The sequence below is a fragment of the Arvicola amphibius genome, chromosome 10 (genome assembly GCF_903992535.2).
Source record: "Arvicola amphibius chromosome 10, mArvAmp1.2, whole genome shotgun sequence".
In the NCBI taxonomy this organism is placed as follows: domain Eukaryota; kingdom Metazoa; phylum Chordata; class Mammalia; order Rodentia; family Cricetidae; genus Arvicola; species Arvicola amphibius.
Window position 1 is genome coordinate 103,516,493 of NC_052056.1, and position 142,123 is coordinate 103,658,615.

At 45.8% G+C, this 142,123-nt stretch overlaps 5 protein-coding genes across 8 annotated transcripts; 3 read left to right on the forward strand and 2 right to left on the reverse strand.

Moving 5' to 3' along the window:
* Positions 1-29,615: 29,615 nt before the first annotated feature.
* Arpc1a (actin related protein 2/3 complex subunit 1A) lies at positions 29,616-51,256 on the forward strand. Its single transcript, XM_038345650.1, has 10 exons — positions 29,616-29,748; positions 35,198-35,291; positions 35,870-35,974; positions 39,575-39,797; positions 40,730-40,837; positions 43,748-43,960; positions 47,254-47,329; positions 47,501-47,694; positions 49,659-49,749; positions 50,873-51,256. Exons 2-10 carry the CDS (start codon positions 35,228-35,230, stop codon positions 50,909-50,911), a joined length of 1,113 nt encoding a protein of 370 aa, XP_038201578.1. The 5' UTR covers positions 29,616-29,748; positions 35,198-35,227; the 3' UTR covers positions 50,912-51,256.
* A 6,480-nt stretch (positions 51,257-57,736) lies between these two features.
* On the forward strand, positions 57,737-73,201 carry Arpc1b (actin related protein 2/3 complex subunit 1B). Its single transcript, XM_038345124.2, has 10 exons — positions 57,737-57,889; positions 66,566-66,642; positions 67,401-67,505; positions 68,345-68,567; positions 69,514-69,621; positions 70,544-70,750; positions 70,847-70,922; positions 71,935-72,140; positions 72,600-72,690; positions 72,893-73,201. The coding sequence occupies exons 2-10, from the start codon at positions 66,579-66,581 to the stop codon at positions 72,929-72,931; spliced, it is 1,119 nt and encodes a 372-aa protein (XP_038201052.1). The 5' UTR covers positions 57,737-57,889; positions 66,566-66,578; the 3' UTR covers positions 72,932-73,201.
* A 1,088-nt stretch (positions 73,202-74,289) lies between these two features.
* Positions 74,290-84,929, reverse strand: Pdap1 (PDGFA associated protein 1). Its single transcript, XM_038345125.2, has 6 exons — positions 84,819-84,929; positions 81,300-81,391; positions 79,765-79,872; positions 77,507-77,628; positions 75,972-76,123; positions 74,290-75,000 (listed from the first exon to the last, which is right to left on the reverse strand). Exons 1-6 carry the CDS (start codon positions 84,829-84,831, stop codon positions 74,942-74,944), a joined length of 546 nt encoding a protein of 181 aa, XP_038201053.1. The 5' UTR covers positions 84,832-84,929; the 3' UTR covers positions 74,290-74,941.
* A 249-nt stretch (positions 84,930-85,178) lies between these two features.
* Bud31 (BUD31 homolog) lies at positions 85,179-92,255 on the forward strand. Its single transcript, XM_042055880.1, is given in 6 exon segments — positions 85,179-85,273; positions 86,274-86,410; positions 87,533-87,649; positions 89,915-90,037; positions 91,471-91,547; positions 91,549-92,255. Coding segments are annotated over 4 exon segments (477 nt in total). The 5' UTR covers positions 85,179-85,273; positions 86,274-86,410; positions 87,533-87,555; the 3' UTR covers positions 91,732-92,255.
* A 24,415-nt stretch (positions 92,256-116,670) lies between these two features.
* Positions 116,671-132,790, reverse strand: LOC119824595 (zinc finger protein 311). Of its 4 annotated transcripts, XR_005287116.1 has the most exons (7): positions 132,680-132,790; positions 131,039-131,198; positions 129,275-129,360; positions 128,810-128,936; positions 127,674-127,809; positions 120,068-120,172; positions 116,671-119,610 (listed from the first exon to the last, which is right to left on the reverse strand). XR_005287116.1 is itself a non-coding variant. In XM_038344839.1 (5 exons), exons 2-5 carry the CDS (start codon positions 131,169-131,171, stop codon positions 127,613-127,615), a joined length of 543 nt encoding a protein of 180 aa, XP_038200767.1. In that variant the 5' UTR covers positions 131,172-131,198; positions 132,680-132,790; the 3' UTR covers positions 127,028-127,612. The 4 variants fall into 4 exon arrangements, 3 of the variants coding, with proteins under 3 accessions (XP_038200767.1, XP_041911806.1, XP_038200769.1); XM_038344839.1 differs by lacking the exons at positions 116,671-119,610; positions 120,068-120,172 and having other exon boundaries at positions 127,028-127,809; XM_042055872.1 differs by lacking the exons at positions 116,671-119,610; positions 120,068-120,172; positions 129,275-129,360; positions 132,680-132,790 and adding an exon at positions 132,448-132,673 and having other exon boundaries at positions 127,028-127,809.
* Positions 132,791-142,123: the final 9,333 nt, after the last annotated feature.

A 142,123-nucleotide genomic window follows, 5' to 3' on the forward strand; every position in this document is an offset into this window, starting at 1 on the left:
GAGTGAATGAATCTAGAATCCCCAGTGAGGGGCTGGGGTGTGACTCAGTGGTAGAGCCCCTGCCTAGAATCCCCCAGTGAGGGGCTGGGTGTGGCTCAGTGGTAGAGCCCCTGCCTAGAATCCCCCAGTGAGGGGCTGGGGTGTGACTCAGCTCTACAGTGCATGCCTAGTGTGCCCAAGACCCTGAGTTCCACCCCCAGAAACACAAAGTTTAAATCTTGTGTCAGAGAGTTAGCTTCTCAGTCTTCAGAGCTGGCTACTGGAGTTTGAGGGTTATTGGGAAAACTTTCCGTAGTACAGCCAACAAGGAAATACTGCAAGAAGGAAGATCCCAGGGCAGTCCCTTCCTTTGAAGGACCCAAGCTGTAGAGAAGGGACCATCCATACATCAGAGAGGTTATCGGAAGACACAGGTTAACTGTCTTCTGAGTGTCTGTATGCTACCTGTGTCCACGGAGGCCAGAAGAGGATGTCTGATTCTCCAGAGTTGGAGTCACATGCAGTTGTGAGCCACAAAACATAGGTACTGGGAATTGAACTCGAGTTCTCTGGAAAAGCAACAAGCTCTCTCAACCCAAGCCATTTCTCCAGGCCCTGCTTAACAATTTTAAGAAGTCAGCAGGGAGACAGTTCAGGGATTAAGAGTGCTTGCTGCTTTTCTGGAGGAAAAGTGGGGAGATAGCTCAGTCTCCAGAAAAGCTGGGGATTGGGGAAACGCGCTTGTAAGCCCACTGTCAGAGGTGTGGAGACAGGAGAATGCCTGGGGCTCACTGGCCAGCCAACCTAGCCAAAGCAGTGAGTTCCTGGCCAGTGGGAGATCTTTTTTTTAAAAGATTCATTTATTTATTATGTATACAGTTTTCTCCTTGCATGTACACCTGCATGCCAGAGGAAGGCACCAGATCTCATTACAGATAGCTGTGAGTCACCATGTGGGTACTGGGAATAAAACTCAGGACCTCTGGAAGAGCAATTAGTGCTCTTAACCACTGAGCCATCTCTCCAGCCCCGAGAGATCTTGTCTCGAAATAAAGTGCACAGCACCTGAGAAACAAGACACAAGGTTGTTCTCTGGTCACCATATGCATGAGCACACACACACAAAACCCATTCACAGGCAAGGTCTTGGACCTGGCTAAGTCTGGCAGCGTATCTGGGCAGGGCCTGGTTGGTGAAATCCAGGTAATCCCAGCTCACTCATCCGTCGAGTCTAAGCCTTGAGCTGGCAGGCAAATCCAGGCTGACTCAGAGTAGTCTCCTGACTTTGACTCACTGGGTCTGGGCCACCCTGCAGCTGCCCCCTTTCCTGCTGAGGGAAAAAAAGTTCCACTGAGATTTTAAGGGCCACACAGGTTGGTAGCACAAGGTGTCCATCTACAGCTGCTTGACAGAACTGCATCTCATTGTGACAGAGGGTGACCTAGGAGGAGTGATTGACTTGGCAGACAATCTACACATACATGAGCATATGCCCTCACATACACACACACACAGAGAGAGCAGAGACAATCTACACATACACACACACACGCAGAGCAGACAATCTACACATACATGAGCATATACCCTCACACACACACATACATGCAATCTGCACATACATGAGTATATCCCTCACATACACACACACACACACAGAGCAGACAATCTACACATACATGAGTATATACCCTCACATACACACACACATACACGCAGAGCAGACAATCTGCACATACATGAGCATATCCCTCACATACACACACACACACACACAGACAATCTGCATATATATGAGCATATACCCCCACATACATACACACACACACGCAGACAATCTGCATATATATGAGTATATACTCTCACACACACACACACAGAGCAGACAATCTACACATACATGAGCATGTCCCTCACATACACACACACAGAGCAGACAATCTACACATACATGAGCATGTCCCTCACATACACACACACACACGCAGAGCAGACAATCTGCACATATATGAGCATATACCCTCATACACATACATGCTTGCATACATCATACAACCAACTGTGGTCTGCACTTATAAGCCCACTTAAAAACCCAAAATGGAGCTTTCTGGTACACATACCGATAACCTCAGCACAAAGGAAGTGGACCTGGGAGGATTACCTCAACTGCATAACCAGCTCAAGGCTAGCCTGGACTTCCTAGGCCCTACTTCAATCAAACAACCACCTGGAACTTAAACTTTAACCCTCAAGTTAGTTCCAAAGTTTTGAGTTAACTAGTTCCAGGCAGGCTTCAAACTTCTGATCCTCCTGCCTCAGCCTTACAGGTACCCAAGTGCTGTACACACACACACACACACACACACACACACACACTCCACATACATATATGCTACATACATACATACATACATACATACATACATGTTCCCAGCTTGTTTCTAGCTCTTTCTGGTAACCATCGAAAGCTGGCTTTGTTTTCTTGGTGATGAGCTGTCCCATGCCTATGCCATGAGTTAAAACCTGAAGTTGCTTCTGTTATTTATGAGGTACTTAACCACCTTCCTCCATTACTGTCCCTTCTCCCCACAGCCAGATCCTTTAGGACCATGATATGTTGGTTCTACTTAAAGCCTGTTTTCATGATAGTGAGGGAGAACCCTTCACCACCAGGCTGCAAAGCAATCCCATGTCATAATGCTCCCTCACATTTTGAGCCTGTGTTTTTCCCCATGTTACCTCCCTTAGTTCTTATAGCACCCCTCTGAAACAGAAGTCAGCCTTCCCTTTTCCTAGATGAAAACCTGGAGCTCTGATGGGATGGGGGATGTGGCTCAGCTGGGAAGATAGTTGCTTAGCATCCATTAAGCCCTGGGTGGGATCCCCAGCACTGCATAAACAGGACGTTTAGTGCACTCCTGTGATCCTAGCAGTTCAGAGGTGGGGACAAGAGGATCAGAGGTCAAGGTCATCCTCAACTACGTAGTGGGCTCAAGGCCAGCCTGGTTAAGTGACACTGTCTCAACAAAAAAGAAAAAGAAATGCGGGGGGGGGGGGGGAGAGAGAGCTGGGCAGCTCAGGAGGCAAGAGCACGTGGATCTCTGTAAGTTCAAGATCAACCTGGTCTACAGAGCAAGTTCTCTGTCGAGAAACCCTGTCTCAAACAAAACAAAACAAAAATCTGGGCCTGAAAAGATGGCTCAACAGTTTAAGAGCATGTTCTGCTCTTCCAGAGGAAGAGGGTCCCATCCCCATGTTAAGCGGTTCACAGCCAGAGTCTGTAACTGCAGCTTCAGGAGATCTGGCATCTTCCTCTGGCTTCCTTGAACAACTGCACTGGTGTACACATTCTTACACAGATATACATACATAAGCATTTCTTAACATTTTTAAAGATTTATTTCTTTATTACGTATAAAGTGTTCTGCCTGCATATATATCTGCGCATGCCTTTAATCCCAGCACTCAGGAGGCAGAGGCAGGTGGATCTCTGAGTTCAAAGCCAGCCTGGTCTACAGAGAGATTTTCCAGGGCAGCCAGAGTTACACAAAGAAACCCTGTCTCAAAAAAACAAAACAAACAAAAAATACTTTAAAAAAATCTGTAACAAGCTGGGTGGTGGTGGCATACATCTTTAATCCCAGCACTCAGGTGGGAGGCAAAGGCAGGTGAATCTCTGTGAGTTCAAGGCCAGCCTGGGCTACAAAGTAAGTTCCAGAACAGCCAGAGCTGTAACACAGAGAAACCATCTCTTGAAAAATCAAATAAATAAATAAATAAATAAATAAATAAATAAATAAATAAATAAATAGTAACATAAATATATCATCCTAATTACTTTAAATAACAGCATGGGTATGTTCATTATAAATATGAACTTTTCCTAATTTTTTTAATTTGATTTTTTTGTATGTGAGAAGGGGGTCTCACTGTGTAGCTCTGACTAGCCTGAAACTATGTAGACCAGGCTATCTCAAACTCATAGAGAAACTCCTGCTTCTGCTGGTATTAAAGGCTTGCGTTACCACACCCTGTCCGTAAATGTGGAGCTTTCAAAACTCAGACTCCTGTGCTCTGCCCTAGAGATTCCTGACTTCTGATTTTCAAAAGATCCCTAGAAAATTATGATTTAGGCAATTTTGAGGGTCACCACTACATTGAGTGTAGCTGAGGACTGAATTTTGGATTAAAAGGTATCCTGACTATCCTGACAGTCTGATACTCATTAAATCATGTTTGTTTGTTTTACAGCGTGTGGTTCAGATCCAGGGTCTCAAACCTGCTAGGCAAGTTCTCAGCCACTGAGCTATTTCCCCAGCCCTGATGTTCATTGTGAAAATGAAAATCTGGGGACTGGAGAGATGCGGGTAAAGGGCTTGCCTCAAAAGCATGGAGTTTGCTGGATTCCCCAGAATGCATGAAAACCAAAGGCAGTTGCCCGTGTGTGTCATTCCAGCATTTCTATGGGGAGATGGGAGGCAGAGACAAACAGATCCCCAGAAGCTTATGGGCCAACTAGCCTGGTGTACAGCGGTGAACAAGAGATGTTATCTCAAGAAACGTGGAAAGCAAGGACTGACCCGGGAGGTTGCCCTCTGAGCTCAACATGCATGCACACTGTGGTGATTGTTCTTGGTTGTCAACTTGACTACATCTGGAATGAACTACAATCCAGAAATGGAGGGCACACCTGGGAGAGATTATTTTTGCTTGGTTTTAAGTGGATAAATCTAAATCTACTTCTAGTCCAGACCTTTGAAGTAGGAAGACACTCACCTTTGATCTGGATCTTGAGGTGGGAAGGTGCACCTTTAATCTGGGTCATACCTTCTGCTGGAAGACAATAAGTAAGGACATGTAGGAAGGATGCTTTTGCTCTTTGCCTGCTTGCTGTCAACATGCTAGCAAGTCCATTCCTTCACTGGCATTAGAGACAACTTTTTCAGGGTTCCAGTGTATACTGAAGGTCAGCCGAGACATCCAGCCTTGTGGATTGAGCAGCTTCTGGATCTGTGGACCTTCCAGTCATAGCCCTCCATTGTAGGGTCAGTTGACCATAGCCTGTGTGTGATTCTAAGTCCCTGTGTGTGTGTGTGTGTGTGTGTGTGTGTGTGTGTGTGTGTGTGTAAAGGTGTGTAAAGGTTCCTTCTATAAAGTCTACTCTAGAGAACCCTCACTAATACATATATGTACGTACATAAACACACACACATGAAAAGCCACAGCCCAGAGAATTGAGTGGCTTACCCAAAGTCAACATCTATGGCTCACATCTGCTCCTGGTGTTAACATAAACATTGCTTCTGGTCATGGCACACTTGTTTACCACATAGTTAAATCCTGATAAGCTCACGTCAACTCTCCAAATTAATGTGCATGAGACATTTAGAGATAAGACCAAAGTCCAGAGAAATAAGGAATTTTCTCACATAGGTAGAAGCACTAGGGCAGCGGTTCTCGACCTGTGGGTCACAACCCATTTGGCAAACCTTGATCTTCAAAATTATTTACATTATAATTCATAACAGCAGCAAATTTATAGTTACGAATGAAGTAGCAACTGAAAATACTTGTATGGTTAGGGGTCACTACAACTTGAGGAACTGTATTAAAGGGTAGCAGCATTAGGACGGCTGAAAACTGATGGAGGAGAGTTATCTGTCTATGTTTCTTTCATTGGTTAATTAATAAAGAAAACTGCCTTGGCCCTTTAAGAACAGAAAATTAGGTAGGTGGAGTAGACAGAACAGAATTGTGGGAACAAGGAAGTAGAGTTGGGGAGACGCTTCAGGCAGTCGCGTGGTGAGTCTCCATGCTGCTCCTCTCCGAGATGGACACAGGTTAAGATCTCTCCTGGTAAGGCACACCTCGTGATGCTACCCAGATTACTAAATATGGGTTAAAGGAAGATGTGAGAATTAGCCTATAAGAGGCTACAGATAATGGGCCAGGCAGTGTTTTAAAAGAATACAGTTTCCGTGTAATTATTTCGGGTGTAAAGCTAGCCGGCGGCGGGTGGCGGGACGCAGCCCCGCCGCTTCACACTACAGATTGGCGCTCCAACGTGGTCACTAAATCCACTTAAAAACCTTGCCCGCTTGGGAAAAAAAGTACTCTGAGACCATGCCAATGGCTCACTGCTCCCTGCCTGCACCTGGGCAGATGGCGGAATCAGGCTTAGGCGAGCGGGACAGCATTTGCGGATTCCTGCCGCCATAGGGAGAGAGGTGTTTTCAGACTGCTCTGCGCGTCAGATTCGGCTGTGACTTGGATTAAAAGAGTTTCTGTGCTGCACGCTCAGTATCAAAATTAAACTGCTGAGTGCAGCTCCAATGTGGACTGCTGTGTACCTGTAACTGTGTGCAGCTCAGGGGCACCAAATGACTGAGGCAGGAGCGGCTTTGGCTCTGCTCCGCCATGCTAAACTGTGCTGACCTCAGGCAGGTCTGTCGTAATTACCATAATAACAGCGCAGTTAAGGTTTAGACTTGGCTGTAAACAGGTACTGTATTACCTCTACCTGGTGCAACTTAAGTTTTTAAGAAGTGGTTAACCTTTTAAGAAGTGCTCCTGGATAGTAAAAAATTACAGATTCACAATAGGAAATATTCAGACATAGAAGGCCTTTAAATGGCTCACGTAGGCTTAAAAGAGAGAAAAAGAAAATATAGAGAATAAAGTTAATGCCTTAAAAAAGGGGTAAAGTCTTTAAAGAGACAGAATAAAGTAAAGTGATAGAGTGAAAATAAGCCACGTAAAAATGGAAAATTCACAGAGAGTCTGGATTATGTATTTTGTTGTGTTTTCTTTGATTTTTTTGACTGTAAAGGAGCTAAGTACAGAGAGACATTTCATTATATGGGCTGCCAGTCTAGACCAGAATGGACATTTTAATGGTATGACTTCAGGATTTGGATCTAAGAACATGATGCTTTGGAAAAGAGTTTCTTCTTTTGTTTTCACAGAGGATGAGACTCTGTGGATTGCTTCTATCCCAATATGGTATGATAGACCACGCCCTCCTGAAAGGTTGCTGTGAACATCTTCAAAAAATTACTTCACTCAACTGCCAACTGAGAGGAACCTAGCACACAGGTTACACCATGAAAGACCTAAATAACAGCGCCCCCATTCAGCAGGAAGCAGTTTGGAGAGAAAAAACTGCGCCCATTTTCCCAAATATTGCTTATAAATGTTCTTTTACATTTAAAGGGGGAGATGATATAGATATGAATTTGCATTGGTATAGATTTTAAGGTCAATTTTGTTATATGTATATGTATTTCTGATCTTGATTAAGCTATTGTGATTGTAGTTCATTTTAAAAATTGTAATGTATAATTAGGAAATATAGGTTGTTAATGGATAATCATTGATAATAGTTAAGCTTATAGTCATGTTATTAGATTTTCTAGATATGTAGAGATATATTTCAGTTAGATAGACATTCTTCATATCTTTCAAAGACTGCAGAATATGGCATTTAATGTTTTAATAACTTAGGGTTTTTCATGACAATGAGACACGTCTGCTCCTGGCAGCACCAATCTACTTCAAGAGAAAGATGGGCATCGAAGAGGCTACTTATGGAGTTTGTTAGCCATTTGGGCAAGAAACTGCTCTTGCCTGGACTGTTGCATAAACTGGACACAAGGAACCCACAGAAAGAGGACTGCTAAACTTGCCTAAAGGTGAGATGGTCTCTCAGGGTTCCTGATTCGTGAAAGAGTCTGCGAGACGTTCTGCAGGACACAGCAGAAAGTGACTGAACTGTCTTTGGAATTTCCTGCTTCATGAAAAAGTCTGCTGGACACTATGGGCCTGAAGGCTGAAGATGGATGCCTCAACGGTACAGAGGAACTTTGGGTGACTGTCCAGGCAGCGAGTTGTCTCTGTCATTTCTAGAGTTTTATAAGTTACTTATTTCTTATTTACTTAGGTAGCATTATATCCTTCTGGAGTCTTTGATGGAGTTGAAGAATAAATAGATAGTTATAGCTTTCCTTAGTTATGATAAAAGATAAAATAGATTTAAATATTGTAACTGTAATACTTGCTTGATAACTGTTTTGTTATATGTAATTTTGCTATGTTAAAGTTGAAGCCTTTCTTTTTTGTTTAAACAGAAAAAGGGGAAATGATGGAGGAGAGTTATCTGTCTATGTTTCTTTCATTGGTTAATTAATAAAGAAAACTGCCTTGGCCCTTTAAGAACAGAAAATTAGGTAGGTGGAGTAGACAGAACAGAATTGTGGGAACAAGGAAGTAGAGTTGGGGAGACGCTTCAGGCAGTCGCGTGGTGAGTCTCCATGCTGCTCCTCTCCGAGATGGACGCAGGTTAAGATCTCTCCTGGTAAGCCACAACTCGTGGTGCTACCCAAATTACTAAATATGGGTTAAAGGAAGATGTGAGAATTAACTAATAAGAGGCTACAGATAATGGGCCAGGCAGTGTTTAAAAGAATACAGTTTCCCTGTAATTATTTTGGGTAAAGCTAGCCAGGTGGCCGGTGGCGGGACGCAGCCCCGCCGCTTCACACTACAGAAAACCACTGATCTAGGGCTTTAACCAGTTCTGAGTTCAAGGTTGTTCTAAGACTACAACCCTCTCTGGACCTGCACAGGGTTACTCCTGTGCTATCCAGAGAGGAGTGCAGTAGAGAACCTCACTCATGCCGGTGCCCAGGGCAGCAGAAACCCTCACCCATGCCAGGGACCAAAGCAGTAGAGACCCTCACCTATGCCTGGGTCCAGAGCCAACTCCTGAAGGGTTTTCAGCAAGTATATCCAAGAGAGTAGTTTTCCTTCCTGAATCCTCGTATGATGATTTTGTTCCCTGCCCTGGAACCAAAGGCTCCTGTGGTCAAGTACAAGCTGGAGTCAGACGTCTAGCACATCTGTGAGCACTAGGAACTTACCAGAGAGTTCTGCTCAGTCACTGAGAGGGCCCGCATGGCTATGGCGGACGTTCGTGCAGGTGCCATCCAAGTTAGTAGATAGAGCCTGGCACCTGAGCCAGGCCAGCTTGAAGGGCCTCTGTGGATTCATTCACAGAGACCTGCAGGGGACATGGAAACCTGCTTAGAAGGGGCCCAAAGCCAAACACATGATGTGGGGAAAGAATTAGAAGTTACACATGATTTTGTCAAAGCCTAACTATTAAGCCAGAGGACTCTGAGCAAAGGAGCCATTGAAGTTGGGCCTTTCAAGAAGGAGGGGGAGCATTCTGCCTGATCATAAGTAGGTAAAAGGTGGTTATCAGCAAGATGTGCCACCAAACACTTTCCCCTGTGTCCCTTCAGGACTCACACAAACCCTGAAGATAAAGGAATGCAGACTTTACTGTACTGGGGATCAAACCCAGGGCCTTCGATGTGCTGGGCAAGTGTTTCACCAGAACCTCTGTCTCCAGGGATACAGATGTTCATCCTCAGCCTTTCTACTTGCTGGAAATGTCAAGAGCTCGGGAACATTGTGGGCTTTATTTGGCACTGTTTCAAGGTCATAGACCCATGTATGGCATAGAGTGTGGCTTTCTTGACTACATTTGGAACATATTTGGGAATGAGAGAACGGAAAGGGAAACTGCTAATGTAGGATGCTGCTCTGTCCCAAGTGGTTCCAGGGATAGGGCAATGAGGGAATAAGGAAATGGCAGCTGCACACGGAGAGAGGCAAAAACGTTAGGATTGGGTAGCCTTGGCTCTCAGATAGAGAAGCCTCAGCACCCCAGAAGTTCAGTTTCTTTATTATACAGAGTTGAACACAGAGGCCAGTTATTACACACAAATAAACAGGAAGGCGGGGTTATTACATACAGATAAACAGGGAGGCGGGGTTATTACATACAGATAAACAAGGAGGCGGGGTTATTGCATACAGATAAACAGGGAGGTGGGCTTATTACACACAGATAAACAGGGAGGTGGGCTTATTACACACAGATAAATAAGGAGGTGGGGTTATTACACACAAATAAACAGGGAGGCGGGGTTGTTACCTACAGATTAACAGGGAGGTGGGATTATTACATACAGATTAACAGGGAGGCAGGGTTATTACATACAGATAAACATGGAGGCGGGGTTATTGCATACATATAAACAAGGAGGTGGGGTTATTACATGCATATAAACAAGGAGGCAGGGTTATTACATACAGATAAACAGGGAGGCGGGGTTATTGCATACAGATAAACAGGGAGGTGGGGTTATTACATACAGATAAACAGGGAGGTGGGGTTATTACATACAGATAAACAAGGAGACAGGGTTATTACACACAAATAAACAGGGAGGTGGGGTTATTACATACAGATAAACAGGGAGGCGGGGTTATTGTTTACAGCTGAACAAGGGGGCAGGTTTAGCTAATCGGGTAGGGACCATCTCTGTAAGGGAGCAGTCTCCAGTCCATAAATATCCCAGGGGGAGAAAGCACTGTGGGGCATTTTCCAGGGGAGAAAGGTCTGCCAGACATTGTCTGCACACATTGTCAACATTTGCACTCCGACCAGAGGAAGGCTCTGCCATCCCTGAGTCTCCCGGGGAAGGCTCTGCCACTGTATGGGACTGAGGCACTGGTCCTTGGCATGGCTGTATCCGTGTCAGACAATGCACTTGCTCTCTATAGTATAATGTTCTGAGCCTTTCCGCTGCGGACTGTGTGTCCCTAGTAAGCATGATGTAAATGGTTTTACTTGAATGTCACCAACTGGCAGGAGCTGTAGAAAACCAAGAGCTAAGAGGTCACCATCAAAGACCTGAAGGCCAAGATGCCTCGAGGAGATGGAGCAGCAGGCACCACTGGGAGGGAAGGGAGGGAGGCAATGGAGGGAAAAGCACAACCATGAAGGTGAAAGTCAGGTCAGAGCCACACTGACCTGTCTGTCTTGAATGGGGGGGTAGTGTGCCTTTTGCCAAAAGTCTTCCCTGTTTTGATGATGAATTAGGTAAAACAAGTACCAGGAAGGAAGGAAAAGGGGAGACAACAGCCTCAACTTATTTATCCAAAAATCCTCCTAACTTTCCCCCAAGATGTGTGTGTGTACCTGTGTGTGTGGTGTGGTGTGGTGTGGTGTGTGTGTGTGTGTGTGTGTGTGTGTGTGAGAGAGAGAGAGAGAGAGAGAGAGACAGAAACAGAGAGACAGAGAGACAGAGACAGAGATACAGAGAGACAGACAGAGAGGGGGGCATGTATAAGCAAGCGTGTTTGCATGTATGTGTGTAGGTGCGCATACATGTGCAGGTACACACAGATGCTCAAAGTTGATGTTGGGCGCCTTCCTTGACTGCTCTCCACTTTGTTTACTGAGACATAGCCTCTTGACGAACCTGGAACTCGCCTACTGGGCTAGTGTTACTAGCCAGCTTACCCCAGATATCCCACCTCCACACCTCAAGTGGAAGGACTGCAGGCAGTTACCATGCCTGCTTGGCTTCCTTCCTTCCTTCCTTCCTTCCTTCCTTCCTTCCTTCCTTCCTTCCTTCCTTCCTTTCTTGTTTGTTTGTTTTATTTTATTTTTTGAGACATGGTTTTTCTATGTAGCCTGGCTGTCCTGGAACTTACTCTGTAGACCAGGTTGGCCTTGAATTTGCAGAGATCTGCCTGCCTCTGCCTCTTAAGTGCTAGGATTAAAGGCAAGCACTACCACTGCTCAGCTTCTGCCTGGCTTTTTTAATGTGGGGTTTTAGAAATCTGTAGTGTGGTCCTGAATCTTGCAAAGCAAATGTTTTACCCACCAAGCAGTTCCCCAACCCCCATTACCTTTCCCCTAGAATGTGCATGGCTTCCCAGTCAGGCAATTCCCTATATTCTTCCTTTGTGTCCTTCCAACATGGTGCTCTCCTCTGACTTCTCATAGCAAACAGGCCCCATGCTTTGTTTTCAACAGGAGCTAGCTATGCCTCAAAACTCACTATCCTCCTGCCTCATCCTCCCACAGGTTTGGATAATAGATATGTGCCACTCCACCTGGTTTCAGTCTTTGCTCCACAAGATGTCAGGACCAAGGACTGGAATGGTTTGTAATAACCATTCACTTTGCCCGGCGGTGGTGGCAACACCTTTAGTCCCAGCACTCAGGAGGCAGAGGCAGAAGGATTTTTGAGTTCAAGACCAGACTGGTCTACAGAGTGAGTTCCATGATAGCTAAGGTTATACAGAGAAACCCTGTCTCAAAAAATGGAAAAAAAAAATCTGTCACTTCATCCAGCTCCCTGACACCTTTTTCCCAGAGAAGGAATCCTCGGGACAAGTGACATCGGATGCCCGGAAGAGGCAGCTTCCATCCAACTCTCCTGAGCAAATCTGACCCACTTATACCTGGGCAAGAGGTGGATGCTGTAGCCGTAATGCCCTGTCCAGGACTCCCTGAACTCTCAACTTCAAAATCACTTGTATACTCAGTTACATTTGTTCTCTTCTTCTCCCCCAGATAAAGGTACTGGAGACAGAGCTGAACAGGGTCACATGGCAACAGTCACGATGTCGTGCAAAGGCAGAACCATATGATCAGCGAGTCCATGCTAATGAAATGAAGGCACAGCTCAGTGTTGGTGTTGGGATAGGACTCCCTAGTCCAGCTAGTCCAGCCACTTTTGCTTGTAGGGTTAGAAGAGAAGCTAATGGGGATGTCAGCCATTTCTTTTTCTTCCTTTTTTGTTTTGTTTATTATTATTATTATTATTATTATTATTATTATTACAAATTTTCACCTCCTCCCCTCCTCACATTTACCTCCCCCTCCTCCCATTCCCCCTCCCCCGTCTTTCAAGATAGGGTTTCTCTCTGTAACAGTCCTAGCTGTCCTGGAGACCCGACAGAGATCCTCCTGACTCCGTCTTCTGCGTGCTTGGATGAAAGGTGTGCGCCACCACACCTGACTGATGTTAGGTGTTTCTATACTAGAAGTTGAAGCTGTGTCGGGAAATTGGTCATACGGACCGAGGAGGACCACAAAATGACCCAGTACAGGTGGGAGCTTGCAGGAGCGCTTTGGAACAAGCTGATAGTAGTCTACAAGCTCAGGTTAAAGAGGCAGTGAGTGTCCGCATCTCCTTACTTGGCTGTCCCAGCATTGCTTCCCAGTCCACGTCACCGTCAGCCTTGGTGCACACTGAAAGGGCCAAAGTGAGCCTAGAGATAACGCTCCTGAGCTTGGTGCCCTTGGCACCTTGTTCTCCCCAACACGAGCAAAGGAGACTAGATATTACACGCAGGAAATAATCCATGAAAAATGGTTGGCGGAGCTGGAGAGATGGCTCAGCAGTTAAGAGCATTGGCTATTCTTCCAGAAGTTTGGAGTTCAATTCCCAGCACCCACGTGGTGGCTCACACCAGTCTGTAACTCCAGTTCCAGAGGATCTGACACCTTCACACCAATGCGCATAAAATAAAAATTTAAAAAAAGGGATAGGGGTAGGCTGGAGAGATGGCTCAGCAGTTAAGAGCACTGGCTGCTTTTCCAGAGGTCCTAAGTTCAATTCCCAGCAACCACATGGTGGTTCACAACCATCTGTAATGAGATCTGACACCCTCTTCTGGCGGGCAGGGATACAAGCAGACAGAACACTGTATACTAAACAAATAAATAGATAAATAAATAAATATTTTTAAAGAGGTATGGGGGGCTGACAAGACGGCTTAGTAGATAAAGGCCCTTGCTGCCCAGTCTGATACAGTTTCCGACCCACATGGTGGGAGAGGAGAACCAACCTCCACAAGTTGTGCTCTGTCCTTCATATACACGGCATGATATTCACACACAAACTAATTAAAATAGACTCCCCATCCCATCCTGTCCGTGGGTGGACATTCTCTAAGTCTCTCTCGCTCTCACTCAGGGTGACACGGGTCTCAACAGCAGTCCTTGGAGAGGGAGAACATATGAAGGGGGGAAACAGGGCCTACCTTGACACTTGTTCCTGCGCAGAGCACACGCCAGAAGTCAGTGTTGAAGAACAAAGACAGTGTGGGGGGAAGGGGCCAATTCCCAGCCACTGGAGCCATTAAACGGTGTGCTGTTGTAATGATGACTCCGTTCTGGTTGACAGTCTATGTGTTCATGTCAAGGGCAGAATGTGTGGTTCACGTTTGTGACCTGGCTGTCATGAAATAATTCCTCATGGTGACAGCTGCAATGCCTGTCCTAATATGGCATAATAAACATGAAAAACAACTAGAGCTTGTTTTATTGACTTATTGTTTCTAGATAAAGTCTTGCCATGAAGCCCGGGCTGACCAATGGAACTCTCTATGTAGCCCAGGCTGCCATTGAAATAAAAAAAAAAAAATCTTCCTTCCTCAGGCTCCTGAGTGATGGGGTGGCAGGTGTGTACCCAACCATTCCCAGTTTTAGAACTCTTTGTTTGGCACTGAGAGTCCTGGAACTCATTTTGTAAACCAGGCTAGCCAAAGTCTCACAGAGATCCACCTGCCTCTGCCACTTGAGTGCTGGGTTTAAATGAGTGAGTACATCACCACACCTAGCTGTAAGGATCTTTAAAAGAGAAAAAAAAAAAACGGTGTGAGCTTGCATATATGAATTCAGGTGCTTAAGAGGACCAGAGCACTGAGTTGGAATTACAGATAATGGTGAGTGATGTGGATCCTAAGAACTGGACTCGGGTCCTCTGCAGGAACAGTTGATGCTGCTGAGCCAGTTTCAGCTCCCAGAGAATTTTTTTGTTTGGTTTTATTTTGTTTGTTTTGAGATTGAATCTCACTGTGTGGCCCTAAGCTAAACAGCGAGTTCAAGGCCTGGGCTACATAGGGAGCTCCGGGGGGGGGGAGCGGGGGGAGGTTGATTCTAGAATCTCTAGACAGCTCAGAGGGAATTCGTTGCTGCCTCTGCAACTGGACCAAATGTGTAAACACTGCCCTCTGGTGGCCAGGGTCTCTACTGCTGTACCTGAGAACTTGTTGCGAGATCAATTACAGAATTAGAAAACATTCGTCAACTAGAGAGCCTGTAAAGTTCTTGAAAAAGACAGTAATCCAATTTCTACTGGATGCTTAGTGGGGTGGAGCAGCTCGTTCTAATTTGGACTTGTATTCACAGTCAGAGTCCCATTTACTGTCTCCAGAGCAGATCACACTGTATCGGGCCTTTATTTTCTTCTAACATCTGTATTTATGAACATCTAAGTCTCATCCACACACATTTAAGCTATATGCCAGCTCCATTTACCTGAGGGTGTTGGGAGGGCTTCCTCAACTATGAAATAGGGATAACAGCAGAATCTGCTTCATAGGAATGTGAAGTTTATATTTGCATCTATGTACATACATGCGAAGAAGTGTGTGTGTGTGTGTGTGTGTGTGTGTGTGTGGTGTAGACCAAATGTCAACCCCTGGTGTGCTCCTCAGAAGCCATCCAACATTTTTTAATGCTTTTTTTTTAAAAGCTTTTATTTGTGTGTGTATGCGCATGCACACATGCACATGCTAGTGTCACAGCACATGTGAGAGAGATCAGGGACAACATATAGGAGTCTGTTCTTTCCTGCTGCCGTGTGGACTCCAGGAACTGAACTTAGGTCTGTGTCAGTGCACACACGTAGTGGTCAAAGACAGTTTGCTTGAAGCAGTCCTCTCCCAACGTGTGAATGCAGGGGTTGAATTCAGGCCACCAAGCTTAGAGGTAAATAAATACCTTTACTCATTGAGCCATTTGCCAGCCCCCAACTTTTTTTTATTGATTTTATTGATCTCTATATATTTCTCTGCTCCCCTCCCTATCTCTCCTCTCCCCTTCAACCCTCTCCCATGATCCTCATGCTCCCAGTTTACTCAGGAGATCTTGACTTTTTCTACTTCCCATATCAGTTAGATCCATGTAAGTCTCTCTTAGTGTCCACATTGTTGTCTAGGTTCTCTGGGATTGTGATTTGTGGGCTGGTTTTCTTTGCTTTATGTTTAAAACACACCTATGAGTGAGTACATGTGATAATTTTCTTTCTGGGTCTGGGTTACCTCACTCAATATGATGTTTTCTGGCTCCATCCATTTGCCTGCAAATTTCAAGATGTCATTTTTTTCTGCTGTACCATTGTGTAAATGTACCACATTTTCCTTATCCATTCTTCGGTTGAAGGGCATTTAGGTTGTTTCCAGGTTCTGGCTGCCAGCCCCCAACTTTTTAAACATTTATTTACATTGGAAATGGGATGGGGGATTAGAGCATATGCCAAGGCATGTGTATGGAGATCAGGGGACAACTTTCAGAAGTCAGTTCTCTCCTACCAAACTCAGGTCGCCAGGCTTGGCAGCAAGTACTTTTACCCATTGAGCCGTCTCACCAGCCCCAGCTTATTTGTTTGCTTGTTTGTTTCTTTTGACAGGGTCTCACTATGCAGCCGTGGCTGATCTGGAGTTCACTATGTAGACCAGACTGGCTTTGAATTCAGAGACCCACCTGCTTCTAGTTCTAGGATTAAAGGCGTCACCATCACACCTGACCCCAGTTTGCTTTTGGAGCAAGGTCTCTCTCCTCATTGACTTGGAACTTGTCAGTCAGAGGAGACTGATTGGCCAGTGAGCCCTGGGATGGAGTTACAAGCATGCACCACTGCTCCTCGCATTTTTACACAAGTTCTGGGGTTCACGCCCAAACATGAATTTGCACAGCAAATACTTTATGAACTGCACTATTTCTTCAGCCCAGGATGTGAAGTTTAAATAACTAAGCACAGAAGTCAAATCGCATGCCAATTAGACATTCGCTATCTATCTTCAGATGCTCTGTAGAACTTCAGCTCTGTAGAACATTCAGTCTTAGCCAGGCCCATCACTCTAGTAGCCGACAGCAGCAGCACTCTTGCTGGAGAGATCCCAGGATGATCCATTAAACCTTAGCATCATTGCTTTCAGGAAATGGTCCCTCTGTGTCCTCTCCACACTCTAGGAGTCCCCAACAGCCTCTCGCTTTGCTGTGGGACATGACCCACATGTGACTCAGCCAAGTTCTGAGCTCTGCAGGAGGTCCAATTCCCAGCACGCTCATGGCGCCTCAGGGCCAACTGCAACTCCAGTTCAAGGGGATCTAGCACCACCTTCTGGCTTCCATGGGCATTGTACACACATGTGCACAGTCATACACTAAGGAAAAACATCCATACACATGAAATAAAAATAAATAAAATGTAAAATATTGAAAGTCTCTGTGAGGTGAGGCAATGTTCCTGCCTTAGTATATATTTTAAAAAGAAAGAAATAAAATAAAAAGGAAAGAAAGAAAAGGAAGGAAGGAAGGAAGGAAGGAAGGAAGGAAGGAAGGAAGGAAGAAAGAAAGGAAGGAAGGAAGGAAGCACTTCCAGATGGTGATACACACCTGTAATCTCAGCTACTGGAGAAGCTGAGGCAGAAAGGTGAAAAGTTCAAGGTCTACCTGGACAACTTGGAAAGACTCTGTCCCCAAAAATTTAAGTTTATTTTATTTTATTGAGACAGGATTTTTCTGTGTAGGTCTGGATGTCCAGAAACTCACTCTGTAGACCAGGTTGGCCTCGAACTCAGAGATCAGCCTGCCTCTGCCTCCCAAGTGCTGGGATTAAAGATTTGTGCCACTCCCACCTGGCTCCAAAATTTTTGAAAGGGGATTATATGTAGTGGTAGAATGCTTGCCTAATATATTCAAAATTCTGGGTCCTTGGTACCACATACATACAAAGGAAGCAGGAGGCAGAGGCAGGCAGATCTGGTGTGTATAGTGAGACCCTGCCCTCCCCCAAAAAAAACAAAACAGAAGAAAGGAGGGATGGAGGGAGGGAAGAAAGGAATGAAGGAAGGAGGGAGGTAAAGAGTTGAGAGAGAGAAACATTGAAGGGGGAAGCTAAACATGGTGGCATACAGCTATAATCCCAGTAGGGAGATAAAGGTAAGAAGATGAGGAGTTCAAAATCATTCTAAACCATATAGGAAGTTCAAGGCCAGCCTGGGATATAAAAGAACCTTTTTTTAAAGGGGTGGGGGAAGCAGGCATGGTGGCGCATGCCTTTAATCCTAGCACTTGGGAGGCGGAGGCAGGTGATCTCTGTGAGCTCAAGGCCAGCCTGGTCTACAGAGCTAGTTCCAGGACAGCTAGGGTGCTACACAGAGAAACCTTGGCTTGGAAAAAACCAAAGTGGGGGAAGGGAGCAGTGAGATGGCTCAGCAGTTAAAGGCATTTTCAACCAAGCCTAACATCCTGTGCTGAATTCCAGAAACACACACGACCTTAGGGTCCTCTGACCTCCACACAGGTACCATGGCAGGTATGCACACACATATACACACATATAACAAATAAAATGAAGTGCATTTTTAAAAATACATATTTACTTTTTAGAGTCACGGGTGTCTTGTTTGCATTTTAGTCTGTGTACCACCAGCATGTAATACCCACAGAGGCCAGAAGAGGGCACCAGATCCCTGGAACTGGAGTTACAGATTTTTTTTTTTTTTTTTTTTTTTTTTTTTTTTTTTTTTGTGAGCAGTCGTGTAGGTTCTATGAATTGAACCTGAGTCCTCTGGAAGAGCAGCAAATGCTTTTAACTCAGGTCTTCTGACCATGCTCTTAATCACTGAGCCATCTTCCCATCGCTGATGCTTAATATTGATTGTCAAGCTGACATGCTCTAGAATCAACCAAAAGATAAGCTTCTGGATACATTTATTTGTTTGTTTGTTTGTTTGTTTCAGGGAGGGTATAGAGTTATTTAGTAAGGGTAAGGGAATTATGGAGGGAAGAAAGAAAGAGAGAGACAGAGACAGGGAGAAGGGAAGGAGGGGAGAAGAGGGAAGAGAGGAAAGAAGAGGCAATGGTTACCTCTTTAAAAGAAGGGGAAGAGAGAGAGAGAAAGAAGATGGACAGAAGGTGTGGGTGCAGGATCAGCTTGCCTCAGCAGGAAGGGGGTGGAGGGAGTAGGCAGATCTTGTCTCTTAAAGGGACAGAGTACCCAGGTGACAGGGAAGGTCAGCAGAATGATAACACTTCCACCTTTCTCTTATAATAAGAAGGCAAGGAGTTAGGCATGGCAGGTTAATGGGGTGGAGATGTTGGGTTCTCAAGACTGCTTCTTACTTATTTGCAGACGTTGTGGTCTTGGGAAGAGAAAAATCGAGAGAGAGAAAGAGAAGAGAGAAAAGGGGAAGGAGGAAGGGAGAGGCAATGGTTACCTCTTCAGAAGGACGGACAGAGAAAGCCCCTCTGAGTACATCTGTGGGAGAGGTTTCTGAACTGTGTTCACTGAGATGGGAACTCTACTCTAGATGGGAATGGCACCTTTTGGTGAGCTGCATATAAAGGAGAGATCGAGCTGAACACCAGCATTCCTGTCTCTCTGCTTCCTGACCAGACCAAGTATGACCAGCTCCTGCCACCCGCAGTACCTTCTCCACCACAATGGACTGCACCCTCAAATGGTGAGCCTTCCTCAAGTCACTGCTGTCAGGAACCTTGTCACAATGATGAGAAGAGTAACTGATACATACAGAATGTACGATCTCTGACCTTGGAAAAACAGACAGTTCTCCACAATACTAGGAGTCAGGGCACTGACTCCACACTTCTGCAGAGAAAATGGCCCAAAGACTGTTCAGATGCTTTTGCTACGTGTCCAGAGCCAGGTTTAAAGGCTGAAAATTTGTATCCCCAGTTGCTTGTTCCCTTCTTCCCCCTTTCTGTAGGAACAAATTGTGAATCCCTGTAGGAAACTCAGAAGGTTCTGAGGCTTCCTTGTGTGGCACACTCGTGGGTGTTGCTAAGACTGAGGAAATCGTGACAAACCTCCGCAGTCTCCCACTCACGATCTTCCAAGAACGGAGGCTGGAGACTGGGTGGAGAAAAGCCATTCTGAGTTAGAGCTGAATCAAAGCGAACTGGCTAGCAATTATTAGAGGCAGTTTTGTTGTTGTTGTTCTGTTTTTTGTTTTGAAGACAGAGTCTCACATGAACAAGGTTAGTCTCAACCTTCTCCCTGTGACAACCTTGACCTGCAGTGCTCCCTGCCTGGTCTAATGCAGTGCTGGGGTTAGAACTGAAGGTCCCCTGTGTGATGGGTGTGATGGATAAGCACTCTACCAACAGAGCTACACTCCCAGCTCACAAAGAACTATTCTTTCTCTTCTTCCTACGCTGTGGCTTAGGCTAATAGAACCAAACAAAATCTGATCTGGGAGCTGGGGTTGGGGAATAGCTCATTTGGTAAAGTGTTCACCATGCAAACATGAAAGGCCTAAGTTTACCAGAACCCAGGTAAAACAGCCAGGGGCAGTGACTCATGCTTGCAATCCCAGCACTGGGGAGGCAGAGACCCGAGGATCCCTGGGACTTGCTGGCCTTTAGGCTAGCTGGAACTGGTGAGCTCCAGGTATAGGGAGAGATCCTGCCTCAATAAATAAAGTGGAGAGAGATGGAAGAAGACATGTGCTATCAATGTTAGACTTTCACATGTTCGTGCACCTGTGCATGCATACATACATGTAAGCACGTATACACAATACACCGCACACATATAAAATCATCCCCCTCCCCAACCCTAGCAACCAGCTCCTCCTCCTGGAAGCACCGACGGAAGCCCCTGTTGTTGAGCAGACACTATTGAGCAGCATGTCTTCTCAGCCCAGTGCTCCTTTGCAGTACATCCACTCTGTGCCTTTGCTGTGCTTCTGAATGAAACCCCTCGCTGCTATACTTATCTGTGCATGCTTCCTCAGCCCTTTGAACAGATACCAAGAACCTGGAATCACTTGGTTTCTGAGAACAACGGAAGCCTAGATCTGGTCAGAGGACTTACAGAAGATATGGTTCGAATGAGAAATACCCCACACACCAAAGTACTCATGTGCTTGAATACTTTGTCCCCAATTGGTGGTTCTGTTTGGGGAGGTTATGAAACCATTAGGACGTGGAGATTTGCTGGAAAAAAATGTCTCTGGGGGTGGGCCCTGAGGGTTTATAGCCTTGTCCCACTCCCTTCCCTGATTCTCCCACCGTTAGTGGACTAACCCTCTGGAGCCACAGGCTAAAAGAAACCCTTTCGTCCTTTTTTTTTTTTCTTTTTGTTTTCTTTTCTTTTTGTTTTTTTCCTTTTTTTTTTCTTTTTTGTTTCCTTTCGTCCTTAAGTTGCTTTTAGTGGTGCTATTTATCTCAGCGACAGAGCGGATGTGTGTGGAGGGAGGCTCTTAGCCTCGACAGCAGCATCTAAGGCTCAGGTGCAGCAGCCAACCAGGAACCATGATGCTCATGAGCAGTCTTCCTCAGTGCTCTTACAGACATAATCGTCAAACTTGAGATTCTCCCATCCGGGCAGTGGTGGTGCACACCTTTGATCCCAGCACTCGGGAGGTAAAGACAGGCAGATCTCTGTGAGTTCGAGACCAGCCTGGTCTACAGAGTGAGTTCCAGGACAGCCAGGGCTACACAGAGGAAACCCTGTCTTGAAAACAAACTTGAAATTTCCCATCCTTTTCAACTTGTTCCTAGAGACAATTGCATTTAGATATACTCCTCCTTTCCAGCTAAGAAATCACTAGACAGCTGCTAGGGTCTTACAGGTCAAAGGTGAAATTCTATGTGTTTGAACACGTGGTTCCCAGTTTTTCATGACTATTTTTTAAAGAGTTTTAATGTGTGTGTGTGTGTGTGTGTGTGTGTGTGTGTGTGTGTGTGTATGTGTGTGTGTTGAGAGGGAGGGGAGAGAGGTGTGTGCAGTGCTCGAGGAGGCCAGAAGAGGGCATTGGATGCCCGGGAATTTGAGTTCCGAGCAATGAACTCAATGTTCATTGAGTTTGCCAGTGTAGATACTGAGAACTGAACTCCAGGGTCCTCTGGAAGAACAACAAACAGGTTTGCTCAACTGAGCCGTCTCTCCAACCCCTCTTGATGCTGTTTAGAAAGGCTAAGGAAGGGCTGGAGAGATGGCTCAGAGGTTAAGAGCATTGCCTGCTCTTCCAAAGGTCCTGAGTTCAATTCCCAGCAACCACATGGTGGCTCACAACCATCTGTAATGAGGTCTGGTGCCCTCTTCTGGCCTACAGGCATACACGCAGACAGAATATTGTATACATAATAAATAAATAAATTTAAGGCTAAGGAACACTTGGGACATCAGACCTAGCAGGTTAGTAGGGCAGGCCATGAAGTTTCTATGCCCCTATTTCCAGCTTGCTCTCTTTGCTCCCTGCCTGGTACTGTGAACAGTGGCTGCAAGCTCCTTCCTCCCCATTCATGGATCTGGTTGTTTGTGCCCCACTTCCCCACAACCATGGACTGAAACCCTACACCAGAATTAACCTTTGCCCCCTAAGTTGATTCTTCCATTTAACACATTGACAAAAATAAATACAATCACCATTTGGGAATGTGATTTGGTTAGGTCATAAAAACATGCATATAGCACAGATGTATGCTATATATACAATTATAACTACAGTTCTTCCAGGTGAATCCAACCTTTAAAAAAGTATTTACTTTTATTTTTCATGTAATATGTGTGTGTCTGCACAGGTTATACCGCATGGTGTGCAATGCCAGCAGAGACCAGAAGAGGGCCTGCAATGCCCTGGAGCCAGACTTACAGGCTATAGGGAACCACCCAATTTGGTTTCTGGGAACTAAACGTCTGTCGTCTGAAAGAGGAGCAAGATCTCTTAAAACACTGAACCACCTTTCCAGTCCCTGATCCATTCTTGAACACAAGCTCACTCAAAAGAGTCAAGCTGGCCAAGTAGCATTTGCTTATGATCCCAGCACTCTGCAGGTGGAGGCAGGGGAATCAGAGATTCAAAGTCATCCTTGGCTATACAGGAAACTTGAGGCCAATCAGAGCTATGTGAGACCCTGTCTCAACCCCCTCCTCAACAGACAGCAACAACAATAAAAGAGTCTGTATTGCATTGTTTATTTGAGTAATAGAATGTATTCCCGCCCTGTCCCAAAAGTCAATCTCTCTAAATATTACTAGAACTTTCCACCAATTCCAAAATAATCTCCCAAACCATTCTATACAATATAAATATTTGAACAGCAATTACCAAATTAGGACCTAATAAACTCCATAATGATTATGTTTGTGAGTAGCCTATAATGGTATGCGCTCTACTAAGTATCAATTACATATTCCTGCAGGAAATAGTGGCTCACACCTGGAATCCCAGTATTACAGAGGATAAAATGGCAGGATCAAGAGCTCAAGCCCAAGGGGCTGGAGAGATGCCTCAGAGGTTAAGAGCACTGGCTGCCCTTCCAGAGGTGCTGAGTTCAATTCCCAGCAACCATGTATATGATGACTCACAATCATCTATAACAAGATCTGGTGCCCTCTTCTGGCATGCATGTGGAACATTGTATATATAAAAGATAAATAAATAAATAAATCTTTCAAAAAAAAAAAAGTTCAAGGCCAGCCTGGCCTACATAGTAAGGCTTACAGTTTCAGAGATTTAGTCCATTATCATCATGGCAGGACATGGTGGCATGCAGGCAGACATGGTGCTGGAGAAGCAGTTCAGAGTTCTACATCTTGATCTGCAGGAAGAAGCAACTGTGTAACTCAATGAGCGTGGCTTGAGCATAGGAGACCTCAAAGTTGGCCTCCACAGAGACGCACTTCCTCCAACAAGGCCACACCTCCTAATAGTGACACTCTCTATGGGAACCATTTTCTTTCAAACAACCAGAGACCCTGCCTCAATAAGTAAGTAAGTAAGTAAGTAGTCCCTACTACTCTGTAACCAACATGTATGATTAACTAGACAACGATATAACTGCACACGCATGGCGGAACACTTTTCAGCCTAACCACCACAGAGGTGACAGGCAATTGTCCTATTCATGACTACTAGAAAAGTAGGCAAAATATGCAAAATATATGCCCAATGATTAGATAGAACGAATAAGGCAGCAAAACCTACAAGGTTAAATACGAAGAACAAAGAGTACTTAAGAGAACCAGCCCCAGCCGGGCAGTGGCAGCTCACACCTTTAATCCCAGCACTTGGGAGACAGAGGCAGGTGAATCCCTGTGAGTCTGAGGCCAACCTGGCCTACAAAGAGCTAGTTCCAGGACAGGTTCCAAAGCCACAATGAAACCCTGTCTCAAAAGAGAGAGAGAAAGAGAAAGAGAGCCAGCCCCATATGTGGGACAGCTTTTCCTCACCTGAGATAAGTTCTTGCTATGTGCCCAGAGCCAAATTCCAGGATTCAGAGTAGCTGGGACAACAGCAGCATACCACCGCACCTGACTTTCTGGTTCCAGGAGATTGAGAGCCAAAGCAGTATACTTAGCATCTCAGAAGCACAAAGACAGGAACAAAAATCCAGGACCTACCAAAAGTCTCAGTAATTTCTATATGCTTTTCTTAGCTTTCTCTTTGCTGGTACGAGGAATGGAACTCTGACCCTTGTACATACCAGGAAAGCACTCTGCCTGTGAGCCACAACCCTAAACCCTCACTGGGGATTCCAGGCAGATGCTCTACCATTGAGCCACACTCCAGCCCCTTACTGGGGATTCTAGGAAGGGGCTCTACCATTGAGCCACACCCCAGCCCCTCACTGGGGGATTCTAGGCAGGGGCTCTACCACTGAGCCACACCCCAGCCCCTCACTGGGGTATTCTAGGCAGGTGCTCTACCACTGAGCCACACCCCAGTCCTTCACTGGAGATTCTACACATGTACTCTACCACTGAACTACATCTTTGAACTTTGGCAATCTTCCTGCCTCAGGACTATAGGCATGAGCTATTAGGTTCAGTTACTCTAATACAATTCGAGTAGGCAATCTGTTTATTTTAGCATACTGGTTTAAATAGCAATCTAATTTATGTTACTCACAGAAACAACCAGAATAATATTTGACCAAATATCTAAACACCCTGTAATCTAGTCAGGTTGACACATAAAATATCTATCTGTGGCAAAATAAGAAACACCACCTGAATATGCCCGGTCTGTTCTTAGAAGTTAAATAGTGGTAGACTTGTTGACACTCAGATGAAGACACTTGGGAGAGATACAGATAGAAGTCAGGGTTCTCTAGAGTCACAGAACTTATGGGATAAATCTCTATCTATCTATCTATCTATCTATCTATCTATCTATCTATCTATCATCTATCTAGCTATCTATCTATCTATCTATCTATCACCTATCTATCTATCTATCTATCTATCTCTGTATCTACGTCTATATATATATATATGTATATATATATATATATGGGAATTTATTGGAATGGCATATAGGCTGCCATCCAATAATGGCTAGTTATGAATGGAAAGTCCAAGAATCTAGTAGCTGCTCAGTCCCACGAGGCTGGGTGTCTCAGCTAGTCTCCTGGGATCCCAAAGGAGAAATGGATGTTCTGAGGAGGCAAAGGCAAGCAGGTGAAGAACAAACTCATCCTTCTTTTATTGTCCTTATATAGGCTTCCAGGAGAGGGTGTGGCCCAGATTAAAGCTGTGTCTTACAGCCTTATGATACAGATCAAAGGCATGTTGTCTTCCAGCCTCATCATCCGGGTCACAAGTGTGCCCTCCATTTCTGGATCATAGTTCATTCCAGTTATGGGCAAGTTGATAACCAAGAACAGCCAGCACAGAAACCATCTCACAATAGTTTGACTTCTGATTTTTTTAATTTTATGATGGGGTAAAATGATACAAATTTATTAGAAACCAGGCTTCAGTTTCTGAATTTTGAAATTCCCAAAGTGAGCAATATGGATTTGAGTCTTTTCGTGTGACACTGGCCAGGGCAGGGAGCTGCAGCTTCCAATCGGCCATGGAATCACAAAGGAAAGCCGATGATACTGTGTAGAATCCTGCCCTGCTAAACTATCAAAGTCGATAGTTAGAAGTTATGATGGTTAGTTATTGTTGGCTTACTAACTCAAGTCACTTAAGAAGAGAGCCTTGGTGGAGGAATTGTCTAGAACAGATTGGCTTGCAGATATGTACATGTAGGATCGTCTTGATTATCAAGTGATATAGGAAGACCTGGCCCCTTAAGGGCAGCACTATTCCCTACACAGGGGATCCTGAGCAGTTTGAGAGGGAAGCAAGCAAAAGATTCAGACATCTATTTTTGCTCTGCTTTTGACTATGATGTTGTGAGTTCTTACCTTGACCTCCCAGAATAATGGACTGTAGGTGTAAGTCAAAAGACCCCATTTTCTCCTAGTGCTTTTGGTTAGGGTGGGGTTTTTTGTTTGTTTTGTTTTGGGATTTTTTGGTTTTTGAGACAGGGTCTCTCTGTGTAACTTTGGAGCCTGTCCTGGAACTCTGTAGGCCAGACTGGCCTTGAACTCATAGAGATTCATCTGCCTCTGCCTCCTAAATGCTGGAATTAAAGGCCTGCATCACCACTGCCCAGTTGGTCAGTGTGTTTTATCACAGAAACAAATATGAAGCTAGCATTCTGTATTTCTGTTTTTTGAAGAATTTAGTTAGTTAGTTAGTTTTTGTTTATAGTAGAAGGGGCATGGTGACTGCCCGTGGAGACCAGAAGAGGGTGACATATCACCTAGAGCTGGAATTATAGGTGTTTTAAAGCTGTCTGACATGGGTGTTGGGAACTAAACTCGGGTACTCTAGTGGCATTATTTAGGCTAACACGCTAAAGAGTGACTCAAAACGATGGAGTTGAATCTGATTGCGGTGGTGAACACCTTTAATCCCAGCATTTGGAGGACAGAAGCAGATGAATCTCTGCGAATTCCAGGCCAGCCTGGGATACATGGCAAGTTCCAAGACTAGCCAGGCATACATAGTGAAATCCCGTCTGCAAAAACAAACAAACCAAAATAAACAAACATGGAGTCAGGTGATCCACTACATGGCTCTTATTTACTGGTGTTGTGATGCTAGAATCACCTAGGAGACACATATCTGGGCATGTCTGATTGTGGTGGCTCCACCCCACAGCTGGGATCCTTCATTTCTTTGCTTCCCAGCCTGGATCAGATGAGGGGGCGCCTGCCTGTGACCAGTAGCCTACAGCTTCCTCTACCATACCTTCCCTGCAATAAAGGACAGCATCTCTTCAAACCACAAGCTAAAATAAACTCTTTCTTCCTTAAGGGATCTCTGTTGTGGATTTTATCGCAACACTAAAGGGAAAAATTGACGTGGATGCACACTTGTCATTTATCATAGACAGTATATTTTTATCTATCCAGACTACTCCAAAGAAGAAACCATCCTTTGTAAAGAGTTGGAGTCTCGATAAAGCACAGCTGAGTTTTGCCTTGTTTGCTTGTTTTCGGCTCTGGGTAGCAACTCTATACACCCATGAACTGGCTCACTTAACCTACAGATGCATACGGAATACTTGTTTTCCACGAATGCTGTTCTTCCTTCATCGGGTTGTCTCTTAGCAGAGACATTTAATTGACAGTTCTCTTCCTGCTCTGTCCTCTTGCTCCCCCATGACAGAACCTGAGCTATGGAATATTCCTTTACACTGTGTGAAGATGATCTCTGTGATTGGTTCAATAGAGCTGAATGGCCAATAGTTAGGTAGAAAGAAATCAGGCAGGACTTTTGGGGACAAAGAGGTGTTGGGGAAGAAGAAGGGAGGAGTCACCACCAGCCAGTTGCAGAGGAAGCAGGACATGCAGAAGGAGAGGTAAAAGCCACGAGCCACGCGGCAACATGTAAATGAACAGAAATCAATTACTTTAAGTTATAAGAGCTAGTTGGAAACAAGCCTAAGCTAAGGCCAAGCTTTCATAATTAATGAGAAGTCTCCATGTCATTATTTGGGAGCTGGCTGGTGGGACAGAGAAAGACTCGTTACAAATCTGTAATGAGTACAGATTAAAAATACGGACTTTAAGTCATGAGGGCTCTATGAACAACTGGACTATTTAACTGCAAATAATAAAGCACAGGTGTAAAATCGGAAGTTGTGCAAGATCACCTCTGTAGACAGTACCTTACAGTCAAGGACTTGTGAACTGAAATTCCCTGAAGTTCTGTCTACATTAAAGATCGTGCAGACTGCTTGACCTTGCTTGACTAAAACATGCAGTGAGAGATCAAAAGGTATAGATTCCAAGACCAAATTATCTCAGGGCATCTTAGGCTTTTTAGGAGTTCATTCACTAGGCTTTACCTCCCCTTTTCTCTCTTATTTAGTTTTTATTCATAAGCATAAATTTAACTCTGCCATCCAGTTAGACTTGGAGGGGAATGGGGAAAATACAGAACCCAAAGAACTTCAGCGAGAGCAGAGATTATAGGGTATTTTGAGCAAATGGGGGGTTTGCTCTCCTGAATTCCTGAAGGAATGATCTGGTGGGTAAGATGCCCCCAAAATCAAAAGAATTAGAGTTGCCCACAGTTGGAAATGGCAATCTACTAAAAAAACATAATGTAACTGGTTTCAAGGTGGAACATGCATTTAGGATAATGAATCTGAGAATTGCTGGGCAATGCTCACATACTTGATTCAGAATAAACTATTTCCTTATGTCTTTTAAGGCAGTGTTTACTGTCCACTGGGGCAAATACAGAAACCACCACAAGAGGACAAGACAAGGGTTGGGATGTCCACCAGTAAGGGAACCTGGGTGTGGTTTGCCTCATAATTTCTACCAGGGCAGGGGCAGCAGTCTGACTGGATGTGGGGTTCAGGGTAGTTCTTTAGAAGTTGCATCTACACAGCAAACAGACTCTGGCCATATTGTCATTGTCCCTTCTTACCACATCAGTTTGCGTACAGGACAAGTGATCCTGATCCAGGAACAGTCAAGGAGACTCCCGGCTAAACATGAGACTTTCTACAAGAGGGTGCCTGGCAGAGGCAGCCCTCCTGGCAAAAAGTTCTGACCCAACCTCTGTGACAGGACACAGACCTAGCTGCAGAGGCTGCAGAGAGGAAACAGCTCAGCTAGAACAACTGTCCTGTTCTTGCCGAGGACCTGAGTTCAGGCCCCAGCATCAACTTCAGGCAGCATATAGTTCTAGCTCCAAAAGAATCTAATGTCATATATAGTTATATAAATATAGATGAATTGCTTGGGCTGGAGAGATGGCTCAGAGGTTAAGAGCACTAACTGTTCTTCCAGAGGTCCTGAGTTCAATTCCCAGCAACCACATGATGATTCATAACCATCTATATATAATGAGATCTCGTGACCTCTTCTAGTGTGCAGGCATACATGTTGTATATGTAATAAACAAACAAACATCTATAATAAGATCTGGTGACTTCTTCTGGTATGCAGGCATACATATTGTATAAGTAATAAAAGATAGACAGACAGACAGATAGCTCTTCAGACCCCACGAGGCCCGAGAGAACCTAATCCTCAGTAATTTACAACAAAAAGCACTCGGGAAGCTGTTAACAGTTCACACCTAGGCCATGGCTCACGGATAAATATGTGTATATGTATGTATGTATGTATGTATGTATGTGTGTATGTATGTATGATGTATGTGCATGTGTGTGTATGTATATATAATTTGTTTTATTCATCCTTAAAGAAAGGAGTAGGACTCCCACCCAGCTCCACAGGCACGCCCTAGCGCGGACACGCGCTGCCTCACCGAACCGACTGTAGCTATTCAGACACGGCCTCCCAACGCGCGCTGAGCTCTGCGCCTGCGCCCGCCACCTGCGCGTCGCGCTGCGCAGGCGTCCTGGCCACTTCCGGGATCTGTCAGCCGCTCCCTCTGGGCCTCCCTCCTCCGTCGGCGCTCGCCGGAGCCTGTTCGCGTCGACTGACCAGAGTCCGCGAATCGTCCGCTCCGGCCCTTCGGACCGCCCCGACCCCAGGTAAGGGGCCGCGGGGCTGAGCGCCTGGCCCGGGTCTCCTCCATTTCTCGCATCTTCTATGGGACGCGGGGGCGGCGGGCCCGGGGTGCTTAGGAGTGGGGTCTCGGGCTAAGGGGGCCGGGATCGCCGTTCTTCGTGGTGACCCCAGAGTCCCTGGTGCCCCCCCAACACACAGATCGAGCGTTTCTGAGCGCTTTCCAGCTGCCCTCCGTCTCGGATGAGGGAATAGACAGCTTGGCCTCCGACACCCCCACAGTACCATTTGCCTCCCTACTGTGAGCATTCACCACCATCTGTAAAATCGTTTTAGACGGGCCGACCTCCCCCATGACTTGTCACGAGTATCTGTTCATCTCTTCAATGTCTAGGATGTTGTCTACAGCAGCCTGTGATCCGTCAGTTATTGGGGGATCCTCCCCAACAAGGAAAAACCCATCTTTCCGAGTAACCTTAAGATTCTTCGGGTCCACCCCCACCTCCCGTCAAAGTTGCGCCCTTCTCAGCGTTCCTATTCATTGCATAAAGTCCTTTATGTAGGACAGCCAAAGTTCTCATTTGACTCTGTCACTTTGTCAGGTGGCCCTGGGAAGGTTGATTCTCAGTGCCTCGATTTCCCCAGCTGCAATAAGAAGATTCTTTGTCTACTTGGTTTTTATTGGGTTCAAAAGTAACTGCTCAAATAATAAGGAAAATAAATAATAGCCACTACTAATGCTTCTTAGACATTCTACGAATGCCTGCCTTCCTTGCCTTTCCTCTCTCTTTCCTCGTACTTGAAGGCTAGGATTTATTTGTTTCTGGCCTCATTCAAATACTCAACACTGTTGGGAACATGGTAGGTGCTTAATAAATTGTAGCTGAGGATCTCTGATTATAAAGTCATCTTTTGTCATGCTGTGGCTTGGGAGCCTCCTGTCTACGTGTTGCCCAATTTATTGAAATGGCCTAGTTTGCACCCTCTTTTATCAATTTTGTTTAATCTTCTTGTTTGTTTTTTGAGAGAGGGTTTCTCTGTGCAACAGCCCTGACTGTCCTGGAACTCACGCTGTAAACCAGGCTAGCCTTGAACTCACAGAGATCCGCCTGCCTCTGCCTCCTGAGTGCTGGGATTAAAGGCCTGTGCCACTACATCTGGCCAATTTTTTTTTAATCTTTTTGTTTCCATGTTGGCTTTAGGATTTCAGGTCTCAGCCGGCCGGTGGTGGCACATGCCTTTAATTCCAGCACTCAGGTGGCAGAGGCAGGTGGATCTCTGTGAGTTCAAGGCTAGCCTGGTCTACAGAGCGAGTTCCAGGATAGGCACCAAAACTACAGAGAAACCCTGCCTTGAAAAATCAAAAAAAAAAAGTATTTCAGGTCTCTAGAAGTTATCAGATTATCAGTTTAGGGTGTTTACCCTGTTAGAGGGAGTCTCGCTGGCTGGCTCCTACCGCAGAGTATCTGGGGGTCTTCTCCAGTTTATCTGCTGTGCCCCAATTGGGGGATCCTTTTGGAAATTACAAACTCCCATGGAGGATGAATGACAGTGTTTTGGTCTAAATATCTAGTGTTATGTCCAAACAGATTGGGTACAGGGAGTGCAGAATGATCTGCTGAAGCTGGAATTTGAAGTGAACTTGTCTGAGCATTGGTAGGGTGTGGTGACCTTGTCAGAGTACCTGGTGTTGCTGGGTTGGGTAACGTGAACGTTTAGAAACTAGATGAATCACGGACTTGAAATTGACCCATCCCTCAGTGCTAGACATGGACAACAGAAGCCTGGCTTTTGTTTGTTTCATTTTGTTTGAGACAGGGTCTTAGTCCTGCTTGTCCTGGAACTCACAGAGAGTCTTCTGCTCCTATGCCTCCTGAGTGCTGGGAAAACCCGTTAAGTTCATGTCCTCACCTGTAGTGCTCCCTTTTCTTTTCTTGAGCACCTGAAGTTTAGAGATTAGAATTATCAACATATGCATGGTTTATTTTACTTGGTACAAAATTCAGGCTTAAAATAGCCAAATGATTATAAAGGGGCTTTCTGGGACTACCAACCCCCAAATTGTGACATGGAGACTTACTATTAGGTTTGAATGGTCTACCTTTGTTTAGGCTTGTTCCACTAGCTCTTATTACTTAGTTCAACCTGTTTCTCTTCATCTACGTTTTGCCTCAGGGCTTTTTACCTTTCCTTCATTTTGTTTGCCTTTTTTGCTTATTCCGTGTCTGGCTGGCTGGTCTCTGAAGTCTCCTCTTTCTCCCTCGCTCTCTCTCCTCTTGAGCCTAAATTTCTCCTGCTACTTATTCTCTCTCTGCCTGCCAGCCCCACCTACTACTCTTATCCCTCTACTGCTTAGCTGTTATCTATTCAGGTTTTTATTAGACCAATCAGGTCCCTCAGGCAGGTAAGATGAAAGAAGAACACATCTTTACATAGTTAAACAAATGCAGCATAAGCAAATCTAACACATCTTTACGTAGTTAAAGGAATATTCCACAGCACACATGCGCGTGCACTTGTAGAGGCCAAAGAGGTGTCATATCCCTTGGAACTGGAGTTAAACAGAGATGTAAGCTGCCTGACGTGGATGCTGAAAACTTAACTTTTGTTCTCTGGAGGAGCAGCAAGTGAACACTTGTTTTGTTTTTGTGGCAGGGTTTCTCTGTATGCCCACTTTAGTTAAAGCTCTTGAACGCGAATTGTTGACCAGGCTGGCCTCGAATTCAGAGATCCTCCTGCCTCTGCCTCCCAAGTGCTGGGATTAAAGGTGTGCACTACTATCCAGGGAGCAGCAAGTGCTCCTAAATACTGAACTTTCTCTTTTCCCTGCCCCCACAAGATGTTATTTTGAGTTTAATATGTGACAAAATTAGAGTAAGCACATGAGATATCAGAAACAAGGAGAGACTGAATGAGGTGTGCATCTAGAAGTTTTTTTGTTTACTTGGGACACACACACACAATTTCTCTACAGACACTGCATTTCCGTGTATAAACCCAGACAGACAGACAGGCATACAGACACACATAATTTTAAAATGTGACAAACCCCTTTTTTAAAAAAGTAAGTTAATTTATTGAGATGAAAGTCAAATTAAGGACTGTGAGTTGCAATTTGCTTTCTAGAACATAAGAAAGGAAAAATGTAATAAATATTTTACTCTTTTCTCCTTTTTCCTTTAGTTTTTTTGAGACAGTCTCAGTAGCTTAGGCTGACCTTGTAGTTGCTGTATTGCTGTTAATTGAATTCCTGATCCTTTTGTCTCCACCTCCAGAGTGTTGGTTTTACAGATGGCACCACCACATCCAACAAAATATCTTCACTCTTGAGTAGAGTGTGTGAGGTGAAGATAGATAGCAGATGTTTTTTAGTTTTGACCTTTGGGTTCCTTGAGCAGAGTCTTCCAGCCACAGGTACTCATTTTTGCTGATCACGTTTACCTGTTGTTGCCTCACAACCTTCTGGTGTCCCTTCCATTCATTTTCTGCTGGTGTCAGAATTCCTATCTCACTGGACATGGTGGCACATGCCTGCAATCCTTCCAGCATTCAGGAAGCTAAGGCAAGGGGGTTGTTAATTGGAAGCCAGCCTGGTCTACATAGTGAGTTCCAGGACAGCCAAGGCTATGTAAGAAGAAGAAAGGCCATTTCATCACAAACAGGCGATCACTTTATCTCCTAACAGATAAGACTTGTTCTTACCTAAGGCAGTACCATTATCATAGCTAGGAAATTAAAATAATTTCATGCTGTTATATAATAATTGAGTTCAAATTCAAACTTGTTACACAACGCATGTCTTTTATGGTTATTTTTAAACATACGAATTATAATCAACTGTCATTTTATGAAATTTGATTTTCATAGCTCTTTTGAAAACTAGTACAGACTCTTCTTTCTGCCCCCCAAGTGCTGGGATTGCAGTTTTGCTGCCATACTGGCCATGTTGCCTTTTAAGATAACCCAGGCAAGTTGTTCTCTAGTGAGCATCTCTGGGAATGTTAATCTAGAGAGAGAAAGAGAGGCAGAGACAGAGTGTGTGAGTATGTATTTGTGTGTGTGTGTGCAATCTTGGGAATGTGCCAAGGCATGCCAGAAGTCAAAGGGCAGCCTTGGTTGTCAGTCCTCACCTTCCACCTTGTTTGCGACAGAGTCCTTTAGGGGAGTCTCCTGCCTCCACCTCCTATCTCCCTGTAGGGTCACTGGGACCACAGAGACATGAGCTTCTGTTTCCAGCTTTCCTGAGCATTGGGGATTGGAGCTCAGGTCGTCTGGCTTACACAGCAAGCGCTTCAACCACTGAGCATCTTCAGAGACTTCCGTCAGTTTTTACTTTGTTTCTCGGTGCTGTTTAGTGACCTTTCCCCTTATCTCTTATAAACTGAAAATGAGATCCAGGGCTCGATTAGATTTAGAGTAAATATGTTTGGCATATTTACTTCATAGTTTCATAGCTGGGTTGATGGTCTTCCAAAGTTTGTCTAGGATGGTCCTGTAACGTCTTGTTATACCAACTGACTTACTGACTGACTTTCTTTTATGGCAGTCTTACTCTGTAGCCCAGGCTATCCTGGAACTCACTATGTAGATCAGGCTGGCCTTGACCTTCCAGAGTTCCTCTTGCCCTGCTTTCTAAGTGCTCGGACTAAGGGTGTGTGCCACCACACTTGGTCAGATTTATTTTTATTTTAAAATTAATTGTATTGTATGTCTCTGGGGGTCTGTCCTTGGGAGTGCAGGTGCCTGTGGAGGTCAGAAGAGGGTATCAGATCCCCTGAAGCTGGAGTTACAGGTGGTTGTGAGCTGTTCATTGTGGGTACTGGGATTTGACTCTGGTCCTCTATAATAGCAATATGCATTCCTAACCACGGAGCCATCTCTTCAGCCCCCATTCTTCTTCCTTTCTTCTTCAGTGGAGTTTGCATCCAGAGCCTTCCACATTCTAGGCAAGCATTATGCCATGTAACTACATATAACCCCAGTCTTTTCTGTCTTGATTATCTGTTTTGTTCTTACAAGTATCCTGGTGTGGATGACAAATTAAAATCATTGTTTCAAGTTATGTGCTGGTCACGTTCCAGAAGGACTGTCGAATTAGATTGCTCTGCTCCCATTTGTAGTTCCAGGTTTGATCACTTGGTCAAGGTGACGACTACCAGATTTCTTTATTATGAAGGCATGCTTCCCTTGTAATTAGTAAGTGCCGTGTGGAGTGGTAGTTTGAGACTGATTATCCCACCCACTCTGTTCTAGTCTTTAACCTGTGATTTGAGAGTCCGTTGATGACCCTTGAGAATAAATTCTACACTGGCGGTTATGGGGCTGGTTCTAGTTATGGAATTAATGTTTGCATTGAGATTGACTCTAATGGGAGATCAGTATTGTAATGAGCCCCAAATAGTTTGGGTTCCTCTGACAACTTAAACACTTGTAGTATGACATTTTAAGTATCTTCTTTCCTGTTGCTTAATACAGCTTTCTGACTTTTGAAAACACTTAAGAATCATGTCTCTGCATCAGTTTCTGCTAGAGCCAATCACCTGTCATGCCTGGAACAGGGATCGTACCCGTAAGTGTACTTTCAATTTGCTGCTGCTTGTGTAGCGGAGGGAGGAGGGGAGTTGGGGTGTGTGGAGACCAGAGGTGGTGTGTCTTACCACCCTTTTTTTTTTTTTTAGACAGGGTCTATCAGTGAACTTGGAGCACTTCAGTTTGGCTAGGCTGGCCTGCCCGTGGCCACTGAGATCCAGGTGTTCTGTCTGTCCCACCACCCCACTGCAGTGCTGAAGTTGTAGACATATGCTGCTAGACCCAGATTTTACATGGATTTTGGGGATCAAACTCAGGTCCTCCTGCTTATATGGCAAGCACATACCATCTGAGCTATATCTGTAGCCCCTCATTTTGCTTCTGTGTGCATTTTGGTTGTGGTTGCTCAGGCCTGAAATCCCAACACTTGGAAAGCTGATGCAGGAGTTCAGGTCTTGCCTGGACTACTGAGTGAGACTCTGTGTATGAAATAAAGAAGAGACTGGGACCTAGCTCAGTAGTAGGTCCTTGCAGTTTTGATTCTCTGGATTCAAACTCCAGTGCTGCAATAATAACAACGGATGGCAAAGTGTTAACAGTTTGACTTTTTTTCCACAGAGATTGCCCTTAGCCCCAATAATCATGAAGTGCACATCTACAAGAAGAATGGGAGCCAGTGGACGAAAGCTCATGAGCTGAAGGAACATAATGGCCATATCACAGGTAATGCAGCTGCTGACTCAGTGTGCTGTTTCCAAATGAAGCCCTCTGCTGTGTAAGTAAAGACACATCAAGTTAAGCGGGCCTTCGCATTTCAAGCCCCAGAGTGACTGAGTTTTCTCTTTCCTTTCCTTCCTTTTTCTTTTTTTTTTTTTTTTTTTTTTTTGGTTTTTCGAGACAGGGTTTCCCTGTAGTTTCTAGAGCCTGTCCTGGAACTAGCTCTTGTAGACCAGGCTGGCCTTGAACTCAGAGATCCGCCTGCCTCTGCCTCCCGTGTGCTGGGATTAAAGGCGTGCGCCACCACTGCCCGGCTTCCTTCCTTTTTCTTTTCTTTTTTTTTCTTTTCTCTTTCTTTTTCCTCCTTTTCTCCCTTCCTTCCTCCCTCCCTACCTACCTACCTTTCATTTTTCTCAGGTTTTTTTTTAGACAGGTTCTCTATATGTAGTCCTGACTGTCTTGGAACTCATTTGTATAGAACAGGCTGGTCTTGAACCTACAGAGATTGGCCTGCCTCTGCCTCCTGAGTCCTGGAATTAAAGGCAGCTGGCTAAGTTGTTCTTTATAGAATATTTGAGGGGAAAAATAGTAACCTTAATTATACGCTTCTTGTGGCCCAAGTGGTACATAGCTCTCTGGTAGTGTAAGGAGAGCACCGAACCTGCTGTGCAGATGGGATGAGCCAGGAAAGCCAGGGCTAGACCCTATGAAGTGTGAGCATCAAGGAAAGTTGAGGTTAACTGTCTTTGCTGTGGGACACACCTTCCTTTGTATTGTTTTAGGAGCCAGAACAGCTTTCCAAAATACTGAGTGAGGCTGGTGAGATGCCTCGAGAGTAAAAGCATCTGTTGCCACAGGTTCACTCCTGAGTACCCGCTAGGAAGAGAACTAACTCCCACCAGTTGTCATCTGACCTCCACGTGTGTGCCATGACAGCACAAGCCCATATTCACACTATCTGAATAGATGTAATCAGAGTTGTTAAAATTGAAGCAGGAGTTGATGTAGCAAACACCCATGTCAGATTACCTCCCACGATGGTTAACAGATTCTCCTGTGTGAGGAAATGTCTTTGCTTCTGTACCAGAACACTTAAAAGAGATACAAGAATAAGGAAAGAGGTGAATTCCTCTTGTGTGTGGTCTTTTCTGCTTCCCAAAAGACCATCTGTGACTTGTTCTGACATCATCCAGATGTGTTCTACATGTGTGTGCTCATCAGGGCATGTCTTCAGTGCTGCAGCATGAAACTGTCCTGCAGCCACTGAACCATTCATTACCTATAGATTGTTCCAATATTTGTCTTTCTTTCTGAGAGGCGTAGCACTTGGGAGATGGAGGCAGGAAGACAAGGTCATCCTTAGATATATAAGGAAGTTTGAGGCCAGCCTGGGCTACATAAGACTGTCTTTTTTTTTTTTTCTTTTTTTTGGGGGGGTTTTTCGAGACAGGGTTTCTCTGCAGCTTTAGAGCCTGCCCTGGAACTCGCTCTTGTAGACCAGGCTGGTCTCGAACTCACAGAGATCCTCCTGCCTCTGCCTCCCGAGTGCTGGGATTAAAGGCGTGCACCACCACCGCCTGGCCATAAGACTGTCTTATACTCATTAGCTTAAAGTTATTCTTTCCCAGATCAGCAAAACAAACAACAACAAAAAAACAACTTAGCATGTTTTTACCTTCTGTATCCTTGGAAGTTGTTGGCATTAGGGCTAGAGAGACAGCTCAGTAGGTAAAAGTGCCTGCCACAAAAATGTGAGAGTTTGAATCCTCAAAAGCCAGGTGTGGGAAGTGGGCTAGACAGGCAGATCCCCAACTAGCTAGCCAGTCTAGCTGAAACAGTGAGAGGTCCTATTTCAAAAAAAATAGAGGAAGAACAGTAGAGGAGGATGCCCAAAGTTGACCTCTGGCTTCCATGCACATGCATAAACACAGGTGTCCAGCATCCCCATCGTGCTTCTTGACCATGCTTCCTGCTCTGCTGGGTGATTAGTATGTGATGCTCCTGAGCATTGGAGCTTCACGTGTCATCAAAGTCGGCACTGTTGCCGTGCTCTCCATGACAATGTTTCTAGTAGAGTTGGCCTCTTGAGGTTCCGTTACCAATGGCTTTATGCTTAACGAATAAGGACACTCAGTTTGAATTTTAGCATTAGGAAATATTTTTAAATGAGAAAAGACAAAGATGAAAGGACCCTTTCCACCTTCCTCTCAAATTTTTTGAAATATTCTTTTCTCCCTATGTCTTTTGAGGTCCTTTGAACTTGGACCCATTTTCTGACAGCATCTTTTAGATCTGAAAAACTTGGAAAAGTCTAAATATACCTCTAACAAACTCCAGGATTAACTGTTTTCTCAGCCAGGCGGTGGTGGCGCATGCCTTTATACCAGCACTTGAGAGGCAGAGGCAGGAGGATCTCTGTGAGTTCGAGGCCAGCCTGGTCTACAAGAGCGAGTTCCAGGGCAGGCAACAAAGTGACACTGAGAAATCCTGTCTCGAAAAACCAAAAAAGGAAAAAAAAAACAGTGTTCTCTCGGGCTGTAAATATTCAGGGTGGGGGTGGGGAGACCTGACATTCTAGAAAAGGCTGTCAGCACTTCATAGAACAGAGTGTAGCATATGGCAGCATTCTGGCATGTTCTCTGAGTTTATTCCTCAGGGTTAACAACTTGATCACCACTCTTTTTTGTTTGTTTTTGTTTTTGTTTTGCACAGGGTCTCACACCCTAGATGGTCAGGAACTCTTAAGAGATCTGCCTGTCTCTGCCTTCTGTGTGCTGGAATTAAAATCTTGTGCCACCACACCTGGATGCTCAGCTACTTAAAAACATTTTTATGGACTAAGAAGACTCAGTGGATAAAGTGTGGGTCCTCAGAACCCACAGAATGCTGGGCAGGCTGCTGCCCATAATCCTAACTCTGAAGGAAAGAGTCGGGCTTGCCAGAACAAGCTAGGTAGTTAGACCATCAGGAACTGACCACCTATGAGTTTAGTAAGATCCTGTCTCGATAAATAAAGGTGGAGAATGTTCAAGATGACTACTTCAGGCCTCCACAGGCACATGGAACGTGTCCAAAGACATATGCAAAAACAAAGCAAACCCAAAACTATTTTATTATAGAAATCTTTTTTATCAGTTTTTAATTAATTTTTTTAAATTTATGTCCCAACAACAGTTTCTCCTCCCTTCTTTCCTCCTGTTCTCTCCCTGCTTATTATAGAAATCTAAAGTGATTTAAAAAGAGAAGTGGCTAGGCATGGTGGCATCTATAGTCCAACTCTAGGAGGCAGAGGCAGAAGGGTCAGGAGTTTAAAAGTATCCTCAGCTTCATAGTGAGTTCAAGGCCAGTCTTGGCTTCTTGACACCCTGTCCCAAAAGAAACACAAAAATCCCCAGTTCTGTTCTAGCTGGCTTTGTAAGGATCCCGAGTCCTCCCGGACACCTGGGAGGGAAACAGCCTTGGTTTTCTGTGAGATGATAGCTATAGATGGAGAGACATGGGAGGAAACCAACAAGCCAATGTTACCCCATATCCAGTTCTCACTGCCAATAGTCCAGTCCCTTGTCATTAGCCAGGTGCAGCAAGTGACCTGTGCCTCACTTGCAGGTATTGACTGGGCTCCTAAGAGCGACCGCATCGTCACCTGTGGGGCAGACCGGAACGCCTACGTCTGGAGTCAGAAAGATGGCATCTGGAAGCCTACCCTGGTGATCCTGAGGATTAACCGTGCAGCCACTTTTGTGAAGTGGTCCCCACTCGAGAATAAGTTTGCTGTGGGGAGTGGGGCCCGGCTCATCTCTGTTTGTTACTTTGAGTCTGAAAATGACTGGTGAGCAATGTTGCGCCCTCTCTTTCCTCTCTGTATAGTCCATGCTTGGATGGCTGTGCTCTTGGGACTTGTTAAGGCTCTATGCTTCGCTGCAGTGGCCCCTCTCTGGCTGGAAAGTGGTTTCTCCCTTTGAATTCCCCCTCCCAGAATAAATGCTGTTCTTCCTATGCACACGACTTAGTTCCCACATCTTTTCTTTTAATCTTCCTTTTTCCTCTCTTCTCCTTCCTTTCCCTTTTCACTTCCCTACTTCCTTTCTTCTGTTACTTCCTCCCTCCTTCATTCCCTCCTTCAGTTTCTTCATTTCCATTCTTCCCATTCCTGCCCCCAACTTTTTTAAATAGCAAATTTAATTATACAGGAAACGTTTCCCCCTGGCTGAGCTTCGACCACAGTAACTGTTTAATGTTGTGTTCCTTGAGAGATTGTCCCTTATGTAGGTAAATAGACCGTACTGCCATCTCAGATGAGGTCTTTAAAATATGCTGTGTATTCTGTGACGTTTCATCAGGCCACGTGTGGTGCACACACCTGGATCCTAGCATTCAGGAATTTGAGATCAGTCTGAGCTATGTAGCAAGTTCAAGGTCAGTCTGAACTTCATGTGGGAAGCTCTTGTCTAACAAAGAGCAAGCATGTGGACCACCCTTCATCAGGAGAAGCTGTGTATTGTAGGTAGCCCATAAAAAAGGACTCAGGTATACATCAAAGGACATCAGAGAAATCATTAGAACATTGAAAATAATTGGACTTAAAGAACTTATTCCAATAAATGTAGCTAACATTTCTTGTGGATTCCAGAATTTAAGCTATATTTATAAATGTATATGGAGTTTAGCTGTTTGATTTGAATTGGGTTTATTGGGTGGCTTGGAAAATGTTACCATTTTTGTTTGTGAGGACAATGTAAACTAGTTTTTCTCTTTTCTTAGGTGGGTGAGCAAGCACATTAAGAAGCCAATTCGCTCCACAGTCCTCAGCTTGGACTGGCATCCCAACAACGTTTTGCTGGCTGCAGGCTCATGTGACTTCAAGTGCAGGTGGGGATAAGTGAACACTGAGACTTGAGCTGCCCATTGTTCAGCTTTGACAAGTGTCCATGGGGTTCCTTTCTTTCCAAGGCTCTATAATAGCACTGTGAGGGACTCCATTATGAAGGGAACTTGTGGGCTGGAAAAGGAGCTGGGGGTTGGGGGTATGGCTCAGCAGGTAGAGTGCTTGTGTAGCTTACACAAAACTCTGAGTCCCATCCCCCAGCACTGTGTAAGTCAGACATGATGCTGCATGCCTGTAACCCCAGCAGTCTGGGTGTTGTAGAGGCAGGGAGATCAGAAGTTCATGGTCATCTTTAGCTACATAGTAAGATTGAGGCCAGCCTAGGCTGTATGAGACCCCATCTCAAGAAAGAAAGGGAAGGTGGGATGGAGGAAAGCAAGCAGGTGAGCTAGTGAACTGATGCATAGTGATTAAAAGAACAATAGCAGAGGCAATGATGGATGTGGCCCTGGGGTAAGCAGGGGCTGCAGCAGGTCAGCTGCTCTTTAGGCAGACTCTTGTCAGTAGTTCCAAGTGCAGGAGTGACCCGTGCTGTGTCCATCTGTCTGTCTTTCTCTTTCAGCCTGTCTTTCTCAGTTTTATATTTTAAATAGATTTATTTTATTTATCTGTATACATATGTGTCCGTGTGTCTGGTAAAAGCCAAAAGAGGATGAAAGATTCCACAGGACCTAGAGTTATAGGTAGTTGTGAGTCCCTGATACAGGTGCTGGGAACCCAGCTCCAGTCTTCTTCAAGAACAGCAGGTGCTCTTCACCACTGGGCCATTTCTCCAGTCCCATTTCTTGTCTTGTTTTAAAAGATTTATTTATTTAGTAAGTATAGTGTTCTATCTGCATGTAGGCATTCAGGCCAGAAGAGGGCACCAGACCTCATTACAGATGGTTGTCAGTCACCATACAGTTGCTGGGAATTGAACTCAGGACCTTTGGAAGAGCAGCCAGTGCTCTTAACTGCTGAGCCATCTCTGCAGCCCTTATTCCTCAGTTTTTGATGGGACAAGAAGTTTGAAACATGGACTTATGTAGCCTATGTTGCTCTGGAGCTCATCATCCTTATTTGCCTTCCCCTTGTGCTGAATTACCAGCTGCACCTTCATGCCTGCCATCTGGTCCATCTTTCTTGACTGCAGTTTCAAATCCCCCCCACCCTTTTTTTTTTTTTTTTTTTTTTTTGGTTTATTGAGACAAGTAGCTCTGACTGTCCTAGAATTCACTTCATAAACCAGGCTGGCCTCAAACTCACAGAGATCCACCTGCCTCTGCCTTCCGAGACTAAAGGTGTGAGCCACCACCACCCAGCCAGTTCCTCATTTTGTATCCCAGACCACAGACTACAGACTACAAAGTGACCTGAGATTAACCAAATGTTCTGAATCATGAACATTGTGCTGCCGAGCTGTTACTGCACAGGCCTTTCCAGTTACAGTGTTTGTCATTAGCCTATAGCTAGGGGGATGGAATTGCTTTTTAAAAGTTGTTCTTTGCCAGGCAGTGGTGGCGCACACCTTTAATCCCAGCAGAGGCAGGCAGATCTCTGTTAATTCAAGGCCAGCCTAGTCTACAGAGCAGGTTCCAGGACAGCCAGTGCTGTTACACAGAGAAACCCTATCTTGGAAAAAAAAAAAAAAAAAAAAAAAAAAAAGATTATCAGGGGACTTTTTCCTTAGCGAAAAGAAAAAAGCAAATAATTACTGTTTTGTGTTGACTCCTGGGTGGCAAAGTTGAGACACACCCATGTTCAGTACCTATGTGAAAAATTTCTAGAAAACTTGGCCAGAGATTTATATTTTAAAATAGTAGGGTTTAATTACAAAACAAATCAGAAAATGGGGCTGGTGTGAATCAGTAGTAGAGTGCTTACCTAGAATCCCTCAGTGGGGAACTTGGAGGTGTGGCTCAGTGGTAGAGCACCTGCCTAAAATCCTCCAGTGAGGGACTGGGGTGTGGTTCAGTTGTAGAGCCCTAACCTAGAATCCCCCAGTGAGGGGCTGGGGTGTGGTTCAGTGGTACAGCACCAGCCTCAGCACACACTCCAAGAGGCCCATAGTCAGTGGCAGGAGAGGAAGCTGCTGCTATCCTAAACAAGCCAGATATCAACTCACTTAAAGACAGATGAAAGAGTTGGTAAACTGAGCAGGGCACGTCTTTAATATCAGTACTCAGGAAGCAGAGGCAGGAGGATCTCTTCGAGTTCAAGGTCAGTCAGAACTATGTAGTAAGACTATGTCTTCCAAAAAGGGGAAGGGGAGCAGGGAGCCAGGGAGATGACCAATCAGTGAAGCGCTTGCTGAACAAGTATGAGAACGTTAAGTTCTGATCCTCATCACCCACATAAAAAGCTGGGTATGGCAGCATGCATCTGTAACCCAGGCACTGAGCAGGGTAGAAACAGATCCTGGAGGCTCAGTCTAGCTGAAACAGAAAACACCCAGTTCAGTGAGAGACTTTGACTCAAAAAATAAGGTGAGTGCTTTGCTGTGAGTACAGTCTGACATGGAGTGACAGCAGTACCTCCTCACTGTGGCTATCAGCCCCTCAACCCTTCTGTGTCTGGAGTCACTTGTGGGTCTGAGCTTACCCATTGTACCTTGTTCGCTTTCAGGCCAACCCCTCTGTCTGCATTGCCTCCAGTAGCTGCCAATGGCCCTTTATTTCTTTTTTTAAAATCAATTTATTATGTATACAGTGTTCTGCCAGAATGTTTGTCTGCATGCCAGAAGAAGGCACCAGATCTCATTACAGATGGTTGTGAGCCACCACGTGGTTACTGGGAATTGAACTCGGGACCTCTGGAAGAGCAACCAGTACTCTTAACCTCTGAGCCATCTCTCCAGCTCCATATCCACACATTTTCATTTGCTTTTTCTTTATTTCCTATGTTTTGAACAACAGAGTGTTTTCTGCCTACATCAAAGAGGTGGATGAGAAGCCAGCCAGCACTCCCTGGGGCAGCAAGATGCCTTTTGGTCAGCTGATGTCTGAATTTGGTGGCAGTGGCACTGGCGGCTGGGTGCATGGGGTCAGCTTCTCTGCCAGTGGGAGCCGCTTGGCCTGGGTCAGCCATGACAGCACTGTGTCCGTTGCTGATGCCTCAAAAAGTGTGCAGTGAGTATTTGCCTTGCAGGTGGAAGGTGGGACATTCCGTGAAAGCTCTCAGCAGCACACTGAGGCTGCTTTCCTAGTATCTTTTGAGCACCCCAACAGCTGTAGCTGCCTTTAAAATTATAGGCAGGTGTTAAATACCTGTTGGGAGACTTTAAGGAGTTGGGACTTCCTTCCAGGAACACTTCTTGGTAGAAGTACTGGTAGTGTCTCTTTGAAGACCCTCCTGGTGTGCTGTTAACAAGGGTGCCTTTGGAGTAGCCAGGTTATTCTGTGTCTTGTGAGCCTTTCCTGGGGGAGGTGTGAACAAGTACCTCCTCACCAGAGGCAGTGTGCATACAACAACCAAAGGACGATCCTACTGAGGTCCAACCTCCCAGGCAGTGAGCTTCCTGGGCTTAGGCACAGAGCGTGGGCGACTCCAAAGCAGATACAACACTCAGCAGTCTCATCTGCTAGGGATGACTTGTCCATAGAAGCATAGATGGGATTCCCTCACTTTATCTAGCCCTCCACACTCAATACACTCTAGCCTCTCCCTAGACTACCTGCAGTTAGGGCAGAATTGCATACAGCTAGCCAAGAGGCACAGGATAGAGCAGCTGGGACCCCAGGTGAGGGTCCAGTAACTCTGCCCCCTCCTATTAGGCAGTGCCAACAGGCTTGACTTTGAGAGTCTCTGGAAAATAGTCACAGATTCTCTGATGAAGGTGAAGGCTGTTAGGCTTGGAGGACAGCACTAATAAGTCTGTGAGTGTTTCCTAATGTCAGTGTTACCTACCAACCTTAAGGGAAATCCCAGTGAGGTATGGTGGCACATACTTAAAGCACTCAGGAGGTAGAGGCAGGAGGATGAGTGCAAGGCAGCCTGGGTTACGTGTTGAGACCCTTTCTCAGCAAACGACTGAGTCTGTTGAACCTGCGTGGTATGCACACACCTTCAATTCCTGTCCCTTACACCACCCAAAAAATAGAAAGGTGATCCAATCTTATTCCACACGGTTGGAGAACAATGCTGCCTTCATGCTATTTGGGAAGTCTGCTGGAAGAACCCGAATTGCAATGACTCATTCGTGAGGGAGTCACCCTCTCAGCCTTGAAGCACTATCAGATATGGGAGTAAAAGTTTGCTCAGTAGCAGAGGAGGAAGCCTGGAGATTCCTCTTAGGAATCCATTCCTTGCTGTGAGCCCTTCCCCATGGTAGCTGAGGAAAGTTCATTGTGACGGTCTCCAGACTGGCCACTCTGTCATGAGGGGAGGCACAAAACATGACATTACAGGGGTGACATTTTCTCTCCTAAGCTGAATTACTATAGGAATTCTTTTGTGAAAGATCACCCTTGTTAAAAATACTGTTTGGAATTCACTAAGTATCCTGGACTGGTGTCAAGCTTATGATCCTCCTGCCTTGACCTCCCAAATAAATGTAGTTTGTTTGTTTTTAATATATATTTATTATGTATACAGTGTTCTGTCTGCATGTATGCCTGCAGGCCAGAAGAGGGCGCCAGATCTCATTACAGATGGTTGTGAGCTGTGGCTGCTGGGAATTGAACTCAGAACCTCTGGAAGAACAGTCAGTGCTCTTACCGTCTGAGCCATCTCTCCAGCCCTAAATGTAGTTTTATAAGCCAGGCATGGTGGTATTAGCCTTGAATTCCAGCATTCGGGAAGCTGAGGCAGGAGGGTCATGAGTTTGAGGCCAGCCAGGGCTATATAGTAAGACCCTCAAAACACCAAACATGTGAAACTGGGGAGGTGGCTCAGTGGGTAAAGGTGACTGATGACCTGGATTTGGTCCCTGGAGTCCATCCACTTCATGGAGGAAGAGACTGACTACCACAAGTTGTCATATCACTGCACACATTCTATGATGCGCATGTACTCAAATACGCATACATATGTGCATTCACATTTAGTCTTTTTACTTTGAGTGGTATTTAATGGCAGTACTGGTTCTGCATTGGCTGTTGAAGCACTTAAGGCTCTCAGCACTTGTTACTGTTGCATGTCTTCTCTGCACTCATTCTCACTAGTAGGCTGCCTGTTTCAGCTCTGTCCACTCTACCCCTCCCCTTCTCTAGCGTAAATATGCCACAGCTTGAGCTTCTGATAATGTGTTAGTCCTTTAATTCTGTAGCTGCTTGATTAAGGGGCCTCCTGAGACACAAGCAGTTAGCTGTTTCTATGGGGTATGTGGATGTGTTCTGGGACAGAGTTTCAGAGCCAGGCTGTCCTCAAGCTCACTATGGCATTTAGACTGGGCTGTCACCCCAGGTCCACCTGCATCTGCCTCCCAAATGCTAGTATTATAGGTGTGTACCAACTGCCTTTCCAAAATGCATTCTGTAGTCTGCGGAGGTGACTCAGTGGGTAAGAGCCATCTTACAAGGACCTGAGTTTAAATTACCAGCACCCATGTAAAAGTCAGGTATGACCATGTGCATGTGCCCACAGCATTGAGGGCAGAGACAGACAGCCCCTGGGAATTTGCTGGCCAGCCTGTAAACCACACCATTAAGCTTCTGTTTCAGTGAGAGATTCTTCCTGAGGGTTTCAGACAGAAGAAGAGTGACAGAGCAGGACATCCCGTGTCCTGCCCTGGCCGCCACATGTTCCAGCTTTCACGTTCACAGTAAGAACATTTATCACTAGGTGTTTTTCTGCCACAGCTAGTTAATGCACATTCATACATGTTTGTACACACACACACACACACACACGGCTGTTGAGTGTTTGTTGGCTAAGATGAAGAGTCATCTTATAGTGGTGGCTCTCACAGGGCATAGCTGCCAGCAAGGGTCTCTGTGGTGCCAGCACCAGACTGCACTCACCAGCAGGAATGACGGCGAGAGCTGTGGCGAGTAAGAAAGGAAAAGCCATTGTAGGCAGAGGCAATGGCAGAGGTCAAGGTTTGAGGACTTCAAACCTTGGATGGACAAGGCAGAAAGGATGGACTCCTTGGGGGCCATGAATAACAACGCCTTAGCAACGGGCAGGGCAAAGGCTAGAGAGCCAGTCCTTGACTTTTATCTGATTGATTGATAGAGAGCTAGGGGTCAAACCAGGGCCTTGCATGTGTTATATTCCCAGTCTCAAGGCCTCAGTTTCTGAAGGTCACTTTGGGATCACCTCATGCTTAAGATTCCTGCAAGGAGAGGTCAGGGGGCACTTTTTAGAGAAGTGTTGGCTGGTACAGCAGAAGCCACCGTGAGAATGGGGTCTTTGTTGTCCTCTGTCTGTGAAGAAGCCATGGGCTGTGGTTCCCCAGTGTAACAAGTGTTCTTGTGTTCAGGGTTTCTACTCTGAAAACGGAGTTCCTGCCGCTGCTGAGTGTGTCGTTCGTCTCAGAGAACAGTGTTGTGGCCGCTGTAAGTATCTGTTGTCCTTGCAGTGTGCCACGTGCATCTCCAAGCCAGGAATAATGCATGCTCTGTGACAGACACAGAGCACACCCCTTCAGAGAAACGGTGGCTGGGAGCACTCTGCTGGGGTTGGCAGGTGGGCAGGGGCTCTCTGGACTGACTGTCCTTCCATTTCAGGGCCACGACTGCTGCCCGATGCTATTTAACTATGACGACCGTGGCTGTTTGACCTTTGTGTCCAAGCTAGACGTCCCAAAACAGAGCATCCAGCGCAACATGTCTGCCATGGAACGCTTCCGCAACATGGACAAGAGAGCCACAACTGAGGACCGCAACACAGCCTTGGAGACGCTGCACCAGAACAGCATCACGTAGGTGTCTCCAGCTGCCTGGAGCCAGGGACCTGGGCTTCTGTAAAGAAGTGGCTGGCCAAGGTGCCCACTCCTTGTCATTTCATTACAGAAGCCCTCTGTGCTGCAGGCCCCAGCTCCCTGAAGGAATGAGGGCAGTGCTAAGCTTGTGCCTCACACCTAAGGGCTTATTGTAACAGAGAAGAGTTGGCCGGACGTGGTGACCCAGGCCTTTAATCCCTTCATTAGGAGGCAGAGGCAGGTGTCAATCTGTGAATTCAAGACCAGCCTGGTCTACGTAGCCTACATAGTGAGTTTCAGGCCAGCCAAGACTGCATGGTGAAACCCTGTCTCAGCAACAAAAAGTGAGCTGCCACCACCTCATCATTGTGCCTTCAAGATGCCGTTAGCACCAGGCATGCAGAAGGAGGAATGTGACCCCTATCAGAGAAGGCCTGGCTGGCTAGTAATCTCCCAATGTGTGTGGGAGGTAGGTTCATGCTGGGCATGGTGGCACAGGCCTGTAGTCCCAATGCCTGGGAGGCTGAGCCAAGAGTGCCAACAAGATGGCTCAGTGGATAAAGGTGCTTGCTGCCAAGCCTGACAGATTGAGTATGCTCCCAGAGCCTACATGGCGAAAGGAGAGCACGGACTCCCAGAAGTTTTCCTCTGCCATCCATGCACACAGGCAGTTAGCTGAAGAAATAGTAACGTGTGTAAAGCCATCCCCAGCTCCCAGGCTAAACACATAGTACTTTACTGTAGCGTACTGTGTCCTTAGAGGGCAGACTCTTGTCTGGACATTTGAGACGGGAGAGAAGCTGCATCTTGGAAGGTTTCCACATGATTAGCTCACGCAAGTTGTTTCCCTTATCTGCTGGGCTCTGCTGGAATCTGGAGGAGTGACTGCCTGCTGCTGGCATTGTGATGAATCAATTTATTTATGTATTCTTTGGTGTTTTGGACTTGGGATTGCACTCAGGACCTAAGACTTGCTAGGCAAGCACTCCACCACCAAGGAACAGCACCTGCCCTTATAAAGACAGATTTAAAATGCAAGGAAGGCATTGGGCCTTGGGCCCTAGCTGTCCTGGCAGGTTGATTTGAAAGGGCTTGTTGGAGACCAGTTGGCTTCAGTCCTGCTCTGGTCACACCTGTACCTGAAAAATCAAAACAGTTCCTTACATCTGCATCACTACTTAGTCCCTGCCCTGTTGTACCCATTACATGCTGTGAGGCCACTGTGTCTCCTTCTGGTCTTGTCTTTCCCTGACGTTCAGTAACAAAATTACCTCCACACACACACACACACACACACACAACCTATATAGCACTTTGGCTGGCCTGGAGCTTGCTTTGTATAACAGGCTGGTCTGTAATTTACATATCTGATGACCTCTGTCTTTTGAGTGCTAGGATTAAAGGCATGTGCCAACATGTCGTCCCTTCTCTCCCCCTCCCTCCCCCCCCCCCCCCCCCCCCCGTTTTTGACATAGGATTTCATGTAGCTTAGGTTGGTCTCAGACTTACTAAATAGGCTGGGGTAGGGGGTTGGGGGAATAGGTGGGTAGAGGATTGCTGTGTTACTGAGGATGACCTTAAACTTATCTTCTACCTCTACCTTCCAAGTGCTGGGGTACATAGGCATAGGCACGTACCAACATACATTAACATACAGTTGATGTAATGGTGATCCAACCAGGACCTCTGCCAACTGAGCCACATCTCAAGCTAGTGAGGGCCCTCACCCTCTCCCGTTTTGAGACAGGGTCTTGCTTTGTTACCTTGATGAGTCTTGAATTTGAGCCCAGCTATCTTTGGGATATTTTCTGACTCTAACTGTTATGGCCCAAGGCCGATGGACATGTTACTATTTGAGAGTAAAAAGTGAGTTCATTTCCTTTAGTGGACCTTACAGTAAGTGAAGAGGGTTGGGCTCGCTCCCACACAGACCTCACAGTCTCTTGATTTTGCTTTTCTTTTAGTCAGGTGTCTATTTATGAGGTGGACAAGCAAGACTGTCGAAAATTTTGCACTACTGGCATCGATGGAGCCATGACAATTTGGGATTTCAAGGTATTTCTTCTTGTTACTGGTTTATGCAGCATTGGGAATGGAACCCAGGGCCTCACACTTGTTAGGAGAGCTCTCTTCTACTGGACTACCCTAGCCCTTGATTTCCAAGTGTTTCTACTCTACATGATTGTTCTCAAACTCTTCCTAAAAGAAAGATTTCTTCCTTCAGTGTATAGCAGCCCCAGATCTTTAAGCATGAAGGGGACCACCATTCCCAGTGGGTGTTGATGTCTCCTAAATAGTATTTGATTTTGAGAAAACTTGAATGCTGTTGTTGAGACGGGCCCTGTGCTGGCCGCCAGCCTACATTTCTATGTGTAGACAGATTTTCATAGTTTACAGAAATTTATTTAATAAATACAACTGGCATGGAGCTTATTCCTATAATACCTACACTTGGGAAGCTTAGGTAGAAGGATTGTTTTGAATTTGATGCCAGTCTGTGCTAGAGAATAAAACCTTGCTCCTCCAGCCCCCAAATAATGCAGTGAGCTGAGAAGATGGAACACACACACACACACACACAACCACACACACCATGTATGGTAGTGCAAGAATAGTATAGGGGTCTAGAGTGATGGCTCAGCAATTAAGACCTCTTGCTTAGAACTCAGGGTTCATTTCCCAGCACCCACATGGCAGTTCACAACCAAATGTAACTCTAGTTCTAGCATCCAGTGCCCTCTTCTGACCTCCACAGACACCAGGCACACATGTGACAAACATACATGCATTCAGGCAAACATTATACACATAAACATACACAAGTGAATCTTTAAAGAAAAGTACGTAGTGATGCACATTTTTAATCCCAGCACTCAGGAGTCAGAAGCAGGTGGATCTCTGTGAATTTGAATTCAGCTTAGCCTGGTCTACAGAGTGAGTTCAGAACAGCCAGTGCTGCACAGAGAAACCTGTATCAAAGTGGGGGGGGGGTGATGGTGTGAGCCCATGAGCTTATTGGGAACAGAGATGTCCTCTGGCCTGGAGCCAAGGTCTGGAGAGTGCAGGGTGAGGAAGGTCAGCTTGTGTACCTACCAGGGAGGGGTGCAGCAGTGTGGCACCTCAGGAAATGGGCAGCAAATCCTCAGGACTGACCAATAAATGTTCTGCTTTTCTCAAGACCCTGGAGTCTTCCATCCAGGGCCTCCGGATAATGTGAAGCTGAGTGAGCCTCTGCCATCCAGCACGAGGAACAGACGGGGCTGCGCACACTCTGCCGTTGGCATGCTGGTGAGGACCGCCGGCCCATGGAAACACTGTCAAAACTATCAAGCAACTAGCGTGTGTTCGTGTGGACGTTGTGGGTGAAGTGTGGGTTTAAAGACAGCAGGGGTTTCTTTTTGTTTTTTCTTATCTTTTCATTTTGTTTTGATTTTGCTATCTCATTCCATTTTTGACCAAAGCTTCTCTTTAAGTAGTTTATTATGGAAGATTGTCACACTAACTTAAAGGGTAAGGGAAGTGTGTATTGTCTGCTAAAAAATTAAAAACCCAAGTGTGCAAATGTGTTTTGATTTGTTTTTTTTTTTCCCCTTCATACTATTTGTGGTGTTAGCAGTGGAACAGATCCATCTTCATTAGGTTAGTTCGTTTTTAGGGTCAGGCCCTAGACCTCAAGTCCCTAAACTGCACTGTCCTCTACAACGTTCAACCAGGGAGAAGAGTTATTGAGCCAGACATATAGTGCACATCTATAATCCCACCACTCTGAGGGCTGAGACAGGAGGATTGCAAGTTCAAGACACAAAAACAAACACTGTATCATGTCTCACAGGGGCTAGGGTTGTCTGTTCTGGAAACACAGCATTCCTTCTGCAAATCGGTGCCCAGGACCATGTACTGGATAGCTGAGGAGCCATGGAGCATCCCTCCTCCTCTGCTGGGCAGAGCCAGTTAGAGGCTGCTCTGGAGACTGTGGCTTAGCCAGGCTCTTTCCTGTGCTCCACCCATGAGCAGAGAAAAGGGGGCCGCTGCCATCTTGGCTTAGAGATCCCTATGTCCAGCCTGAGCTATTTCCATCCTAACTCGGTATCACATTTGATGGGGCAAGACTAAGGATCATTCTAGATGCAAATCTAAATGAGTGGCAGGATCACTTGTGGGGTGGAGGCAGGAAAATTGCCATAAATTTGAGACTGCTCTGGTCTACATAGGTCTGGGCTAGCCAAGACTACATATATGTCTCCCAACACCAAAATCAGTGAATGACTCTGGAGCAGCATAGTGTGTGACCATCTCTTCATTCCACTGCATAGGGCAAGCCAGATAGGCAATTAGACAAGTGTCTCGTGTAGCCCAGGCTGGCCTGGGACTCCCAAGAATAACCTTGAAGGACTGTGGTTTACACCTCCAGAGTTGTAAGGTTTGCTCTGTGGTGCTGAGGATGGAATCTAAAACCCTGTGTGCACCAGGCCAGCACTCTTCCAACTGGGCCACGGCCCCAGGCCTCTGGGTGGCAGTTTGTCTCTATTGGGGACTAGATAGCAAGGGTCTAAGAATGTTAAGAAATTTGAAAGAGGGCTGGAGAGATGGCTCAGAGGTTAAGAGCATTGCCTGTTCTTCCAAAGGTCCTTAGTTCAATTCCCGGCAACCACATGGTGGCTCACAACCATCTGTAATGAGGTCTGGTGCCCTCTTCTGGCCTGCAGACATAAACACAGACAGAATATTGTATACATAATAAATAAATATTTTTTTTTTTAAAAAAAAAAGAAATTTGAAAGAAAATGACCCTTTTGATGATGCATGGCAGACCTTACTATCTCTAAGAGAGGGTGTGGCAGCAGCACCTGGGAGCTGGCCTGTTGGCCCTGCCTCATTCACCCCTGTGCTGCAGTGTCCTGGCACCCCTGACATCAGGAGCTCCTCTGTCAACACAGCCTTGTGTGCTTGAATATGCCAAGGTAGCTGCTGAAGTGTGCACAAGACCTCTATAGTTGCTGTTCCCATTACACTTGAGGGCTGACAAAACTCAGGCGCACCAGAGGAAGTGAATAACCAGAATGGCTGCATGCTCCCCACTGGGCAAGGCTAGGCATCCTCCTGCCTCAGCCTCCCGAGTGCTGGGGTTCCTAACACTTTGAAGGGTTTCACTCTAGACTTGAATTCTCAATTGTCAGTGTACTGAGAAGGTGGGTGTGCAGCAGAAGCTGAGTGCCCTTGAGAGCTCAGCCATGGGCTAAGGCTGCTGGTGGCCATGCCCCCTCTGGACCTTTTATGACCTTGGGTGGCCAGAAGTTTCCCTTCTCTTCTGCTAACAGTTCTCAGGCCTCAATCGTTTGCTCTGACCCTTGAAACAAAAGGGAGGTTATTTGGAGCCTCTGTGGAAGGCCTCCTACTACCTTCTTGGCCAGTCCAGTCCACTGTGCGCAGGAGGCAGCAAGGCGGGTGGGGGTGGGGTGAGAGCCAGCACATGCTAATGGAAGATGCTGTAGCAGCCCCACCCGCTCCCTCTTCCTAAGTGTGCATGAGGCTGCATTTTTTGGAAACCAGAGATGCAGAAAAAATAGAGCAGGTCATCATCATTCCCAGGGCACTGTGCAGATTCCTGGAAGAGACAGAAAACTGTCCAAGATGGAGTCCCCTGAGCTCCTCCCCATCAAAGACTTGTTTCATTGGAGTCCTAAAGCTCCCCCCTCTGGTGCCCATGTCAGGATAACCCCAGCACCAGGGAGCTTGAGGCAGGAGGATTTTGAATTCTGAGACAGGCTGAGACCCTGAGGCGGAAGGTAGGGAAAGGGGAGGGGAGGGGAGAATAAGCCTTCTATTGCTTTGCAGTTCGAAAGTTCGTTTCTGTGTTTTTATTGTGTTTTTATTTATTTTATATTGGGGGCATGCACGCCACAGTGCATACGTGGAGGTCATAGGACAACTGGCAGAAGTCATTACCATCTGCACCACCTGGTTTTAATGGCTTTGATAAATAAATGACAAGAACAAAAGAAAGAAAGGGGCTGGGAAGATGGCAGAGTGCTTGTTTTGCAAGGGCCTGAGTTCCAGCCGCAGAAGTCACTTAAAAAAAAAAAAAAGCCAGGTGTGGTGGTGCACACCTTTAATCCCAGCACAGAGACAGAGGCACAGGGATCTCGGTGTGTTTGAGGCCAGCCTAGTCTACATAATGAGTTTCAGGACTGCCAGGGCTATGTAGAGAGACCCTGTCTTGGGAGGGAGAGAGGGCAGGCTCAGTGGTTAAGAGCATTTGACTTCTCTTGCAGAGGACCTGAGTTTAGTTCCCAGCGGCAACTCACAATCATCTGTGACTTCACTTCAGGGGATCCTATGCCCACTTCAACCCTGGTGTGTACTGTATACACATGGTGCACATACATGCAAGCAAAACACCTATACATATAAAAGTAATCTAAATATAAAAAAGCGGGGCTTAGCCGGGCGGTGGTGGCGCACGCCTTTAATCCCAGCACTCGGGAGGCAGAGGCAGGCGGATCTCTGTGAGTTCGAGACCAGCCTGGTCTACAAGAGCTAGCTCCAGGACAGGCTCTAAAGTTGCAGAGAAACCCTGTCTCAAAAAACCAAAAAAAAAAAAAAAAGGCGGGGCTGGAGAGATGGCTCAGGGGTTAAGAGCACTGGTTGCTCTTCCAGAGGACCTAAGTTCAATTCCCAGCAACCACATGGTAGTTAACAACCATCTATAATAAGACCTGGCGCCCTCTTCTGGTATGCAGGTGGAACACTGTATACATAATAAATAAATGTTAAGAAAAATAAATAAATAAGCTATCTGGGCATGGTAGCACACATCTTTAATCCTAGCACTCAGGAGGCAGAGGCAGGCAGATCTCTGTGAGTGCAGGCCAGCTAGAGCTACCCTGTGAGAACCTGTCTCAAAAACGAACAAACAAAAGCAGGCTTAGTGAGTGGCATGTATCTGTAATCCCTCCACTGGGAGGTGAAAACATTCCTGGGGTGCAAAGGCCTGCCAACCTAACACTCAGTGAATTCCAGACCAGGGAGAACCTCAAAACAAGCTGTCTGAGGGAGGCTGACATCTGGCGTCTATACACGAGCACACACACACACACACACACACACGCACGCACGCACACACGCACAGTCTGCTTTGATCCATCGCTTCGACCCCTGGTCACTCGGCTCCAGGCAGAGTGTGACAGCACAGAGGGTGTAGTGGAGCCCAGCTGCTCACCACACAGCAGGTAGGAGGCAGAGTGAGAGCCAGCAGGTGAAGATGGACTCTTCAAGACACCTCCCCGGTGACTTTCTTCTCGGGTTCCAGCTGCGAGCATTGAATTCAGCTAAGAACAGTGGACTCACCCGCTCTTGAGGTCAGCACCTTCCTGATCAGCAGGAGACCCTTTAACAGAAGGCTTCAGAAGTTGCTTAATATCTAGTATTTCCTTCATGATGCAGGGGTCAGAGGCAGAGCCTGAAAGCCTCACTTTGCAGATGTGGAAACTGAGGCAGAGCAAGGATTAAGTGGCAGAACCAGAATTCTATTCCATTCCGTTTTCTAGCACAGCTTTATCATCTCCTCATTTTCTGGATAGCCTGAATCCCACCAGCAGCTTCTCCAGGAGGGTCTGAGGACGGGAGAGCCAGTGACGTGAACACAGCTGCTGCAGCACAAATCATGAGTTTCTTCATCCTGTCAGACTACCTCAGTTCAGGTCCATTTCCAGAGCAGGAAGAAGCAGTCCTCAGGGGAAGAAAAAAAAAAAAAAAACCCTGCAAGCTGACTCAAAGCAGATAGGAGATGGGGTGTGGCTCAGTGGTAGAGCACCTGCCTAGAATCCCCCAGTGAGGGGCTGGGGTGTGGCTCAGTGGTAGAGCCCCTGCCTAGAATCCCCCAGTGAGGGGCTGGGGTGTGGCTCAGTGGTAGAGCCCCTGCCTAGAATCCCCCAGTGAGGGGCTGGGGTGTGGCTCCATGCACTACAAAGCCTTAGGTTCCTTACCCAACACCACCAGAGAGAGAGAACCTGGTCCATGCCTCTCAACCATCCTGAAGGCAGCTTGAGCTCAAACTGACTAGAGTTTACTGGAGCTCTGGTTTTCTCTGTGGGATTGCCTTGTTCTGCGTTCTGCTTTGAGGTCTCATCTCCTCTTCCAGGCTCCTGCCCTTCGCTCATACAGCTCACCCAGAAAGGGCTTCTCTGCAGTGGGTCACTATCTAGAGTGTTCATCCATGAAAGACGCTGGGTCATTTTAGGTCACTAGTTCAGGACAGAGGACGCCACAAGCTTACAGAGTCAGATCACTCAAGGCCTCCTGGGGCCATTTCCAGGCTTTTACCCTGGGCTCTTACTGACAGAACGGAAGCCAGGGAAGTACTGTCCCATGGGAAGAAGGCCGCTGGTGCAGTGTTTTCCTAGCCAGACCAAAGAAACCTGACTTTGCCACGGCCAAGTAAACAAACTTACAGGAACAGCAAGGTGGGGACCCAGGATGAGGGTTCCTCTGTCTTGGTGACAGGAGCAGTAACTCATGGAAATCTGAGCTAAATCTTCTGGTGGCACAGGGAGAATGGAGGCAGGAGAATCACAAGTTCAAGGCCTGCCTGCCTGAGTTCAAGTCCAGCCCCAGAAATTTAAGGAGACAATGGGAAAAGTGAAAACTGGGGATGTAGCTCAACTGTAGGATGCTTGCTGACTGTGTAGGGTCCTGAGTTTGAATCCCAAACCACAATAAAAAAAAAAAAAAGAGAGAGATTCACTGGGCATAGGCTGTGGGAACCACTCAAACTTTTTTTTTTTTTTTTATTTCACCAGACATAGTGCTTTGATCTCAGAACTCAGAGGCAGAGACAGGTGGATCTTGTGAGTTTGAGACCAGCCTGGTCTAAGAGTGAGTTCCAAGACAGCCAGGGCTACACAGAGAAACCCTGTCTTAAAAAAAAAAAAAAACAAAAAACAAAAAACAAAAAAGTATTACACATTTTGATTTACTCTGTGTGTGTGTGTATTTACACTATAGTGTACTATGGCACGTGTGAAGGTCAGAGGACAACCTGAATGAGTTTCTCTTTCTACCTTGTGGTTTCTCGGGATCCAATTGAATTGGTCTTTAGGTTTGGTGGGAAGCACCTTTGCCATCTGAGCCATCTTGCTGGCCCCTTTGCTCCTTTTTTTTTTTTTTTTTTCCTTTGGTTTTTCGACACAGGGTTTCCCTGTAGTTTCTAGAGCCTGTCCTGGAACTAGCTCTTGTAGACCAGGCTGGCCTCGAACTCACAGAGATCCGCCTGCCTCTGCCTCCCGAGTGCTGGGATTAAAGACTTGCGCCAACACCGCCCGGCTCCCCTTTGCTTTTTTGAGGCAGGGTCTTGTGTAAACCAGGCTGGCCTTGAACTAGTTATGCAGCCAATGATGAACTTGAACCTGATCAGGTGTGGGTCGCCACAGGCTTAGGCACCTCTAACCATGCTAGCCATTCCTTGAGGAAGTGCTCAGGATCTTCTCAGTGTAAACGAAGATGCCAGAATTAGTGACAGAGGATACTGCTGGGAGTCTAGAGGGAGGGTCTCTCACGGGGGGGGGGGGGGGGGGGAGCAAAGTGACCTCAGAAACCACCGGCCTGGATGACCCTGGAGCACGGCGGCCCAGGTAACTTGCAGGAGTGAAGTGTGTTGGACGGCAGAAGCAAGAAGTCACCTGGGGTGGAGGTGCTCCCCTTCCTGGACACCAGCGACTCTGCTACTTTGAGACACGGAGGAATTGTGGGGCGGGGCCGCCTATCGCCAGGGCCTCCAGTTGGGCGCCAGGGGTGGCTTCCAGAGTGCGAGGGGCGGAGGCACGCAGGGGTCACTAAGTTCCGGGGTGCTTGCGTGTGGTCTCAAAGCCTCTGCATTCTTGGTGGCCCGAGCTCGGGCTCCCCTCTCTCCTAGCCTCAGTTTCCCCACGCAGAAAGTAGTTAGGAGAGACAACGTGCGCTCTCCAAGCGAATCTTGGGCAGAGCTGGACTTTACAGTGGTCAGGCGGGCTTCTTACCTCGAGGGGTGGGCGTGCCCTGGGATCTGGCCACAGCCGCCTGGGTCCCGCCCCCGGTCCCTGAGGGGCTGTGCCCGGAGGCCCCGCCCCCCGCCCACGAGGAAGTGGCTGCTGCGCTGCGCGGGTCTCAGAGCCGGTTCGGCGCGTCGACTGTCCAGAGTCCGCGGCCGGGGCGCCCCGAGGTGAGGGGCGTGGGATGATCGCGCGGTGTGTGTGGGGTATAAGGCAACCTAGAAGTCAGGGGGCTTGAAGCTATGTTCGACGGTGAGGGGGATGGGGGTAAGAGGAATGAAGGGCCGTGTGCTTGGGGGCCTTGATGGGACTCCCGGCGAGGGTGGGACTGGAGAGGAGCTATTGGGGGCGGCGTTCTGGGGATGCGGGGCGCGGTATGAGGAACCGCAGAAATTCCCCGCGCACTCGACGCCATCAAGGCGGCACAGCCCCAGCCCTCGCGCCCCCTCTCCACTTTCCTGGGTCAGCTTTTAGATCCCAGTTCCCCGTGTCGCCCCGTTACTTCGGGTGCAGGGCCCCACGCCCAGTCACTTCCCCCTTGGTCCGCAGCCTTCCGGGTTTTTGCGACCGGGAAATGAGCTGGCGCCCCCGCCCCGCCTCATCCCTCCGCCCCCAGTGACCATGCCCACCCCACTAGGATTCAGGGCTTCAGGTCTCACCCGGTTTGGGGCGAGCGGACCCCGGCAGCACGAAAGTAGCCCAGCCGGCCACTCGGGACTGGGCAGGTCCAATCGGACCCCCGAGAATCCCGAACTGGGAGTCAGCCCAGCTGCTGGCCTTAGAACTTGTTCCCCCAGGCAGCTCCATCCTGGGGCGGCGTGGTCGGTGTCGCGGGCGAGCCACCCAGCCGCTGTGGAGCTCAACTTGTCTGGCCTGGAAAATGGGGACCATCCAGATCCGGAGGCTTAGCGGCCAGATGTGGCCAACAGGCTTGGCAGTGTGCCTGTCTCCTGCAGCCGACCTCATTCCTGCACCAGGCCGAACCTGGCCTTGTGTGGCGGTAGGGTGGGGTGGGGTCCCAAACTGCAGCCCTGCTGCAGGACTTTGAGAGAAGTTAAGAAACAAGATTTACCAGGCAGGCTGTCTTCGTTTATAAGAGAATGTGTGGGGCTGGGAGATGGCGCATGAAAGCACTAACCGTGCAAGTGTGAAGACCTAGTTCGAATCTTCAGCATCTACGAGAAGCTGGGGTATATCTGTAATCCTAGCGTTCCTATTGCTGGGATTTGATAGCCGAGGTTGTCCTTCAACATACAGACACACCCCAGAGTGTAACGTAAAGTTCTGTGTGAACGAAATTTTCTGGCGATCCTTTTTTGCTTTAGGTTTTTGTTTTTTAGACAGGGTCTCATTATGTAGACCAGAAAGGCCTCGAACTCTTAGAGCTCTGCTTACCTCTGTTTCCCCAGTGCTGAGATTAAAAGTGAACACACATTTGCATCATTTAAAAAAAAAAATAACCTCCACATGGGTTAATATTTTGTCATGGTCCCAGGGTCTCAACAATTGTTAGGCAAGTGCATTATCAATGAGCAACACCGTCCAGCCCCCTCCCCCCCCCATGGTATGTGAGCTTTTCCACTCTCATTGGTTTGTGTGTGTGTGTGTGCGCGCGCGCGCATGTGTGTGCAACGCACCTTTCCAGCCCCTGTTCTGGCCCTTCTTTTTTTTTTTTTTTTTTGGTTTTTCGAGACAGGGTTTCTCTGTAGCTTTGGAGCCTGTTCTGGCCCTTCTTACATGAGTTGCTGGCATTTGGAGTTAGCACACCGACCTTCAAATACACAGAACAAATGAAGAATGAAGAGCTGAGGATCTCTCCACAGCCCTGCCAGCACTGAGTTTTATGTGTTTTGGAGGTGTTTTGTTTTGATTTTTGAAAAACTGATGTTTTACAGTATTTTATTTTAAAATTATTTTAATCTGTGTTGCTGGATTTGACTTTGCCTAGTTCAAGTGCAGCCCAGAGGAGGAGGAACTGGGGGTTTCGAGGGCTGCTCACACCACCCAGGCTCCTACCCACAACAGGAAGTTGAGTAAGGCTTAGCACCATAAAAAAGAAAAAAAAAAAAATGCTGCTGACTGCCCCCGAGCAAGCGAGCTAGCGCCTGAGCTGGGCGGGGACTTCCTGGATTGCCTGTGGAGCCAAGGTCCTTGCTGCAGGCAACTCCTGCTTGGTTTAAGTCTCAAATCCAGCCAAACTGTGGATTCAAGGAAACAGAGCCAAGAAAAGTCAACTGAGCAAGGCAGAACCAACAGGCTGTCTGTGGGGCGGAGGATATCTAGCCAGGATGGAGAGGACTAGAGTGTGTGTGTGTGTGTGTGTGTGTGTGTGTGTGTGTGTGTGTGTGTGTGTGTGTGTAGGTAGGTAGGTAGATAGGTTGAGGACAAGAGTTGGTTCCCTCCTTCCACTGTGTAGGTCCAGGGGATCAAACTCAGGTCATCAGACTGGGCAGCAAGCACCTTTATCTGCTGAGCCATCTTGCCAGCCCCAATTATTTGTTTATCCAAGACAGGTTCTCATTATGAAATCCAAGATGGCTTCAAACTCATGGTCCTCCAGCCTCAGCCTCCTGAGTGCTGGTATCTCAGTGTGGCACCACGCCCTTTTTTATTTGACCCAGCACTCTTAGAAGGAATTCTGAGACCCAAGACCTGGAAGAGTGTCCTTGTCTGCACAGCAGCTGAGGACGTGGGAGGGGAGCTGTATCAGCCCTCCCCAGCCACAGGACATGGCCTGGGGTAAAGGCTTCTGACTTTTCTCCCCACTTGTTTCATTAGGAGAACATAGCTCTCCCTCTCCCCCATTGTTGATGCATTGCTGTGATGCAGCAGGCTGTGTTCCCCGCCTCACCATCCCTCCAGACAAAACAGCAACATCAGAGTGGAAGGCATTCATTTAGCAATGGCCAAAAAAGTATTCCTGGAGGGCTGGGGTGTGGCATAGTGGTAGTGCCACCTGCCTAGAATGCACAGACTGGGTTCCATCCCAATACTGTGAAAGGGGAAAAACCTGAAGCTAGCCTCAAATTCATAATCCTCCTGCCTCAGTCTCTAGAGTGCAAGTGTGTTCCAGCAGGAACAGTTTAAGAATTCATGTCTAGCTCAACGGTGGTGGCGCACGCCTTTAATCCCAGCATTTGGGAGGCAGAGGCAGGCGGATCTTTGAGTTTGAGGCCAGCCTGGTCTACAGAGTGAGTTCCAGACAGCTAGGACTACACAGAGAAACCCTGTTTCAAAAAACAAACAAAAGAAAAAAAGAAAAAATTCCTATCTTAGAAATTAGGGTCCTGTCAAAGACCCTAGTTCATGTTCTTGGACATTCTCAGGATAAAAACAACTCGCCTTGAAGACCCAAAGGCCACTCCGTGCCCCTGTTCTGAACTCAGAGGGAAACAGACCCTTCCTCAGGATGACAGACCACTGTCCCTCCCTTGCCCTACCTAGCCCTGGGTCTGCTGTCTGGGAGTAATCCTGCATGGGCAGGGCTCCTGGGTGAACAGAGACCCCTAGTCCCTCAGTCTCCCCCAGTTTCCAGGGCAGTAACAGCAGGAGCAGCCTCATAGCCACCTTCCACAGCCCCCTTTGACAGATGGATGAGAGGGCGAAGGGTCTAGCTCAGCAATAGAACGCACAGGTCCTGGGGCTCATCCTCACCCAGCAGCACCAAAATAAGTAAGTGAAACCCCACCTCCCCCTTCCGCCTCTTGAATGCCAGAGTTACAGTTGTATCACCCCTCCCCACTCCTGGTTGCGTTTGTGTGTGTGTGTGTTTTTTTTTTTTTTAACAGTGTTTCTCTGTATAGCTCTGGCTGGCCTGGAACACACTATGTAGACCAAGCTGGCCTTGAAACTCACAGAGATCCCTCTTCTTCTGTCATGAGTGCTAGGTTTTTTTTTTAAAGGTGTGAGGGGGCCACCAAACACAGCTTTTGGGTACTTTTTACACCAAGGTGGATGGCAGGCAGTGGATGACACTCTCTCCCCTTCCTGTCCCTTTTGTAGGTCTGGGGTCTTGCTAGTTTGCTTGCTTTCGGAAGCTGTAAGAAGAGGGAAATGGGTCTTCCCTTTCCCCATTTGGTTTTTGGCTCTCCTATTCCCTTTTAGGGTGTTGGTGCTGTCAGAAGTCCTGTTCGAGTGTCACTGGTTGGTGGATGTGCCCTCATTTACCCAGTCACCTGTGCCTATGGTTAGCGTTGCCAGCTATTTACTGCTCCTCCACACAACCTTTAGGTTCCAGGAAACTAGGGCCAGGGCTCCTCCAGTTGTCTATCTTAAATTACCCATGAGGACACACGGAGCCTGCTGCTGCAGGCGGTAAAGAGAGAGGTGGGGTGATACTCCTACAGCCCTGGACTTCTGCCTGCCACGGGGAGATGGCCATCAACTTCCACTGGAGTTAGGGGCCAACCAGAGCTCAGCTGGGCTTTGGAGTGACTTCAGGCTTCCTCTGCTGATTTTTTTTTTTTTTTTTTTTTTTTTTTGAGACAGTCTCTGTGTAGCAGTCCTGGCTGTCCTGGAATTCCCTCAGTAAACCAGGGTGGCCTCGAATTCAGAGATCTACCTGCCTCTGCCTCCCGAGTGCTGGGACTAAAGGTGTGCACTGTCCCCACCTGGCTGATCTGGTTTTTTTTTTAATATTTATTATGTATACAATATTCTGTCTGTGTGTATACCTGCAGGCCAGAAGAGGGCACTAGACCCCATTATAGATGGTTGTGAGCCACCATGTGGTTGCTGGGAATTGAACTCAGGACCTTTGGAAGAGCAGGCAATGCTCTTAACCTCTGAGCCATCTCTCCAGCCCCTTGTTTGTTTTTTTTTAAGTAGAAGAAACTCCAGCTTGGACCATGGCACTCTCGCTGGTGATTCTGTCGGTCCCTTAGGGCTCCCTTTCACTACAGAGGACTTCACAGAGGATATGTACCCTGAAAGGAGACACATTCAAGTGGTGGAAACCACGGCTACCCTGCCAGTAATTATATAAATCCTCACTGATCTTTCCTTTAAAAAAAAAAAAAAAACAGATCAGGGCTGGAGAGATGGCTCAGAGATTAAGAGCACTGCCTGCTCTTCCAAAGGTCCTGAGTTCAATTCCCAGCAACCACATGGTGGCTCACAGCCATCTGTAATGGGGTCTGGTGCCCTCTTCTGGCCTGCAGGCATACACACAGACAGAATAATGTATATATAATAAATAAATATTTGAAAAGAAAAAAAAAATAAAAAAAAACAAGTTTTAATTGTGTGTTATCTCTATGTGGGTATGTACATGTGACTGTAGTACCTGCAGAGGCCAGGAGAGGGCAATGGGTCCCTCAGCAGGAGTTAACAGCTCCTTGTGACACCTGATGTGGGTCTTGGGACCCAAACTCTGGTCCTCTACAGGAGTAGATGAACCACTAAACCATCTTTCATCCCTCTTCCACTTTTTTGATAGGTAGCAGATGTACTCAAGAGACACTCAGCATACCTGTTTCTGCTTGTTTAAATGTGAACAGAATCTTTATCTCCCTTGATAGCTCTGCCCTCCACTCATACATGTTTCTTAGTATTTGTTATTTAAACGTATCATGCTGGTCGTGGTGGTGCACGCCTTTGATCCCAGCACATGGGGCAGGTGAGTGGAAGGTGGGCAGATGTCTGAGTTTGAGGCGAGCCTGGTCTATGTAGTAAGTTTTAAGTTTGCCAGAACTACCATGCCTTAAAAAAAAAAAAATTAAACTGGGTGGTGGCGGTGCACACTTTTAATCCCAGCACTCAGAAGGCAGAGGCAGGTGGATCTCTGAGTTCGAGACCAGCCTGGTCTGGTCTACTGAACAAGTTCCAGGCATCCAGGGCTATACAAAGAAACCCAGTCTTGTGGAGTGGGGGTGGAAGAAAGAGAAAGAAAAACAAACAACCAGATTCAATACCCCCAGTGAGCTTTTGATTCTATGCCTATACTCTCCTCTCTGCTGCTGAGTCTTGTCTTTGTTCTCCGGGTGTCAGGTGTCCCTGGCTGGAACATCCACCCAGAAGTGCTTGGGGAAATCCCCATCTAGCCTGCAGGCTGAGGTGAGGGCTTCAAGGTTGTACTTCCCAGTTCCTCCCTTATCCTAGTGCCTCAGAGATCAGGGAGGTAGGGGAGGCTGCTGTAGCAGGGGCCATGTGACTGATCCATAAAAAGAATAGGTATGTATGGTAAGTGTGCCTTGCAAGCCTGAGGCCTGAGTTTGAGCTCCAAAACCCCTGTGAAAAGCTGGGTGTGGTGTTGGAGATGTTGGTGTTGGACGGATCACAGCAGAACTGTAATTCCAGGGAATCAGACGCCCTCTCCTGGTCATTTTGGGCTTTGCACTTGCGTCCTTCCACTTTACATAATTAAAAACAAAAACAAAAAAAACCCCAGCAGGGTATATGGTGGTGCACACCTTTAATTACAGCACTGGGGAGGCAGAGGCAGACAGATCTCTGTGAGTTCGAGGCCAGCCTGCTCTACAGAGGGAGTTCCAGGACAACCAGGGCTATAAAAAGAACACTGTCTCAAAAAAAAAAAAAAAAAAAACAAAAAGAAGAAATGACTGTGTCATTAGTGGCACACACACGTAATGCCAGTGTTGAGGAGGCAGACAGGCGGTTTCCTGTCTCTGAAAAACAGGATGGATGGCATCTACAGATGACACCTGGCCCGTGTGCAAGGCTTGAGTCCTTCCGTCTAGCCCGGGCCATGTGTGCAACACACCACTCGCTGAACACAGGTCTTCTGAGAGTTCACTGGGTCCCCATTCTGGGCATGGGGAGCCAGATATAGTCCTGGTTTCTGCTGGCAGATTTGTCCTATGCCACCCCAGGAACTGTCTAGAATGTCCCTGTTGTGTCTGGAAGCAAGAGGTTTTCACCAGCTAAGCAGGCCATGGGCAGGGCTTATCAAGGAGTACACTGTGGAAGGTTCATGATGCAGCTGAGCCCAGAATGAACTGACAAAGGGAGTAGGTAGGCACGAGCCGTGTGTGTGTGTGTGTGTGTGTGTGTGTGTGTGTGTGTATGCGTGTGCGTGTGTGTGTGTGTTTGTCTGAAGAGTATTACAGGCTGAGCGAACAGCTAGTGAAGAGGCCCGAGGCAGGAGCATGCCCATGTGGCTGAGAGTTAGCTTGTAGGGTCAGGGAGGGTGTGTCTCAGTGAATAAATTGAGGCTGGGCATCATGCATATCTTGGAACAAAAGCATGGTTTGTCGTCTGGCTTCAACATACCTTTAAAAAAAAAACCTTTATCTAGTTACTAGATTGTGTGTTCATGCTTGTGCCAGGCACGCGTGTGGAGGTTACAGAACAACCTGAGGAATTTGGTTTTCCTGTTCCATCATGTAGGTCCCAGGGATTGAACTCAAGTCGTCAGGTTTGGTGGCAAGTGCCTTTGCCCACTGAATACATCCATCTAGACTGATGGACCCTCCTTCCTGACCACCCCCAGCTGTGCTGCATCTTTTGTTGGTATTAGACAGTGTCTCTTGTAGTCCAGACTAGCCTGGGATTCACTATGCTGAGGAGGACTTTGAATTTGCGATTATTCCCCTGCCTCTGCCTCTTGTCACCACACCCAGTTTATGTGGTCCTCATGAATGCTAGGCCAGCACTCTGCCAACTGAGCTACATCCCCAGCCCTGTTTGTTTTCTGAGACAGGCTCTGGGTAGCCCAGGGTGGCCTCGAACTCATGACCACCCTACTTATTCTTGCCATGGCTGGAATTAGAGGCATGTGCTGTCAGGCCCAGCCGCCCGCAAAGGGGTGGGGGCGGGGTGGGCATGGTTACTGTTGTCTTATGCTGATGAGGAAATGAGGTTCAGAGATAGCATATGACATGCTCTGGGTCACACGGCTGGCAAACAGGGCCATGATGCCCGTCCACTCTGGATCCCTCCTGACTCCGGGGAGATGACTGTAGGATGGGCAGAACAGGGGTTGGGGGTAGTGTCTTCTGGGTATTTTGGGATGGGTATCTTAGTGGAGAGAGAATGGAGGGGACAACAGAGAAGCTCTGGGGCATGAAAACGTGGATAGGAGTGGCCAGGAAGGCACATCTAGCAGGACGTCTGAGAAGCATGGTGAGTGCCCAGGGGGAGGCCAGGCAGGGCTGGTGGGGAGCCTGGAGGCCTCAGAGACCTCTGAACCTGAGTGGGGATGGGGGTAGGGAAGCTGTGGGAGCCCAGCCGTGGCTCTGATGAGCCTAGCCCTAGAATGTCATCTGTTTTATCTGCCTGGCCTGCTTTGTGCAAGGCTTGGGAAGGGAGGACCAGGGCACTGACAAGCCTAACTGCTGTGAGCTAGGCTCTGTTTGAAGTGGATTATGGGGCTCTAATTGTTTTTTTTAAGATTTATTTATTTATTATTATGTATACAGCAGTCCTTCATGTGTGCCTGCAGGCCAGAAGAGGATGCCAGATCTCATTATAGATGGCTGTGAGCTTCCATGTGGTTGCTGGGAACTGAACTCAGGACCTCTGGAAGAGCAGTCAGTGTTCTTAACCGCTGAGCCATCTCTCCAGCCCTGGAGCTCTAATTTTTATGGCGTGTGTGTATGTGTGTGTGCTATGAAGAAACTGAGGTGATGACAAGCCTGTGTGGTTCAGGGTCCCAGCCCCCACTCACATAGTGTCATTGCCTTCAATCCCGAGCTCTGTTCCAAACCCATCTTTTGTTCTCTAGAGCCCAGGACATTGATGACACCTGCTTTTTTGGGATGAGGGACACTGGGGCTCAAGGAGGTTGTAGCATGCTTGGCCAGTCAGGAGACTAGGGTGACCCAAGCTGCTTCTCTGCCAAGACAGGGCACAGCTGACACACATTCTGTCCCCTCCCCTGGGTCCAGGAGACAAGTGACTATGGCCTACCACAGCTTCCTGGTGGAGCCCATCAGCTGCCATGCCTGGAACAAGGACCGTACACGTGAGTGCTCACTTCTGCAAGGGTGGCCTCTTGAACTGGGATTAGTTGGGATGAGCTGGGGACGATGGGGTGACAGAGCAGCGAAACAGCTTTGAGGGTGGGGTGCAGTCAGAATCCACACTTTGGGCCTCTGTGCTTAAGGCAAGTGCTTGCTCCTGGAATGGGGTGAAGAACTGAAGAGCTAGCAAGCGGGAGCCGGTGGGGGGGGGGGGTCAGGTAGAAAAGGAGATGTTGGCATATTGGGTGGACAGCAGTTTAACAGCCTGGGTCTCCTGGGACAGTTCTGGAGGGTACTGGAAAGAATTATGATTAACAGCACAAAGGACAGGGCATGGTGGTACACACCTGTCATCCCAAAACTTAAGAGGCTGAGGCAGGGGGGTTATAAGTTTGAGGCCAGGCTGAGCTACATAGCGATACCTTTCTCCAGGCAACAAAATGGGCCAGTGGGATGGCTCAGCATTGCTTGCCAAGCCCGATGAGTTTGCTCTCCAGGACCCACGTAGCGGAAGGAAAGAACTCACTGCTCTTAGTTGCCCTCTGACCTCCACTCACGTACAGTGCACTCCCATCCATACACATATGCACGGCTTGTGCTAGAGCTGTGGGATGATGGGATGAGCAGCTCCAGGGTCCTGAAATTGCTGTGGGGAAGTTCAGGGGATGGGTCCAGGAATGGGGTGGCCCAGCAGGACATGAGGTGGGAAGGGTGGGCACCCATGCCACTGCCTCCCTAAAGTCATGCCTGTGTCCTACAGAGATCGCCATCTGCCCCAACAACCATGAGGTACACATCTATGAGAAGAGTGGTGCCAAGTGGAACAAGGTTCACGAGCTTAAGGAGCACAACGGGCAGGTGACAGGTGCGTGAGGACCCCCCTCTTGAGAGGAGGCAAAGGGACAGAGCAGGTCTAGGCAGAGCTGACTGCTCACTCACTGTATTAGTGGGAGTAGTCTGGGTTGCAGAGAAGACCCTCTTCAGATTGACTTAGGGACCATAAAGATGGCTCAGCTGATAAAGGGACTTACTTGAGTTCCATCCCCAGACCTCACAAGGAAAAGAACCAGTTCCTGCACGCTGTCCTCTGACCTCCACAGACTAGCATATACAAACACAAAATAAATACATTTTTAAAATTAAAAGTCATATTGGTGCCAGGTGGTGGTGGCACACATCTTTAATCCCAGCACTTGGGAGACAGACACAGGTGTATCTCTGTGAGTTCAAGGCCAAGCCTGGGCTACAGAGGGAGTTCCAGGACAGGCTCCTAAGCTACAGAGAAACCCTGTCTTGAAAAACCAAAACCAAACAAACAAAAAGTCAAATTGGCTTCAGTGGTAAAAGATTGTAGACTTCCCAAGAGGCCAGCTCCAGCAGCTCAGTATTACTAGGACCTATCTCTTGGTTTTATCTCCAGAATGTTTGGGATTATTTTGTGGAAATTGGTAGTCCCCCTAATAAGCATCAGTAGTCACCCCTAGCGTGTCTGTTGGGGTGGAGGATGCTAGTGAGTGGAGATATGGCTTAGCAGTCGAGCACTTGCATAGAATTCCCCAGTCAGGGGCAGGGGTTTAGAGGCATGTCTCGGTAGTAGCATACTTGTTAGTCTGAGCAAGGCACTGGGCACCATACTTACACGGCTAGGCATGGCCACTGTAGCTTGGGTGGCTTTAGCTTGTGTCCTCTGACCCTGTCCTGCAGGTATCGACTGGGCCCCTGAGAGTAACCGTATTGTGACCTGTGGCACAGACCGCAATGCCTATGTGTGGACACTGAAGGGCCGCACGTGGAAACCCACACTGGTCATCCTGCGGATCAACCGAGCTGCTCGCTGTGTGCGCTGGGCCCCCAATGAGAACAAGTTCGCGGTGGGCAGTGGGTCCCGTGTCATCTCCATCTGTTACTTTGAGCAGGAAAATGACTGGTGGGTGCTTCGTTGGGCCCAGAGGAGGCTGGGGGTGGGAGAATCCAGGGTGGAGGTAGGGGTGCTGCTGGAGCTCAGGACTGCAGGGGTGCAAGGTCAAAATGACACCAGAACACAGCAAATGAAATGCAAAGACTCTTGCTCCCATGACTCCAGGGAAATCTGTCCTGAGTCTCACTGGGGAGGCATATGGTCTTTACTGTGGTCCCACAGCTCTGACTTGACACAGAGAGCACACCAGTGCTACTTTGGGGGACACTCCACCAAGCCCTTTGCACACACTGCCACCAGCTTTCTGGAAGTACTGTGGACTGGGCCTGCCACCCACTTTCAGGTGTGCCATACATCAAGGGCCACTCGCAAACACCCAGCTCAGGACAGCTTCATGCTCAGTGTAGAGCCAGGGTGACCCTGAACTTGTGGTCCTCCTGCGTCTGCCTCCCTAGCCCTGGGATGACAGGCATGCACCACCATGCCTGATTTATGCAGGGACAGGAATGGAATGGAAGACTCCATGAATGCTGGACAAACACTCCACCATTTGAACTACATCTCCAGCCCTAGGGAATTAAAACCTAGGGTCTCCTGCATGCGAGATAAAAGCTCTGCCATTGAACCACATTGCGAGCCCTAGTTTTAGCTGAGACAGCATCTTGCTAGCTAAGGCTACCCTTGAATTCAATTCTCTGGTATTTGTGTGCACCAGATGCCTGTCCCAGCCAGTGTCGGAGGACAAGGATAGTTTTGAGTCTGGAAAACCAGAATTCAAATCCCACCCTAGCCACAGAGCCATACAATCTGCAGTTGGTGGTGGCAAGTTCTCACCTCAAAAGGAACCCAGTACATCACTGCCTGGAGTAGGCACTCAAGTGTCGATGCAATTGTGTCCCCGGGACACTGCTGTCCATGTCACCCACCTGCCTGCCTTTCTCACCCATGTGTGTAGGTGGGTGTGCAAGCACATCAAAAAACCCATCCGTTCCACCGTCCTCAGCCTTGACTGGCACCCCAACAATGTGCTCCTGGCTGCCGGCTCCTGTGACTTCAAGTGCAGGTAAGCTGGACATCCACCTGAGAGGGAACCCCAGCCAGGCAATAGTAGGGACTGAAGGATGGAGGAAGAACCTCAAGCGCCTCCTCCTAAACCAACTCCTGTGCTACCAGCCAGGCCACCTGGAGATCTCCGGGGCATCAGACAGGATTTTCACCCTCATGGCCTGCTAGCACCCCAGGATGGAATCTTAGCAAAACTTGCCTCTTGCTGTCTCTTGAATGTCAGCAGGGTCCCCACAAGTCCTCCTCCCCTGCCTCCCCCAATACAGCTGTCCTAATTTCTACTGAAGGAGAATGGTGTTTATAGTGTAAAATTCCTACTAAGGTACAAAAGACTGATAACCTGGTTATTTTTTACTTACGGCCCTATAAACTCTCTTGGTCATTGAATCCAAATTCCTCCCAAATCTCTGAATTCTCACCTGGGCCTGGAGATTGTGGCTTCCCACGAGGCTTTAGGTTGATAGCTAGGGAGCTGGTCTGTTGGCCCTCTCCCGCTTTTGTTTTCATGAGCCGGTGCCTTGCTGTTATAGCTCAGGCTGTCCTCAAACTTATGGTCTTCTATTAAGGGTGTTAAACAGGTGGATCAGGAAGAGTTTAATATTAATGGGAATGGTGTTGTGGGGCCAAGAGGAGGGCAGAACTGGAGCACAGGAGCTGTTGTAGCCACAGTCTAGCCTGGCAGGGACTGGGACACCCCCTAGAGCCATCTGTAGCAGTTATGAACAGTCACCTTTCATGTTAGGGTCCCATGGGTGCTGGGAGGTCACAGGACTCTGAACTAGGACTCCCATCCTGGCCCCATCTTGGTATATAGAGGGCAGAGGCTCAAGCCTGAATACAGCAGTCCTGCAGAGTCAGGTCTGGGACCCACAGACTTGGGGGAGAATCCCCTTCTCAGGCCCCTTTGTTTTCCCCAACAGGATCTTCTCTGCCTATATCAAGGAGGTAGAGGAGCGGCCAGCCCCAACACCATGGGGCTCTAAGATGCCCTTTGGGGAGCTGATGTTTGAGTCGAGCAGCAGTTGTGGTTGGGTGCATGGCGTCTGCTTCTCGGCCAGTGGGAGCCGTGTGGCTTGGGTCAGCCATGACAGCACTGTGTGTCTGGCAGACGCTGACAAGAAGATGGCGTGAGTATGGGAGCAGAGGTTGTGGGGAGGACAGTGGTAACTGAAGCACAGAGCAGGAGTGAGAGGGACAGCGTGGCTGACCCATTTCTCTTTCAGTGTCGCAACCCTGGCCTCAGAAACCTTGCCACTCCTGGCCATCACCTTCATCACAGAAAATAGTCTAGTGGCAGCGGTAAGTGGCCTTTGGGGATACAAGGGCAGAGGCCACTAAGTAGTCCCTTTTCACTCTCTCTCCTTCCCTCCCTCCCTCCCACATCCGTATATTATGTACAACTGTCTGGGTTATGCTGTACTAACAAAATTTCCCAGCTCTGTGTGGCAGGACACAAGGGTATTTGATAGGGTCTCACTATGTTGCCTAAGCTAGTCTTCCCTCTGAGTTCTCCAGGCTTGCCTTTAATTCACTCTGTAACCCTGGCCAGCCTCCTGAGTAACTGGGATTGCACGTTCTTGCCGGCACATCTATCCAATGTGGGTGTTGGGGAAGGGGCAGGGGCGACTCTGACTCTGAAGGAGACTTCATTTCCAATGCTTCCCCAGCTGTCTTGAGTGCAGAAGAGTCCTAGAATCGTGCCCTAACATCTTTGCTTACATTGACCAGTGCAAATGACAGGGTCATACCTAACTGAAAAGGCAGGCCTGTGGCCTACAGGATTGCTCTGGGGGTGAAAGCACTTGCTGCCCACTCTGATGACTCCGAGTTCAATTCCTGGATCCCACATAGTGAAAGGAGAAAACCAACTCTCACAGGTTGTCTTCTGACCTCAACATGCACCCATACACACCAAATTAGAAGCAGCCCGTGGGAATGGACTAAGAGTCACCAAGTGTCCCGAAAGCTACTGTCCCTTCTGCCCACTATTCTATTAATATGGAGGTTGCCAAGTTTGCTTTCTACCTGGAGGTCCACCCAATAAAAGGGCCCCAGACATGGCATCAAGTAGATGCTGGCCTTGCATAGTGGAGGAAGGGCAGCCTTCTTAACTGTGCCTACTTGATACATCCGAGGCTGAGGTCCCTTTTTCTGGGTCTTGGTGTACCTCCCAGCTGGGGCACTGGTCTCCTGGTAGCCCTCAGTTGCTGCCAGATGTCCTCATGGCCATGTTTCACCTCACACCTCAGTTTCCCCATTTTAGAGTCCCTACCTCAAATGATGCTTCAGTGGTACTCCTGTCTGTTCTCAGGGCCACGACTGCTTTCCTGTGCTGTTTACCTATGACAGTGCTGCGGGGACATTGAGCTTTGGTGGTCGGCTGGACGTGCCCAAGCAGAGCTCCCAGCGTGGCCTGACAGCCCGCGAACGCTTCCAGAATCTGGACAAGAAGGCCAGCTCTGAGGGTGGTGCAGCCACGGGCGCTGGCCTAGACTCACTGCACAAGAACAGTGTCAGGTGCTTCTGCAGACACTGAAGAACCACTAGGCTGGGATGGGAGCCAGAGGAGGTGGGGCTGAAATAGCACGGTGCTGGAGGAGGTACTAGGAGGAAGCAGGCTGCACTCAAACAGGAACTTACTTAGCAGTCAGCCTAGCTTTACTGTGTGGCTGGTGCGACTTGCCTAGGCATGGCGGGGCCTCTAGGATGTTGCAGTGACTAGTGGGCTTCCTGGGAGCGGGTCCCTTCCTAGATTCCTTCCAAGTGTGAGGGACCCTCCAAAACCCCAGAGCCACAGGGCTTGTCCTTGCCTAGGCCTCACAGTTCTTGTTCTATGGCAAGGACTTTCCTCACCTGACATACTATTCCTCCAAGCCTTGTTCTTGGCTAGCCCTACTTCATCTTTGTAGTTTTCATGGGAATAGGTCTGGGCGCTGTGGTCAGCAAGCCAAGCCTCTAAACCCAATCTTCCTACAGTCAAATCTCGGTGCTCAGTGGAGGCAAGGCCAAATGCTCGCAGTTCTGCACCACAGGCATGGATGGTGGCATGAGCATCTGGGATGTGAAGGTAAAGCTGCCCCTGCACCCCCTCCCCATTTTCTCCTTGGCAGCTGCCCCGGGGCCTGGGATGGGGAATCATTTCCTGACCTATGTGGTTGCATGCCCTTCTGCTGGGATTAGGACTTTGCCCTCTTTTGTGCTAGGGCCGAGATGGGTGTGGGGTGTCTGCAGGACAGTGTAGAATTATCCTGTCCATTTTCTACTTTCAGAGCTTGGAGTCAGCCTTGAAGGACCTGAAGATCAAATGAGCTGTGGAGTGCCACCCTCATCCCAGCTGCTGGGAAAGAAGGAAAGGGGCTGGGAAGGCTTAAGGGTTGCTTTGCTGAATGCTTCTAGGGTGCCAGTACGGGGCTGCTCCCCAAGAAGGGAGAAGACAGGTAGGAACTTTCCTACCTATTTAAGGAACATGTTAAAGAAATGCTTTCACTTATCGCTTTAAAAAGGAAGAAAAAAATCCCTAAGCACAATGCTGGTCATGAATCGCTTCCGAATATAGGGTAATAAACACACCAACTGTGGACAGGCCTGCCTGTGTCTCAAAGAAACTGTATGGGTGTGGGCTGCTGGAAAAAATACTGACCCTTAGTGCAGGGGACCTTCTCTCCTGACTGCGCTTCAAACACACAAATGTACACATTGCTCCGGATCATAATGGAAATCTTTTATGATATGGGCAGCTGATTTTTGGCAACTGTTCATTGGGTTTTTTTTTTGTTTTGTTTTGTTTTTCGAGACAGGAGACAGGGTTTCTCTGCAGCTTTAGAGCTTGTCCTGGAACTAGTTCTTGTAGACCAGGCTGGTGTTCATTGGTTTTTATACAGTCTCCTATTTCTATTTTAGCCTGAGACCTTTTGTCACGTTTTGGGTTACCAGCATCTGAGCTGGCAAATTCCATCAAGGATTTCCTAATGGGGAAAAACCATCATTCTGTAAGATATTGCCTTAACAGATAGCCCCAAGCCATACAAGCTCTTGATTCAACCCAGATCTCAAGAGTTTGCTTGACAGATTCTGTTCAGGATTCCCCTCTAGAGGCTATTAATTAGACTTAGGACCAGTAGAGATCACTAGGAAATGGACTCAATGCCACACCATCATGTTGCTTGATCCTCTGACAACCGCACCACCCCTATTTGTACCCTGACACACCCGTAGATATCCCCCCACACACACACACAAGCTGCCTGATCTCTGGGGATGCACAAAGGACAATACATCCTGCTCAGATGGGGACAGGACATGAGCCTTTCACTGGTCCTGAATGCACAAGTAACTCACTGGCTGTGTTATGTCTGCTGCTTCAACGGCCATAATGCTAAGGATCAAGTTGGTAGCTTAGGCTGTGGTGGGTGCTGGGCATTACCTTTGAGAGATTTCCTCTAGCAGAGGATTAGGGAGGCAGCACCTGGGGGCCCACAGGGGAAGCTCAGCACTGCACTGCTTTTGTCTGCTGTAGGTTGAGTACTCTCTATTCTGATACTGAGGTCTAGACCCTGCACCTTGCTTGGTGACTGTTTTCCCAGGTGGGCATGTGCCCTGAACCCTGCTGGTACCTGCCATGAGCAAAATTAGGGTAGAGGCCAGAGAACGAATTGTCATACAAGGATTACGATAATGTTGTTTAATCTGCCAAATATACAAGTTGAATTTAAGGAGCGTGTCTTGTCTGGGTGATGGACAGTAACCAGAGGTTTCTTGAAATGATCAATGGGTAGGGTTAAAAATGGCTACTAGCCCTGACCAGATGAATGGAAAAGGGGCAGAACAGGTCAGAGAGGAGAGGCCTCATTGGACGGAACTGGCCAGGCACAAACCTCGGACGCTTTGGGGCACAGGCTTCCTAACAGCCCCTGAGTGAGCACCCAGACAACAATCTGGGCTGGTTGTCATCAACTCCCACAGCAGCTGCCTGTTGGCATTAATTCTCCCCCCTCCCCCACGTGCAATCTACTGGACAAATGGAATCTCTTTACCCCACTTCCCAGGCACCCCTTAAAAACAGCAAAAACATTCAAATGGTTATGTATGAAATGCTGTCCTGCATCTTTCTGTCTCAAAGATAGCAGCTTGCCCCTCCCCCCAGCCCTCCCACATCCCCTGAACAATTTCTGTGCCAAGATGAAGAGGAGGCCCCAGGCCGTGGGGGCTCCTGGCCACGAGGGGCTGCTGCAGCGGCGCCAGGGCACAGGGTGGGTGAGACATGGCAGAGGTCCTGGCGGCACGGCCCAGTTCCCCGGCATCTCCTCCCACAGGCCAGCTTACTTATTCAGGGAGAGTGACTGCATTCGTTTTCCTGACAAAGTTGCGTCATCTTTTGCTGAAGGATTGGAAGGGAAGGGTGGGGGGTTAGAACACAGCAAGAACAACTCCCACATCCCTCTGAATCACAGGGCTTCAGGACCAAGGCCTCAGAAAACATTTTGTGCAAACTGGCTAACAGATATGAAGAGAGCCAAGAGCCTCCAGGCTGCCACCTGAGGGAGAGGATTTCTGCTAAGGCCACATGGCCCAGATTCCTGTTACACTTGAATGGCTGTCACTGCCTTGTCAAAAGCTGCCTGTCCACTCAGGCCCACCAACATATGGTCTGGTTACTACTGAGAACTTCTGGCATTCCTGGCAGAACCCTGCAATTCTAACCTTCGTGTATGTCTAATGTCTTAAGTCAGCAATAAAACCTAGCTACATGTCAAGTTCTTCCTTGCTTAGAGTTTGGGAAGCCAAATGAGTTAGGATAACTAAGCATAGGAAAGGGATGGATGCCCCAGTGAGTTCACAGTTCTAGGTCTCAGTTCATAATAATTCAGTAAATAGAAAAAAGAGCTAAGGGCTCTCATAGCCATCCTTGCCTCCTTTCCCATGGAAGGTCTCAAGTAAAGTGTTTCCTTATACTAGACACCCCAAGGCCTGTGAGAACCTAGATAACCTTTAGATGCCCGGGTAAGGAGTGGACACAGGTATGATGCCTGGCATTTTTCTTTTATATACAGCTCCACCATCTCAAGCCCCTGAAAGGATGGTGGCAACTTCAAAGACCTGAACTGCCTCTCAAAGGCTGCCTGCTGCCGAAGTCAGTGACTGTTAGATAATGCTCTACTGATCCCAACCCTCATCTCCTCCACGATGGTGGCAAGAGTATCTATCTCCCACAGAGATGGCATGGCTTTACTGGGTCACATGGTGATCAGGCAGCTGTCATTCCTTAGCCCCTCCCACCTCAGACAGGGTTGGGGTCCTACCTAGAACCAAGCAGGTAGCTGCACCCAGAGCCAACAGACCTGGACCTACCTTTCCTCTCCTCTTCTTTCTTTCTTGCTGCTTCCTCCCGCTGTTTCCGGATGATTGCCAGCCGGGCAAGATCAGCCTTGGCCTGCTCTGTCTTCCCAGCCAAATGCATCTTCATGTAGCGTTCTTTTGCTTTCTGCTTTTCGATTTCTTCTCTGTTTGTATAAAATGTTGTCATGGGCTAGTTCTCCCACCATGGTTAGCTGGGCTAGACATGGGAGTAAGCACTCAGGTGCAAAGGAAAAGGACACTGTGCTGAGGATACACTCCGGTTCCAAGTGTCTCTGTGGAACCCCTCAAACAAACAAGGAGAGGGGATGGGCCCAGAAGGCAATCCCATGAGAACCTTGGCACAAGAAGGGAGGGTCAATGCCTTGTCACAGGGACAAGGTTGATGTCTGAAAACTTGAGTTTAGTGGCCAAAATGAGAATGTGGAACTCAAACCGAGTGCACTGTGTTTCAGAGAAGATAATCATAAGCAAAAAGGTACAGGGCAGGGAATGCAAGCCACAAATGATGGGAAAGAGACAGAACCTGTCTTCAGGGCACATTCTTACAGTAGCTTACGGGTATCTCCCAAGCAGGTTAACCCCCTCAGGTGGGGCGTGAGAACAAAAGCAGGATTCCCTGGGACAAGGGTGTGGTCAGTAATCAACAGTCTAAATAGAGTAGGAAAGGCCATCAATTTCTGTGTGGTTCTGACTAGGAGGGCTGTCTAAGACATGAGAACACAGGGCTCCCTTTGCACTGAAACCTTGGAGGAGTCAAATAGCAAAGGAGGAAAGAGCCTTGCCTGGCAGGAGCAGCAGAGGGGCTTTCTGGAGGCCTTCACAGTGGACAAGGCTGGGTAGTAATAGGAAGCAAAACATGGGGGCCTGCTTCAAGGGGATGGATGAGAAACTCAGCCAGCTAGGGCTCAATGGGGAAATACTACACTCAGGAGACTAGACAAGACACCTACTATGGAGGTGTGGAGATAGCACAGTTGGATCAGCAGGTTCACCCTGACAGGGATGTGCCAGACTGAAATGTCTCTTGGCTATTCAGGACTAACCAAGCTGCTTCAAGGTTCTGCAGGACCCCCTCAGTGAAGGCCAAGAAAGCGTGCTGGCTTTCATGATCATCATTTCTGCATCTCTGCCCAAATGTAACCTATCCATGGCTGCTCAATGAAGTGGCAGAACCCTGGTGGGCACTAGAGCCTTTCTGCTCTGGAAAGAAGAGACCAGCCTGCTGGGTTTCTGTGAGTCAATCACAAAAAAGGAAACTAATGGAGGGGTATAGAAACAGAGTCCTCCACAGCCCCAATGACACCCAAACCTCCTCTCTGTAGAGTTTGGAAACGTGTTCTTTAGTCATCCTGGGATTTGCACAGGTGGTAGGCTGGAACCCTAGCAGCTTTCAGTCTGTTAAAAGACCACGAGGTTGTCTACTTTTGGGAAGTCAATGAGGCTGTAGGTGTGGCTAGAACATAGAGTGCCTACTTTGGGGCCCTAGTGTGTATGCTTAGGTTGCAGGTCCACCCAGCAGACATTACCGTTCTCTCCTTGAAAGCTCCTTTGGCCCATCCAGATCCAGTTGTGTGACCTTCTTGGTTGTCTGTGCCACCCGGTTGGGGTTTTCTATGTCAATGAGCCCTTCCACACCTTTTCGCTTTTGCTAAGATAGAGCAGGAATGTTAGAGAATGTTAGGTATTGGGTGCCTCAGAAGGCCAGTCCGCCACCTCCCAAGAGCCCATCAGGATGGGAACAGCACTTTAGAGTATCTCAGCAGTCTAGGAAAGGCAAGGAAAATGAGTGCATACAATGAGAGCCCAGGCTGTGTCAGGCCCCAGCATCCTGGCAGCTCAGGCTTCAGTACGTTGCCCAAGATCAGAGAGCAGTACTATTGTTGTATTTCAATCTGTCTCTAGAAGCAGCTTCCCATGCAATTCTAAGCCTGATTTTTCCTATAATGACCACATGCTGGGTTCTAGGGCAGGGTGAGTCATGGTGTTGGAATTCCTGCCCATCTCAGCTTTGAGTAGGAAATCTGATACCAGGATGAAGGAGCTTTTTGGATCACATGTCTAAGGAGCTAAGCCATCCTATCTGGAGAGGCCCAAGAAATGAAACAGTTTTACAGTAGGTTTGCTTAATCACGAGTGCTATCAAAACTAGTTTTTCTCCTCAAAATGACCAGGAAGAACTTCCAAGTGTCTACATTCAACTTGAATACCTCTTTCTATAACATGCAGCCATCCATGACAGCTTGAACTGAGAACTACCCTCACCATGATAGGCTGAATGGGGTAAAGGTGGGTGCTGCAAAGCTTAATGTTTGAGATCACAAGGACCTATGATTTCTGAAATTTGTCTGACCACACATACACTATGGCATGCTTGTACACCCATAATGACCCTCCACACCATAAATAAATTTTAAAACATAAAAAGAAAACCTGGATATCCCTCTCCTACTTTCAAGACATCCACAGTTGCCCCCACCCAGTCCCTATGCAGTAAAGCCAATATCCTTCTGTAACTACAGAGATGCCCTTGACCACTAACTCACAGCTTCCCAGTTTCTGCTCTTCAAACATACAGCGCTTATTCTCATCCCAGGACCTTTCCACTTACTAGTCTGATTGTCAACTGCTCTGCCTAGTATCTGTTGTTTGTCTGTTTGCTTGTTTTAACCTGGCTTGTCATAAACCACCTTACTAGCACAATGCCAGTTCAAGTATCCTCTATCACACCAATTCATAGGATTTCTCACAGTCTGAATCTGCACCGTTCATTATTAGTCCTTAAGAACAAGAGCTTTTAGCCAGGCAGTTGTGGCACACACCTTTAATCCCAGCACTCAGGAAGCTAAGGCAGGTAGATCTCAGTGAGTTCAAGGCTAGGTCTACAAGACCTAGTTTCAGAGAAACCCTGTCTCAAAAAACAAACAAACAAACAAAACAAAAAACCCAAAAAACAAACAAAAAAAACTAAAAATAAGCAAACAAAAAACCTCCACCAAAACAAAAACCCAAAACCAAACCAAAAACAAGAAAGAGCATTTGAGCTGGGTGGTGTCAGCACACAAATCTGAATTCAAGGCCAGCTTGGTCTTGAGTGAGTTCTAGGACAGGCTCCAAAACAGAAACCCTGTCTCGAACCCCACCCCCTCAAAAATCATCAAGAGCTTTTGGTAATCAATGTGTCCTCAAAATTTTTTTAAAATACTTATTTATTATGTATACAATATTCTGTCTGTGTGTATGCCTGCAGGCCAGAAGAGGGCACCAGATCTCATTACAGATGGTTGTGAGCCACCATGTGGTTGCTGGGAATTGAACTCAGGACCTTTGGAAGAGCAGGCAATGCTCTTAGCCGCTGAGCCATCTCTCCAGCCCTGTCCTCAAAATTTGCAGATGTCATGTCACTTCACACACAGGCAGCAGAGACAGAGACAGGTTATATAGCAAGTTTGAGGCCAAGTCAGGATACCCTGACTCAAAACAAAACAAAAAAGAGGGCCAGGGATAGCTAGGCAGGTAAAGAACTTGCCTTGCAAGCCTGACAACCTGACTTTGATCCCTGGAACTCACATCAAAGTGGAAGGGGAGTTGACTCCACAGCCAGTCTCTGACTTCCTATGCCAGCATGGTATGTATGTATGTTCCTCCAATTAAAAACCTAACAAACTGGGCATGGTGGTACATGCTCATAAGCCAAGCACTTTGGGAGGTGGAGACAGAATCGTCAGTTCATTAACCGTGTCTCATCGCCCATAGAATGGGTGTGGCCTGCAGTCTCCAGACTCACCTGGTAGTCATCATCTTCATCTTCACTCTCATCTGAATCTAGAGACTTCTTCTCTTTTTTGGGGTCACCTGAAGCCCCATCTCCACCTTCTTCTTGTTCGTCTTCTTCCTGTTTCAGAAATGGACAACCTGCAGAATCAAAAATGCAAAACAGACCCCCAAGAATGTAACACCCATGACTACCCCGACTGTGGACCTTCACATTAAATCCTTGGAAGGCTCAGGCCAAGTATGACAAGGGTCCTAACTCTGTGACCCCAGTAACTCAGCATCATGGACCAGAGACCAGTCCTTTAGTCCAGCAAAGCCTCTAATACAGCCACATAAGACCCTGATTCTCTTCATAGCCACCTTGGTCAGTCCAGGGAGCAGCTGATCTCACAAGGTGAGACAGATCCAGATGTGGAGCTGAACCTGCTGCATGCAACTGCCAAAGTGACATTCCTGGTTTTATGCTCCCACAGTCACACCTGCCCACAAATTCCCTTTAGCACCCAATGCCCAAGACCACATCTTGACAGGCTAACTGCTTCTACTCTTTCTGTCTCGACACTCCCCCTCCAAATCACCTGGAAGAGCCCACATTATGACTTATGCCTGTAATCTCAGCACACAGCAATAAGGCAGAAAGATTGCCAAGAGAGTGCAAAGCCAGCCCGGACCACAGAACCAATTTTAAACCCCAAAACCAATTTTAAAAACCCCCAATAGGGGGCTGGAGAGATGGCTCAGTGGTTAAGAGCATTGCCTGCTCTTCCAAAGGTTCAATTCCCGGCAACCACATGGTGGCTCACAACCATCTGTAATGAGGTCTGGTGCCCTCTTCTGGTCTGCAGACATACACACAGACAGAATATTGTATACATAATAAATAAATATATTTTAAAAAGCCCCAATAAAAACCTTATGTCCATCCTCTCTTAACACCTACTCATACATTCTCCAAGGTCCCATGCAAATGCCAGCAACTCCACAAAGCCCTACCAGATTCCCCAGATAGATATGGCTCCTCCCTTTCTCAGTGTTGGGGTAGGAGAGGGGGCTGTCTGTACCCTTAGGCCCTTAATCAAGGTGTAGGTATTCAGTATTACAGGAGATGCAATTAATAGTGGACTGGACAGGGTATGCTGGGCCCAGAGGAAAGGGAACTACTAGTTCAGCTTGGACTGGAGGAGGACAGGCAACACTAGTAAGAGTCACAGTAGCCATGATGCTGGACAAAGTCAAAAGCAATGCTGAGGGTGTGGGAAGGCAGCCCTCCCCACGTGGTTCCAGGAAATCAAAGCTGTAGATGGACAGTGGCAGGTAGAGGGAAAGCCTCTACAAGGCAGGCACATAGGGTCAAGAGTGGAGGCCAGTAAGGCAACTGCTACAAAGTGGGACGCAAAGTCCCTTCTTATTGGCCAATCACACCTGCCATCTGCTGCCCTTCCCACCCCATGTGGTGACTTTTCCTGGAGAGCAGTCCTCTCCTGTCCTCCCCAGTGGCCAGAAGCAAGGCACCACGCAGGCCTGCTGGATCAGACATGTACTCACGTTGGCCTTCTGCTTCTCAGCCTGCAGCTGGGCATCGATCTCCTCAGGGCTTGTATACTGTCTCACCCGGCCTTTGTGGCCTCCCTTTCTACCTGCACAAAGATCAGAAGTTCAGGAAGGTGAGAGAGAAGGCCGCCATTTTTGCACTGACCCCCCAGGAGGCTGTATGCTTGGGACAAAGGGAACTTCACCTACCCAAGTACGGTGTTCCCAAAAAACAAAAGTAGCAGCTTATGACACCTGATGCACAAACCGCCGGATGTAGGTTCCTAACAAGACCTGAGGTGAGGAAAGTAAGGAGTCTGACTGAATCCTGTTTTCTTAAAATCCAAATATGGCTGGGTATAGTAGCATACACCTTTAGTCCTTGCAGTCCAGACTGCAGAGACAGGGAAGTTATAGACAGACCTCTCGAGTTCTAGGCTAGCCTGGTCTACATATGGAGTTGCGGGCCAGGCAGGGCACATAGTGAGAGACCAAGTAGAGAAGCATAAAACATGCATGCCTTTTCTGGCGTTACAAAGCTTTTTACGCTAATATCACTCTGTCACAGCTCATCTGATCCTTAGAACAAAGGTAAAATACAAAAGCCATTGCTGGTTTTCTACCACAGGGAAGGAGACTTACTTACTGTCAAGCAAAGTGCAAAAGAGGAAGAATTCTGAAGCCTAAATCTCTGAGTACTAATCTAGCTTTATCACTTCCTAAATGTGTGGCTCTCTGGGCAGGTATACACTTTCCTAAAGCCTTGGTTCCCCCCCCCCCCCCATAGAGGCTGCCATGGAAATAAACTGGTTACCATTCAAAAAACAGCAGGGCCAGGCACATGCCTTTAATCCCTGTAACAGCCAGCGCTGTTACATAGAGAAACCTTGTCTCAAAAAAAATAAAATAAAATAAAATAAAAAGGAAAAAAAAAGAAAGCAGCTGGAATTGTGAGTGGCATTAGATAAGACACAAAATGTCTGCTAATCTGGTCTAATACCCTGCTTGGTAGAAAAACATAAGGTACCACTGGCGCCGTAAGTGAATTGTCACCAATGGCAGCAGAAAGAATAAATATTCCATGTTTATCTTGGTGATATGAAGAGAATACTTACAGGATAAAAGCCCAAAATAGCCAGGTGATGGTGGCACACACCTTTAATCCCAGCACTTGGGAGCCAGAGGCAGGCAGATCTCTGTGAGTTAGTTTAAGGCCAGCCTGGCTTACAGAGAGTGTGCCAGGATAGGCTCCAAAGCTACAGAGAAACCCAAAATATACCAGCAGAAATTCTGTGTTCATAATTAAACTAGCAAATGGGGCTGGAGATGGCTCAGCAGTTAGGAGCACTAGCTGTGAGACAGTCCTGTTTGGTTCCCAGCACCTACATGGCAGCTCAAAATCATCTGTAATTCCAGTTCCAGTGTGTTCCAATGTCCTCTCCTGACTTCTCTGAGCACTATACTCACATGGTACATTTACGTACATGCAGACAAAAATGCCTCACTCACACAAGAAAAATAAACTGGCAAAACTAATGTTGACTACAGACCCTACAACAGCAGTCTAACACTGACTTGGACTGTCAGTGACAATTCATCCAAGAGGTTAAGTTCCGTACTCTGATGCTCTAGGAAAACACTAACCCAGTTCCTGCTAAAGCTCATCTTATAGTTGGGTGGCAGCTCCTGGGCAACATGACCTCTCTGGATTTCCCAAAGCCCCTTGCCGTGAGTAGAGAATCTATAATTAGTCAGAACCACTCCAAGCTCTAGAGAACACTGCAGAGACACTGATTTCCTAGACAGCAGCTGCAGAGCTGTAATTGGGCTGCCACAGCCCACACCACCCATTTTTAATGACTACCTGAGTTCCCAAGGGTATCTAGGTGTGCTCATGAAAGGCCTATTGTGAGATATCAAGCTTGCAATTCAAAACAGCTGGGTGGTGGTACACACACCTTTAATCCCAGCACCCGGGAGGCAGAAGCAGGTGGATCTCTGTTGAGTTCAAGGCCAATCTGGTCTACAAAGAGCTCCAAGGAACAGGCTCCAAAGCTACAGAGAAACCCTGTGTCGAACCCCTCCCCCAACAAAAACAAACTAAACAAACGGAAAAAAGCCCCTCCCCCCTTCTTGACTTCTTAATATTCCAGGCAGTGGTAACAACTCAAAAACGGGTCATTACATACCCTTATTCCCTACACTTCTCTATGGTATACTGACCTTAGCTTGGTTTACAAAGGCTCTTTTCAAGGCTCTAAAAACAATTCACAATATGAAGAAAAATAATTTGTCTCTTGCTCTTGGGGAATTTTTCTAAATTTTTTTTTTATAGTTTTATCATATTAACCCAAGCCTTGTCTGCCTGCAAGGCTTTTCACAAATCAAAAGACAAAATGCATTAGGCAGTATTTCATATTTACGACTGAGAAACCGGAATCCCCAACCTTGGAGTCAGAGTTCTGGAGCTGGAAAAGTTCCTTTGCCTCTCACAGATGAGACCAAGGAACAAAAGACAGTGAGTGTTCTTCCAGACAGAATAAATCGGAAGAGAACTAGGTTTAGCCGCACTTGGCTCTGTAAAGCCCAATGTCTGCATATTGACAGGAAGCAATTTAGGCTTGAAAAAGCTCCAGGCAGATGTTCCTGTAGGCTGACTGAATTAACTGGCTTAACACGTGAGCTCCCAACATTAACAGAACATCTGTTCGGTGCCAGGTCCTTAGTATGATCTCTTCTATCGTCCCCAACTCAAATCACACCCGTGTAGTTCAGGTCCAGACAACGAGCTAGAAAAGGTTAAAACCTTGTTTGAGGCTACAGAATTAGGATGTGATGTATCTGGTATTCAAACTCCCGATTCTACTGTCTTTTGGGGGCTTGCCTGGGCACTTAGGGGCCAAGGGGCACTAGACTGAGTACGGGGGCCCCATAGTTTACGCCTCGAAACGGAACAAGAGGTAGAGACATAATCAATGCCTCCCCTTTTGGAAACGACAAAACCGAGACACAAATTTAGGCGACTGGCTCAGAGACGCATCCTTAATGGCTACCGTGCAAGGAGAGAGTAAAAGCAAGGTGGGCCAGAATCCACATCATTAAGTCAAGGTCTTATTATGAGGCAGGCGTGGCCGAGTTGGAGCCCCACAGAACCCACACTTGCTGCTCGCGGCGGACAGGCTCCGCACCAGCGCGGGACTCGGTGACTCAGTCTCCGGCCGGCCAAGTGGGAGGACAAGTGCAGACGCTCGCCAGACTCCGAGGACCGACTCCTGGGTCCCCTTTTCCTCGGGGGCGAGGACCTAACGCCCGCGAGTTTCCTTAAAAACCCCGATGGTGAGGCTCTCGACCACTGTGATCCTGTTTCCCAGGCACGACAATTGAGCGTCGAGGCCCACGCTTGGCTGTGAGGCGGCGGGGATGGCCTCCGTCGGCGCGGATCTCCTAGAGGTCCGCGGGCTGAGGGGACAGTCGCAGCCCACCCACGGCCGCCCCTAGCGAAGTCACGCGAAACACGCGCGCCCACTCCCTCACCTCCTTTGGGCATCTCGGCTCCGGCTGCTGCAGCGGCGGCGGCGCCTCGAACTGACACCGGAACTGGAAATGCCTTGGGATCGACTTCTTCCGCCCAGGGCAGGACCTACCCGCACGCCGGCGCCGCCGCCGTGAGGAACGGGGACTTCACCGAGGCCGGGATGTCTTGCGAGTTGCCTGATTTTCTGGCCAGACCGCGTGCTGCCTGGCAACCGCGCTCCCCGGGATCCCAGTCCGGGGAGACGGGTAGCTGTTCCGGCAACCCCCACAGAAAGTGAAAAGAAAAAGGTCGTATGACTTCCGAAATTCTACAAAGGCAACGTTTGGACACCTAAGATGACGCAATCTCCGCGCGAGGTGGGCGGGGGTCCCTCGAGGGCCTTATTCTGAAGAGTTTCTCGCCGGGGCGGAAGTCGTCAATAAAGACGCGGCGGCCTTAGGTGCTTGGTTTTCCGGTGAGTGTTTCTTTCCTCTGTTCTCGAGCACTGTCTCTTTGGCAACGGTTACGGCCAAGGAGATCATAGCTGCGTGAGCGGCAGACGCTGGAATCCCTGATAAATTGATGTCTTTATCGTTCTGCACAGGGTATGGAGGATTTGAGGCGCTTTCTTTCTCAGTGCACCCCCCCTCCCATCGTTTTCTCTTCCTGGACCGTTTTCTAAATACTGCCTGTTTCTCAGATGCTGGTCTCTGAATTTCCCCCAGTGCTACGTCAATAACATCCCTCTCGTTCACCTCCTCTCCCGAACTCTGTAAAGCGCCCAACACCTCTTTCCTCCTGATACGTTCACCTTCTCATTTTACCTTTCTCCTGACCCGAGAGTCTCCCCGGTTGAATTTTCTACGTCGGGAGAAAGTGATTCTGTGTTGAGGCTGCGCGCCCTGGGGAGGACTCAGACTTCATCCACCTCTTCACTTTAGTGCTGGGAGAACCGGTGCAGTCTGGATCTTCCAGTCTGACTCTGCCAGTTCTCGGCTGTGTGACCCTGAGTCCACCTCACTGTTTTGAATTAATTTGTAAGACTGTTAAGGAGGAGTGTATGGGGGTAGGGGGGTGATTGTAAAGATCCCTGACCACACAGTGGGTGGGAGGGCATACTCTTGGAAGACAGGAGTCGGTTGTACTTAACAGGTAATAAGTGGCCAGGATTCTCTTTGCCAGCTAGAAAGCTTAATGCAATTTGAAAGGATGCTTTTTGCCTTTTAGGTGATTAAACGCTTGGTGGCTCATGCTTTTAATCCCAGGAGGCAGAGGTGTGTGGATCTCTGAATTTAAGGCAGGCCTGGTCTACAATCCAGGACAGCCAGGGCTATACAGTGAAACCCTGTCTTCAACACCACACACACACACACACACACACACACAAAAGGAAAAGCAATTTTTCTATTATAATATGAATGATTTGGCCGTTGTTTATTCTGTGTAATCTACTGCTCTCTGCTCTCATTTTACAGATGAGACAGAGGACCAAAGAAGAAAAGTGATCTTCCCAAAGTCACAGAATATTGGTAAATCAGGTCAAGAACACAGGATTGTAACTGCAAAGAACAGGGAGGGATTTTTACATATTCTCATAGGAAAGAGATCGAAGGTATTGTGCTTTTTATACCTATGTTTTCCCCTTTAAAACTGCCACCCCTTAGATCCTTCACTTAAAGATTTTCATTGTAATTGACTTGCAATCTATTTTTAATAATGATTCCATAAGGTATATCTTATTATACTTATTTTTACAGGTGAGAAAGTGAAAACTTTTTTTTTTTGAGACATACTGTCACATCTAGATTGCTAGATTGGCCCCAAACTCACCATATATCCAAAGCTAGCCATGAACGCCTCCTGATTCTTCTGCCTCCAGCCTATAAGTGTGTACAACCATTCACATATACAGGCTACTTAGCTGTCTGGGGCCTACTAAAGAATAATCTACTGTGGACATACTTTTGGTTTTGGATGCAAGCCAAAGTAACAAATAGCTAGAGAGAAGGGGGAGGAAGTAGATGGCAAAGTGTATAACAAAAATCTACTGGGGAAGCTGCTTTAAGGCATCTAACTGGAGTGAGTGCCCAGTAGACTTCTGGTCATAAGTGTCCATCAGATGAGATTCCAAGCCAAAAAAAAAAAAAAATGAGATAATAACATGAGATCTGCTGCTCACAACATCCAACAGAAACTGACTGGGAAAACTGAGGCAGTCAGCTCAGGTTTCCATGGCTGAAGTTCCAGGTTCTCATTTCTACTGTAGACACTTTTGTATGGTGAGATAAACAGTACTAACTGTTGGAAACAGAGTACCTTCCAGCAGATTCCAAGGCCATGGTGTTTTCACTCTGCGTCTGTTTTGCTGTTCTCATTCCTCCCTATGTAGAGTTAAGGGGCTTTTGGTGGGCAGCCCATGCCCAGATAAAGGACTGGGGAGGATACTGAGATATAAGTGCTTGGCTCTGAAATAGGGGTGGAGAGCCAACATCTAGAGGAGCTCAGAAAACACATACACATGACTTACCGACATAACATACAGTACACTTCCTGGGCTTGACAGACGTGAAAAGCAGACAGAGCTGCAGTGTGAACTCAGGAGTCTTGGTAGGAGTCCGTCCCTTCATGGAGCTACTTAACTGCTCTTGCTGCTTTGAGTTAATGAATGTGCACCAGGAATGGCTGCCAAAGGCCTCTGGCTCCGAGACTCAGAAAGCTCTTGACTTTCTTCTAGATCTTTACAAATCTTGCTGGAAAATGCCCAAAGTCAAAAGAAGCCGGAAAGCTCCTCCAGATGGTTGGGAATTGATCGAACCAACACTGGATGAACTAGATCAAAAGATGAGAGAAGGTAAGTGGTAGTATTCCTAACTGGGTAGGTTGGATGTAGGAGGCTCAGGTGCCTCCAATGATAGACAGACAACTTTGAGAAGAAGCTCATTGCCAACTGGTCAGGTTTTGTTTACTTATCAGCCCAGAATGCTCGAAAGTTCTGAAACGGGATTATTAGCATTCATATTTCTGAGAGAACGATCAGGTGTCTTTTTCACTTTAAGTGTTGTGTTGGAGACAGGGTCTCACTGTATAAATTTTTTTCATTACTTTTGACACAGTGTTTCTACATAGATCAGTAGATCAGGCTGGCCCCAACTCATGGAGAGCTGTCTGCCTGTGCCTCCCCTAGCACAGAAATTAAAGGTATAGCATAATGCCCAGCTTCCCTCTCTCTCTCTCTCCTCTCTCTCTCTCTCTCTCTCTCTCTCCCTCTTCCCTCTCCCTCCCTCTCCCTCCCTCTCCCCCCCCCTCTCTTTTTCTCTTTCCTTCCTTCCTTTCTTTTTTTCTTTAAGATTATTTTTACATTGGGGGACAGGAGGGTATATGCATGGTAGTACAGGAGGCTGTGGAACACAGTGTCAGATCCCCTAAAGCTGGTGTTACAGGTAGTTGTAGCTACCCGGTGCTGGGAACAGCCCCATTATGAAGCATCTTTTACACCCCCCCTTTTGAGATTCCTTGTAGTGGCCCGGTACTTTGAAAATCTTTATCCCTGGGTCCTTGCACCATGTAGCAATTTCTGCACCACAACCCCACTGTGGAATCCTGACAGTCAGCTTGTCTCTGGACATTTTATCTGACCCCAAGTATATGCTAGCCTTGGTGAGCACAGCTTGTCCTAGTTTGGTTGCTGTTACTGTGATTAAAAAAAAAAAAATACATAGGGAAGGAAAGGGTTTATTTGGTTTACAATTCCAGGTTAGAGTCTATCATTGAGGGGATGTCAAGACTGGAACTAAAACAACACACACCCCATAGTCAAAGAGCAGAGAAAGGGCTGGAGAAATAACTCAGTGATTAAGCACATGCGGCTCTTGCTGATGACCCCAGGTTCATTTCCCAACACCCACATGTCTGCTCACATCTGTTTATAACTCGATTTCCAGGGATCCAGCACCTCTTCTGACATCTCTATGGGCACTGGGTTACCATACATACATGTAGGCCAAACACTCATACTATAAATGATCTAAGAAACTTTTTAAAAGTGGTAAATGCACACATGGTGCTTGCTCACACAGAAGTTCAACTAGTTTCTTCACTCTCAGACAATTCAGGATACACGAGAATGGTGCCTCTACTCAGAGTAGATCTTCTATCTCAGGCCAAACTTGATCTAGCTCATTACTCAAATGAGGCCCCCTTAGGTGGTTCTAAGTCTGCCAAGATAATGAAAGACATCTTGCTGTATGACTGCTTGCTTGTTATTTGTGTGGTGTGACAGTGGCTTTTGCACAACGTGTACTACAGAGCATGGGAAAGGTTAGAGGACAACTTACCAGAGTCAGTTCTCTCCACCCTGAGGATTCCAGGGATCAGTCTCATAGGAGTTTGGGAGCAAGCATACTTACTCACTGAGTTATCCCATCACCACCCTGAATTGCTATTTTCATGTTTTGCTTCATGTGTACCATGTTTGTGCCTAGTGTTTGCAAGGCTGAAAGAGGGACGCTGGATCCCTGGAACTGGATACAACATAAGCTGCCACCTAGGTGCTGGGAATTGAACCTGGGTTCTCTGCAAAAGCAGCCAGTGCTCTCAACCACTGAGCCACCTTTCCAGCCCCCTTTGAATTGCTATTTTAAAATAATCTTTGAAATACCTGTTTACAGCAGATCTGATCATTGCTATTGAGGTTATACCTATAGCAATAATTACTAAGCCATTGTTAACTTTGCTTTCTCTTTTCACAACTGGTTTGTGCGAGTTTCTGTTCAGTACTCAGAACTTGTAGGAGTCAAGCTTGCTATGTACGGGTCAAGAGATTTCTTGGCACAACTCTGAAAGTAAAGGAAATTAGAGTGGGTGAAAAAGAGTCTGTATTCATCCTGCGTCAGTGTGTTCCTAAACTCATGGTAACTCTAGACATTTCCTACCCTGTTCTGCATTCTGCTAGAAGGGCTTGAGGATTCTAGTTTTTGTCCACTCTTGTCATTGTCCGTTGCTTTCATTACTATCCAACGGGATAAAATAATCATAGCTATAGTTAAGGAAGCAAACATGCTGCGTGCTATGCAGACTAACTGTCTCCTAAAATATATACATGCTTTTTTCTCTCCAGCTGAAACCGAACCCCATGAGGGAAAGAGAAAAGTGGAATCGCTGTGGCCCATATTCAGAATCCATCACCAGAAAACGCGATATATATTTGACCTGTTTTATAAGCGGAAAGCCATTAGTAGAGGTAAATGTGACTGGCTAAATACCTTGGTTTTTTTTAAAAAAAAATTATTATTTATTATGTATACAATATTCTTTCTGCATGTATGCCTGTAGGCCAGAAGAGGGCACCAGAGCTCATTACAGATGGCTGGTGGTCCCTGGGAATTGAACTCAGGAACTTTGGAAGAACAGGCAATGCTCTTAACTGCTAAGCCATCTCTCCAGCCCCAATACCTTGGCCTTTAAGAAGCTATTGTTACTCTGTTCATATACCTGTGGAGGCAAGTGCATTCCAAGGATTCAGTGTGGAGGATGTGGGACAATCTTCAGGAACTGGTTCTTCCTTTTTGCCATGTGGGCCTAGGGGATTGAACTCAGGACATTAGGCCTGTAAGGAAAGCATTCTTGACCTCTGAGGAAACTTGTTGACCTTTTGAATTTGGATAGTTTTCAGATATATATAGTGGTTCATAAAAGTTACCTGTCACCAGGCCTTTAATCCCAGCAGTTTAGGAGGCAGAGGCAGGTGGTTGTCTGAATTCAAGGCTAGCTAGATCTACATAGCAAACTGTAGGAAATTGAGGGCTGTACAGAGAAACCCTATCTCAAAACAGGTGAAAAAGCTGAGTGCTGAGACCCATAGTTTCAGCACTTGGAAAGCAGAAGCAGGAAAACTGTTGGGACTCTAGGCAAGCCTTGACTGTTGTGTGAGATCCCGACTCCAAAAACAAACTAAAAACAATGGTTTTTATCTTTGCAAACCCGGTAAGCATCATTTTATGATGAAGAAATTGTGTTTCTTTTTTGAAACAAGGGTTACACCAGTGTGTTGGGATTAATGAGTCCTGGCCTTCAGTTGCTTTTCCCTCCTAGAACCTTCTAATATAAGTTGCTAGAAGCTGTGCCTAGTTAGAGGATCAGAGGATCACCTGTTGACCATTAACTGCAGTGTATTTAAGTCTACATGGTGTTAATAAAGAGGGGCTTTCTGAACCAGTGTTGGGAGTTCAGTGTGTCAGTCTGTCACTGCGTCTGAGTTCTCAACCTCCAGCCCCTTTTCCCGAAGCTCTCGAACTGAGGTCTAGCTAGCACACAGAGCGCAGACCGGGGCCGGAGATTTCAGCACCCAGTGTAGCCCTGGCTGCTTGGAGTTTATACATAGACAGTACTGACCTCCTAAGATAACAATGTTCTGCCTACCTCTGTCAAATTCTGGGGATTAAATTTTTTTTTGTTTGATTTCGAGGCAGGGCCTGTGTCGTCATAACTCTCCTGGAACCTTGATTTGTAGACCAGACTGGCCTCAAACTTAGAGAAATCTTTCTGTCTCTGCCTCCCAAGTGCTGGGATCAAAGGCTTAGGCCACCATACCCAGCTTGATTTCCCTTTTTAGTCTAGGATGAAGGCAGGTTTATTGTGCCATGTTCTGATGCCTTGCCCCTACCTTTCTGACAGAGCTCTATGAATACTGCATTAAAGAAGGCTATGCAGACAAAAACCTAATTGCCAAGTGGAAAAAGCAGGGCTACGAGGAATTTATGCTGCCTACGCTGCATTCAGACCAGGGACACCAACTTTGGGACGAACTGCATTTGCCGGGTTCCGAAAAGCAAGCTGGAAGTGGTAATGCCTGATGGCTGGACGGGAATTATTCTGTTTAAAGCTCTGCCTTACTTGACCATAATGGGTATTTTGGGAAGGAATTTTGTCATTTGAAATCTGTCTGCCATCCCTCCCAAGAGGGAGTCCTTCTGATCAGAATCCTTTCCTAGTGAGATGTAAGATTGGTCTCAACACTACCTGTGGTCAAATAACTGGACCAAGCCTCTTTTCTTAGGCAGTAGCTCTGAGGTGATTGAAGGGCTACATTGCGTGGGCTACTAGGCAACCTTTCTCTCTGGTTGCTACTAGGCAACCCTTCTCTCCTCTGGCCTCATGGTGACAGTCTCTATATATCTTCTGTCAGAACTTGGTTCCAAAGCAAGGAGTGGTGACTCATGCTTTAATCCCAGCACTGAGAGGTTTGAGACCAGCCTGGACTAGCGCTGAGATCATGTTCAAAATAATGATAATTAATAATGATGATGATGATGGCTTCACGGCTAGGCCAGGCACCTGGCAGTGGTGCTGGGGTATAGTGGCTGAACTCTAGTTTCCAGGCCCTTGAAATGGAATACCAGGACATTCAGGCCAGAAAGGCCACCCACTCAGCTTTCATTCAGTGCAGATGGCCTCAGCTCAGCAGGCAGATCTATCTGCCCTCTGTGCCAAGGGTGGGGCTCTGGTGTGGATGTGCCAAGCCATGGCTAGTGGTTGATGGTGCTTCCCAAGAGGAGGCTCTTGGTGTCCCAGCCTCTGGATTGTTTGCTCAGTTGGCAGAGGGCTGTCGAGTATGCATGACGCCCTGGTTCCATCTCCAGCACCCCATAGAACCAGATGTGGTAGTGCACATCTGTGGACGAAGCTAGGAAATACAGGGTTATCCATTGATGAGACCTGTCTCAAAGATTTAGCAAACTTTACCAGAAAACTTTATTTGGTTAATTTGGGTTCTTGGACTCCACAAAAGAAGGTCAAGACAGCATTTCACCAGTCCCCCAAGCCAGCCACTATGCCCCTGGGGACACTACTGTTCTGGCCACGGGAACTTGAGTGCATATCTTTTGCCCAGTGTCCTCAAGAACTCTGGCCTAAGCCCTCTAAGCAGTAGCAGGCCTACCAGGAGAATAAAAAGGCTGGCTTACATCAGATGGTCACACACCTTTAATCCTTTAAGAAAGAGACAGCCGGATCTCTGAGTTCAAGTCCAGCCTAGTCTACAGAGCAAATTATTAGGAACATCCAGGATTACTACAGAGAGAAACCCCTGTCTCTGAAAACACAAAATTAAAACAAAAAGTGGTGTGGGGGGGGGGGCTGGTTTATAGAGGCTTCTTTGTGACCAGGTCTGTGTCTGCCTTAATCACACCCAGTAGTGTAACTCTCGCTAGTGATAACTGTTTGCATTTTTCCCAAAGGAGCTAAAAATATTCCTAATGGAAGCGTCTAGGGACAGGGACTGTTCCACCAGCACCCTGTACAGCACGTTTCAGTATGGTATGTGCAGGTGGTAGCAGTGTATGCAAATGTCCCCGTCTTCTGTTACAGGGTCGCATCTATCGAGTGCCACACACTGTGGCTGCTGCAGAGGTTGCTCTGGCTGACACCCATGACTCTGCTGTATTCTGGACTTTGGACTCTTGTTGGTTTCTACCTACTGGGCCACCCCCCTTCTGGAGCAGCTCTTCTCAGAGTGGTACCCAGAGAAGAGACCCCAGAGGGAACATGGGCTCTAGAGGTGAAGGCTTTCCAATCGCTGAAATCTGTAAAAATATAAAACCATTAGACCTCTTGGCTATATTTCATCTTCCAGAGTTAGCAGGCTGTGGGTGGGACTTGCAGGGGATGGGCACAGTCGTGGCTCAGTGTCATAGCCAGTGTGTGAGCAGAAGCTTACACCTTTCTCAGCAGTGACGGGGGGAGGGCAACCTGGGCCAGTATTTTGTCCTCATGCCTACGCCTGTAGAACGCTGAGGTGCCTCTAGAAAACGTGACACCAGCACATTCTCTGCTTTTTAAATGGAAGGAGTTCTTGGGCTCCACCCTGCACTGTGAAAGCTGGGAGCTTGTCGCAGCAGCAGGCTCCATCACTTGTCCCTAAGGCCTCCCCGGACACCAACATTCCCAGTGGTGTCTTGGTTCCCCTTGGGCTTGCGTTCCGGAACTCCTGCCAGGGGTGGGAGGCTTCCTCTGCTGGGATCACTTTCAGCCACTGCTTGTAATAAGCTCGAAAGCCATCAATCTTCTTCAGGTAGGTGTTATTCCCTTTGTTACTGTAATTAGAAATGAACAGAACTACATTAAGGTGAGTGACATACAGGGACAGAAGCTTCACTATGAGACCCATCACTCTGTTACAATGAATACGGAATACACTAAGAAAAGCAGGGAGTTCAGAAAATGTTCTCAGGCAATCTAAGCCACTGCATGTCACCCAAAGCTAACACAGCAGCTGACCTCTGCTCTGCTTTCAAGGAGTACTACAGTGGACAGGATATAGCAAAATGGACATTAGATTCGCTGCTGTATGCGGGCAGGACAACAACTGCCCCTTTGCCTAAAAGCCATCGATTTCAGGGCACAGTAGCGCTCCTAAACTGTGGAGGTCACTCAGCCCCACAGCTAGAATTGAGGCATCCCATAAGTTCTGCCTCTTTTGCTGAGCTGCTCCCATCCTGACCTATAACTTGGACCACGCAGCATCCACTCTATAGGGAGGATAGGTATGTAGAGCCTGAAAACAGCTGGCAGGGGTTACATAGGAAAAATAGGCCAAACCAAAAAGGAAAAAACCCGTTGATTACGAGATTAAAAGTTTGATTTTAAAAAGATTAAGTTCAAGTCAGGTGTGGAGATACATGCCTTTAATCCAGTACTTGGGAGGGAGAGGCAGGTAGGTATCTTTAAGTTTCAGGCCAGTTTTCCAAGGCTACACAGAGAAACCCTGTCTCAGTAATAAGCAATAGATTAAGTGTGGTGAGGAAATGGTTCAATGGTAAAGTGTTTGGTATGCACACAGGACCAAATTCACTCTGGTACCCATGCCCTGTGCTAGGGAGATGAGACAGGCAACCAAGACAGCAAATCTAGCCCAAACATTAGTTCAGTGTCAGTGCGACGCTCTCAGAAATTAACTCCAAGAGTGACAGAAGGCTTCAGTTGCACCTAACGCCCCTCTCTACGCACTACGCAACGAGACCATCTCCTGATAAGATATGTACAACATGGAACTGAAAAAAGTCTGGGGGCCAGCCTGAGTTACCTGAGGACTGCCTCAAAATGAAAGGGCTGGAGAGATGGCTTAGTGGTTAAAAGTACTGTTCTTCCAGAGGACCTGAGTTAAGTTCCTAGCATCCACACCAGCAGCCTCACAGCTACTTGTCGGCTCCAGGGTACTCAATGCGGCACAGGGCTTGGGTTTCTCTAAGGAAAGCTACTCAAACAACTTCAGCAAGAAATGAACGTCAAGCCCCAGAGATGGCAGCGGCTAAGGCAATGGTGAGCACTGTAGAGTTGGCACCATACCCGGTCAAAGGTGGGAGCGTACTCAGCAGCAAACTCTAGCTGATGGATGATCACTTCATTACTGGGACGCTTGTTCTGCCTCATGTCCTTCAGGCTATCAAATGAGATACGCATAGTCCAGCTTCTTGAGGGCCGCGTTGATGAGAGTTGCTGTTAGATGTGGGTGTTAGGGGCCACCTGGATGTTCTAGAACGTGGGACATCACATGGTCAGCAGGATGATGGTGGCTGCTAGGACAAGGGAGTCTGCTAGGCCCGCTCCGCCAGACAGGTCTGCTCCAAAGGACAGGTCTGCTCCACAGACTAGGCACCAGAAAACACGACGGGTGGAACCGTACAGCAACAGCTGACTGTCAAACCCCATACAAATGCAAGTTTACCCTGTCACTTCAACCCTGAAGAATCTGGAAAGACTGCTGCTCAGGCGCCAACAGACAGAAAACGAGGCGCACTAAATACCTCCACACGCTCTTGGCTGCAGGTTACTGCTTAAAGGGTCATCACCACAAGGTGGTGGTCAGTCTATAACAGCCAGCATTTAGTAGGGGGGTAGATGTGGGAACACAACTTAGTCCTTACAGAAGTGGCCGTGCTGGGGTCGGCTGGAATTGAATGTGCATCAGAGCAGCCACAGCTGAAAACCACCCTGTGCTCTCCAAGCTTCTAGTCCATCTCTCCTCTGGCCAGAGCTCCCATCCCTCCGGGGGTGGGTGTAGGGCTCAGCCTCATTCACATCTCTCACTGGAACTAACTGTACTTCAAGATGAAAATACATTCTATTCACCAATACCTCACAGAATCTGCATCTTCCCACAGGGGGTCACGGCCATTCCTGCTTCATACTCATTTGATCCCTGCTGGGTCCTATTTCCCCTCCAAAGTTCTTCTGAGAACTCCCAGGGTGTTTTCTCTGAGAAACCAGAGGCTTCCACCTTGGATGTGACTTGTGGAATAGTCATCCAGGAGGAGTATTTGTGAGAGAGGGTTCCAAAGCTCTCTTCGTCCTCCTCCTCCTCCTGTGGGGCCACAGTGCTGAGCTTATTGAAGTCAGAGCAGGCAGTGCCCATGTTCTTCTGGCTCCCCTGGCTCTAAGCGCAGGTGGGAATAGCTGCAGAAGGCTGCCGACACCTGCCAATGTGGGCATGCCGACCTCAGCTGTGCCAGTCTCTCATCTGCCTCCTGTCCATCGGGTAGATCCAAGAAGATCTCAGTGTTGGAGGACAGACAGTCCTATGGGGTGGGGGCCAGAAAAGAGCCGGGAAAGTCTCATGAGGTCTATCGCTGGCCTTCCACCACAGCCTGAAATGAAGAAAAATAAGGAAGTCCCATCGGCCTCTGTGTGGAAGCTGGAAAGAAGAGAGAAGTGCAGATGCAAGGGTGGAACAGAGTTAGGAAGTCTGGGCTCAGGCTGGGGATGGGGAGTAGGAGATGGGCCGTATTTACACTCTCAGCAATCAGAACAAGGTCATCCTCAGCTACATATCAACTTCAAGGACAGCCTGGGCTTCTTGGGATTGTCTCATAAGAGTAAGAGAGAAAGCCAGGTGCGTAGCCCACACAGTTAATCCAAGCACTTGGGAGGCAGAGTTCCAATCTAGTCCGGGATAGAGATCCCTGTCCTGAAAACAGACAACAACAAAGAGGGCCTGAGCCTGTCTCAGCAGGTAAAGGTGCTTTCTGCCATGCTCGATGACCTGAGTTTGGTCCCTGAATCTACTTAGGTAGAAGCTGTGATTGCGAGCTGTTCCTGACCTGTGCCACATATACTGTGCAATGCACCCATGTAAATGCACACATTAAACAAATGTGTTTCAAAAATGCACAGGAGCGCAAGGTAGCCTCTGCTATAAATAAGATCAGGGCTATATAAGACAACAGTCAAAAAACCAGAACCAAACAGAAAGAGAAAGTCTAGGCAGGCCTGAGATCTTGGTACTCAGCAGCCTCAGGCAGAAGGACTACAATAAACAAAGTGTAGTGAGAGGGTCTGTAGTCCAGGGTAGAACTCCTATCTAGCCTCATGAGGGTCCTAGGTTCAATCCTCAGTACTGAAAAAAAATACACATAGGGGGCTGGCAGTAGTAGAGCACACGTTTTTAATTCCCAGTGCTTGGTAGGCAGCGATTCAGGCGGATCTCTGTGAGGTTAAGACATCCTGGTCTTCAGAACGAGTTCCAGGACAGGCTCCAAAAGCTACAGAGAAATTCTGTCTCAAAAAGAAAAAAAGCAGGGCTGGGGTGGTTGGCACACGCCTTTAATCCCAGCACTCGGGAGGCAGAGGCAGGCGGATCTCTGTGAGTTCAAGGCCAGCTGGTCTACACGAGCTAGTTCCAGGACAGGCTTTAAAACAAAGCTACAGAGAAGCCCTGTCTCGAAAAACAAAACAAAAAAAAAAAAAAAAAAAAAAAACAAAAAAGAAGAAGAAGAAAAGAAAAAGAAAAAAAAAAAAAGCCTGTTCCCGTGCTTAGGGAGAACTGGAGAGGTAAGTGGCCACAGGGCCAGACAGCCTGATAGTGCCACTCTCTGGGACAGTCCCGGGGGTACTGAATCCAGGCCCTCTCCAATTCCCTAAGCTTTTCTGCCCAGCAGAGGCCTGTGTCCCTGCTGCTGGATTTCTTTACCCCATCCCCACACCACCCCCAAGTCTGCCCTTTTCATCTGTGAGGTCCTTGGATCCAGCAACACAGCCTGCTTCAGGGCTGAGGAGACCGGAGAGTCAGCGGGAAGTGTTCCAGACACTGGGCCTTCTTTCTCCCTTCCCACCCTCATCCAAGCTGCCTTTTTGTCTGCAATGTACTTGGAACCCTGCAAGAGACCCTGTTCCCGTATTGAGGGTCATCGGAGAAGTGAGTAAACTGCCACAAGGCTGGACATCTTGAAGTGCCACTCCCATCTGGGACAGTCCCAGGGGCACTGAATCAAGGCCCCTTCTAATTCCCTAAACCTTTCTAGCCATCCAGTGGAGTGTGTCCCTACTGCTGGCTTTCTCTACCCAATCCTATTCTGCCCCCAAACCTGCGTTTTTCTCTGTGAGATCCTTGGAACCCCCAACACAGCCTGCTTCAGGGCTGAGGGGACCTAAGAAAGGGCAGACCAAGAAAAACTCCTGAGTACTCAGTCAGCCACAGCAAAGATTGGACCAAGACGCCAAGACTCTGCTGGCCTCATTTGAAAAAGAGATGGGCAGGCGACAATACAAGAATTCCTCCAACATCCTTAACAGCAACATGGTAAACACCAGACTCCAATAAAACATGCAACAGGAAGACTTGAGCATCCTACCCAGAAGATGTAGAAGAAAACAACTTTAATCGTAACCTTATGAAAATGATGGAGACCTCTAAAGGGGAAGTGAAAAACTTCCTTAAAGAAATGGAAGAGAAGACAAACAAAACGTTAAAACAAATTAATAAATTCCTCAAAGATATCCAAGACACCCAAGATAAAGCAATCAAACAGGTTTAGGAAACAGTTCAGCTTGAAGATGCAAATGGAGGATGGAAATAAAGAAAGCACAAACTGAGGGACGGCTGGATAAGGAAAATCTGGGTAAATGAACAGAAACTACAGAGACAAGTATAACCAACAGAATACAAGAGATAGAAGAAAGAATCTCAGGCACTGAGATACTATAGAGGAGGAAATAGACTCATTGATCAAAAAACATTTAAATCTAACAAAATTATTAACACAAAACATCCAGGAAATCTGGGACACCATGAAAAGGACCAAACCTAAGAATAATAGGGGTAGAAGAAGGAAAAGAACTCTAGCTCAAAGGCCCAGAAAATATATTCAACAAAATTATAGAAGAAAAACTTTCCCAACCTAAAAAAGGATATCCCTATGAATTGAAGATAGAGAAGCTTACAGAAACACCAAATAGACTGATATCAAAAAAAAAAAAACCCATACCCTTGCCATATGATAATCAAAACACAAATATAAAGAATAAAGAAAGAATTTTAAGAGCTGCAAAGATATAAAAGGTCAAGTAACATATAACAGTAAACCTATCAGAATTATACCTGACTTCTCAGTGGAAATCATGAAAGCCAGAAGGTCTTGGATAGCTGTACTGCAAACACTAAGAGACCATGGATGCAACCCCAGACTACTATACCCAGCAAAGCTTGCTGTCACCATCGATGGAGGAAACAAGCATATTCCATGACAAAAACCAGATTCAAACAATACGTATCCACAACCCAGCCTTACAGAAAGTACTAGAAGGAAAACCTCAACCCAAGAAAGCCAACAACACCCACCATAGCACAGACATCTGACACCCTCCACCAACACAACTCAAAGAAGAGAAACACACAAACACTACCACCAAAAATAACCGGAGTTAACAACAATGGTCATTAATATTGCTTATTATCAATGGACTCAATTCACCATAAAAAATGCACAGGTTAAGCCGGGCGGTTCGCTGGTTGTTTTTTGCGCACGCCTTTAATCCCAGCACTCGGGAGGCAGAGGCAGGCGGATCTCTGTGAGTTCGAGACCAGCCTGGTTCTACAAGAATAGTTCCAGGACAGGCTCCAAAGCCACAGAGAAACCCTGTCTCGAAAAACCAAAAAAAAAAAAAAAAAAAAAGAGCTAGTTCCAGGACAGGCTCCAAAGCCACAGAGAAAACCCTGTCTCGAAAAACCAAAAAAAAAAAAAAAAAGCAACAGGTTAAAAAAATGAATATGAAAAACAGGATCCAGCATTCTGCGTTTACAAGAAACATACCTCAACCTCAAGACAGACACTATCTCAGAGTAAAGGTTTGGAAAGGTTTTCCAATCAAACAGAACTAAGAAACAAGTGGGTGTGGCTATCCAAATATCTAACAAAATTTATTTCAAACTAAGATCAATCAGAAGAGCTATAGAAGGACACTTCATACTCATAACAGGAACAATTCATCAAGATGAAGGCTTCTGAATACTTATATCAATGCCCCCTAATATAAAAGCACCCACATATGTAAAAGAAAACATACTAAACTCAAATCGCACATCAAACCCAACACACCAAATAGTAGGAGATTTCAACACTCGTCTCTCAACAATGGACAGGTCAACCAGATAAAAATTACCAGAGAAATAAGACAACTAACAGATGTCATGAATCAATGGACTTAACAGACATCTATAGAACATTGCCACCCAAGCAGCAAAGAATATACCTTCTTCTCAGCACCTCATGGAAACCTTCTCGAAAATTGATCACATAATTGGTAACAAAACAAACATCCACAGAAACAAAAGAAAAAAAATATTGGTTATAACCACCTGTGTCTTATCAGATCACCATGGAGTAAAGTTAGAAATTTAACAACAATACTACCCCCAGAAAGCCCTACAAACTAGCTAAAACAGTCAACTACTGAACAACTCCTGGGTCAAGGAAGAAAATAAAAGAAAGAAATTAAAGTCTTCCTTAAATTCAATGAAAATTAAGACCACAACATACCCAAACCAATGGGAAACTATGAAAGCAATGCTAAGAGGAAAGTTCATAGCACTAAGTGCCCAACATAAGAAACGGAGAAAGCTCAACATAGAGACTTAGCAGCACACATGAAAGCTCTAGAAAAAAGATGCTTAATAATTAGGTTGGAAGTGGAAAAAGGAAAAAGAAAAAAAAGAAGCAGACTCACCAGGAGACACAGAAGACTGGAAATAATCCAAACTGAGGGCGAAATAAATAAAATATAAACAAAGAATCAATGAAAACAAAGAGCTAGTTCTTGAGGAAATCAACAAGATTGATGATGGAGGAGTGTCTATGTGTTACTTTCATTGATTTAATTAAAAAAAAACTGCCTTGGCCGTTAAGAGGACAGAAAATTAGGTAGGTGGAGTAGACAGAACAGAATTGTGGGAGAAAGGAAACAGAGTTGGGGAGACGCTTCAGGCAGTCGCCATATGCAGTCACCATGCTTCTCCTCTCCAAGACAGATGCAGGTTAAGATCTCTCCTGGTAAGCGACCACCTCATGGTGCTACACAGATACTAAATATGAGTTAAAGGAAGATGTGAGGAATTAGCCAATAAGAGGCTAAGATAATGGGCCAGGCAATGTTAAAAAATACAGTTTCCATGTAATTATTTTGGGTAAAGCTTAGCCGGGTGGCGGGACAAGCCGCCACTCCATCTACAGATTGACCAAAACTCTACCCAAAACTAATCAAAAGGCGGCCACGCGAACACATAAATTAACAAGATCAGAAATGAAAAGGGGGACATGGACATAACACAGGACACTGAGGGGAAATTCAGAGAATCATTAGGTCTTACTACAAAAGACTGTACTCCACAAACTGGAAAATGTAAAATTTTTTGATAAGTAACCATATACCAAAATTAAATCAAGACCAGGTGAACAATTTAAAATAAACCTATAAGTCACAAAGAAATAGAGCTGTCATCAAAACCTCCCAACCAAAAAAAGCCAGGACCAGATGGTTTTAGTGCAGAATTCTACCAAAACATTAAGAAGAGCTAATAACCTATACTCCTTAATGTGTTCCACATTAATAGAAACAGAAGAGTCATTGCCAAACTCTTTTTATAAAGCCCTTACAGTTACCCTGATACAAAACCACACAAAGACTCAACCAAGAAAGAGAATTACAGACCAATCTCACTCATGAACATGGATGCAAATATACTCAATAAAATATGGCAAACCGAAACCAAGAACACATCAAAAAATTATCCACCATGATCAAGTCGATTTCATCCCAGAGATGCAGGGCTGCTTCAATGTAAGAAAATCTATCAATATAATCCATCATATAAAATAACTGAAAGAAAAAAAACATATGATCATTTCATTAGATGCTCAAAAGCATTTGACAAAATTCAACAACCCCTTAACGATGAAGGTATTGGGAGATTAGGGATACAAGGATCATATCTAACTATAATAAAAGCAACAATATACAGCAAGCCGACAGCTAACATCAAATTAAATGGAGAGAAAACTCAAAGCGATTCCACTAAAATCAGAAACATGACAAGGCTGTCCACTCTCTCCATATCTCTCCAACAAAATGCTTGAAGTTTCTAGCAATAGCAATAAGACAACATAGGAGATCAAGGGGATTTGAATTGAAAAGGAAGAAGTCAAAAATTTCGTTATTTGCAGATGATAATGTACATATGTGACCCCCAAAACTCTACCAGAGAATTTTACAGCTGATAAATACCTTCAGTGATGTGGCAGGATACAAGATCAACTCAAAAAAAAATCAGTAGCCCTCTTATACACAAAAGATAGAGAAGCTGAGAGGGAAATCAGAGAAACATTCACCTTTCACGATTAGCCACAAATAGCATAAAGTATCTTGTGGTAACACAACCAAGGCAGTGAAAGATCTATTTGAGAAGAACTTTAATTCTTTGAAGAAAGAAATTGAAGAGAATACCAAGAAAATGGAAAGATCTCTCATGCTCTTGGATTGTAAACATAGTAAAAATGGCAATCCTACCAAAGGCAATCTATAGATTCAATGTAATCCGCATCAAAATCCCAATAAAAAATTTTCACAGTCCTTGAGAGAAGAATAATCAACTTTATATGGAAAAACAAAAAAGTCAGAATAGCCAAAACAATCCTATATAATAAAGGAACTTCCAAAGGCATTACCATCCTGACTTTAAACTCTATTAGAGAGCTACAGCAATGAAAACAGCTTGGTATTGGCATAAAACAGAGATGTTCACCAATGGAATAAAATCGAAGACCTGGATATTAATCCCACAAACCTATGAACACCTGATTTTTGACAAAGGAGCTAAAATTATACAATGGAAGAAAGAAAGCATCTTTAACAAATGGTGCTGGCATAAATGGATATCAACATTGCAGAAGAATGAAAATAGACCCATATCTATCAGCATGCCACAAAACTCAAGTCCAAATGGATCAAAGACTTCAACATAAAGCCAGCCATACTGAACCTTATAGAAGAGAAAGTGGGAAGTTACATTTGAAACGCATTGGCACAGGGAACCACTTCCTAAATATAACCCCAGTAGCACAGACACTGAGAGAAACAATTAATAAATGAAACCTCCTGAAACTGAAAAAACTTCTGTTAAAGCAAAGGACATGGTCAACAAGACAAACACAAAGCCTACAGAATGGGAAAAGATCTTCATTAACCCACGTCAGACAGAAGTCTGATCTCCAAAAATATACAAAGAACCAAGAAATTGGACACCAAAAGATCACATAATCCAATAAAAAATGGAGTAACAGACCTAAATAAAGAACTATCAAAGAGGAATCTAAACTGGCTGAAACACTTAAGGAACTGTTCAACCATCCTTAGTCATCAGAGAAATACAATCAAAACAACTCTGAGATTCCATCTTACACCTATAAGAATGGACAAGATCGCCGGGTGGTGGTGGCGCACGCCTTTAATCCCAGCACTTGGGAGGCAGAGGCAGGCGGATCTCTGTGAGTTTGAGGCCAGCCTGGTCTACAAGAGCTAGTTCCAGGAATAGGCTCCAAAGCTACAGAAGAAACCCTGTCTCAACAAACAAATAAACAAACAACAAACAAAAAAGACTGGCCAAGATCAAAACATTGATGACAACTTATGCTGGAAAGGTTGTGGGGAAAAGGAAACACTTCTGCGTTGCTGATGGGAATGCAAGCTGTTACAACCCCTTTGGATGTCAGTGTATTTTTTTTCTTTTTTTTTTTTTTTTTGGTTTTTCAAGACAGGGTTTCTCTGCAGCTTTTTTAGAGCCTGTCCTGGACCTAGCACTTGTAGACCAGGCTGGCCTCGAACTCACAGAGATCCGCCTGCCTCTGCCCTCCCGAGTGCTGGGATTTAAAGGCGTGCCGCCCACCACCGCCCGGCTTGATGTCAGTGTATTGATATCTCAGAAAAAATTAGGAAACAACCTTCCTCAAGACCCAGTAATACCACTTTGGGTTATATATCCAAAGGATACTCAATCGTGCCACAAAAACATGTGTTCAACTATGTTCATAGAAGCTTTGTTTGTCATAGCCAGAACCTGGAAACAACCTAAATGCCCCTCAACCAAAGAATGGATAAGGAAATGGAGTAACATTTACACAATGGAGTACTACACAGCAGAAAAAATGACAGCTTGAATTTTTCAGGAAAATGGATGGATCTAGAAAACATTATTTTGAGTGAGGTAACCCAAACACAGAAAGCCAATTATCACATGTACTCACTCATAGGTGGTTTTTAAACATAAAGCAAAGAAAGCCAGCCTACAAACCACAATCCCAGAGGACTTAGACAACAATGCTGACACTAAGAGAGACTTACATAGATCTAATCTACATGGGAAGTAGAAAGTAGGAAAAGGACAAGATCTCCTGAGTAAAGTGGAGCATGGGGACTTTGGGGGAGGATTGAAAGGGGGAAGGGAGAGGTAGGGAGGGGAGTAGTAGAGAAAAATGTTAGAGCTCAATAATATCAATAATAAAAAAAAGAAAAAAAGAAAAAAGCCCTGAACTCCCCCAAATTGGAAGCATGCTATCAGCAGAGGCCTGTGGAAGTCCTTGATTCATGCTGCCCCTGGCTGTTGTGAGCAAGGATGCTTCTTTTGAAGTGATACAGATGACTGCAGACTTAGAAATGAGAATGAGAGACAGTGAAGGCTTCTGTGGCACCCTTGTCAAAAAAGGGAAATAGTCTAGACAGGAAGCCATTAAAAAATCCCTTAAAAATTGTGATAAAGATGCTGAAATGCAGCTCTTCACAGTTAATGAAGTCTGGTGTCCGGGGCAGGCTGTGGGGCCATGCTCAGTTATCTTTATGGGGCTGGCCACTAGGTGTTTGACCATGCTCCATGAGTATATGAACAACTTAAATTGGACTTGGTGTTTTATTTTTTCTTTTGGAGCAGAGAGCACAAGGGTGGAAATGAACCTGGGAGGAATAGAAAGAGAATATGAGCCGGGCGGTGGTGGCGCACGCCTTTAATCCTAGCACTCGGGAGGCAGAGGCAGGCGGATCTCTGTGAGTTTGAGGCCAGCCTGGTCTACAAGAGCTAGTTCCAGGACAGGCTCCAAAGCTACAGAGAAACCCTGTCTCGTAAAAACAACCAAACAAAAACAAAAAACAAGAAAGTGAATATGATCAGGGTATATTATATGGTATTTTCCAAATAATCAATAAAAATATTATGTTAGGAGCTGAGTGGTGGTGGCACACACCTTTAATCCCAGCACTCGGGAGGGCAGAGGCAGGCGGATCTCTGTGAGTTTGAGGCCAGCCTGGTCTACAAAAGCTAGTTCCAGGACAGGCTCCAAAGCTAGAGAAAACTTGTCTCAAAAAAAATAAGTTGGGAAAATAAAGAAAATCTCAAAGTGGGGGAAAGGTTTTGGTTGGTTCATGCTGTAAACTGTTTTCTTTCATTTTGTTTATTATTTATGTGGTTACAGTCTAGGGTCTTGTGAATGCCTTTGGCCTTTTCCCACTCTTTTGGGGTTTTTGTTTGTTTGTTATGCTTTGCTTTTTCTCATTTTGGGCACAGTCACAAAAAGTTTCCCTGGAAAACTATGAACTTAGAATTTGGGACCCTCTTACTATGTGGATTACAGGCTGAGTTAACAGGTTGAGCAGAACTCTTTGCTTTGTAAAATTCTTACATTTTGTGTGGTGGTGTGTGGTGTGTGTGGTGTGTGTTTGTGTGTGGGTGTGTGAGAGAGAGAGATGAGAGAGAGACGGAGAGAGAGAGATGAGAGAGAGATGAGAGAGAGAGAGAGAGAGCGAGCCGTGTCATGAAGCACATGTGGAGGACAACTGACAGAATTTGATTCACTTCTTCCACAGTGTGTGTTCCAGAGATTAAAGTCAGGTTGTTAGGCCTGGCAACAAATGTCTTATGCCCTGAACATCTTGCAGGCCCAGTCTTTTTTGTTAGTGTATATTAACTCTATAAAATGTGTTACCTTATGACATTCTCACGCACGGAACAATGTACTTTACAGTTTTCACTTTCTGTCACCCTCTTTTTTGTTGTTTGTTTTGGGTTGTTTGTTTGAAAACCTTTCTCTGTGTAACAGCCCTGGCTGTTCTGGAACTTTCTCTGTAGACCAGGGTTGGCTTCAAATTAGAGATCTGCTGTGCCTCCCAAGTGCTGGTACCACTGCTAGCTATTGTCTCCTTCCTCCCTTCTCTTGGTTCCTGACCCTGCCCCAATACTCTCTTCTACATCATGTTATGTCTTCTTCACATCTCTTCCCACAGATCAGAGAAACAACTCCCTTGCACACCTTTCTTCCAGAATTGTCCTACTTGTATCAAGTGCTCACAGTTCCTTCCATTTTCCTGCACAGGACATGATTCTGCCCATCTCCGTCTTAGTTGCTGTTATGTTGGTGTGTATAGACACCATGATATAGACAATTCTCTTTTTTGAAAGCACTTATTTAATCAGGGGCTTGCTTTCAGTTTCCGAAGCTAGTCCATAATCAGTTGTAGTGGGGAATGGTGCTGGGGAAGTTGTAGAGAGCTACATCCTGATCCATAGGCAGAGAGAGTGAGGCTAGGCCTGTGTGGCATTTTTACAGCCTCAAAGTCTAAACACAGTGACACACTTCCCCCAACAAGGCCACACCTCCCAATCCTTCTAAACCTTTCAAATAGAGCCACTCCCTAGTGACCTAAGCACGAACCCATGGAACCCACTCTTATTCAAGCTACCCATAATCTCCTAACTCAGAAGTTTGGGTTTGGTAGGGTTTTTTTGTGACAGGGTTCTCTCTGTAGCTCAGGCTGAACTGGAATGAGCTATGTAGACTAGGCTGGACTTGAACTCACAGAGACTCATCTGTCCCTACCTCTTGAGTACTGGTAGCAAAAGCATGCACCACACACACCCTGCATAACTCATAAGATTTTAAAATGCCTGGATCACAGAGCGGATCTGGAGTTCAGTTGGAAAAAGGCCCTTGTTATGCAGAAGGCCCTGGGTTCAATCCCTAAACCAACCAAGGCTGCAAATACATTCATCCTCAGGAGGCTAAAGGACACAAGGATCAGACATTCAAGGTCACTCACTGCTAAGTAGTAAGTTTTAGGTGAGCCTGGGCTACATAAGAGCTGTCTCAAATAAAAATGAGCCACAGAACTAGAAGATTGTTTAATCTCCTTGTAGAAGTTCTGCGAGTTGGATCCCCAAACCCTCATGACAGCTCACAATTACCTATTACTCCATCTCCAAGGGTGTTGATGCCTCTGGCCTCCATAGGTACCTTCATTCACATGCACAATATATACATATATATACTCAGCCTATAATAATTTAAACATAATAATCTTTAAAAAAAATTGAGGAAGGGTCTGGTGGGCACCTCCCCTGCCCCTCCAGTCTTCACATTCAAAGAACCGTAAGAAGAGGCAGTGAATGAACCACTAATCAATGGGATGATCTGTGAGTCAGAAGCATACAGCAGGACTCAGCAGCACATCACACTCAGTTTGGGAGTGGTAAGACAGCAGAGATCTTCACTGCCATGACTGAGGGGAGCCAGGTCACAGAGCCCAGAAGGGTTATCGATCCCCTTTGGGCCCCATTCCCTGAATATCATCAGCCTCTGACACTAAGCTGCTCTAAGGAAAGGAATGTCTTTCCTCACCCCCACATCCTTCGGAAATTTCCCAGGGAAACATTTTTTTTTCTAAAGATTTATTTATTTATTATTATGTATACAACATTCGCCTCTATGTATGCCCGCAAGCCAGAGGAAGTGCCAGATCTCAGTACAGATGGTTGTGAGCCACCATGTGGTTGCTGGGAATTGAACTCAGGACCTCCGGAAGAGCAAGCCAGTGCTCTTAACCTCTGAGCCATCTCTCAGGCCCCAGGGAAACATTTTTTTAAAATTTATTTATATGTATACAATATTCTGTCTGTGTGTATGCCGAAGGCCAGACGAAGGCACCAAGACCTCATTACAGGTTGTGAGCCACCATGTGGTTGCTGGGAATTGAACTCAGGACCTTTGGAAGAGCAGGCAATGCTCTTAACTGCTGAGCCATCTCTCTCCAGCCCCTAGAGAAACATTCTGATTTTTAGGGTCACAAATTTCATTCCACTCTAGCCAAGAGATTAGCTATAAACCAGGTGGCTGAGTGAGCTACTCTCCAGTGACCAGGAAGCTAGGATCACTCTAAGAAGGCAGCACTTCCAAACCTTAGACCCCAGGGAAGAATAAGCGGACTGTTCTTTTCTTTTTTTTATTGACGCTGCGTACACCTATGGGAGGGAATGCATGCATCACATACAGGTGTCTTCCCTTGATGATGACCATCATGGTGATTATCATTCATCATTTGAGACAGAATCTCTCATCACGTAGAGACCAGGCTGGCCTCAACTCAGACCATTCACCGGCTCTCTACCTTCTCAGCACGGGTTTAAAGGTGTGTACCACCACACCTAGCTCTACCCTTACTTTTTTTTAAAAAATATTTATTTATTATGTATACAATATTCTGTCTGTGTGTAAGCTGCAGGCCAAGAAGAGAGGGCACCAGACCCCATTACAGATGGTTGTGAGCCACCATGTGGTTGCTGGGAATTGAATCAGGACCTTTGGAAGAGCAGGCAATTGCCCTCAACCTCTGAGCCATCTCTCCAGCCCCTCTACCTTACTTTTTGCGACAAAGCCTCTCACTGAATATGGATCTCAGCAATTCTGCTTAGAGTGGCTGAGTAGTGAGCTCCACGTGCTAGGATTACAGATGTGCCTCCATACACGCTTTTTCAACAGGAGCTGAAGATCAGGCTGGGTAGGTCCTCAGACTTCAGCACCCAAGCACTTTACTCACTGAATCCTTCTCCCTAGTCTAGACTCTGATTTCTTAATAAAACCGCGCTGAGTGTATGAATCGTGGTGACATTGTGTGTGATGCATGTGCACAACTGGCACAGCACTCATGTGGAGGTCAGACGACAACTGGATGTCAGTCTTAGTCTTCCATCTTGTAGGAGGCAGAGTTAGCTGACTGGTGAGCTTCTGGGGACTCCCCTCTATCCACTAAGGTTAGAGATGACTGACTGCTACATCCAGCTTTTCTGTTATGGGTGGGTACTACGGATTGGAACTCAGGCTTTCACACGAAACACAGCAAGGGCTTAATCCTCTCGGCCATATCCCTGAGCCCTGATCTGATTTTTAAATTGTGTTTAAAAGTACTTGAGGCAGGCATGATAGCAAATGCCGAAATCAAAGCACTAAGGTGGAGGTAGGAGGATCAAGAGTTCAAGGTCATTCCTAGACCATACAAGACCTTTATCTCAAAACAAAAGATTCAGAAGGAAATAGAGTACCTGCCTAGATACCCAGAATAAATATAGTTTAACTACTTAATTAGTCTTATGTTTGTGAATATGCACATATCTACCTGTGGGAAGAGGGGCATCAGATTCCCTGGAGCTGTAATTGTAAGCTGCCTGATGTGGGTTCCAAGGACTGACTTCCAGGTCGTCCAGAGCAGCCATTGACCTTTGACCCACTGAGCCATCTCTCCAGGCCTTTAGAATAGCTGTGACACCACCATACCCAACAGAAGAACTTTCAGAAACTCTCTGGCTTTTTTTATTTATAATGCATAATTTATTCAGAGACAGGATTTTTTTTTTTTCTGTGACAAGGTTTCTCTGTCTGGGTCCTGGCTGTAGACAGGCTGGCCCTGAACTCAGAGAGATCTGCCTGCCTCTACCTTCGGAGTGCTGGGATTAAATACATTCACCACCACCACATGGTACAGTGTAATTTTTAAAATCTATTTAAACTCTGTAGTGTATGTGTTTATGTATTCTGTGCCTGGTCAGAGGAATGTTTCCTTCCACCACAGGGTCTCAGAGATAGAACACAGGTTTTCAGGCTTGGCAGCAAGTGCCTTTACCCACTGAGTTACTGGCCAGCACTGCTTTTGGCTTTTAAACAAAGTCCTTACGTAGCCCACTGTTGTAGCCCACTATTGCAGGAGGGGGCGGCCCCTTGTTTGTCCTGGCCACCCAGCTAGCTTCCGAAATAATCACACAGAAACTGTATTCATTAAAACACTGCTTGGCCCATAACTCATCTAGTTTTTTATTTGGCTAATTCTTTTTTTTAATTGTTTTTCTTTTTTTATATTTATTTATTATGCATAGAATATTCTGTCTGTGTGTATGTCTGCAGGCCAGAAGAGGGCACCAGACCTCATTTACAGATGGTTGTGAGCCACCATGTGGTTGCCGGGAATTGAACTCAGGACCTTTGGAAGAGCAGGCAATGCTCTTAACCACTGAGCCATCTCTCCAGCCCTATTGGCTAATTCTTTTTTTTTTTTTTTTTTGGTTTTTCGAGACAGGGTTTCTCTGCAGCTTTAGAGCCTGTCCTGGAGCTAGCTCTTGTAGACCAGGCTGGTCTCGAACTCACAGAGATCCGCCTGCCTCTGCCTCCCGAGTGCTGGGATTAAAGGTGTGCGCCACCACCGCCCGGCGGTCTATTGGCTAATTCTTACATCTTAATTTAACCCATTTCTATTAATCTGTGTATTGCCACGTGCCAGTGGCTTACCAGGAAAGATTTAGCGTGTCTGACTCTGGCAGATCCATGGTGGCTCTCTGACTCTTGACTTCTTTCTCCCAGAATTGAGTTCTGTCTTCCCCGCCTACCTAAGTTTGCCCAAATGGCTAAGGACACCTGAGGCCAAAGGACAGGGCAGTGGGTGGAGTGGCCCATTCCCGCCTCCAGAAGTCCTCCACCAAGCTAACACTGCCCCGGCCTAGCACTGCCACAACTTTACCCCAGCTCTGGCAGATGATGCTCAGCTTTCGTCACTGTCAGGACCTGGGCCACTTAATCATAGGGCAAAACCTGCGTGCACTTCTGGGTTCCCTCTAGGAGGCTCAGAGTCTAACTCGGTGGTGGATTGTCCGGAATGTGATATTTTGGGTGTCCATTGTCATCACCTAGGGACTCTATACCCACCCATCTTCACTTCACTGGACCTGGAGTTTGGTTTGCAGTCGACTTACTCTTCGTCATGGCCTCAAGTGCACACCTCAGTTCTCCCCTGAATTCCTCAGCCACATACCAACCTGTCTAGATGATCACAAAGCCAAGCCAACCCCCTGTAGGCATGAACTCCATCCAATAGTCCTTCATCCAGCCCCTCCCAGACCTTTAGGAGTTCCAGTGAGTTGAAATAGGAAAAAAAAAAAGAGAGAGGAGGAAGAGGAAGAAGAAAAACCCCTAGAACAAGGCAGAAAGCAAACTTCTTAGTAATGAAGGGGAGAAAAAGGGGAGGGGAAAGTGAATTGTTTATATTTGTGCCAAATAGCAGCGTCAGTTGTTGGGCACTTAAGCTGACCTGTCATTATCCTCATGCACCTCTTTTCCTATTTTTCTGTGCCCAGTCACAATGAAGACCACAAATTGTAGGGGTTGAAACCGCCCATCAAACCAGAGCCCAAGCCGGGCGGGGGGTGGCGCACGCCTTTAATCCCAGCACTCGGGAGCAGAGGCAGGCGGATCTCTGTGAGTTCGAGGCCAGCCTGGTCTACAGAGCTAGGGCCAGGACAGGCTCTAAAGCTGCAGAGAAACCTTGTCTCGAAAAACAAAACAAAACAAACAAACAAAAAAAAAAAAACCAGAGCCAAACGTCTAACTAGACTCATTATGGGCCATGGAAGACTAGGTAAACGAGCAGAAGAGGAATCTTATATTTTACACCTCAAGTTGACAATTTAAAAACTATAAAATATAAAGGGCTCATTTTCAAGAATAGAAAGAAAATGTCAGCAAAATTAATTTCAGTGCTCATTACTTTTAGCTTTGGTTTTGGTTCATTTTAAAAAAATCTATTGGGGGCTGGAGAGATGTTTCAGTGGGTTTAAGCGAGAATTGCCTGCTCTTCCGAAGGCCTGAGTTCAATTCCCAGCAACCACAGGTGGCTCACAACCATCTGTGATGAGGTCTGGAGCCCTCTTCTGGCCTTCAGGCATAGACACAGACAGAATATTGTATACATAACAAATAAATATTAAAATAAAAAAATTTAAAAAAATCTATTGTAGCTCTTAAATGATAGCTTGTATTTGAAGGGGGAAACAAACATGGAGACAGATGCCAGTTGATGACTCAAACAGCAAACAGTTCCTAGTATTCTCTAGTCAGGTCTCCAAATTTAGGCTTCCATCCCCTACACAATTCAAATTTCCACAGCTAGATGTTTATTCATTTTTTAAAACTTCTGTAAATTGGTTTTCATACCTGTATGTTATATTAACAGGGGGACATCTTAATTTTATATTTACTTACGTGTGTGAGACAGCAAATGTATCACAACACACGTGTTGAGTACCAGAGGACACAACTTTGGAGGTGGTTCTTTCTCTTCCTTACCACTTTTCTGTGGCTTCTGGGGTTAGAACTTATGTCATCAGGCTTCTGCAGCATCTTTATACTGAACTATTCTTCTTGCCCAATTTTGGAAGTTTTAAAATACATTCTGTGTGTATGTGTGTGTACTTAGATGTACTGAGAAGCCCAGACTGTGTAAAACCTCCAGAGCTAGAATTAGCCTTAAGGTGTTAGGCCACTTGACATGGCTGGCTGGGACTTGAATTCAGGTCCTGGCATACACGGTGGCACCTACCTTTAATTCCAGCAGAGTCAGGTGGATCTTTGTGATTTCGAGGCCAGCCCAGTCTACATAGTGAGTTGCTGGACAGCCAGGACTACATAGTAAAACCCTGACTAGAAAAAAACAAAAATAACAGAAAAGATTTAATAAACTTTTTATGTGTATGGTGTTTTGACTCCATGTATGTCTGCAGTGCCCACGGAAGCCAGGTGTCAGATCCCCAGGAACTAGTTACAGCTGTGAGCCACCACGTGAGTGCTGGAAACTGAACACAGTTACTATGAAAGAGGAACAAGTGCTCTTAATACATTGAGCCATCTCCCAAGCCGCATTTTTAAGAATTTAATTACTTTTTTGGAAATTGAACTTTCAACGTGCCTGTGCACAGCAGGAATCTGGAGTCCATGGATGGAACAGGGTCATCAGACTTGGCAGCAAGCATCCTTACCAGCTGATCCCATCTTACCGGCCCATAAACTTTCTGAGCTCTTGCTATGCAGCCAGTACGCTTTATATTTATCTTTCACTATGCCTTATTGCGTAGGCAGTTATATAAAAATCTCAAGTGATGCTTTATAGAGTTGAACAAAGCCCATATGTCTACTTCCAAAACCCTGCATTAATAACCAGTTCACTTTATCCCATGGATAATTCACTGATTAACTGCCACATCGGCTAGCACTAATGTCATACACAGAGCAACTAGGTAAGATGGACCTACAGTTTCAGGTGTGGAACGTCATCACGCTTTGCTGAAGTGACTATCTGCGGCATCCTTTTAACTCCCATAAATTCATAAACCTAGGTCAGATTAAAAATGTAGCTTAGTGGCATAGTATTTGCCTAATGAAGCCTGGATTCAATACCATATGAAGATTTGGTGTGTTCAGTTGTTTACATCCATATCCTAGAGTAAGAAATTTCTCCCTTTATAGAATTCCCTTATTCAGGACCTTCAAATATCCTACTCCCACTACTTTCTGGCTGGATTTGAGGCTACCTGACATGAATTCATACCTACAACTGTAAACATGGTGCACAGCAGAGGACGTTACAGGCCCAAAGAATCTATTATTGCTGTCTTACAAAATGGTCGTGTTGTCCAAAGCAATGTGTACATGTATGAAATTCTCAAGGAATAAAACTTGTATTTTAAAATAAACGTTAAAAGTTGATAACAAGGGCTGGAGAGATGGCTTAGCGGATAAGGGCACTCGTGGCTTTCCCAGAGGAAGTTCAATTCTTAACACCCACATGCAGTTCACAATTCTCTCCAGTTCCAAGGGCTTCAACACTCTCATTCTGGCCTCCACAAGCACTGCATGCCACATGATGCACAGACATCACACAAGCAAGAGATAGGAAGAGTAGGTACATCAAAGTTCCAGGTCACCCAGAACAGCTATGAGACCTGGGTATTTTGTTTAAAGACTTACTCATGTATTTTATGTGTATGAGTGCTGTCTTCCTGCATATCAAGAGGGAAACTGAATCCCATTACAAATGCCTGTGAGCTACCATGGGTCACTAGGAACTGAACTCAGGACCTCCAGAAACACTCAGGTACTCTAAACCACTCGAGGACATTTTTCCAAGCCTCCCAGGACCTTTCTCTTAAAAAAAAAAATTTTCATTGTGGTTGAGTGAGAATGGCATCATAGGAGTTATATATTTCAATGTCTGGTCGCTAGTTGGTAGACTGTTTAGGAACGATGAGGTGAGGCAGTTTTGCAGGTGTCTCACTAGGGGGTGAGCTTTGAGATTTCAATAGCCTTAAGTTAGTTCAATTCCTCTGCCTCCCACGTAGATCGAGATGTGAGCTCTCAGCTACTGCTCGAACACCATGCCAGGCCACCATACAATCACAATCCCTACCATGATAATCATGGACTCACCTTCTGAAACCATAAGCAAGCCTCCCAATTAAAGGTTCCTTCTCTAAATTAGTTGCCTTGGCTATGGTCTCTTTAGCGATAAAACACCTAACAAATTCATTTATAAGCTTTCACATTCTGCCCCTTTCGTTTAAGACACTCTTCCATGGTGCTCTACATGTCTTGCATATACATAGGAATGAAGCTTGCTTACCTATTTTGCTCCAGGTCAAGAGTTCAGCTAGTTTTGGCTAAGATCAAATCTGAAAAGCTGAGAAATGAACAAGAGAAACTGATGGGGCAGGGATGTCTGGGCAGAAAATAGGAAACGAGGGGAGTAGTGACCCACTGTGTCAAAATTATTTTCTTAAAAAAATACTTAAGATACTCTCTTCTGACATCAGCTCTGGGAGCCTTTGGATCAGCTGGAGCTAACAATACTGGATACCATAGGAAGAGCTTAAAAAAAACAAACAAACAAACAAAAAAAAACAAAAAAAAAACCATGGTCTGGGAGCCAGCCATGTCACACCCTGAGACAGTAACTTGCTGCAATACCCTAAGATCTTCAGCCTCTTGGTGCCTCAGTAAATCTTTAACAACCCAGCTCTCTCGCAGAACTGTGGTGAAAATCAAGCTTGAATGTCTACATAGGTGTATGCATACAGTAAATAAAAATGTGTCCAGCTAACAGACTTCTCTCCCTCCCCTAGGACCAAAGACTTAATAGAAAATCATACTGTCATTTTACCAAATATCTACTTGAATAGATAAGCTGAAAACTTCAAGAACTACTTTTGCCATTCTTTTAAATTTGGTTTTACCTACCACAACATTCAAAGTTTCTACTGAAATCACAAATTGTTTGCTTTTATTTTATGTCCTTAAGCATTCCAACTGGATCAAACACTAACTCCAGGTGCTAAGAGAGCTGGCTCTGTGGTTAAGAACACTGGCTGCTCTTACAGAGAACAGGATTTTGATTCTCAACACCCATGTGGCAGCCCAAAATTATAAACTCCAGTTTCAGGGGATCTGATGTCCTCTTCTGGCCTTTATGGAGACTCACTTCTTATGAGAAAGTCTCACAGAGGAGCTTGCTGCAGGCAAGAAGGTGAGGAATTCCACGTTGCTCGTGCTTTCAGCTGGGGCCTCCAGGCTTGGTTCAAAACAAGAGTCTAAGAGCATTGAACACACCTTTATTCAAGTAGAAGTACAAAGCACGTTCCTAACCCAAATGCGTACATATGATTTTTACAGATTCTGCTACTTAAGGATGAGTCAATCCTCTGCCTCAGTCACCACAGGTGACTATTGGTCTCATAAGTAAGAGTATACAAGTTTGATAGGGACCAAAAAAAAAAAAAACATGCATTTTTTTCATTGCTTTACATTTAGATCAATTTGATATATATTGATTTTATCTTGCCCTGATGAAACACTACGATTGCTGATGGCAAGAAGTAAAATACAGTGGTAGGACTATCCTAGAGGTTAGCCACAAGGTTTACAGAGTGCATTTATCTTATATATTGGTTGAGGATCCTAGGGAACATTACAACATTTGAACTATGAAAGCCTCAACTGCTTGATTGACGACTAGAATTTTAAATAATCTTTTCTTATTCATAAAATGTTATGAATTTTAAGGTGAAAAAAAAATGCCTTGACATCATGTAAAGAATCATGAACTCTATGCAGTATAGGGCAGGGCACCCTGAACTCAATACCTGTGATCACATCTATAAATCAAAACAGCCATGACTTTTATATGGCCTGTAGATTCTATGAATACAAAAATAAAATCCAGGCACAGGAGCGCATGCCCTATAATCACCAGCTACTTGGGACGGCAGGAAGATTGCTATGAAACCCAGGAATTCAAGACCAGCTGGGCAACAACAGTACAAACTGCATCTCAACAAAAGTATGGCAATGCACAAACAACTGTGCACAAAGCCCTAAGCTTCAAAATGCCTACCCTGGCTTGAGGAGGCGTGGAGGGAGGGGGGAGGGACAGATAAAGAAGCATCCTAATGGTCACAATTTTACCAGGAACGGACCTGCCCACTCTCTTGAAATACTGTCTAGATACATCACTAAGAACAGCCAACATCTTTATTAGAAGGCTGTTTTTCCTTACCCAATTTTGATTAGTGTGTTCTTTGTTTCCCTATCAAAAAGCAGACCTGAGCATTTTGTTGGCCTTCAATATAGGCGTATAAAAGGTTTCTAAAACGTACACATACATGCAAAGTAGGCACTGAATGAATGTAGCTAGGCTACCAGGAAGTCTTACTAGCTCCCTGATTGTCTTGGCATTCTTCTAGAGGGCGTGTGGATGCAAACAAGGCAGCTAAAAAACTCAGGCATTACTTGTAAGTGTTTGGGTGCCTGCCACAAACTCAGGAAGACTGAATCCTCCAAAGGTGGATGGCTAATACGGAAATACAACTCTAAAGGAAGCTTCACCCACAGAAGAGAAGATCCCACAGAACAGTGTCCAGCTAGAGATAAGCTTACAACCAGGACATCATTTAAAGATTCCTATGAGAATGCAGAAATCAACAGAGGGCCACGGGTAGGCTATAGAACTAGCATGTAGGGTCCTCAGAAAAGAAAGGCCCAAGTCTCCTGTGGAGACTCACACTCCTTGGCACTTAAGCCAAGAACAGAAGAAAGCTCACAGAGCTACTGTCAGAAGCATGTCAACCATTGGTACAAAACAGCATCCTAGGCAAACTGTGAATATGAATCAATTTAAGGAAAAACATGTTTTAATGTGTATAGGCCAAATATTAAACTCACTTAAAATGAGTTCGATAAATAAAAATACACGTACCTACTTAGAATACTTATTAAAGGATGCTGTGAGAAAACCCGTTCACCCAAATATCTTCTGGATTAGTTATTCTACACTGAAAACACTGGAACTAAATAGGAATAATTACACACAAGAAGTAACCATTTTCTCTCCAACACTTTGATATGGATAAGGCCTGAAACAGAGTGGTAGTTTCACCGTTTGCATTCTATCACTCTCAACTGGTGCAGACGTTCCGATCTTACCATTTTTATCATCGTTGATTCTCACCTGGTATATTCTGATGACAGATGAACCCCTGCTCACAGATTTGCAATGTTACTACACCCAAGTGATTTTTCTTCGCGGTATTGATTCTTCTACGTGAGCAAGTACTGGGCATGACTGAGTTTTCTCACATACATACTTATCTTCACAGATTTTCTGCAGGGCAACAAATGTGACACTGAACCAACAAGGTAGAAGACAGATGGCTTTTTCACATTTGACAGTGGAATTCTACTCCAATACAAATCCACCAACTGGGACTAAGGTATGAAAATAAGCTGAAGAATGTACCATGTCCCTATATATTCTAGCACTGACTTACAGGAGTCAATGAAGAGTTTAACATCAAAATACTTCCTAATATTCATCACCTTCAGCGGGTTTCTCTCTGGTATGAATTTTGATGCTGTCCAAGGGCCAGAATATGACTGAAGACATTACCACATTCAGTACATATGTGACTATTACAGTCTTTCTCACATACTGAATGAGGCCTGAACTTGACTAAATGTCTCCCCAAGTTCATTGCATTCATAAGGTTTCTCTTTGGTATGGACCCTTTCATTCTGGACAAGGTGGGCTCTCTGACTGAAGTTCTCGGTCCCATGCATCACAATCAAAGACTCTCTCTCTAAGTGAACTTCTTGTCTGCAGAGTAAGATCGGAGTTGTACTGAAAGTTTCTTCATAATCGTTTGTAATCATATGATTTCTCTTTCCTGGTGGCATTTTGTGATGCTGAATAAGGCATGAGGTTTGGCTGAAAGCTTTTCCACACTCATTACATTCATGTAGTTTCTCTCCCATGTGAATTCTTTGAGCTGAATAAGATGGGAGTTCAGTCTGAAGTCTTTCCCACATTCAGTACACGTGTAGGGCTTTTCTCGGAAACGGGCTCCTTTGCTGTTTCACATAGGCCAGCCCACACTCATCATACTCGTAGGGCTTCTCTTGATGATGTACTCTCTGATGTTCAACGAGATATGAGGTGTGGCAGAAGTCACGCAACACACGGTACATTTACAGGCCATGTACCTTGTGAGTTCTCTGATGCTGTGGGTAAGATGCACACTTCGGCTTGAAGACTCTCTCACAGCTGCCACACTTGTAAGACTTGGCTTTGGCCTGAACCTTCTTATGCTGAAGCACATCTGAGCTCTGGCCACATGACTTCTCAGGGACATCACAGGATTTATCAGACGCTTCACATTTGTAGGATTTCTCTCTAGTGTGTATTCTTTTATGTCGACTAAGACTTGAGCTCTGACTGAAAGATTTCTCACATTCCTTACATTTGTAGGGTTTCTCTCTTGTGTGAATTCTCTCTGATGTCTAGTAAGAGCTGAGGCCTGATGGAAGGTTTTCCCACACGTATCACCATTTATAGGACCTGTCAGTGGTAGGCATGTTCTCCCATTTATTAAGGTGGGACAGATCCATTAAGCTTTCTTTATAGTCACTACTCTGTGTCAGATTTATGGGTTCTTGTTCACCAACAGCTGGGTTCTGGTTGAAGTTCATGTCATACTTATTGTCATCAATGGTCCTGTATTCTAAGAACTCTCTGATCTGTATCAAGTGTAGAGTCTAGACTGAAGCTTTTTTCAGGTTCACTGTTCTTCTCATTGGTGAAGTTTTTCTTGCTGATTGTTATTTGTCTAAACTCTCTCTCCAGAAAGAGAAATTTCCTTAGAATTTCCTGGAGCCTTTCTAATCTGTCCTCAGATTTATACACCTCTCTGGTCTCAGGAACTTGGGTAATATTCTGTTTGAATTTTCCTACTCTCACTTTGTATGAATGTACTTCTTCTGAATTTTCCGCTTAGGGACCAACAGCTTGTTTTCTCTTCTCTGGTCTCTCCATCTAATACAATATATAAATAGAAAATGCAAATGTAATCTGTACCCTGTGCTTACAAAAATAAATAAATAAAATGAGGAAACTAAATAATGTAGTATCCTCAAAGATAAACAAATTTTATTTACTTCAAAAACCAAGCACAAAATTTCAACAGCAGATTTAAGGGCAAGAACAGCAGGAGCAAGGTGGGACAGAAATGGATCAAAGGGTGATACAAACAGGCTATTGTAGCAAAGTAAAACAACAGGCAGTAAGAAATTTCAAAGGGACAAATATAAAAATGGGTTAAAATATACTATAACTTGAACTGGGACCTAGCACACTTGTATAAAGAATTACTAACTGTAATCACAGGCAGGCTCTCTTCACAGAGAGTTGTGAATGAGCTCAGTCAGAACTTGGCTCAACGCCTGAACTTTAGGTCTCCACTGATTCATGTGACAGGTTCTGCCTTACTCACCTGAACAGTTATCTCTTATGACTTCTCTATTCTTAGTTTCCAGATCAAAGACCTGTAGATCTTGTTCCCGCTGGGAGATCCCATCAGGCTTGGAAACTGGAAATCCTGCTCACAGAGAAGGAAATGGAATATGGCAATTTATCCTCAGAGCTACACTGCCCTCTTTTCTTTTTAGTAATGATTAGTACAGAAGATAAGTTCTGAGAAGACATTGGTCAGGAAGACCTAGAGAATGAAGGTCCTCTAAGGAGTTCAGACTTGTACTCTGGTAAAGGGTATGCTAATGGGAGAGTTTGTAACTTGGAAGCAGCAACTTTCATTCAAATACAATTCAGGGAACTCATGCATGGGTGTGCGTACCTGTCTTCACAGAAGTTATCGTTAGTATTCCTGTGGCCTAGGTTACAATGTTGGTATTAGTCCTGGTCTACAAGTACCAAATTGTATCCTCAAAATGTAATCCAAACACGTGCTACATAGCAAGTTAAAGTATAGCAGCAAATCAGTAATAAACAAATAAATTTAGCAAAAAACAGTAAGACAAACAAGTTCAATAAACAACACCAAAACAGAAATTATTTCTGGTTCTCTTCAGCACAGTAGGGTAACAATTGAAACAATTTACAACTTAATTTTAATTAATAAGATTTTAAAATCCCCAACATATTACTTCAAGGGATAGACAGATGGCACAGTAGTTAATAACACTTAACGGCTATTGCAGGGATAAGTTTAGTTTCCAGCATTCACATGGCAGCTCAGACTGGCTATAATTTATTCCAGGGAATTTGAAATCCTCTTCTGGCCTCCCTGGGCACCTGCACTCATGCGCACATACCCACACTCAAGACACGTACAAAAAGATGATTGCCCAAGTCTACATAACAAGTTCCAGGACAGCCAGAACTGCATAATGAGACATTATCTCAAAACAAAATTACTGAAGGGATGGAATGCTGATTTGCCCTCATCTGATCACTAAAAGTACTGAATTATCATAATGTTCCATGAAATTGTTCAAATATCTTGATTTCTTAAAAAAAAAAAAAAAAAAAGAAGCAATCTGTTTCAGTGCTCAGAGGAACAAATTCATGCCACATCTTCAAACCAGAATTAGCTTATACTCTTTTTGTTGACTCAACAACCATTTATGGGGTTCCGCTTACATGAAAAGAATGGTGGAGCCGGGTGGTGGTGGTGGTGCACGCCTTTAATCCCAGCACTCGGGAGGCAGAGGCCAGAGGATCTCTGAGTTCGAGGCCAGCCTGGTCTACAAGAGCTAGTTCCAGGACAGACTCTAGAAACTACAGGGAAACCCTGTCTCGAAAAACCAAAAAAAGAATGGTGGGGATAGAGAGTCCAAGCAAAAGGGACAACCCATCTCAAACAACTGAAGGACCTCACCTTCTAAATACAGAGACAGCTATAAACGCTGACTATAACACACTACAGTGAAGGATAGTAAAAGTACACTTAAAAGAAACTTTTTATTGCTGAGAAGACTCCTTACATCGCCGTTTGGGGGAGGAGGGGTCTTGAGACAGGTCTGTAGCCCATGCTTGCAAGGAACTCACTGTATAGCACAGGTTTGTATCAAATAGGACAAACCTGCCTCAGGCTAGAGCAGCTCCATCTCTTTTGATATTAATGCAACAGGAAAAACAGAATTTTGATGCTGTTAATATCAAGGGCAGTTTTTATATGTCCTGAGCAAAGAAAGTATCAGGGAGCACATATAAAAGATAAATACTGCATAGCTAATTTATTACTTGTTCCTCTTATCCTAGTATGTCACCATGTAATGAGTGGTGTTTGATTTATTTATTTATTTATTATGTATATAATATTCTGTCTGTGTCTATACCTGCAGGCCAGAAGAGGGCACCAGACCCCATTACAGATGGTTGTGAGCCACCATGTGGTTGCTGGGAATTGAATTCAGGACCTTTGGTAGAGCAGGCAATGCTCTTAACCTCTGAGCCATCTTTCCAGCCCGTGTTTATGGATTCTTAAAAATGGCTTAAGGGTGGGGCGGTGGTGGTATACACCTTTAATCCCAGCACTCTGAGCAGAGGTATATGGATCTCTGTGAATTCAAGGCCAGCCTAGTCTACAGAATTAGTTCCAGGACAGTTAGGGCTGTTAAACAGAAAAATCCTGTCTCAAAAAAACAAAGCAAAAAAAGGGATGAGCTGAGTTGCCCATCACCTGAGGAACTGATAATGACAATGTGATGCATATACACAATACAATTTTATTCAGCTATGAAGAAAAATGAAGAAGCTGAGACATGGCTCAGCAGTTTGAGTGTATTGCATTTACAGAGGACCTGAGTGTGATTCCCAGCACCTGTGTCAGGCTGCTTACAACAGCCTGTAAATCCAGCTCAAGAGATCTGGATGAGCCCTCTGGACTCTAAATGCACATGCCGCACACAATTAAAGTAAGCCTTTAAAAAGAAAAACAAAATTTGTAGAAAAATGAAGCTGGAAATGTTATATTGAATGAGGTCACCCAGGTCCAGAAGGTTGCAGTTTCCAGATTTCTGTGTTTAACTTAGTATCTGGACAAATGAGGAAGTTAAAATGGACTTGGGGGTCAGGGGGAGTGTTCAAGGAAAGAGAATAGTGGAAAACACAGAACACAGAAAATCGGAAGGAAATACTGGAGTGAAAAGGGTTAAATGTGAATGGAGGCGAGATGGGGTGGGATAAGGAGATGGGGGAGATGATGATGCTATATGTAAAGGTCACATGGAAACCTACTGTAAGCTAATTTAAAAGGGTGGGGGGCTAATCCCAACACTGGAGAGGCAGAGTAAGGAGATCTCTGTGTGTTTGAAACCAGCTTGTTGTTTACAGTAAGTTCCCAGCCAGCCAGGTTAAGGGAGGTTATGTTGCATGGGTACATGATATTGCCTCCCCAAACCACAGGTAAATTAAATGAAGTACCAATGATAGGTGTGAAATATCTGCCTAAGTTGTTGACTGGAGTGGCTTCAGAGCTCCCCCTCCCCGAAGTATACAGGATATTGCTATTGCTCTTGGCCTGGTTGCCTCCCAGAACTAAGTGAGGCTCTATTACTGAAAAGACCATACATACCTTAACTTCAGGACATAAAGAAATCAAGTTGGAAACTTCCATCTTTGCTGGCTAGTTTTCATAGTGCCAGAGGTGCTATGCAGGATACTGGGGAATAAAACCAATGTCAAGCTACCATACTTTCCTGCTAGGCAAGCTGTGCCCACTGACACAATAACATTATAACCATTATGGAGATAACCTAGCACTTCCTCATTGGATTTGAGCCTGTTCTAAAGGAAAAAAAATGTATGCCTGGGTAGTATAAACCTAGCCAAAAACTCACAGCTGGAGAGATTATAGGCCCTACTTTTGTTCTGCTAAATGGACATGGTGTCAACCTGTCTTCTAAATATGCTTATACTGACAAATTAGTGCTGCTTTCGGCTATGGTCAGAGAAGCTGCTATATGGAGTAGGTGACATTTAATGGAGAATCTAACTAGTCAAAAAGTTGAACAAGTGACTGTCAACTGCTCAGCCCAAAAGAGAACACTGGATCAGCCCCTCCATAACTCATGAGAGAAGAGGTTTACGTAGTGGGAACAGCGTATGAAACAAAAGTTGTTGCTTTCAGGAGCTCATGGTAGCAGTGGGTGGTTACCTATGTAAGACTGGTCCCACTGCTGGGTGGTGGTGGCCCACATCTTTAATCCCAGCACTTGGGAGGCAGAGGCAAGAGCATTTCTGAGTTTTAGGCCAGCCTGGTATACAGAGTGAGTTCAAGGACAGCCAGATCTACACAGAGAAACTTTCTCAAAAAAAAAAGATAGGGCCCTCAACATTCCAATATGGATAGAGGAATGACTCAAAATCCTACCTTTTCTTGCTCATCCAGAGGACCCAGGTTTGGGTTCAATTCCCAGCACCCACTCAACTGTCTATAACTCCAATTCCAGAGGATCCAACACTCCACAGACATACATGCAGGTAAAACACCAATGAACATGAAATAAAACTTTGTAATAATTAATTAATTAATTGGCTGCAGAGATAGCTATGGGTGCTGGGGACCAAACTCTTATATTTTTGGTTGTGAGCCTAGCCTTTAATGGCTGAGCCATCTCTCCAGCCCAATAAATCTTTTTTTTTTTTTGGTTTTTTTGAGACAGGGTTTCTCTGCAGCTTTACAGCCTGTCCTGGAGCTAGCTCTTGTAGACCAGGCTGGTCTTGAACTCACAGAGATCCGCCTGCCTCTGCCTCCCGAGTGCTGGGATTAAAGGCGTGCGCCACCACTGCCTAGCTCCAATAAATCTTTTTTTTTTTTTTTTTTTTTTTTGGTTTTTCGAGACAGGGTTTCCCTGTAGTTTCTAGAGCCTGTCCTGGAACTAGCTCTTGTAGACCAGGCTGGCCTCGAACTCAGAGATCCGGCTGCCTCTGCCTCCCGAGTGCTGGGATTAAAGGCGTGCGCCACCACCGCCCGGCCAATAAATCATTTTTTAAAACTGGTCTCAGGCATTATCACCACTAATAATGCTCCTGGATAGCCCAGAACCATGAATCTTGTATCCTGCATTTCTTTTTTTGTTTGGTTTCTCAAGACAGTTTCTCAGTGTAGCCTTGGCCATCCTCAAACTCTCTCTGTATACCAGGCTGACCTCAGAGATTCACTTGCCTCTGCCTCTCACAAGCCTGAACTTCTTTTGAAAAGCAGCTTATAGGGTGCCAATTTTGCACCCAAATGTCACCATAACAGCTACCCAATTTTGTAAAAAGGAACATTTGGGGACTGCATAGATGCCTTAGATGTTAAAAAAAAAAAATTGTTACTCTTGGGAAGGACTCAGATTTAATTCCCAGTACTCATAGGGGTTTACAGCTATACATAACTCCAATTTCAGAGGTTTCAATGCCCTCTTCTGACTTCCACAGGCACAAGCATGAACGTGGTACACACACAAATAAGCAAAACACACATAAAATGAATTAATCTGAAAAAAAAAAAACTTTAAAGGACATTTAGCCTGGAAAATATACGAACCTTGGGAGACCAGGTGAGAATAAGATCAGAATAGATGCATGAACAGCATGCACTGTTTCTGAATCCCAGTTGGGGGTTTAAGCAGTCAATCCCTTTTAGACTCTTAACTGGGATCTTCATGTCAGATGGAAGTACTGCTAAACTACAATAGCAGTTGCCTCTACACATATGGCTTGGGGTTTACATCCCTACCATGCCAAATAATATTTATAGTGTAAAAATGTAACACAAGGGCCAGGCATGGTGGTGCAGCACACCTGTTTTTTGTTTTGTTTTGGAGACAAGGTCTCACTGTGTAGCTTTGGCTGGCCTTACAGAGATATATTTGCCACTACTTCCCAAGTGTTGAGATTAAATCTGTGCACCACAATACCTGGCTCAACCCTTGCCTTCAATCCCAGTACTCAGGAAACAGATCTCTCTTCACCCTGGACAGACTGGTCTATACAGAGTTACAGGATGCCTGACTTAAAACAAAAACAAACAAAAAACCCAGAATTTTAATGTCATATGTGACTGACCTATTGTGCCAAGCATACAAAAAACTAAGACAGCATGTGCCTCAGGGAAAGAACCAGGTCCCAAACCTAATTTCTCAGAGCCTCGGTTTTCTCATGAGTAATTAATACTATCTTGCATAGACAGTGAGATTGCTTAGTAAAGGTGCTTGATCTAAGTTCAACCCCCAGAACCCACCTAGCACAAGGATAGAACCAAGTGGAAAGCTGGCCTCTGACCTTGACACACAAGCCGCAGCATGCGACACCCCAACCCACAAAATTAGCGAATGAATGAAACTTTTTAAAGGTTTTTTTTTTCTTGAGACAAGGTTTCTGTGTAGCCCTAGTTGTCCTAGATTTCACTCTGTAGTCCAGACAAGCCTCGAACTCAAGATCTGCCTGCATCTACCTCCCCAGTGCTGAGATTAGAGGCTTTAAAAAAGGCCTTTTCTTCTTTTTCTTTTTTTGGTTTTTTGAAACAGGGTTTCTCTGTGTTGCTTTGTTGCCTGCCCTGGAACTAGCTCTTGTAGACCAGGCTGGCCTCAAACTCAAAGAGATCCGCCTGCCTCTGCCTCCCAAGTGCTGGGATTAAAGGTGTGCGCCACCACCACCTGGCTAAAAAGGCCTTTTCAAAGAGTAACATCCTCTACTCACTGTTGAGTTACAGCAAGGATTAAATGAGATATACATATACATTGCATGTAGTATAAAGAGAAAAGACATGACAGTAGTAAACATTTTGTGCAAGTCACTGTTGCTTCCAAGACATCAAACTTTTTTTTTAAACTCAGCCATCTATTTATTTGCTGCTGTCTAGTGCAAAGACTTAACAAAGAAACTAACCTGGTTGCAGTGACAAATAAAAATACAGCCATGGAAAAATCATACACTGGAAAGGGAGCCTAAGCATAGATTGAATTATAAAGTACTTATGTTATAATCCCAAACACTAAGTAAAATTAGTAAACATATGTAACCTTAGATTCCAAATGGAGTATGGTGACCCACAAAAATAAATTCCCAAGAATGTTAAAAATAGTTGCTAAGAATATGCAGGCTTGGTCGAGCAGTGGTGGCGTGCGCCTTTAATCCCAGTGCTCCATAGGCAGAATCAGGCAACCTCTGTGAGTTCAAGGCCAACCTGGTCTACAGAGTGAGTTCCAGGACAGTGAGGGCTGTTACACAGAGAAACCTAGTTTCCAAAAAAAAAAACAAAAACAAACAAGAATATGCTGGCTTGATCACACTAGCAAGCTGGGAAGGACAGGAGGGTTTCTTGTAGTCTGTGGGTATGCATGTATGTAGGACAAGATAAAATGAAATAAAGTTCCACCTGGTAATATACTATAGGCTTGTGCTAAACTACTACAAAATTTCTTTACTACAAAAAGTACACAAGTTAATTTTGGAAATTCTGTATTAGGTAAAATTAACAGTAGTTTACAATTATATATAATCATTTTACAATTTACAAAGCTTTAAAATATACATCAATTTTGATGCCCTGAACTATTTAATTTTTGTGCCTCCCCCCTCCCATCAAGGACAGAGTTAAGAACACTTAATTAGAAAAGGTAATATAAATACATCAGTTGGTATGGTACCACAAAAAATCAGGGACAAGAAGACAGAACTTTAAAGGAAGGATAAAATTATACCAAACATGAGGAAAGTTTGGGAGTCACAAGAAAGTGAGGTAAAACAGTGGACAGGCTATATTCACTAGTAGATGAGCACATAACATGTGGTCCCTGCTCTAAAGTAACAAGAAATTGACGGTAACTGAAGAGACAGGGTTAGCTTTGTGGCTTCTCACACAAGTAGCTGACCAAGTGTGGTTTATGAATGAAATGAGTTCCAAATGCATGTGATTTTAAAGAAGGCTTCCACATAAGAGATTCACCAAAGGTCATTTGGGGATCAGCAACTTTACATAATGGTGGCATCCCAAGGAACATCTATTCCATCAACCAAATTTAATATCTTACAATCTTGGAAAAGGAGTTTCCGTGCAGGGACGAGTACTACCGATGGAAAGCCGATACCTGGGCCATCTCTTGGTGATTCCTGCCGTTAGGACTGCAAGTGTTTCTCCAGAGAAAGCACTTGCCTGGGTATGACTCAGGGCTGGGCAGGAATTCACACAATGAATCCGGGTGGTGGGAAGACGGAGAAGTATGCCTATAAAGATCAAAGAGCCAGGAATGGAAAACACACTGAAAAACCTTCCCAATGAGCAAACTGCCTCCCCACAGGTAAGAAAACTTCTTAGATCCAACATGAAATCAAGAAGGTTAAAAAACAACAACAAAACAAAAAAACAAACAAAAAACCCTAAGTGCTACCAAAAAAAAAATTGGTGGAGAAAGTTTTAACTATAGACATAAATGCACAAGAGTGGATGCAAGATCAAAGACAGGCCAAAATAAAGGGGGGAAGCAAAGCTCACATCAAGGAGTTTGCCAAAAATCCTGTCCCTCCCCTGCCCCCCTCACAGGTATTTCTCAACATCACTATATAAATTGCCTAATCCAAGTCAGCCTCAAAAAAACAAAGAAATATGATTTAAGAATTTAGCCTGCCTAGTATGGGATGTCTTAAGCCTTCTGCTGCATGGGGTATGGTTGCTTAGGATTACCACCTAGGTAATGCACTATAATATGTAATACCCACAGTGAGTCACAACTTTAAATGAAGTCTCTCAAACCTGTCTATTTGGAGATGAGTTTGAAGATCTTAAAAAGTGAGAGACTACTCAACAAGAAAGGTTTTAGCTTTTCTGTTAAATATGTGTTTCTTTACTGGAAAAACTCAGATAGAGGGCACAAAGGAAGAATCAGAACAGAGTCTAAGGGGTTGGGAAGATCCTTAAGACTCTCACTTTAAAAAAAAAAAAAAAACAAAAAAAAAAAACAGCCAAAACTCAACTGAGTTTCTCTTTGCTAACAGGAAACAGATGTCCTACAAAAGCAAGAAACATAACTGGGGATAAGGAGTAGAAAGAAGGTCTCCTCCTGATAACCAAAAGGAACCCTAATTTAACCCTCCCAGAGGAGATGACCTTAAAAATGGAGGGCTGAAACCTGAAACTTGAACATACTCTACGGACCACCTCGAAGACCTCACACCTACTCAGAAACAAGGAAGAAATTCAAATATTGAGCGACAGGAGGGTCCTTACCCAGTGAAACCACGTTTCCATAATTCTCTAACATCACTTCTCTGTAGAGCTCCCTCTGAACAGGGTCCAGGCATCCCCATTCCTCTCGAGTAAGATGCACAGCCACATCCTCGAATGTCACAAACTCCTGAAATAATAATTCTGGCTGCTTTCAGGAATGGGCTACCATTATAGCACCATGGCCAGAGAATGATAAACATGACACAGAGGGCATCTAGTGGCTACTGAGAGAGAACAGACTAGAACCTAGAGAATAAATCCCGTAAGTGCTCATCACAGTATTGTAAACAAAGGTGGTGGTGGGGAGATAGAAAACTTGTGTCAAATCCGGGTCTCTGAAGAGGATCTGTTCCCAAACTGCTTCTGAAAAGATTTCAGGCAAGTTTAACAAATGGAACAAAAGAGAGGCCACACTCAATCAGCAACAGGAAACCCTGAGGAAAAACAGAGGGTCCCTCAGCTCACCTGGTACCTGGCTGTCAGGAGCGCAGCTGCCTGGTCTCCTGGGCTTCCCTCATGGGGAAGAGCAGGCACCTGGGGAACAGGTGGAGCTGAGGGAGGAGAAAGGAGCCAAGAGTGAGAGCAGCCTTTTCACCAGGCTCCCTTTTCAGAAGATACTTCTCCTGCCCAAGGCACGTGTGGCATCCTCCTTCACATCATCATTCTAGTACAGTCAACAAACATTTACCAGGCTTTAGGTATGTCCACTCCTCCTTGGTAGCTGTTCCTACTTACATATGTTTAAGATTGTGATATGCATTTTATTAGGGTTCTCACTTTATCCTCAGGACATCCTCCCAAAAGGTTAAGTATTACACCTGTCGTTTGATGAGCAAAGCAAAGAATAAAGACAGATAACGTTTCCTGGCAAACCTGGTCCACAAGTAAAAAATATGGCCTCAAAAAACAACAACAAAAAAAGAAACCACAGAAAACAGCAGCAAAAAGAATGCTGAAGACCTAGCTCAACTGGTGGAGTGCTTGCTTGGCATGCATGATGCTCTGGGTTTGATGCCCAGCACCATATATTGGGTATGGTAGCACACAACTGTAATCTCAGCACCTAGAAAGTGGATGTAGAGGTATCAGAAGTTCAAAGTCACCAAAGCAAAGCAAAGTTCAATGCCAACCCGCACTACATAATAAGACTGTCTCAAGAGTTGAAGGGGACCAGGTATGATGGCACAAGCCAGTAATCCCCAGACTCAGGAGGCAGAAGCAGCAGAATTTCTGCGAGTTCAAGGCTACTTAGTGAGTTCCAGGACAGCCACAGCTATGTAGAGACCCTATCTCAAAACAACAAAAAAGTTGAAGGACTTGAGTGATTTATCCAGGGTCAGAGTTTTTAGCAAACTTTTGATATTTTCCCAGATACCATTTACTATAAACTCCATATGCCTTCTTTTTTTGTTACTGGGTACTGTTCTCTGCAACCACTGTATGAAACTTTCAGGAACAAGGAACATGTTTCTTCAGAATCCTTTACATGCTCCAACAATGCCCTCCACTTAACGCACTTAACGGCTGCTAACACACAAGTAATTTCAGGCACTAGCATTGGTAAGACACAGTTCTTACATAACAGAACCAGCAGCTAAGACTGTAATGAATGCCTATAATTTTAGTAGTTGGGAGACTGAGACAAAATTCATCCAAATCATGGGCTGGACAGTACTAGGCCAGCTAGGGCTACGTAGCAAACCTTGGGGGGGGGGGGGGTGGAGACGGGGACGACTGCCAAACCTACCTATCTAATACATGTACATGAATGTACAGTTAATATGTAACATTTGTGCATTTAAATGGACACTATGCTCAAATCAAGAAATTAAATGGTTGCTTTCTTGACCAAAATTAGATAATTCACAAACTGCTGTTGCAACAGAATAAATCATCAGCAAATAAGACACAAAGTGAAGGGAACACAGGGAGGGAAATTTTCTTTCTGGGTCTATGAGGAAGTGAAAACCAGGTAAGGCTAGTGAGATGTGGCAAAAGCAGCCTATCTTAAAAAATTATTCGAGATGTGGTGACAAGTCCACATTTTCTAAAGGACAAACAGCCAGGGCAGGACAGAAGGGCCCAAACCAGGAAGGAATCCCTTCTGTCCCTCCCTTCCAGTTCTTCCTCTTAGGGCCATCTTCTGACTCCAGCCCCTGACCTCTCACCAGGCCTAAGAATCCCTTAATACTCCCATTCTCCTGGAAATAAGTGTTGTCTCTGCCTTACCCCCAGTGAATCCCTGCTCCATCTCCGTGTCCTGCAGAAACTGAAGCTCTGGGGAAAGACATTCAGACTGGCTCTCCAAAGACTGAAACTGGACCCTTGGTGATCCTGCTGCTTCATGGGATATTTCCTCCATCCCTGTTCAGGAGGACAATGACCATCACTGCAGGATGAGAATAGGAGAAATTACTTAATACATATGGATAGATATTTAAGGAAAATTAGCAAAAAATAAAATTTAAGGTCAGCCCGGTCTACAGGGCAAGTTCCAGAACAGCCAGAGCTACACAGAAAAACCACTTCAAAAAACAACAAATAAACAAACAGAAGTAATCGATTCCAGGTGTCACTGTCCACAGAGCTAAGTTCCTCTAAATGCAATTAATTAATTAAAAGTGCATGGTAATTTGGGTGCAAAAAGGAAAAAAAATAAAAGGTTACCAAAATAATAGCCGGGCGGAGGTGGTGCATGCCTTTAATCCCAGCACTCGGGACATGAGGCAGGCTGATCTCTGTACATTCGAGGCCAGCCTGGTCTACAGAGAGAGTTCCAGAACAGGCTCCGAAGCTAAAGAAAAACCCTGTCTCAAAGTTACCAAAATAAACAGCAAAAAGAAAAAAACGGGAGCTGAAAATACATACAGCTCAAGGTATGAGTATTTCCTAGTGTGCACAAGGTCCTGACTTCAATCCCTAACACCCTTCCATACACACACACGAAAAAAAAAGGTATTAATCAGTTTCAAAATTTAAAACTCAAACTGTACGGTTTAAGAATTCCGTACTATTCTGACTCTACTGGAAATTCCAAATCTGTGGTATTAAAGTGTGTGTGTGTATTATATATGGCTGGGCCTGTAATCCCAGAACTTGGAAGATGTAGGCAGGAGTTCCTGTTCAGGAGTTTAAGGCTAGATTCAAGGCTGTCTCAAAAACAAAACAAAATAAGCTAGCCTCTAAAATAAAAAAAAATAAAAATAAAAAAAGAATCAACCAGTACAATCGCGTAGATCTCTCCATAGGGCGTTCTAAGTATTTGGAGGCTCAAGTTCAGACCCGGAGAAACACGCCAGTTAAGATTACTCATTGTTTTTCTCAAAAGCAGGCCCCTTAGGAATTCTGTGGTAACCGGTTCTGCATTACTCAACGGGCCTGACGGCTAATGACACAAACCCGCTTTGGAGACGGACCCTTAGGGCAGGCTGGTGGGACCGCCTGGGCGCCGCACGAGGAAGGCTTGCGGCGTGCCTGGTGTCCTTCAGACCCAAGGACGCGCACACGGTTCCGTCCACCTTCCACCGCCCCCCGTGACGCTCCCGGCCCGTCCACAGGCCTCGCCCAGAGCCGCCCTCCATCCACTTCCCTTTTAGGTGAAGGTTCGGTCCCCAGAGGACGAAGTAGGCCACACCAACCTAGCTGCCACCGGGGCCCGGCTACTAGGTTCGCCAGCGCGGGGCCACTCCGGTTCCCCGGACTCGGCGACGAACCCGGGCTGAGGAGAAAACAGGGCCGCGAGCTCGGCCCTCCGCTCGCCCGGGCTCCGGAACAGCCGTCAGCCAGAACGCGGCGCCTCCTGCGCGTCCGCCGCACACCAAACAAGCGACCGCTCCCACGGCGACGCGACAGCGGTTCCGGGGGACTCACCCAGGTAGAGAGGCGGGTCTAGCGACTGTCCCGTCACGGAGACGCTCCTGGCTGAGCAGCGCCAGCCTTTCCGGGGCCACTCTCGACTGCTCCCAGCCTGGCGCTCGCGTCACTTCCGGCGGCGGAAGTGCACGGGAGGGCGGCTCCGGGGGAGGTTCCCGGATGAACGGCAGAGACTCGGGGCCTTTGGTAGGAGGACTTCAGGATCGCTGGACGAGCTCTTGGTTACTTATTTGCTTGGTTTTTCCAAGACCTAACTGAGGTCGCACGGCACTCCCTGCCGATTGAGGGCCTTCTTACATTAGTAAGGAGGGCGACAGATGTTGGAAAAGAGCCCCTGACTCGTCCCTGTCACTATCAGACCCTTGACGTTGGCCGCCGGGGGAGTCCACAAGGATTCCTGGGCAAAATGTGAATAAACACTAATAAAGCCTTCTCGGGCCCTCACAACCCTCGTGCCCAATACTGGTTTGGGTGGGCCTTGATTTTTCTGGGAAATGTCTGACCCCAAATTACCCACAGAAGGGGACGAACTAGGTGAAGGGGACTCCTTTATTTAGCGGGAAGGAAAAGTTAAAAATGACTCCTTTTTTTTTTTTTTTTTTTTTTTTTTTTTTTTTTTTTTGGTTTTTCGAGATAGGGTTTTCCTGTAGTTTCTAGAGCCTGTCCTGGAACTAGCTCTTGTAGACCAGGCTGGCCTCGAACTCAGAGATCCGCCTGCCTCTGCCTCCCGAGTGCTGGGATTAAAGGCGTGCGCCACCACCGCCCGGCTAAAATGACTCCTTTCTGACTCAGGCAGGAAACAGCAGCAAATGACCTTGCAGGTGTCATTTTTAAGAGGAGGAAAGTGGGAGATCTGGGTTAGAATGGGCTAGGGCGCGATGATAAAGGAGATAGGGGACAAGAGAGTAGGGGACACAGGAAAGGGTGGGGAGGTATTTGTCCCAGGGGGACAAAAGACTACTTCTGGATAGAGCGGAGACGGACTTGGCACATAGAAAAATGGTAGTTTATAAAGGTAAAGGGGGAAACCCTATGTTAGGACGAGGTGTTAATTTTAATTGGGCATGTTAATTAGGTGAGCCAAAGGGGGCTTTTTATTTCTGGACTTCAATATTTTGATAGCTGGACCTTGGTAGTCAGTCTCAGGAGGAAGTGGCCAAATAAGGGAATAGACCTTGGTGGCTAGCTTCAGGAATGTAACCTAATGGTTTTTAGCAAGGCACAGGGAATGAGGGAGAAGGGCAAGGCCTGCCAGAGCCACACGTTCTAGAGGACTAGTGTCCCTTCAACAAGTGTTGCTCTACTGGGAAAGAGCAAACACATTTTTCCCAAGTGGATTCACCCGAGGTCACCAAGATTTTTCTGTTAGGCAGTCCTTTGGGATTCGCAACCCCTTCCTCCATGTTTGCTTCCATGACACCATGAGTTGAGCAACTTCCTCAGACATGAGTTCTCTGCTGCTGTGGGCTGCTTCACTAGGCACAAAAGGAACAAGTTTAACTGAGGACTATCTGAAGCTGTGGGACAAAAGGAAATCTCCCTTCAGAGTTGATTACAAGGCTAAGAGTGCTGTAATTTTATGGTTTCCCTGGAAAGAAACCAGTGATGCCCAGAATCTTGTAATTTATAAACTTATAACTATCTAGTATTTGGAAGAACAACTGCTACATAAATCAAGTATTTAAAAATAATACTGCCCAGGGACTGAAGAGATAGCTCGGTGTTTAAGAACACTGTTACTCTTGCAGAAGATAAAGGTTCAGTTAGTTTTCAGATCCTCCTCCAGTTCCAGAGGAGGATCTGATACCCTCTTACCACTGGGAACACTGCACACCCTTGGTACTCAGATATCCATACAGGCAAAACACGAGAGACAGAGGCAGATGGATCTCTGATTTCGAGGCCAGCCTGGTCAACAGAGTCCCAGGTTGACCAGAGGTGTGCAGAGAAACCCTGTCTGCAAAAAGACAAAAAACAAACAACAAACAAAAAACACTTAAAATAAAAATGAATCTTCTTCGACTTGAAGAAATGGCTTAGCAATTAAAAGCCCTAACTGCTCTTACAGAGAACCAAAGCTCAGTTTCCAGCACCCATGTTAGCTCACAACCACCTGTAACTCCAGATCCAGAGGATGAAATGTTCTCTTCTGGCCTCTCTGGGCTCCCTCATACACGGCACATGCAAACACACACACACACACACACACACACACACAAACAAATCTTTTTTTTTTTTTTTTTTTTTTTTTTTTTTTTTTTTTTTTTGGTTTTTCGAGACAGGGTTTCTCGGCAGCTTTTTTAGAGCCTGGCCTGGAACTAGCTCTTGTAGACCAGGCTGGCCTCGAACTCACAGAGATCTGCCTGCCTCTGCCTCCCGAGTGCTGGGATTAAAGGCGTGCGCCACCACCGCCCGCACAAACAAATCTTAAAAGAAAAAGATACTGCTATTGTGGTGGCCTATGCTTGAAATCCTAGGACTCAGGCAGAGGCAAGTGAATCCTGAGTTCCCAACCTAGTGAGCTCCAGGCCATCCAGAACTACATAGTAAAACCCTGCTCAAAAACAAAAATAGGAGAAGGACGAAAGAAAGAAATCAGAGCTTAAGCCTCATAACAGGGTTTTTAAAAAGTGAGTGTATGCATGGGTGTGTGTTTATGGGGAGCTTTACGTGTGTCATGTCTGTGTAGGTGTGGGTACATGCGTGTGCATGTATCTGTCAGAGGATGATGTGGCCATTCCTCAGGCACTAACCACTTTTTTTTTAAGGCAGTCTATTGCTGCCCAATTAGGGTAGGCTGACAGCAAGCCTCAGGGATTTTCCTGTTTCTGCCTCTGCAGTAGGGGGATGACATCACCTGACTGGGATGATGACATATCACCTGACTACTGCTGCTGCTGCCTTTTTTTTTTTTTTTTTTTTTTTGAGACAGGATCTATTTAGTCCTGGCTGTCCTACAACCCATAGATGTGTCTGCTTCTACCTCTTAAGTGCAGGAATCAAAGGTGTGGGCTACCACACACAGTGACGCTTTATTTTTTTTAATGTGGGTTCTGGAGATTGAAGTTCGATCAGTATATTCTTGCAAACCCTTTATCATCTGAGCCATCGCCCCAGCTGTCACTCTGTCACTCCTTAGCTTTATCTCAGCCCTTTCCCCTCTTCACTGCGGCCTTGCTTCCTAATAGCAGCGTTTCTAGGTATTCTCCCTCTTTCTAATTCCAGGAAGTAAGCCTTTTGCTGGAGACAGTCTCCCAATGTAGTAACCCAGGCTATCTTGGAACTCACTGGGTAGCCCATACCGCCCTTAACTCAAGATCTTTCTTCTTTGCTTCCCAAGTGCTAGTAGGTTTATAGATGTGCATGTCTTAATTCTGGCCTTGATACTACCTCCCTAGTCACCAGGTTTATTTGGGTATGGGCATATGTCATGATTCTGGCTCATAAGACATGGGGTTGATCCACTGGGATATGTTTATGGAGGTTTCCCTTGCTCTCAGAAAACATGAGGAATGGGAGTGACTTTGTGGTTTTTGTTTTGCTTTGGGTTTTTGTTTTGTTTTGTTTTGTTTTGTTTTTGTAGCTTTGGAGCCGGTCCTGGAGTTCACTCTGTAGACAGGCTGGCCTCGAACTCACAGAGATCCACCTGTCTCTGCTTCCTAAGTACTGGGATTAAAGGTGTGTATCACCACCACCCAGTTTGGTTTTGGTTTTTTGAGGCAGGGTTTCTCTGTGTTGCCCTGGATGTCCTGGAACTAGCTCTGTTGATCAAGGTCTCAAATTTGGCGATCTACCTGCCTGCCTCCTGAGTACTGGGATTAAAAACATGTACCACCACCACCCGGCGACATCATATTTTAAATTCCTCAAATGTCTTTGAAATGACACAACATCCTGTGTATCAGAGCTTCAAGCCATAGACAACATCTGTAGCAAAAGTAAGTGACTGTGTACCACTGACAAGCAGCAAAGATGACACACCTAGTTGGATCTGGTAGTAATTCCAGCACTTTGGCATGAGAATTGCCACAAGTTTGAGGCCAATTTTGGGATACATAGTGAATCCTACGACAACTTGGGTTGTAGTGAAACCCTGTCTCAAAGAGAGAAAGGGATCAAGAAATTTCAGCAAGATGGCTCAGCATGGGGGAGGTGCTCAGTATGGGGACATACGGACCTGAGTTCATGAACAGACTCTCTGAGGAGAGAAGACTTTTGTTTTGTTTTGTCAATACAGGGTTTCTCTGTATAACCCTGGCTGCCCTGAAGCTCTCTGTAGACTAGACTGGTCTCAAACTCAGAGATCTGCCTGTCTCTGCCTCCCAAGTGCTGAGATTAAAGACGTGCACCACCATTGCCTGGCTGAGAAATGACTCTTGAAAATTCATATAAAAATAGAATGGGCCAGATGTGGTGGTGCATGGTGCATGTCTTTCTTCCATGTACTACAGAGGTCTACTTAGAGAGTTCCAGGCCAACAAGGGCTACATAGGGAGAGTCTTGTAAAAAAAAAAAAAAAAAAACAGACAGACAGACAGATAACATTTTAATTTATATGCCTGTGTCTGTGTATGGAATTTGTATATGTGAGTGCAGGTGCCCAGGGAGGCTGTAACATCTCCTGGGGCTGGGATTACTAGAGTTGTGGGTCACCTCACATGGGTGAGAGGGACTGAACTCAGATCCTTTGTAAGACCACTATGCACTCTTAACTGCTGAGCTATCTTTCTAGCCCTGGACAGGGTAATTTTATCACAGCAAAGTAACTAAGGCAGGTTCTTTTTTTAAAAAAAAAAAAAATAAAAAAACATAATTTCTTCATTGGTTCTTTGGGAATTTCAAATCACGCACCCCAATTCTTCTCACTTCCCAATTACTCCATATCTGCCCTTCACCTTACAGCATCCCCTCCCTAAAATAAAACCCTAAAATAAAATTTGAAAAAATAAAGCAGAAAACGTTTTGCTCCTCTGTCTTTCCTGCCTCTCCAACAGCTTTCCATTCGCCTTAGTGGCACTGGGAACTGCAGTGAGTCACTCGGCAGACCCTTTTGTCTATCAGCTTTACTTGCAAATGTTCATTACAGTTAGCCATTGGTCTAGTTCAAGGTCTCTGGCTTCTGGCACACCAGCTCCACTGGACCCTCTTCTAAACACATCTCGGATATCCCTCAGCTACCCTGAGTCATGGAGATCCTGAGGGTATTGTGCTGAAGGACCAGCTTCTTCACATGCTCTAGTAGATCACAGATGGAGCAGATGTTAGGGTGGGCGAACCCAAGATGCAGGCCTGGGTGGTAGTTGAGCTGGTCAGACCTGGCCACTGGGGACTCCCTCAGGCATGGGCAGAGCCAGTTCTCCCACACTAAGGCAAGTTCTTAGCAGAACATATTTAACTCTGGTTTATTTCATTACGCAAGATGATACTGTTGACCCAAGGGTTTATTGATCTAGACCTAGTAATGAGTCTGTGCTAAACCAGTCACTCTCTCAAGTTCAGTGATACCAGAATACTTGGAATATTCCTAAGCAAGCCTAGAGCAGTATATTATGTTGCTATATAATCAAACTCATCATTCTGCTTCTCTGAGAGTTAAGAAAGATCAAACAGCTTGTAAAGAGGTAAATTGCCTTTGACATTTATTCCAGAACACACATGTTCTTCAGTTTGGGGTTCCTCCTTGATGTCCCCTCATTTACTAATGATTTATTTTTCATATCCTTTGAAAAATATCCACAAAGCAAGTATAGTCTCCTTATTTTCCACTCCTACACCATTCTGATTTCAAGGTGTATTTCATAAGGAAGTTGGCAGCTTCACCAGTGTGTGTGTGTGTGTGTGTGTGTGTGTGTGTGTGTGTGTGTGTAATAGTAGTAGTAGTAGTAGTGTAAATTGTTGTTCTTTCCCTCCTCTGGAATTTCTCTAGGTTCCCTTTTCTCCTTAATGTTCCAGTGTTGTGGGATATTTGTACACTGTGTGAAGATGTTTTGCTGTGATTGATGTAATAAAAAACTGAACAGCTAATGGCTAGACAGGACTTCTGGGCAGAGAGAACTCTGGGAAGAAGACGGAGTCACCTGCCAGAGTTGAGGAAGCAGGATAGGCAGTATGGAGAGATGAGGTCATGGAATGTAGCAGAACATAGATTAGTATAAATGGGTTAATTTAAGTTATAAGAGCTGATGGGACAAGCCTAAACTAAGGCTGAGCTTTCATAATTAATAATAAGTCTCTGTGTCATTATTTTTGAGCTGGCGGCCCAAAGAAAAATCCATCTAAGCTAGGGAGCTTACATGGACTGACTTAGGCCCTCTGCATACGGATGACAATTATGTAGATTAGTCTGATTGTGGGGCCCCTAGTAGTGGGGTCAGAATCTGTCCCTGGCACATGAGCTGACTGTTTGGAACCTATTCCCCATGCAGGGATGCCTCGCCCAGTCTTGGTGCAGTGGGAGGAACTTCGTCCTATCTCAGCATGATATGACAGGCTTTGTTGCCTCCCGTGGGAGGCCTGCCCCTTTCTGAATGGAGAAAGAATGGATGGCGGGGGAGGGAGTAGGTGGGAGGTAGGAGGAGAGAACAGGAAGAGTGGAGGGAGAGGAAACTGGTTGGTGTGTAAAATAAATGAAAAAATTTCATAAAAAAAGAAAAATCCATTTACATTCCAGAGCTACTTTCTCTGATGAAGTTGTAGCATGATTTAAGACAAGGGTAGAAATGATGAAAGCATCTTTGATTTATCTTAACTCAAGCAAAAGAACAAGGCGTTGGAGGGATGACTCTGCTGATAAAAGCACCTAACACTCTTGCAAAAAACCTGAGTCCAGTTTCCAGCTGTTGGTAAACCAAGCCCTACCCACATGTGAAAGTTGTTCGAGCATAACTTATGAGAGTCAAATCTCTCCTTCCACCATGTATCGTCTAGGGATGGAACCGGGGTCAGACTTGTCAGCAAGCATCCTTACCAGCTGATCCCATCTTACTGGCCCCATGAACTTTCTGAGCTCTTGCTATGCAGCCAGTACCCTTTACATTTATCTTTCACTATGCCTTTATTGCGTAGGCAAGTTATATAAAAATCTCAAGTGACGCTTTATAGAGTTGAACAAAGCCCATTATGTCTACTTCCAAAACACTGCATTAATAACCAGTTCACTTTATCCCATGGATAATTCACTTGATTAACTGCCACATTGGCTAGCACTAATGTCATACACAGAGCAACTAGGTAAGTAAGATGGACCTACAGTTTCAGGTGTGGGAACGTCATTACGCTTTGCTGAAGTGACTATCTGCGGCATCCTTTTAACTCCCATAAATCCATAAACCTAGGTCAGATTAAAAATGTAGCTTAGTGGCATAGTATTTGCCTAATGAAGCCTGGATTCAATGCCATATGGAGATTCGGTGTGTTCAGTTGCTCACATCCATTTCCTAGAGCAAGAAATTTCTCCCTTTATAGAATTTCCTTATTCAGGACACACACAGCTATAAATCTCGTGTGAGGTCTGTTGCGTGGTGTAATACTTGTGGCATTCCTTGGCCCCTACACACCAAAGTACTCTTTCCTCTTTCACCACAAAACTCTAACCCCAGTGCCCTAAGTCAGACAGTTCATTACTGACTCCAGATCTAGTGGCTCTGACACCTCCTTCTAGCCTGTAGCAAGTCTTTCTCTGTACCACCAGCTCCCAAATAGCAACATGGAGACATTAATTATGAAAGCTTGACCTTAGTGTAGGCTTGTCCCACTAACTCTTATATCTTAAATTAACCCACTTATTTTAATCTACATCCTGTTGTGTAGCTCAGTACTTCATCTCTCCGTACTGCTCATGTTCCTTTCTGTGCCTGGCTGGCGACCCTGCCTTTCTTCTTCTCAAAGACCTCTCTGTGTCCAGAAGTCCCGCCTAACCTCTTCCTGACTAGCTATTGGCCATTCAGCTCTTTATTAAACCAATCATAGTGACACATCTTCACACAGTGTAAAGGAATGTTCTGCAACGCTGGCCCCTGCAGGCACCTGCACTCATGTGCACATACTCTCCCACAGATACACACAGAGAGAATTTAAACAAATCTTTAAAACGTTAAGGCAAACTCAGTGGTAGTGGCACATGCCTTTAATCTCAGCAGTCAGGAGACAGAGGCAGGTGGATGGATCTCTAAGTGTAAGGCCAGCCTAGTCTACAGAGTGAGTTCTAGTACAGCCAGAGCTATACAGAGAAACTGTATCTTGATATACAAAACAAACAAACAAATAAAAAGTTAAGCCCAAGAACAAAACTAGAATATGAGGCACACATGAAATGGGGGTGTAGACAGAAGTTTTTGTCCCGCCTGGTCCCACAGTCATTCAGTCCCAAATAAACACACAGAAGCTTATATTAGTTATAAACTGTTAGTAATAAGCTCAGGCTTATTACTAACTAGCTCTTACAACTTAAATTAACCCATAATTCTTATCTATGACTAGCTATGTGGCTTAGTACCTTTTCTCAGTAAGGCATCTCATTCTCTGCATGTGGATGACAACTGCATCTCTACCTTTCCTCTTCCCAGAATTCTCCTATTCTGGTTGCCCCACCTATACTTCCTGCCTGGCTACTGGCCAATCAGTGTTTTATTAAACCAATACAAGTGACAAATCTTTACAGTGTAGAAGAGCATTATCCTACAGCAGGAGGGATATCATTTACTGAAGCTCATGTAACCCACTGAATCAGATATAGACCTAGGCTGGGATGCCATTTACCTGATTCCCATATGCTTGTATTGTAAGGGGTCAGGAAAATGGAACTTTGTTCCCCTTTATTATAGAGTACACCTACCTTGGTAAATAGCTAGCCAAAGGTCACTTTGGATGGGGGGAGTTCTGTACGCACACTATCCTGTTGCACTCTTCCTTGAAGGAAGTAGCCTCTAGCCTCTAATCAATGGGTGCTAAGTATAGCTGCAAACTACATCTCAAGTTATCACTGCAGGCCATATCCCACCCCACATCATAAGTCAATGTCAGCAACTGAACAGGGCCCACCTTACCAAGGATTGTCAATACTCCAGCCATCATCAACCAAGAGCCCTCCTTGCCTCATAGTGAGTGACCAAGCTACTTCCCAAGCCCACCGATGAATGGCACCAACTGTCTGAGACCAAGCAGCACCAGAGACAGGGGTCAGAGCCATGTGACTAAGGGCATGCTCCTCAAGTGTGGGGAGATGACTCAATGAGCAGAGTACTTGTTGTGCAAGCTTGATATGTTGAGATCAGATCCCCAGAACACACTTTTAAAAAACTATGTGCAGTAGCACAAGAAGCTGTAATCCCAGCAGACCCCTACTAGGTGATGGGAGGCAGGAACAGGAGAGCGGTGGGAATTCTCAGAGCCAGTCAGCCTGGTATACACAGCAGTGAACAACAAGGTAGAAGGTGATGACCT

Excerpts from the sequence above, each read along its gene's own strand:
- Arpc1a (XM_038345650.1), top strand. The coding sequence starts at position 35,228 with ATGTCTCTGCATCAGTTTCTGCTAGAGCCAATCACCTGTCATGCCTGG. Across the intron at positions 39,798-40,729 it reads TTTGAGTCTGAAAATGACTG|GTGGGTGAGCAAGCACATTA; the intron begins GTGAGCAATGTT and ends CTCTTTTCTTAG. Across the intron at positions 43,961-47,253 it reads GATGCCTCAAAAAGTGTGCA|GGTTTCTACTCTGAAAACGG; the intron begins GTGAGTATTTGC and ends TCTTGTGTTCAG.
- Arpc1b (XM_038345124.2), top strand. The coding sequence starts at position 66,579 with ATGGCCTACCACAGCTTCCTGGTGGAGCCCATCAGCTGCCATGCCTGG. Across the intron at positions 66,643-67,400 it reads CTGGAACAAGGACCGTACAC|AGATCGCCATCTGCCCCAAC; the intron begins GTGAGTGCTCAC and ends TGTGTCCTACAG. Across the intron at positions 67,506-68,344 it reads GCACAACGGGCAGGTGACAG|GTATCGACTGGGCCCCTGAG; the intron begins GTGCGTGAGGAC and ends CCTGTCCTGCAG.
- Pdap1 (XM_038345125.2), bottom strand. Across the intron at positions 77,629-79,764 it reads ATGAAGATGATGACTACCAG|CAAAAGCGAAAAGGTGTGGA; the intron begins GTGAGTCTGGAG and ends GCTCTATCTTAG. Across the intron at positions 75,001-75,971 it reads GAAAGAAGAGGAGAGGAAAG|CAAAAGATGACGCAACTTTG; the intron begins GTAGGTCCAGGT and ends CCAATCCTTCAG.
- LOC119824595 (XM_038344839.1), bottom strand. The coding sequence starts at position 131,171 with ATGGAGGAAATATCCCATGAAGCAGCAGGATCACCAAGGGTCCAGTTT. Across the intron at positions 128,937-129,274 it reads TCCTGACAGCCAGGTACCAG|GAGTTTGTGACATTCGAGGA; the intron begins GTGAGCTGAGGG and ends TTATTATTTCAG. Across the intron at positions 127,810-128,809 it reads TGGAAACGTGGTTTCACTGG|GCATACTTCTCCGTCTTCCC; the intron begins GTAAGGACCCTC and ends TGATCTTTATAG.